General features: G+C 58.1%; 11 protein-coding genes, 1 long non-coding RNA gene and 3 other non-coding genes across 32 annotated transcripts; 7 read left to right on the plus strand and 8 right to left on the minus strand.

Annotated features, from left to right (window-relative positions):
• Positions 1-24,953: 24,953 nt before the first annotated feature.
• HS3ST6 (heparan sulfate-glucosamine 3-sulfotransferase 6) lies at positions 24,954-31,992 on the minus strand. The gene is made up of 2 exons (XM_007981923.3): positions 31,513-31,992; positions 24,954-25,929 (listed from the first exon to the last, which is right to left on the minus strand). Exons 1-2 carry the CDS (start codon positions 31,899-31,901, stop codon positions 25,314-25,316), a joined length of 1,005 nt encoding a protein of 334 aa, XP_007980114.2. The 5' UTR covers positions 31,902-31,992; the 3' UTR covers positions 24,954-25,313.
• Positions 31,993-50,399: 18,407 nt separating this feature from the next.
• Positions 50,400-55,829, minus strand: MSRB1 (methionine sulfoxide reductase B1). Of its 3 annotated transcripts, XM_007981960.3 has the most exons (4): positions 55,394-55,829; positions 53,549-53,697; positions 53,083-53,197; positions 50,400-51,288 (listed from the first exon to the last, which is right to left on the minus strand). In XM_007981960.3, the coding sequence occupies exons 1-4, from the start codon at positions 55,446-55,448 to the stop codon at positions 51,257-51,259; spliced, it is 351 nt and encodes a 116-aa protein (XP_007980151.2). In that variant the 5' UTR covers positions 55,449-55,829; the 3' UTR covers positions 50,400-51,256. The 3 variants fall into 3 exon arrangements, with proteins under 3 accessions (XP_007980151.2, XP_072871122.1, XP_037845950.1); XM_073015021.1 differs by lacking the exon at positions 53,083-53,197; XM_037990022.2 differs by lacking the exon at positions 50,400-51,288 and having other exon boundaries at positions 53,082-53,197; positions 53,581-53,697; positions 55,394-55,495.
• A 1,565-nt stretch (positions 55,830-57,394) lies between these two features.
• On the minus strand, positions 57,395-66,888 carry RPL3L (ribosomal protein L3 like). Its single transcript, XM_007981936.3, has 10 exons — positions 66,859-66,888; positions 66,210-66,402; positions 65,127-65,295; positions 62,808-62,943; positions 59,881-60,067; positions 59,625-59,785; positions 59,310-59,411; positions 58,520-58,615; positions 58,186-58,305; positions 57,395-57,573 (listed from the first exon to the last, which is right to left on the minus strand). The coding sequence occupies exons 1-10, from the start codon at positions 66,886-66,888 to the stop codon at positions 57,517-57,519; spliced, it is 1,251 nt and encodes a 416-aa protein (XP_007980127.3). The 3' UTR covers positions 57,395-57,516.
• Positions 66,889-70,381: 3,493 nt separating this feature from the next.
• NDUFB10 (NADH:ubiquinone oxidoreductase subunit B10) lies at positions 70,382-73,539 on the plus strand. The gene is made up of 4 exons (XM_007981965.3): positions 70,382-70,950; positions 72,737-72,875; positions 73,075-73,214; positions 73,363-73,539. The coding sequence occupies exons 1-4, from the start codon at positions 70,803-70,805 to the stop codon at positions 73,470-73,472; spliced, it is 537 nt and encodes a 178-aa protein (XP_007980156.1). The 5' UTR covers positions 70,382-70,802; the 3' UTR covers positions 73,473-73,539.
• A 75-nt stretch (positions 73,540-73,614) lies between these two features.
• Positions 73,615-76,669, minus strand: RPS2 (ribosomal protein S2). 2 transcript variants are annotated; one of them, XM_007981973.3, is made up of 6 exons: positions 76,326-76,669; positions 76,153-76,242; positions 74,709-74,816; positions 74,296-74,469; positions 74,057-74,216; positions 73,615-73,830 (listed from the first exon to the last, which is right to left on the minus strand). In XM_007981973.3, exons 1-6 carry the CDS (start codon positions 76,500-76,502, stop codon positions 73,658-73,660), a joined length of 882 nt encoding a protein of 293 aa, XP_007980164.1. In that variant the 5' UTR covers positions 76,503-76,669; the 3' UTR covers positions 73,615-73,657. The 2 variants fall into 2 exon arrangements, with proteins under 2 accessions (XP_007980164.1, XP_007980173.1); XM_007981982.3 differs by lacking the exon at positions 74,709-74,816.
• LOC119621239 (small nucleolar RNA SNORA64/SNORA10 family) lies at positions 73,894-74,026 on the minus strand. The gene has a single exon (XR_005237806.1). It is a non-coding gene; the product is annotated as a small nucleolar RNA SNORA64/SNORA10 family (small nucleolar RNA).
• Positions 74,533-74,666, minus strand: LOC119621237 (small nucleolar RNA SNORA64/SNORA10 family). Its single transcript, XR_005237804.1, has one exon. It is a non-coding gene; the product is annotated as a small nucleolar RNA SNORA64/SNORA10 family (small nucleolar RNA).
• Positions 76,670-76,839: 170 nt separating the features above from the next.
• Positions 76,840-77,325, plus strand: LOC119621196 (uncharacterized). The gene is made up of 2 exons (XR_005237765.2): positions 76,840-76,948; positions 77,224-77,325. It is a non-coding gene; the product is annotated as an uncharacterized lncRNA (long non-coding RNA).
• On the plus strand, positions 77,003-77,128 carry LOC119621254 (small nucleolar RNA ACA64). Its single transcript, XR_005237817.1, has one exon. It is a non-coding gene; the product is annotated as a small nucleolar RNA ACA64 (small nucleolar RNA).
• A 1,559-nt stretch (positions 77,326-78,884) lies between the features above and the next one.
• Positions 78,885-80,570, plus strand: RNF151 (ring finger protein 151). The gene is made up of 3 exons (XM_073015022.1): positions 78,885-79,030; positions 79,332-79,428; positions 80,033-80,570. The coding sequence occupies exon 3, from the start codon at positions 80,117-80,119 to the stop codon at positions 80,519-80,521; it is 405 nt and encodes a 134-aa protein (XP_072871123.1). The 5' UTR covers positions 78,885-79,030; positions 79,332-79,428; positions 80,033-80,116; the 3' UTR covers positions 80,522-80,570.
• Positions 80,571-82,351: 1,781 nt separating this feature from the next.
• On the plus strand, positions 82,352-93,159 carry TBL3 (transducin beta like 3). The gene is made up of 22 exons (XM_007982004.3): positions 82,352-82,510; positions 84,384-84,435; positions 84,525-84,620; positions 84,701-84,748; positions 84,862-85,003; positions 85,087-85,171; positions 85,252-85,422; positions 85,511-85,586; positions 85,669-85,762; positions 85,851-86,032; positions 86,112-86,253; positions 86,360-86,418; positions 86,515-86,618; positions 87,117-87,264; positions 87,357-87,587; positions 87,660-87,730; positions 87,817-87,973; positions 88,045-88,103; positions 88,248-88,351; positions 88,437-88,508; positions 88,601-88,759; positions 88,840-93,159. The coding sequence occupies exons 1-22, from the start codon at positions 82,470-82,472 to the stop codon at positions 88,971-88,973; spliced, it is 2,427 nt and encodes an 808-aa protein (XP_007980195.3). The 5' UTR covers positions 82,352-82,469; the 3' UTR covers positions 88,974-93,159.
• On the minus strand, positions 89,338-94,539 carry NOXO1 (NADPH oxidase organizer 1). 12 transcript variants are annotated; one of them, XM_073015027.1, is made up of 10 exons: positions 94,448-94,539; positions 92,904-93,003; positions 91,365-91,456; positions 91,190-91,270; positions 90,922-90,994; positions 90,634-90,811; positions 90,266-90,450; positions 90,059-90,172; positions 89,715-89,832; positions 89,338-89,641 (listed from the first exon to the last, which is right to left on the minus strand). In XM_073015027.1, exons 1-10 carry the CDS (start codon positions 94,499-94,501, stop codon positions 89,338-89,340), a joined length of 1,299 nt encoding a protein of 432 aa, XP_072871128.1. In that variant the 5' UTR covers positions 94,502-94,539. The 12 variants fall into 12 exon arrangements, with proteins under 12 accessions (XP_072871128.1, XP_037845945.2, XP_072871126.1 ...); XM_037990017.2 differs by having other exon boundaries at positions 90,589-90,811; XM_073015025.1 differs by having other exon boundaries at positions 90,907-90,994.
• GFER (growth factor, augmenter of liver regeneration) lies at positions 94,251-98,040 on the plus strand. Its single transcript, XM_007982062.3, has 3 exons — positions 94,251-94,757; positions 95,026-95,222; positions 96,142-98,040. Exons 1-3 carry the CDS (start codon positions 94,500-94,502, stop codon positions 96,302-96,304), a joined length of 618 nt encoding a protein of 205 aa, XP_007980253.2. The 5' UTR covers positions 94,251-94,499; the 3' UTR covers positions 96,305-98,040.
• Positions 98,041-100,971: 2,931 nt separating this feature from the next.
• SYNGR3 (synaptogyrin 3) lies at positions 100,972-105,683 on the plus strand. The gene is made up of 4 exons (XM_007982047.3): positions 100,972-101,552; positions 103,331-103,568; positions 104,020-104,162; positions 104,248-105,683. Exons 1-4 carry the CDS (start codon positions 101,454-101,456, stop codon positions 104,455-104,457), a joined length of 690 nt encoding a protein of 229 aa, XP_007980238.1. The 5' UTR covers positions 100,972-101,453; the 3' UTR covers positions 104,458-105,683.
• A 3,364-nt stretch (positions 105,684-109,047) lies between these two features.
• Positions 109,048-120,995, minus strand: ZNF598 (zinc finger protein 598, E3 ubiquitin ligase). 4 transcript variants are annotated; one of them, XM_007982088.3, is made up of 13 exons: positions 120,699-120,995; positions 114,959-115,071; positions 114,328-114,457; positions 113,861-114,072; positions 113,546-113,763; positions 112,952-113,069; positions 112,376-112,563; positions 111,806-111,878; positions 111,409-111,661; positions 110,904-111,207; positions 110,370-110,529; positions 110,107-110,257; positions 109,048-109,989 (listed from the first exon to the last, which is right to left on the minus strand). In XM_007982088.3, exons 1-13 carry the CDS (start codon positions 120,918-120,920, stop codon positions 109,636-109,638), a joined length of 2,496 nt encoding a protein of 831 aa, XP_007980279.3. In that variant the 5' UTR covers positions 120,921-120,995; the 3' UTR covers positions 109,048-109,635. The 4 variants fall into 4 exon arrangements, with proteins under 4 accessions (XP_007980279.3, XP_007980273.3, XP_007980266.3 ...); XM_007982082.3 differs by having other exon boundaries at positions 110,904-111,661; positions 112,961-113,069; XM_007982075.3 differs by having other exon boundaries at positions 110,904-111,661.
• Positions 120,996-121,896: the final 901 nt, after the last annotated feature.

Here is a 121,896-nt window from a genome sequence, read left to right on the forward strand (position 1 = left end):
TGACAGCCCTAGAGATGAGAACGGTGGTGTCTATTGAAATGCAGCGTGAGATCGTCTAAGATTCATTTATATAAGGCTTAAAAATAAGCAGAACAAATACATGGCTTTACAAGTTCAGTCATGGTTACTCTTGCTGAGGAGGGGGTAGGCAGAGGAAGGAGAGGAAGGGGAGTGAGGGGGGTTTTGGGATGCTGGTTACCTTCTGTTCCTTGGTCTGAGCAATGGTAAATGGTCCCCTTTGTGAAAATTCATTGAGTTGTACACTGATGGCTTGGGCACTTCTTTCTATGTATGTGATATTCAATACATTTTTTGAAAATGTCAAAATGGGCCAGACATAGTGGTTCATGCCTGTAATCCCAGCACTTTGGGAGGTGGAAGCAGGTGGATTGCTTGAGCTCAGGAGTTTGAGACCAGCCTGGGCAACATGGTGAAATCCCATCTCTACAAAAAATAGCCAGGCATGGTGGCTCACCTATAGTCCCAGCTACTTGGGAGCCTAAGGTGGGACAATCACCTGAGCCCAGGGAAGTTGAGGCTGCAGTGAGCTGTGTTTGTGCCGCTGCACTCCAGCCTGGGTGACAGAGCAAGACCTTATCTCGAAAAAAAAAAAAAAAAAAAGGGCTGGGCATGGTGGCTCAAGCCTGTAATCCCAGCACTTTGGGAGGCTGAGCCGGGCGCATCACCTAAGGGCGGGAACTTGAGACCAGACTGGCCAACATGGAGAAACCCCGTCTCTACTAAAAATACAAAATTAGCCTGGAGTGGTGGTGCGTGGTGCTCACGCCTGTAATCCCAGCTACTCGGGAGGCTGAGGCAAGAGGATCGCTTGAACCCAGGAGGTGGAGGTTGCAGTGAGCCGAGATCGTGCCATTGCACTCCAGTCTGGGTAACAAGAGCAAAATTCTGTCTCAAAAAAAAAAAAAAAAAAAAAGTAAAAATTGAGTATAGAAGAATCTTTGTCAGTCTTTTACAGAAAGTCGATGAGAGAATTGTCTATCTAATAGAATTTTTAAAATAGGTGTTATTTTTTAGAAGAGTTTTAGATTTACAGAAAAATTGAGAAACTAGTTCATGGAGTTTCTATATGCCCTAGGCCCAGTTTCCCCTATTATTAACATACTAGTGTGGGCCAGGCACAGTGGCTCACGTCTGTCATCCCAGCACTTTGGGAGGCCGAGGCGGGGGGACTCACCTGAAGTCAGGAGTTCAACCAGCCTGACCAACAAGGTTAAAACCTATCTCTAGTAAAAATACAAAAATTAGCTGGGTACGGTGGTGCGTGCCTGTAATCCCAGCTACTCGGGAGGCTGAGGCAGGAGAATCACTTGAACCTGGGAGGCGGAGGTTACAGTGAGCCGAGATGCAGCCACTGCACTCCAGCCTGGGCGACAGAGCGAGACTCCATTTCAAAAATAAATAAATAAATAAATAAAATAAAAAATATATTAGTATGGTGCATTTTTTACAAAGAATAAACTCATATTGCTACATAAGTAGTAACTAAAGTCGGTAGTTTATTCAGGTGTCCTTACTCTTCCCCAATTCTTCTGCTCCAGGCCCCCACATTGCCGTTGGTCACCACGTCTCCCTGGGCTTCTCTGGGCTATGACAGTGTTTCTGGTGACCTGGACGGTTTTGAGGAATGCTGGTGTGGGATCGTATAGCAGGAGTTTGAGACCCGCCTGGCCAACATGGTGAGATCCTGTTTCCACTAAAAATACAAAAATTAACCGGGTGTGGTGGCGCATGCCTGTAATTCCAGTTCAGGCGATTCTCCTGCCTCAGTCTCCCAAGTAGCTGGGATGACAGGCACCCGCCACCAAGCCCAGCTAATTTTTGTATTTTTAGTAGAGACAGGGTTTCACCATGTCGTTCAGGGTGGCCTCAAACTCCTGACCTCAGGTGATCCACCCGCCTTGGACTTTCAAAGTGCTGGGATTACAGCCGTGAGCCACCCCGCCTGGCTTGTAATTTAACGTTTTTCAGACCACATAGAAGACGGTGGTGCTGTAAGATGAAACTGTCCTATGCAGAGTGCTATTTTTCGTTTTTCATGTTTTGTTTTGAGATGGAGTCTTGCTCTTGTTGCCCAGGCTGGCTGGAGTGCAGTGAGCCAAGATGGCGCCACTGCATTCCAGCCTGGGCGACACAGTGAGACCCTGTCTCAAAAAAAAAAAACTTCTAAAAGAACATCATGGGGGGAAAATTACGTTTTATTCGACTTCTCTACATGTAAAGTACCATTTAATGTTTTTAAAATTTTAAGTTGGCCGGGTGCGGTGGCTCACGCCTGTAATCCCAGCACTTCGGAAGGCTGAGGCAGGAAGATCATCTGAGGTCAGGAGTTCAAGACAGCCTGATCAACATGACAAAACCCCGTCTCTACTAAAAATACAAAAAATTAGCCAGGCGTGGTGGTGGGCGCCTGTAATCCCAGCTGCTTGGGAGGCTGAGACAGGAGAATCGCTTGAACCTGGGATGCAGAGGTTGAGCCGAGATCTCGCCACTCTACTCCAGCCTGGGTGACAGAGTGAGACTCTGTCTCAAAAAAAAAAAAAAAAAAAATTAACCGGAGCTCAGGACATCCCCCAGCAAGGCCTGGGACGCCCTGCCTCTGTCACTTCCTCACCAAAGCTCAGCAAACCCCGCATTCTGGATTTCTTCCAGTGCTAGGAACAATTCGAGCTCTTTCCCAGCCCAGCGCCTTTGCGCAGCGTGTTCTATGTTGCCGGAGGCCTCTTCACACGCCTGGCTCCTTCCCACTCACAAGGTTTCAGCTTAAACGTCTCCTCCTCAGAACACCCTTTCCGGAGCCAGCTACGGTGGGGCCCCGTAGTCCCAGCCACTCAGGAGGCTGAGGGGGGAAGATCGCTTGAGCACAGGAGTTCCAGGCTGCAATGGCCCACGACTGCATCACTACTCCAGCCTGAGTGACGACCGAGACCCTGTCTCTAAAACAAAAATAATTATTTAACTAAAAATTAAAAGGGCCGGGCCAGGTGGCTCACACCTATAATCCTAGCACTTTGGGAGGCTGAGGTGGGTGGATCACCTGAGGTCGGGAATTTGAGACCAGCTTGACCAACATGGAGAAACCCCGTCTCTACTAAAAACACAAAATTAGCCGGGCGCAGTGGCGCATGCCTGTAATCCCAGCCATTTGAGAGACTGAGGCAGGAGAATCGCTTGAACCCAGGAGGCGGAGGTTGCGGTGAGCCGAGATCGTGCCATTGCACTCCAGCCTGGGCAACAAGAATGAAACTCTGTCTCAAAAAAAAAAAAAAAAAAAGGCCAGGCACGGTGGCTTACACCTGTAATCCCAGCACTTTGGGAGGCCGAGGTCGGCAGATCACGAGGTCAGGAGATCACGAGGTCAGGAGATTAAGACCATCCTGTCGAGACCATCCCAGCTAACATGGTGAAACCCCGTCTCTCCTAAAAATACAAAAAATTAGCTGGGCGTGGTGGCCTGTAGTCCCAGCTATTCGGGAGGCTGAAGCAGGAGAATGGCGTGAACCCGGGAGACGGAGCTTGCAGTGAGCTGAGATCGTGCCACTGTACTCCAGCCTGGGCTACAGAACGAGACTCTGTCTCAAAAAAAACAAGACATATGGACTGGGCGTGGTGGCTCACACCTGTAATCCCAGCATTTAGGGAGACCAAGGTAGGCAGATCACATGAGCCAGGAGTTCCAGACCAGCCTGGGCAACTTAGTGTGAGAGCCTGTCTCTAAAAACACAAACATAAATGAAATTAGCCAGGCATGCTGGTGAGCACCTGTAGTCCAACTACACGAGGGACTGAGGCAGGAGGATCACCTGAGCCTAGGAATTTGAGGCTTCAGTGCGCCTTAATTGCACCACTGCACTTCAACCTGGGTGACACAGCAAGACCCTGTCTCAAAAACAAAATAAAATTTAATGTAATTTCTTTTTTTTTTTTTTTTTTTGAGAAGGAGTCTTGCTCTGTTGCCCAGGCTAGAGTGCAGTGGTATGATCTCAGCTCACTACAAACTCCGCCTCCCGGGTTCAAGCAATTCTTCTGCTTCAGCCTCCCGAGTAGCTGGGATTACAGGCACACCACCACACCCAGCTAATTTTTTTATTTTTAGTAGAGATGGGGTTTCGTCATATTAGCCAGGCTGGTCTTGAACTCCTGACCTCAAGTGATCCGCCAGCCTCAGCCTCCCAGAGTGCTGGGATTACAGGCCCAAGCCACCATACCTGGCCTGTATTACGTTCTTAAATTTAAGTTATGTCAGCCAGGAGTAATCCCAGCACTTTGAGAGGCCAAGGCGGGTAGATCACGAGGTGAGGAGTTCGAGACCAGCCTGACCAACATGGTGAAACCCCGTTTCTATTAAAAATACAAAAATTAGGCCGGGCGCGGTGGCTCAAGCCTGTAATCTCAGCACTTTGGGAGGCCGAGACGGGTGGATCACGAGGTCAGGAGATCGAGACCATCCTGGCGAACACGGTGAAACCCTGTCTCTACTAAAAAAATACAAAAAACTAGCCGGGCGAGGTGGCGGGTGCCTGTAGTCCCAGCTACTCGGGAGGCTGAGGCAGGAGAATGGCGTAAACCCGAGAGGCGGAGCTTGCAGTGAGCTGAGATCCGGCCACTGCACTCTAGCCCGGGCGACAGAGCGAGACTCCGTCTCAAAAAAAAAAAAAAAAAAAATACAAAAATTAACTGGGTGTGGTGGCACGCCTATAGTCCCAGCTACTCAGGAGGCTGAGGTAGAGAATTGCTTGAACCTGGGAGGCGGAGGTTGCAGTGAGCCGAGAATGCACCATAGAACTCCAGCCTGCGCAACAGAGCAAGACTCCATCTCAAAAAAAAAAAAAATTAAGTTATGATTAAGTTATGTCGAATTATATTTTCCTAGGCATCCAGAACCTTCCAACATGAATTCATGGTAGGGGAAACACGTAAATGTTGTTTCTGGCAATCTCTTGTAAAGTCTGTGTTAAACTTTTCTTCCCTGACTAGCATTGAAATCGCTGTAGAACACATAGATTTGGTGTGAGGTGGCTTCGTTGTGAAAAAGTTCCTGTTTATTGAGTCAAAGTCAAGCCATGGTACAGCCAGGTACGGATGGGCCAACTGCCAAGCGACGGTTGAGAAGGCGGAGAAGAGTGATGGAGTTATCAGCGAAATCAGAGCTGCCTCGATGGGTTTCCAATCGGAAATTCCCAAGGGTAACCCTACAGTGAGTGCATAAAGCTGCTCAGTGTAATCAGCAGCATACAACTTCTGTACAATTTGCATAAGATGCACAGGTTGCAATTTGGTTTCAGACTTTGTGTTTCTTTTTTTTTTTTTTTTTTTTTGAGAGAAGGTCTCGCTCCGTTACCCAGGCTGGAGTGGAGTGCACGGGTGTGATCTTGGCTCACTGCAACCTCTGCCTCCTGGGCTCTAGTGATCTTCCCATCTCAGAATCTCAAGTAGTGGGGACTACAGGCACACACCACCACACCTGGCTAATTTTTGTATTTTTTGCAGAGAAAGGATTTTGCGATGTTGCCTAGGTTGATCTTGAACCCTTGAGCTCAAGAGATCCTCCAAACTCGACCGCCCAAAGTGCTGGGATTACAGGCATGAGCCACCGCGCCCAGCCTGGTTTCAGATTTTTATAAATAACATATTATTTCCTCTAAATAGCTTGTTTTTCTTTCCTTTTTTTTTTTTTTTTTTTTTTTTTTTTTTTAATACAGTCTCACTTTGTCACCCAGGCTGGAGTGCAGTGGCGCGATCTTGGCTCACTGCAGCCTCTCAACCTCCTAAACTCAAGCAATCCTCCTGCCTCAGCCACCTGAGTAGCTGAGGCTACAGGCATGCGCCATCACACCCGGCTAAGTTTTGTATTTTTAGTAGAGACGGGGGCTTCACTATGTTGGCCAGGCTGGTCTCGATCTCCTGACCTCAAGTGATCCGCCCACCTCGGCCTCCCAAAGTGCTAGGATTACAGGTGTGAGCCACCGCGCCCGGCCCTAATTTGGGTTTTTTGTTACAAGTGGATGGAGGTGAATTCCTGAGGAAAAGCTCAATTCAGTTATGGATGGATCTTGTTCCTCCTTATCAGGGGATCCCCGAGAGAACGCTGGGCGTGTCCTCCTTTGGTCCAGCCTGGGTTGCAGCTTCAACGCTCCCTCTGTGCAGGGCGGAAGGTAACTGCAGGCTGCCCATCTGCACCCTGGGATCTGGGGGACGCCTGATGAAGTATTTGCGTTTAATCATCATCTTGATGCGGACGCTTTTAGGAGCAATGACGGAGACTGGGAGGGATTATAAATACTCAAATGACAGGAAATCTTCAGCTGTCTTCCACCATCACTCTTCAAAAACATTAGTGTCTCATCTCGATAACGAAGCAATGTCAGTGCATCCTGAGAGCATCTGGGTCACGTCTCCATTCAAGGCTGTGCCCACTGAACCCGGCTGTTTTGAATATTAGACTCTGTTATCAGATTTTCTGACCGTCCGCCTTCCGCTGCTCACAGACCTTGGGTTTGAGAGAAAAGGCTCCTGGATTTCAATGCAATCCATTCTCTTCTGTGGGCACATGAGGTAAGCAACCTAGGGGAGGCTTTTTTCTCTTTTTTCTTTTTTCCTTGCCTTTAAAAAAAAAAATCTTTTGTTGGAGTTTGCTTCACTGGTAGGAAAGCCGACACCTGTGTGGACAGGTTGTCTGCACCCACTCACAAATTCATTCATGCGTCGCGTGGTTTTCGGAGTCAGCATGGCCCTAATCTTTGAGGAGCTCACAGTTGGAAGGGAGGGGAGTATCCAGGCAGTGGAGGTCCCCACTGGCTTACTTACGTTTGGTTTGGGGTTAGGACGTAGAGCAAAAACAGGGCTTGGTTTAGCACTGCTCCCAATTTGCTGACATTTATTTTTACTAATCATCCCTGAAAAAAAGAATCCGGAGGCCAGGTGCGGTGGCTCACACCTGTAATCCAAGCAATTTAGTAGGCCGAGGCGGGTGGATCACCTGAGGTCAGGAGTTTAAGACCAGCCTGGCCAACATGGTGAAACCCTGTCTCTACTAAAATACAAAAATTAGCCAGGCATGGTGGCGCACACCTGTAACCCCAGTTACTCAAGAGGCTGAGGCAGGAGAATCGCTTGAACTCAGGAGGCAGAGATTGCAGTGAACCAAGATCACGCCATTGCACTCAAGCCTAGGCGACAGAGCAAGACTCGGTCTGAAAAACAAGAAAATAAGAATCAGGCTGGGTATGGTGGCTCACACCTGTAATACTAGCACCTTGGGAAGCCAAGACAAGAGGATCTCTTGAGCCCAGGAGTTTGAGACCAACCTGGGCAATATGGCAAGCCCTCATCTCTTAAAAACAGTTAAACTTTAGCCAGGCGTGGTGGTGTGCACTTGTAGTCCCAGCTACTCGGGAGGCTGAAGTGAGAGAATCGCTTGAGCCCGTGATTTCAAATTCCAAATGATCAATTGCAAACTGATTTTCTTTTATTCTCTTTTTTTTTTTTTTTTTTTTTTGAGACGGAGTCTTACTCTGTCTCCCAGGCTGGAGTGCAGTGGCATGATCTTGGCTCACTGAAACCTCCGCCTCCCAGGTTCATGCCATTCTGCCTCAGCCTCCAGAGTAGCTGGGACTACAGGCACCCGCCACCACGCCCAGCTAATTTTTTGTATTTTTAGTAGAGACGGGGTCTCAATCTCCTGACCTTGTGATCCACCCTCCTCAGCCTCCCAATCCATCTAAAAAAAAAAAAAAAAAAAAAAAATTAGCTGGGTGTGGTGGCACGTGCCTGTAGTCCCAGCTACTTGGGAGACTGAGGCAGGAAAATCGCTTGAACCCAGGAGATGTAGGTTGCGGTGAGCCGAGATTGCGCCACTGCACTCCAGCCTGGGTGACAGAGGAAGATTCCATCCCCTCCACTCAAAAACAAAAAAGAAAGATGTGGTCTTACTGATCAGAGGGTAAAGCAGAGAAAATCTAGGTTGCACCATCATCAAGCAACAAGTAGCATTCCTGGGACTTGTTTGCAAAGACGAAAAAACCTCACAGACGTGATGTGCAGATATAGTGCGGGCTGTGCTGGCTTGTAGAAAAAGACAGAATAGCTGGGCGCGGTGGCTCGCATCTGTAATCCCAGCGCTTTGGGAGGCCGAGGTGGGCAGATAGATCACCTGAGGCCAGGAGTTTGAGACCAGCCTGGCCAACACGGCGAAACCCCGTCTCTACTAAAAACACAAAACTTAGCCGGGCGTGGTGGCAGGTGCCTGTAATGCCAGCTACTCGGGAGGCTGAGGCAAGAGAATAATTTGAACCTGGGAGGCAGAGGTTGCAGTGAGCCAAGACCGTAAGAGTCAATCTTCTGACCTCGTAATCCACCCAGTGTGCTGGGATTATAGGCATGAGCCACCGTCCCCAGCCCATTTCTTTTTTTTTAATCTTTATTTTTTATTATTATTTTTTGAGACAGGGTCTTAAGTGATCCTCCTGCCTCAGCCTCCCGAGTAGCTGGGAGTGTAGGCACACACCATGCCTGGCTAATTTATTTTTTGTAGAGATGGGGGTCTCACTATGTTGCCTAGGCTGGTCTTGAAGTCCTGGCCTCAAGCAACCCTCCTGCCTTGGCCTTCCAATGTGCTGGGATTACAGGTGTGAGCCACTATGTCCAGCCTACAATGCTTTTTTTTTTTTTTTCTTTGAGATGGAGTCTTACTCTGTCACCCAGGCTGGAGTGCAGTGGCACAATCTCAGCTCACTGCAACCTCTGCCTCCTGAGTTCAAACAATTCTTCCACCTCAGCCCCTCGAGTAGTAGCTGGGACTACAGGTATACATCACCATGCCTGGCTATTTTTTGTATTTTTAGTAGAGATGGGGTTTTGCCATGTTGGCCAGGCTGGTCTGGAACTCCTGACCTCAGGTGATCTGCCCACCTCGGCCTCTCAAAATGTTGGGATTACAGGTGTGACCCACCATAACTGGCCTACACTGCTTTTTTTTTTTTTTTTTTTTTTTTTTTTTTTTTGAGATGGAGTCTCGCTCTGTCACCCAGGCTGGAGCGCAGTGGCGTGGTCTAGGCTCACGGCAACCTCCGCCTCCCAGGTTCACGCCATTCTCCTGCCTGAGCCTCCCAAGTAGCTGAGACTACAGACATGCACTACCGCACCCGGCTAATTTTTGTATTTTTAGTAGAAACAGGATTTTGTTGTGTTGGCTGGGCTGGTCTCGAACTCCTGACCTCAAGTGATCTGTCTGCCTCAGCCTCCCAAAGTGCTGGGATTACAGGCGTGAGCCACTGCACCCGGCCTCCACTGCTTTTAAGTCTTACATTGTGCACCAGAGAAGAGTCAAACAAAGCAAAATTAGCGGCAGAAAGCACCCCCTTGTTTCTCGGCACCCACGACCCAGGTGTGTCGCAGAGCAGACCCGGTGAAAGTGTGCACGCTCAGGAAAGGCACAGGAACTGACATTTTACCACGGTCCCTGAAGGGGCAGAAAGCAGGCCCTGAGAGGCACAGATGCCAAAATGACGGTCAGGAATCAATGGGAAGCGTGTTTGTGCGGTGCTATTGGCATCTGACGTGTTTGTTATAATTGGCTCCCGCCAGCCCTGTCTCCTTTATTAATTGCACGTATTCCTCTTGACGAAAGTGACATGCCGATGGCAGCGACGTGGGCTTGAAGACGAGGGTGCCTTTCGATCTAAGCCTGAAGTCACATGTGTGACCCGAACCGAAGACAGAGAGGAGCCCAAAGGTCACTTCTCCTCCAGGAATGTCTGGATGGGTGGCTTATCGGAGCCGCTCACCTAATTGTCCCGCCTTGAGGTAGCCACATAGTGACAGTTTTCCTGCGTCCCTTAAATCGTGATGCTCGATAGGACGACTCCGCCTGAAGCCCTCCAGCAGCTGGAGTTTCGTTCTGCAGACAAGGAAAACAAGGCCATTCCAAAAACTTCCAGAATTCAGCCACTCAGTTCACCAGTGAATGCTAAGATCGTGGGCTCAAGTTCAAGGAGAAACGGGATGTGCAGATGATATTAAAGTACCAAAACAAAAACAGTGATCTGGCTGGGCGCGGTGGCTCATACCTGTAATCCCAACACTTTGGGAGGCTGAGAGGGGTGGATCACCTGAGGTCAGGAGTTCGAGACCAGCTTGGCCAAAATTGCAAAACCCCATCTCTACTAAAAATACAAAAATCAGCTGGGCATGGTGGCACATGCCTGTAATTTCAGCAACTCGGGAGGCTGAGACAGGAGAATCCCTTGAACCCGGGAGGCAGAGGTTGCAGTGAGCTGAGACTGTGCCACTGCATTCCAGCCTGGGTGACAGAGCAAGACTGTGTCTCAAAACAAAAAAAAAAAAAAAAAAAAAAAAACATTGGTCTTCTTTGAGGCTGGGCACAGTGACTCATGCCTATAATCCCAACACTTTGGGAGGCCGAGGCGGGAAGATTGCTTGAAGCCAGGAGTTCAGGACCAGCCTGGACAATGTAGCAAGACCCTGTCACTACAAAACACACAAAAGTTACCTGGGTGTACTGGCAGGTGCCTATAATCCCAGCTACTTCGGAGGCTAAGGTAGGAGGATCACCTGAGCCTAGGGCAGTCGAGGCTGCAGTGAGCTGAGATTGTGCCACTGCACTCCAGCCTGGGCAACAAGGAGACCTTGTCTCAAAAAAAAAAAGAAGATGAAGAAGAAAAGAAAAAATGTGACTGGGCATGGTGACTCACACCTGTAATCCCAGCACTTTGGGAGGCCAAGGCACGTAGATCACCTGAGGTCAGGAGTTCAAGACCAGCCTGGCCAACATGGCGAAACCCATCTCTACTAAAAATACAAAAATTAGCCGGGCATGGTGGCGGGCGCCTGTAATCTCAGCTACTCAGGAGGCTGAGCCAGAAGAAGCACTTGAACCCAGGAGTCGGAGTTTGCAGTGAGCCGAGATTGAGTCACTACACTCCAGCCTGGGCGACAGAGTGAGATTCTGTCTCAAAAAAAGAAAAAAGAAAAAGAAAAAAAAGATGCCGTGTCTAAGTGGACCCAGGCAGTTCAAACCTGTGTTGGTCACGGTCAACTGCACTTCATAAGAAAATGGTTTTTTGTTTCTGTTTTGAGACGGAGTCTCGCTCTGTCGTCCAGGCTGGAGTGCAGTGGTGCGATTTCGACTCACTGCAAGCTCCACCTCCCGGGTTCACGCCATTCTCCTGCCTCAGCCTCCCAAGTAGCTGGGACTACAGGCGCCCGCCACGTCGCCTGGCTAGTTTTTTGTATTTTTAGTAGAGACGGGGTTTCACCATGTTAGCCAGGATGGTCTCTATCTCCTGACCTCGTGATCCGCCCGTCTCAGCCTCCCAAAGTGCTGGGATTACAGGCGTGAGCCACCGCGCCCGGCCCAGTTAATTTTTTTTTTTTTTTTTTTTTTGAGACGGAGTCTCGCTCTGTCGCCCAGGCTGGAGTGCAGTGGCGCAATCTCGGCTCACTGCAAGCTCCACCTCCCGGGTTCACGCCATTCTCCTGCCTCAGCCTTCCGAGTAGCTGGGACTACAGGCGCCCGCCACTGCGCCCGGCTAATTTTTTCTATTTTTTAGTAGAGACGGGGTTTCACCATGGTCTCGATCTCCTGACCTTGTGATCCGCCCGCCTCGGCCTCCCAAAGTGCTGGGATTACAGGCGTGAGCCACCGCGCCCGGCCCCGGCCCAGTTAATTTTTATGTTTTTGGTAGAGATGGGTTTCACCATGTTGGTCAGACTGGTCTTGAACTTCTGACCTCAGGTGATCCGCCTGCCTTGGCCTCCCAAAGTGCTGGGATTATAGGCATGAGCCACTGCACCCGGCCAGAAAAAGGTTTTAAAATGTTTACAAACGAGAAAGAAAAACAGCCAGGCTTTTCCAGCACCTTCTGGAGCCACCTGAGGTCACTGCCTTGATGCATCCTCAGAACTGCTCAATCAATAGCTACATCTTTATAGTAAATAATTGTGTCCGTGGGGCTTTATTGGTCTCCGGCACAGGAGTTGTCAGGAGCACTTTCGTCAGCAGAGCAAAACCATTGATTTTCTGCCCATTCGTCCAGGGCACAAACTGGCCAGTTGCCAGCGGCCGGGATCAGAACTGCAGGGACCAGCTCCAGAACCCAGAACCCCTCCCAGCACGGGTCCCAGCAAGGGTGGATGAAACGGTCTCTCCCCAGTCAATCACATTCCGGCGCAGTGTAACTTCCAAGAAAGAGGCCAGACAAGGCCAGGCGCGGTGTCTCACGCCTGTAATCCCAGCACTTTACGAGGCCGAGGCGGGTGGATCACTTGAGGTCAGGAGTTCAAGGCCAGCCTGGCCAACATAATGAAACCCTGTCTCCACTAAACATACAAAAATCAGCCGGGCGTGGTGGCACGCTCCTATAATCCCAGCTACTCAGAAGTCTGAGGCAGGAGAATCGCTTGAACCTGGAGGTGGAGGTCGCAGTGAACCAAGATTGCACCACTGCACTGCAGCCTGGGCAACAGAGTTAGACTCCGTCTCAAAAAAAAAAAAAAAAAAAAAAGAGGCCGGGTGTGGTGGCTCACGCCTGTAATCCCAGCAGTTTGGGAGGCTGAGGCAGGTGGATCATGAGGCCAGGAGTTCAAGACCAGCCTGGCCAACATGATGAAACCCCGTCTCTACTAAAAATTAAAAAAAAAAAAATTAGCCAGCATGGTGGCAGGCCCCTGTAATCCCAGCTACTCGGGAGGCTGAGGTAGAGAATTGCTTGAACCCGGGAGGCAGAGGTCGCAGTGAACCAAGATCGCGCCACTGCACTCCAGCCTAGCAACAGACCGAGACTCCATCTCAAAAAAAGAAAAAAAAGAAAGAGGCCAGGCACAGTAGCTCACGTCTGTAATCCCACCACTTTGGCAGCCTGAGGCAGATGAATTGCTTGAGCCCAGCGGTTTGAGGCTGCCCTGAGTAACATAGTGAGGCCCTATCTCTACCAAAAATGTAAAAATCAGTCAGGCGTGGTGACGCAAGCCTGTGGTCCCAGCTACCCAGGAGGCTGAGGAGGGAGGATTGCTTGAACCTGGGAGGCGGAGGCTGAAGTAAACCGAGATTGCACCACTGCACTCCAGCCTAGGCAATAGAGTGAGACCCTGGCTCAAAAAAAAAAAAAGAAAAATACGGAAAGAAAAGGTAAAGCACCTTTGGTCCAAAGAGGATCTCAGGGAATCACAGGAGGATTTTTTTGCCATTTTTCTGGGGGGCCTGATCCCTGGGGGCCAGCAAGAACCATGACAGAACACTCAGTGGGGCAGCAGCTGGGCCGTGCTGCTGGTTGGAAGCATCGGGTGAGGCTGCAACCCGTGTGTGCACCGAGAGCTCCCGGCTGGCAAACGCACACACTCTCACGACTGATCGAACTGTTCCTGACAGTTGTGATGTGTTCACAATTGCACTGTATTGTTCTTTTTTTTTTTTTTTTTTTTTTTTGAGACGGAGTCTTGCTCTGTCGCCCAAGCTGGAGTGCAGTGGCGCGATCCTGGCTCACTGCAAGCTCCGCCTCCTGGGTTCACGCCATTCTCCTGCCCCAGCCTCCCGAGTAGCTGGGACTACAGGCGCCTACTGTATTGTTCTTAATCGCTTTGTAAATAGGACCTGTGTGTGCGTGCTGTGTAAGTGAACATAGATGGTGCCTGTGTCTGGGGAGAGCAAAATAATTAACCCTCGGAGTTTGAGAGACACACTCTTCTCCAGAACGCAGCCCTGGCGGCAACCCCAGGCGGCCAAAGGGACATGGCAGCAGCGTGCTGGGCCGATCACAAATATTTGCACAGGTGAACATGTTAGAAAAGGGAGTCAAACGCAGCATGCGGGTGGCTGAGGAGGAGAGGATGAGCCTCATGGAGCCCCATACCCTGGGCTTTTGCAGGGAGCAGTCGCAGCCTGTGTTCACACACAGACCCAGCAGCCAGGCCGCGTCCACCCCACAAACCAGCCACAGACAGGCCAAGGTCACCCGTGGCCTTGTGACATACAGCCCAGCGTTAATTCAGACCCGACAGCCAGGCACAGCGGTTCATGTCTGTAAATCCAGCCCTTTGGGAGGGCAAGGCAGGAGGATCACTTAAGCCAAGAGGTTCCAAACCAGCCTGGGCAACACAGTGAGATCCCATCTATAAAAATAAAAATTAAAATTAAAAAGCAGCCAGGCCAGGGTGCAGTGGCTCATGCCTATAATCCTGGCACTTTGGGAGGCCGAGGTGGGCAGATCACCTGAGATCAGGAGTTCAAGACCAGCCTGGCCAACAACATGGTGAAACCCGTCTCTACAAAAATACAAAAATTAGCCAGGCATGATGGCAGCTGTAATCCCAGCTACATGGGAGGCTGAGGTGGGAGAATCGCTTGAACTGGGGAGGTGGAGGCTGCAGTGAGCCGAGATCACACCACTGCACTCCAGCCTGGGCGACAGAGTGAGAGTCCATCTCAAAAAAACAAAAGGAGCTGGGCATGGCTACATGCACCTGTAGTCCCAGCTACTCAGGAAGCTGAGGTGGGAGGATCACTTGAGCCCAGGAGGCAGATACTGTAGTGAGCTGAGTTTGCGCCACTGCACCGCAGCCTGGGCGACAGAATGAGACCCTGTCTCAAAAAAAAACAAAACAAATAAATGATGTGCCTGGCGCGATGGCTCACGCATGTAATCCCAGCACTTTGGGAGGCTGAGGCAGGCGGATCACGAGGTCAGGAGCTCAAGACCATCCTGGCTAACGTGGTGAAACCCTGTCTCTATTGAAAATACAAAGAATCAGCTGGGCGAGGTGACAGGCGCCTGTAGTTCCAGCTACTCAGGAGGCTGAGGCAGAAGAATGGCGGGAACCCGGGAGGCGGAGCTTGCAGTGAGCCAAGATCGCGCCACTGCACTCCAGCCTGGGTGACAGAGCGAGACTCGCCTCAAAAAAAAAAAAAAAAAAAAAAAAAAAAAAAAGATTAATTGTAAAATTTGTAAAATGTATGTTAATATTTTAAATGTTTCTTGTTCTTTACTTAGAATGACATGAAGTAGCAAACAGAACCACCATGACAGGCTGGGAGTGGAAGGAGAGAAGGAAAAAGGGATGGTGGAGAAAGGGCAAAGCTTTCTACTTTAGTACCTTTTGCAACACTTTATTTCTGATTTTTCCTTTTGCACTAGGCCCTGAAAATTATTTATGTAGCCAGCCTTGGATATAATTCACACACACAAAAGCTCTCTGGGGCTTTCATTAATTATTTTTTCTTTTTTTTTTTTTTGGGCACAGAGTCTCACTCTGTTGCCCAGGCTGGAGTGCAGTGGCGCAATCTCAGCTCGCTGCAACCTCAGTCTCCCAGATTCAGGTGATTCTTGTACCTCAGCCTCCTAAGTAGCTGGGATTACTGGTGTGTGCCACCATGCCCAACTGATTTCTGTATTTTTAGTTTCACCATGTTGGCCAGGCTGGTCTCAAGCTCCTGACCTCAAGTGATCCGCCCGCCTCAGCCTCCCGAAGCGCTGGGATTACAGGTGTGAACCGCCACACCTGGCCATTCTTGGCTCTTTTTGAGCTCACCAAGAGTTGGACAGTGACCTCCCCGGGACCAGGGGAGTCCTGAATATGCCTCCTTTGACTCGTCCAAGGCTTGCCAGCGATTCTGGACCCTTTGCCGTGCTCTCCCCAGGCCTGCATGCCTCCCTCAGCTGTGCACCCCGACAGGGCCAGCCAGTGATGGATGCCCTAGAGCTTCTGATCATCCCTGCACAAGGGGCCTGCCTCCCTTCCCAACCAGAGTCCAGACAGTGAAACCAGGGCCAGGCAGTCTCCAGATGCTTCTCCCCAAAAACCCGGTATGCTTGGCAGGAGTCCCCTCCCCTGCTGTGCATCCATCCTCAGCAGGAGACCGGCTTTTCATCAGATAGGCCGTCGTCCTCCCTCATGGGAGACAGAAAAGATGATAGTATCTGACCATGGGAGGCTGTCAGGTCCGGCCAGCAATGCCCCCGCACGCGGGGCCCGCTCACGGAGTGCTGGGAGCAGAGACGAGGAGAACAAGGTCTGCGATTGCTCTCTGCGGCCCAATGGTGGAGCTTGCTTCCGCGTCATCAGAACTCTTGTGTATGGAATCCTGCTGGCAATAGTTTTGCATTAACTGTTTTGGTTGACTGACTGACTTTGGCGGCTCCTCCAGCAAAAAGCACACTCAATGTGGCTGAGATTAGGCAGCGTGAAAGGAATTCCTCTGCCTCCCAGCCAGAGCCTGGCTTTGAGGGGGAGGATCTTGTCCTGTATGTCCCCGGAAGCCTCAGCAGCACTGGTTGTTGGCGACTGCATTAGAAGAGTCTCATCATTCCTCAAGAGGTGGGGCTGGCCGGTTCCAGCCTGTCACCCCAGCACTTTGGGAGGCTGAGGCGGGCGGATCACTTGAGGTCAGGAGTTCGAGACCAGCCTGGACAACATGGTGAAACCCCATCTCTACTGCAAATACAAAAATTAGCCAGGTGTGGTGGCAGGCACCTGTAATCTCAGCTACTCGGGAGGCTGGGGCAGGAGAATCGCTTGAACCCAGGAAGCAGAGGCTTCAGTGAGCCGAGATCACGCCACTGCACTCCAGCATGGGCAACAGAGTGAGACCCTGTCTCAAAAAATAAAAATTTTAAAAAAAGAGGTGGGGCTGAGCGTCCCAGGCCCCGGGGCTCCGGAGCAGGGTGTCGCCTGCAGGTGTACATGCACCCGAGGGTCTCCGTGGCCTCGGTGGTCTGCTCTTCGTCCCGTCTCCCCGGTGGCCGCCATGCCGGAGTCCTCTGACAGCCAGGACCCACCCCCAGCCCAGCTGGAGATGCAGGGCTTGGCACCCTGGTCCAGAGGGTGGGGCCCCACCTGTGAACCCCAGCAGACAGGCAGCCTCCAGGGGCCACCGTGGGCCCTGCCTGGCATGTCCATCCTCACTCACCCACGATTTTGACCAAACCTCTTTTACCCAGGCCAGCGTGCCTCACACAAGCCATGCCCCTAAGTCATCCACGGTCTTCCCTGAACTCCCTGCCCCCACCCTGGGAGACCACCAGCGGGGTGGAGTACGGGGGGACCAGCCCTGCTCAGGGAGGAGCCGCCCCCCGCTCCACAACATGGGCCCAGCCCTGGGACCAGAATGAACCTGAGCACAGTTCACATCTGAGATGCGTCCCCGGGCGGTGGCTACAGAGGGAATGGCTCCGGCACAGAGACTTGGACACAAGGCTGGTGTTCTGTTTTCTTAGATGTGGCATTTGTCCATTTGGCATCCATTAATCACAGGGCCAAACTAACAGCTACATAGTTTCCATCTTCCCTGCCCTCCAGAGTCCGCCTCTGAACCACCTCCTTATCTAACTCTCACAGCACAGGCTCACGTCCCCTGCCCTCAGTCACCAAGGGCCAAGCGCCAAACAACCAGGGACAGCCAAGGTCCCAGAGCCCGCCAGAATTACTCAGACTGAGCAGCCCCGAGCCATTTCCCCACCCTGCCCTGCCTTTCCCCTAGAAACCCCTGGAAAGGCTCTGACCTTGGCTCCCCTGGCTCCTGTCTGCTCCTGACCAGCCCTGGAGCTCCCTACACTGGCCCCAGGCAGCCCAGCCCAGCACACACCCTCCTCCAATTAAGTGCCTCACTTAACGACAGGCTATGGTCTGAAAAATGAATCATGAGGTGACTTTGTGTCATGAAAACATCACAGAGTTCACTGGCACAAATTTAGATGGCCAGATGCAGCAGCTCACACCTGCAGTCCCAGCGCTTTGGGAGGCTTGAGGCAAGAGAATCACTTGAGCCCAGGAGTTTGAGACCAGCCTGAGCAACAGAGTGAGACCCCATTTCTACAAAAAGAAAAAATAGAAAAAATTTGCCAGGCATGGTAGCACATGCCTGTAGCCCCAAATACTCAGAAAGCTGAGGCAGGAGGATTGCTTGAACCCAGGAGTTCAAGACTGCAGTGAGTTGTAATAACACCACTGCACTCCAGCCTGGGTGGCAGAGCAAGACCCTGTCTCTACAGAAGGAAGAAAAAAAAAGGTCAGACGTGGTGGCTCACGCCTGTAATCCCAACATTTTGGGAGGCCAAGGTGGGTGGATCACCTGAGGTCACGAATTTGAGAACAGCATGATCAACATGGCAAAACCCTGTCTCTACTAAAAATACAAAAATTGGCCGGGCACAGAGGCTCACGCCTGTAATCCCAGCACTTTGGGAGGCTGAGGCGAGTGGATCACGAGGTCAAGAGATCAAGACCATTCTGGCTAACACAGTGAAACCCCATCTCTACTAAAAATACAAAAAAAAAAAATTAGCCGGGCATACTGGCAGGCACCTGTAGTCCCAGCTACTCGGGAGGCTGAGGCAGGAGAATGGCGTGAACCTGGGAGGCAGAGCTTGCAGTGAGCCGAGATTACGCCACTGCACTCCAGCCTGGGCAACACAGCAAGACTCTGTCTCAAAAAAAAAAAAAAAAATTAGCTGGGCATGGTAGGGGGCACCTGTAATCCCAGCTACTTGGGAGGCCGAGGCAGGAAAATTACTTGAACCTGGGAGGCGGAGGTTGCAGTGAGCCTCATGCCACTGCACTCACAGCCTGGGCAACAAGAGTGAAACTCCTTCTCAAACAACAACAAAAAATACCTAGATGGTATAGCCTACTACACACCTTGGTTACATAAATTAAAATCCGGAGGGCACATTTTGAGATGGGTGGTTTCTAACCTAGATCTCCGGCCCTCATTTCAGGTCCAGGATCTTCACTATCAGATGGAGAGTCCTGAGAAAGAACCATCTTGAGGCAGTATCTGGAGAGAATTCTAAGTCAGGAAACAAAACTCTTGCCTTCAGAAATACTAAGTGCCCCAGCAGCCCAGTGGGGTTCAGATGTGCCCCATCCAGTGTGCTGGGAAAGTGGGTCCCTCATGCCACCTGGGCCAGCTCTTCTGTCCCCACTTTGCTTTTTTTTTTTTTTTTTTTTTTCCTGAGATGGAGTCTGTTGCCCAGGCTGGAGTGCAGTGGTACGATCTCAGCTCACTGCAACCTCTGCCTCCCGGGTTCAAGCAATTCTGCCTCAGCCTCCCAAGTAGCTGGGATTACGAGGCACATGCCACCATGCCTAGCTCATTTTTGTATTTTTAGCAGAGAGGGAGTTTCGCCATGTTGGCCAGGTTGGTCTTGAACTCCTGACCTCAAGTGATCCGCCCGCCTCTACCTCCCAAGGTGCTGAGACTACAGGCATGAGCCACCGTGCCCGGCCCAGAATTTTTCTTAGCCAGCCTCCATCACCCCACCCCATTTGTCTGTCTCCCCCCCACCTCAAGGCACTGGCAGTCTGCCTGCCTGGCATGGCTGGTCCCACTCCAGGGTGCAGGTAAATGTCATCTCCCCGCTGGGCTCTCCTGCCGGGGCTCTCCCCAGCCTCAACTCCCCCTCAGCCCTGTGCCGTGTCCCTCTACAGTTCATGCTTTGCTTTCTTGGCAGTTGAGTGGTTTGCTCGTCTCCCCCAATGCTCAGCCTCCGCGTGGTCCTCCCACCTTGCCCTGCGAGTTCTCAGAAGCATACGCTCTAGCCCCGGGTGCCTGTTGGCAGAAGGAAATCCACTGTGGGGCTCTCTCTGCCACTGTCCCGGAGCCTCCTCCCCTTTCTCCAGACCCTCAGTCAGGCTCCACCCCGACTCCTAGAGCCTCACCCGGCACCAGGAAGCACAGACGGAGGAGGGGCTCACGTGCTGGCCGACGGAATACAGCAGGCATGCAGGACACAGGAAGAGCAAGCTCAGAACCCGAGAGCCGCTGAGGACACGAAAGGAGTCTGGGCCTCAGGAGTGGGGAGAGAGGCCTGGGGCCCCTGGTTCTGGACGGCCCCTGTGCCTGGGACTGAGCTGGCCACTCTGGTCAGGGCATGGGGCTGGAGGGTCAGGGGGAGGCGGGCTCTAGCTCCCTCCCTCCCAGGCCCCTCAGCGTGGCCGTGCAGGGCAGAGCTGGGGGAGGGAAGGGGAAGCTGGCCCCCCGGGGTGAAGCCTGGATTGTGGGGTGCCATGGTGGGCAGCACCTGTGAGTCCCCTTTGTCCAGAAGGAGGGGTGCTTTGGGGACTTTCTGCAGGGGGCCCTGGCACTGGCCCTGCCCAGGGGCATTGATGGCTCCCGGCTGCGCAGAGCTGCCCCCAGGGCTATAATGGATAAAACAGAATAAAACAGATTCATCCAGGAACCCGAAGCTGCTCCTGCACCCCTGCCTCCCACCCCACGCTCTGGCATAAGCATTGGTCCCAATGACAGAGACCTCAGAAGTCAGCCCTTGCCAGTTTGAGAGGAACCTTCTAGAAAAGAAGCGTCCCGCAGAAAGGATCCCCCACATTCCTGAGGTCAGCATATTTGCAGCCCCTCCCCGCGCAGCTGCTGCAGGGACAGAGGAGACTGGTGTAGCAGCCAGCTGCTGTGGCCGCCCTGGAGAAAACATGCCAGGCCTTCATGGGGTCCCCGGCCTGTCCTGGGCTGTGGCGAAGCCCCTGCAGAGGAACCCGCGTGGAAATCACAACCCCACAGCTCCTTAGGGGAACAAGGCGCCAAGGACAGGCTGGCAGACAGGAGAAGCGGCTCAGGTCTGGGGAGTCAGGAAAGGGGTGGGGACAGGAGCTCCCAGGGGACTCCATTCATTTTAAGTCACGCAAGCCCCTCTCACCCGTGGCCTGGCCCCTCCTGGAGCCCAGGATCCAGATCATCTCAGGCTTGCCAGGGGCCTCTAGATCTGGCCACGTGGCCCAGGGGAAACAGGCCTTATCCCCAAAGCACCCCTACTCCTGAACAAGGGGGACTCACAGGCACTGCCCTCCATGGCACCGCACAATCCAGGCTTCCCCCCAGGGGGCCAGCTTCCCCTTCCCTCCCCTGGCTCTGCCCTGCACGGCCACACTGAGGGGTCTGGGAGGGACGGAGCCAGAGCCCGCCACCCCCTGACCCTCCAGCCCCATGCCCTGACCACAGGGTGGCCGGCTCAGCCCCGGGCAGAGGGGCCGTCCAGAACCAGGGGGCCCAGACCTGTCCCCCCGACGGAGGACAGGGGTCAGCAGCCCTAACTGAGCTCTGAGGACCCCCAGGTCAGGCGATCAACCCAGTGAGGACCCCTGCCCCAGGGGAGGGAGGGAGCCAGGTTCCCCCCGCAGACCGACTCCCTGCACACGGGGATCTCAGAGCTCCCCAGGGTTGGGCCTCACAGGAAGGGCTGGTGCAGTGAGAGGCGGGCAAGCTGCTGGCCCTCTCTAGTCTCCTGTCTTCCTCTATGACAGGGCTTCATAAATATTTTCAGGCCCACGGAGAGGGTGGGCCCAGGGGCTGACCCTTCCCTGTCTCCCCTTTGTGACTGGGTTGCTGGAGCCAGGGCCTGCTGGGGGCTTCCATGCCCATGTGTGCAAGGCTCAGGGCAGAGAGACGGTCACCTGGTCCCACCCACCCGTCCCAGTGGGCCAGGAGGGCCTGGGCTTGGTAAGGACCCTCGAGGTGGAAGCAGCCTGCTCCCCAAGCCCCTTCCTGGACTCCCAGGGCTGTGAGGACAGCAACCCAAGGTCCACGCCATCCTGGTCTGGCTGGGGCAGGAGGGCTGGAGATGGGCTCCCAGGACCCTTCCCCTCCACTGGGCGGAACAGGAAGAGGGTAACTGAATCAGCGCTTCTCGCCCCATCTGGAACATTCCAACATGGAAAACCCACGGAGCAGCTGGGAAGCAATTTAGGGACTTTAATTAAAGGCTGATGACTCTCCCAGGGAGCCTCTCCCCGCATGCAGCCCATAGGTCCCCCCACATCTGCCCTCCGTGTGTTCGGAGGCCCAGCTGGGCACCTCACCGGCATTGGGTGCTGGCGGTTAGGCGGAGGTCCCGCTCAGGGGGTGCAGAACACGCCAGCCCACCCTCTCCCCTCACTGCTTCCAGAGTCTGCCGCTCCAGGCCCTGGGTTCAGGCCCCAAAGCCAGCCAAACCGGTGCCCCACCCCTCACAGCTCTGTCGGGAAGGGAACAGTGGGGTCACTTGGTGGACTCACAAAAGGAACTCCAAACAGAAGGAGGAAAGTAGCAGAGCCTCAGTGAGAGCACAGCTGCCCCCTCAAAGGCTGCCTCCATCTCCGTCAGCACCTTCTGCAGGGAAAGGCATTCCAGACAGAGGGAACAGCACATGCAAAGCCTGTGAAGTGGGACAGGCCACGGCAGGTGGAAGAAGCTGGCAGGTGCCAGTGTGGCAGGCGTGCTGGAATGAGGAGCGCATGTAGGACTGAGGGGCAAGCCATAGAGGGCTGTAACAGCTGTGATCTGGAGTTTGATTTTTCATCCTAGAAGCAATAAGGGGTAAAGATGGGGATCAGAGCTTTTTTTTTCTTTTTTCTTTTTTTTTTTTTGAGACAGAGTCTCCTCTGTCGTCCAGGCTGGAGTGCAGCGGCCAGATCTCAGCTCACTGCAAGCTCCGCCTCCTGGGTTTACGCCATTCTCCTGCCTCAGCCTCCCAAGTAGCTGGTACTACAGGCGCCCGCCACCACGCCTGGCTAGTTTTTTGTATTTTTTTTTTTTAGACCGAGTCTCGTTCTGTCACCCAGGCTGGAGTGCAGTGGCGCGATCTCGGCTCACTGCAAGCTCCGCCTCCCGGGTTCCCGCCATTCTCCTGCCTCAGCCTCCCGAGTAGCTGGGACTACAGGCGCCTGCCACCTCGCCCGGCTAATTTTTTTCTGTTTTTTAAGTAGAGACGGGGTTTCACCGTGTTAGCCAGGATGGTCTCGATCTCCTGACCTCGTGATCCGCCCGTCTTGGTCTCCCAAAGTGCTGGGATTACAGGCTTGAGCCACCGCGCCCGGCCTAGTTTTTTGTATTTTTTTTAGTAGAGACGGGGTTTCACCGTGTTAGCCAGGATGGTCTCGATCTCTTGACCTCGTGAGCTGCCCGTCTCGGCCTCCCAAAGTGCTGGGATTACAGGCTTGAGCCACCGCGCCCAGCTCAGAGCATTTTAAAATAATAGGATCTGGTTTATTCTGCGACGTCCCTCCAGCTGCCATCCGGAGAGCTTACAGTAGAACAAAAGAGGTGCTGAGACAATGGTGAGCAGTCCCTGAAACGGACCAGGCATGAGAAGGGTGTGTCCAGGAAGAAGAAATTCACATGCACCAGGCTGGGAACTGGGTCACCAGGGGCCAGGAGCTGTCCTGTCTTCCTTCCCACCCCCACGCCTGGGGCAGGCAGTCGGCCCAGTCTTCACAGAGGGCACCCATGCAAGGGGTGGGGACAGAGCAACCCAGCCCAGTGATCCCCTCCTGGCAGGGATCCAAGGTGGTCTGTTCCCTCTTCCCAAGGCTGCTGTCAGTCGGGCAGGCCCTTTCCCCTCCATCCACAGCAGAGCTTTGAGGTAGGACGGAGGCTGTGCCTGTGACTTGTCCACATCTGGGACCACATCTGCCCACCATGTTGCCACTGTGGTCGTCGGGAAGGTGCTTGGAGGGGAGCTGAGAACCAGCCTCCAGCCCTGCCTCTGTCCTGGCCTGGGATGGAGGGGCCTGGAAGAAGTGCCTGCCCCTCAGGGCAGCTGCAGAACAGAGTGTCCACTGGGCCCAGAAACTAGCAGGAGGAGGGGTGGGTGTCCAGACGCAGCCCCCTCCTGCAAATCCTTTCTCACTCTCTGCATCTCTGGGCCCCAAGACAGGGAGTGGCTCCAAGTAGCTGAGAAGTAGAAAGGCCACAACGGGGCCTGTGGGACTCATTGGGGCTGTGGAGACCATAGCCAGTCCCCGAGACAGGCCTGGGGCTAAGCCCAGGCAACCCAGAAGTCATTGTCAGGGCAGCTGGTGGGCACCTGGCAGACAGCACGTGGCCAGGAACAGGTGAGAGTCATTCCCGAGGGGACCCTCCCGCTCCCAGGACACAGGGGTGGACAGGGCACCCCAGCCTGCCTGAGTCTGGCCTCAGTTATGAGCGGCAGCTGGACTGCAGAAGGCCACTGATTCCAGCCCTGTCCCCAGGGGCGGGCACAGAACAAACACAGTGGAACTGGGGCAGCAGGGGCCTGGGGGAGTGGGTGGGGCCTGGGGGAGTGGGTGGGCCTCAATGGGTAGGCCTCTGCAGGGAAGGCTAGGAGGCTATTAATCATCGCCTTGTGCACACACCCAGCACTCACTGACCTCACCAACACTCAGGCAACTCCACAAGGCTCCAGAAGGAAGCGTCCACTTCACACCTGGATTCCGGATGAGCAGAGGTGGTGGGTGCAGACCTGACTTTAATCCTGCCCCACCGCTCCACAGAGCAGCCTGCGGCCTCAGTCTCCTCATCCTGAACACGAGGACAACCCTGCCCGGCCTCCCAGAGCTGAGAAGAGAGCCCGAGCACGGCCCCCAGCATCACTAGGGCTAAACTGCATGTCACTGGGCAGGCCCTAAGCCTCTCTGAGCTCACACGCTAGACCTGACCAGGCACACCGCCCACCTCCGAGGGTGTATAAAGAATGAGTTTTGGGCTGGGTGTGGTGGTTCATGCCTGTAATGCCAGCACTTTGGGAGGCCGAGGCGGGCAGATCAAAAAGTTAGGAGATCGAGACTATCCTGGGTAACCCAGTGAAACTCCGTCTCCACAAAAAAAAAAAAAATACAAAAAATTAGCCTGGGATTACATGCCTGTAATCCCAGCTACTTGGGAGGCTGAGGCAGGAGAATTGCTTGAATCCGGGAGGCGGAGGTTGCAATGAGCAGAGATGGCCCCACTGCACTCAAAAAAAAAAAAAAAACAAACAAAAAAAAACAAAACGGTGGCATAAGGCACACAGTCAGTGCCCCGTGGAGTTCGCTGGTATGTTTATCACATCCCTGGGGGCAGCACCTCCACCCTCCAACCTCAAGGTTTTGTGGAAAAATCTGGGTCCGAGCTTTATTTCTTTTTTTTTTTTTTTTTTTTTTTTTGAGACGGAGTCTGGCTCTGTCGCCCAGGCTGGAGTGCAGTGGCCGGATCTCAGCTCACTGCAAGCTCCGCCTCCCGGGTTCACGCCATTCTCCTGCCTCAGCCTCCCGAGTAGCTGGGACTACAGGCGCCGCCACCACGCCCGGCTAGATTTTTGTATTTTTTAGTAGAGACGGGGTTTCACCGTGTTCGCCAGGATGGTCTCGATCTCCTGACCTTGTGATCCGCCCGTCTCGGCCTCCCAAAGTGCTGGGATTACAGGCTTGAGCCACCGCGCCCGGCCCCGAGCTTTATTTCTTAAATATTCCTCTCTGCCCAGCACGTGCACGCAGCCTGCTCTGGCTGGGTGAGCAGATGTCAATCAAGGTGCTGAGCATCCCCAGGGCGCCGCTCAGCCCCAGCCGAAGTCCTGGCCGGTCATCTGGTAGAACTTGCGGTTGAAGGGCCGGTAGAACTCCTGCAGGCGCCGGACCACGGCCAGGGGCACCCGCGGGTGTGGCCGACCCTTGGACTTGCCCAGGCAGCGGGGACGGCTGCTGCCCTGGGCCTTCTTGAGGCAGGGGAAGCCCTTGGTGGCGTTGAAGTAGAAGTGCTTGTCTGTGACAACCCGTTTCAGGCCCAGGAAGTCCTGCACGCGGCCGACCTCTCCGGCTGGGTCGCTGACCAGACGCTCCCCGCTGACAAACAGGAAATGGGACAGGGGGAAGTACTGCAGCCAGTGGTCCAGGTGCTGAGCATACAGGCCGATGCGGACGGCGCTCCAGGCCGTGTCCACAGGGCCCAGGCCGTGGCGGAAGGCCAGGGCGCGGAAGCTGGGCAGGCCCGGGGTCTTGGAGAGCGTCTGGGCATAGTCGGAGATGGCCCGGGTCACGGGGTTCCTCACCACCACAATCAGCTTCATGTCCGGGGACATGGCGTGGATGCGGCGGGGGGCCTCCCGCGTCACGAAGTAGCTGGGGGTCTTCTCCATGGTGATCTGCCCATCCAGGGTTCGGGGCATCAGACTCCTGCGGGATGGGTACAAGGAGAGGGGGTCTGAGCCTACCCAGCTCTCGACCGACCCCCAGGGGCCCGGGACCAAGGCCCCCTTATGCCCGGGAAGCCCAGGCCTCCAAGGCGGGCAAGCCTTCCTCTCTGCTCACGCCCACCCCTCCTAACGTGCGCGGCTGGGCAGCCTGGAACATGGACTGTGAGGGTGCCCAGCCCAGCGCCGGCCTGCCCCACCTGCTGCCGCACTGAGGATAAGAGGAGGATGATGGTCGCTGGCGGGAAGGCACAACATGTTCCTCACCACCCACATATCTTCCTTGTGCAGTCCCTGCCATCCTCGCTTCCAGAGCCTGCTCCCTCCCACCGGACGCACACTCTCCCGGAACTAGGCTGCCCCCAACTCCTTTCTCATCGCAGACCAAGCACCCCGAGGCCCGCCCACCTAGATCACTTGAGGTCACCCTTTCATTCGGTGGTTGACAGCATCCCCTACATCAGCCCTGCACCAATTATTCATAGTGTCCTCAACAAAAAGCAGCCCTCCCTGCTCCCTCCCTCCCCGATGTAATTACATCTCTTCCATCTTTCTTTATTTTTGGAAACGGAGTCTTGCTCTGTCGCCCAGGCTGGAGTGTGGTGGCGCGATCTTGGCTCACTGCAACCTCTGCCTCCTGGGTTCAAGTGATTTTCCTGCCTCAGCCCCCAGCGTAGCTGGGATGACAGGCGTCCGTCACCGCACCTGGCTAATTTTTGTATTTTTAGTAGAGACGGGGTTTCGCCATGTTGACCAGGCTGGTCTCGAGCTCCTGATCTCAGGTGATCCGCCCACCTCGGCTTCCCAAAGTGCTGGGATTACAGGGGTGAGCCACTGCACCTGGCCTCTCTCCCCGTCTTTAATTGTAGTCCTATGAATTCTCATCAACCTGGGCCTGGACTCAGGAGGCCAAAAAGTCACCAGCAGAGCCCAGTACATGTGAGGAAAGTCAGAGACATGGTGGCGCCAGCCTGAAGATCCTTCCCAAGACTCCGGGCCACTGTGGTCCCCCAGATCTTGCAGGTTGCCAGGGTGCCAGGCCAGGGAGGGGGCCTTTCTGAGATTCTCCTCATTCTGACACAGGGGAGGAGGGCACTGACCCAGTCCCAAGGTCCCAAGGGAATTGGCTGACCGCAGTCCAGGACTGTCCCACCTGGGCAGAAAGCCCATCCTGGGTGCCCAGCCCGGGCAGGCCCAGGCACCCCCAGCAGTGCCCCGGGCAGCACCTGCCCGCCAGGTAGTGCAGGGTGAGGTTGGGCAGGGCAGGGCGCGGCAGGTCAGCTGAGCAAACAGCTCCGAGGGAGAGCTGGGGAGGGCTGGGAACTAGGTCGATAGAAACAGGAACTGTGTTAGGGTGGGGATGCCCTGCTGGTCATGCCCAGCCCTGCCTCCTGCCCTCTGAGAGGGCTTCCCCGACCCCTGCTGACAGCCCCAGGACCGCCCCTGCCAGGAGGCTGACCTGCCGGGAGTGACCACCCCAGCCCCTGGGAGGCAGGTCCTGAGTTCCCTTTTCCTGCTCAGACCCCCAGGCAAATGCAGGCTGGGCCAGAGGCAGCTGCACAGACCCCCTGCACTGGGGTGCTCGGTGGAGAGCGCTGGAGGTGGGAGGGAGGATGTGTGAGGACAGCAGCGGGAGAGAATCCAGGCTTCCCCCACAACATCCACCAGGAATGGGGCAGAGCAGGGGTGGGCGGCACGGGAGCCTTCCCGCCCCGAAGAACCAGGCCCTGGGCAGAGCTGGCCTACAGACGTCACCGGACAAGTCCTCCTCCATCTTGGTGACAGAGAGAGCTGGGCCTCCCTCCACCCACCCGCTGCCACTGCAGAAGCAGCCACAGGGAGATGGGAGGGGCAGGGGTGCTGGGGGTGAGCGTGGGGCTCAGCCCTCCCTCTTCCCACCCTTGGGGGCTGCCTCCTTCCAGCCCACCTGGAAGGGCAGTGTGGGTCCTAGAGCCCCTGCACTCCCTGCCCCACCTCTCACAGCTGGAGCCCGCATGGGAACCACACCCAGCATCCCAGGGACAAACACAGAGGCCTCAGATGGTGGCGGTACCAAGGTCTGAGGCCTGGCAGCTCAGGGGCACCCCCACCCCCTGCTGCAACCACCACGGGACCTCGCCGACGATGCCCACAGACAGAAACCAGGCCGATGCTGGGAGGGGCAGATCCCAGGCCTCATCAGAAGTCACTGCCTGCCTTTCCCCTCGGCCAGGAAGGAAGCCCCAGGCCCTTCCCTCCCGTCTGGGATGTTCTTGACCCCAGGCACCAAGCGAGACCAGGAGCCCACCCCTTTCCTTTCCCAGAAGGCACACCAGTGACTCTGAATATCCTCCTTTTCCCGCCTGCTGGAGGGACCAGCACCAAAACAGGAATGTTCGCCCTGCCAGGCCTTCTCTCCAAAGAGTCAGAGAGAGCTGCGAAGGGGGATGGAGTTCCGGACACCCTGACGTGGAAGGGCGGTGGGAACACAGAGAGGTGGCAAGGGCTTTCCAGGCCCCCTCTTGCACAAACCAGCTCAGAGATCAGAGATCTTTGGGATCAATTACTTTCCCTCCCCAGGCATCCGAAGCCTGTCCTAGCCTGGGTGTGGATGAGATGGGAGAGACGGGGGAGGAGGGAGAGGAGCAGGACTGGACCCCCGTGTGACAAACATCTGACAAGTTGCTCTGAGGACCCTCCCTCCCTGCGGAGCCCACCTCATCTGGTGTGCATTTCCCTGTGGCTTTCATCCAGCCCTGGGCAACCCTCCCTCCTCCGTCTCAGCCTCCCTCCTCCTGCCCCACACCTCGGGTCTGAGACTCGCAGATGCCAAAAGGGCCTGGCAGATGCCAAAGCCAGAAAGTGCAAGGCGACTGCATCCCCCACAGGAGCCCAGGTCCCTCCCCGCTACATACTCAGACCCCACTCCATGCACCCACTGCTCTTGCAAACCAGGAACTAAGGGGTTCCCCTACCCACCCTGCTCCTTGCCTCTTCTGGCTTTTCTTTTGTTTGTTTCTGAGACAGAGCTGCACTCCAGCTGACTCTTGTCACCCAGGCTGGAGTGCAGTGGCGCTATCTCAGCTCACGACAACCTCTGCCTCCCCGGTTCAAGCGATTCTCCTGCCTCAGCCTCCCAAGTAGCTGGGATTACAGGCACCCACCACCATGCCTGGCTAATTTTTGTATTTTTAGTAGAGATGGGGTTTCACGACATTAGCCAGGCTGGTCTCAAACTTCTGACCTCAGGTAATCCACCTACCTCAGCCTCCCAAATTGCTGGGATTACAGGCATGAGCCACTGTGCCCGACCCTTCTCTTGCTTTTCTAAAAGATTACGGTCAAAGTACAGCCCCCATTTGCCCCCAGACAGGGCACCTTTCGCAGACGGAGACCTTGGGGAGTCTGCGTGAACCCCACACCTGGCAGACACAGGTGCTTCACTAGTGGGTGAACAGCTAAGCATGTGCTGAGCTTGGGGGCACTTGTGGGCTACAGTCCCCAAGTGGGAGGCCCCTCAAGAGCCTAGATGAGCTGACTGAGGTGGAGAGGTGGGAAGGTCAACCCAGGACCCACCTGCCAAGGCCACAGGAAGGCCAGGTCACCGCCTGGAACTAGTTCAGTCACAGCCCAGTGGGAGCAGTGGCCCAGAGACTCAACTGGGGGCCCTGGCTACTCCTCTCTCTTGCCTCCCCACAGCCAGCACCCAGAACAGAGCTTGCAGGCACCGGGGGCCCAGCCCAGGGTCTGAAAAGCAGACAATGCTGCCTTGCAGTTAGGGAAACTGAGACAGGGTGAGAACTTTCAGAGGCTCACTGCAGGCTCGTAGCAGGCTGAAAGGACGGAGGCACAGGCACCTAGGGGCATACCAGCCCCACGTGGCCACGCCCCCTCGGACAGCACAAGGACACCTGCAGTCCACAAGCTCAGCGGGCCCAGCTCTACTGGCTCTGCACTGCCCAGTGAGGGGTCAGCATCATTGGTCCAAGGGAAAACCCCAGAGGCCACAGGACCTGACCCTTGGAATTCTCCATACTCACCCCTTCCCCTTCTAAAACACGAGGAAGTCAAGAGTCTACCAGAGCAGTCACTCTCCTGTACCCCCCCTCCAACTCTGGGCATGTCAGTGTCCCTGGAACCCCACTCCCAAGGCTAAGGAGCTGACCCCCAGGCTGGGCCTGGCCTTGGCTGCCTCTCATCCTCCCCAGACTGATCCCCCAGGGCTGGACACATGCCAGGGCGGGCCTGGACTGGCCTCAGGAGCCTGGGCTCTTCCAGAACCCTCTAGGGCTAAACCCAACCCTAGCTTCCCCTGGGGCTCCTCACAGCCCAGCTCAGATCCCACCCCAGTCTCTTGTCAAAGCTCATGGGGTCAGGGGTGGCTCTGAAGTGTTTACTCCACTTAACTGCACATCCTCAACCCAAAGCCTTCTCCCCTTCTCCCTCCCGCCCCTCCGCTCCTCCCCCACTTCTAGCTTGGCAGCCCCTCCTCCCCTCCTCCCTGCAGCAGGGATTAGGGATGCATTCTGACCCCTGCCTGCGGTCAGGGGAGTGAGGTCTCTCCCTGGAGCCTGAGCTGAGGATGCCTGATGCAGCCAGGTGAGCCCCGGGATGGACTCCACGTCCCCCAGCCACCATCTGACTTCCCCAGCACCCCACGCTGGCACCAGCCCTTCAGATCTCAGAAGCGAGCCCCCCTCCTCTCACAGAGCCCCTCCCTGCCTGCCCTCCAAACCCAAGAGTTTTAGTACAAAAGGCAAAGTTAACAAATAGGGGTAGGCGTGAGGGGAGGAAGAGGATCAGAGGATCAGGAACGGAGAAACTGGGGCACCTGGGGAAGTGTCTGGGTCCTGCCGCCCCAACTGACTCCCCAGGTGGCCTTGGGCAGGGTCCTCTCAGCAGGGGCTCGGTCCAAGCTTCAGGACGAGCAGCCACCAGTGCAGGCTGCTTCAGCTGGGGCTGCGTGCTCCCCACATTCCACTGCCACACCCCATGTCCATCATGGGTAGAGGCACGACAGCCACAGAGCCCCATGCATGGGGCTGGACTCACCCTGGGCACTCCCCGAAAGGCAGTCTCCTCCTTTCCAAAGCCCAGACTTTCTCTGGACCCCCAGGACCACCAAGAAGGATTCCACTGCCCAGACTCGGGGGTCTTGGGGAGGAAGGACGCTTTCTAGGTGGCTGCCTGGAACCTAGAGGCCCCTTTCTACGGTACCTGGCCAGCGGTCAGAGAGTCACACCTCCTTGCCCAGAGTGACATGGCGGGAGAGGCATTTCTAACGCTGCCAGATAATCCCATGGGCTGGAAACGACCTCCGGGATGGGATGGCACCGCCTCCCCCAGTCCTGCTGGGTCCCTCAGCAGAGCGAACGGAACCAGGGCTTTCCCCAAAGTTTTCAAAGTTTCAGGGAATCCTAGCTAGGTATCATTCCTTCTTCCGGAGCCGCGACCCCAGGTCAGGCCTGGGCCCCCCACAGGGCGGTCCCAACCCCACTGCCCGGAAACCTCGCCCCGCTGCTCCCTGGGGCGCACGATGCCCTCCCCGGGAAGGCGCCGGTCAGGGCGGACAGGCCAGGGTGCTCACCGGTACCAGGCGAGGCCGCGCTCGTAGCACCTGTCAAAGAAGTGGGGCTCAGAGCCGAGCGCGCGGACGTCGGGGTGCAGCCGCAGGAACTCCAGCAGGGCGCGCGTGCCGCCCTTCTTCACGCCCACGATGAGCGCCTGCGGGAAGCGCCGGCGGCCGGGACCGCTGGCCACGGGCAGGTCAGGTGCTCCCGGGCGGCGGACCGAGCTGGGCGGCTCGGAGGGCGCGGGGGCCGGTGCGGGGGCGCGGGCGGCCGGCGGGCAGCGGCCGGGGAGGACGCGGAGGCAGTAGGCGCCGAGCACGAGGGCCACGAGCAGCAGCGGCGCGCGGGACGCCCGCAGAGCGGCCCCTTGCCCGGCCCCGCCGCCCGGGCCGCTGCTACCTGCCATGGGGTCGCGCTGCTCCCAAGCCTGAGAGCGGGGGCGGCAGGCGGGCGCGCATCTCGGCCCGCGTGCCGCCCAGCCCGTGGGTGCCTGGCTTCTCTGCTCTGCGCCCCGCGGTCCCGCAGCCTGGGAGCCGACGCTAGGCGGGGCCGGGGACGGGGGCGGGGGCGGAGTCGGGACGCCCTCCCCCTTCCCCTTCCCCTCCCCTCCTCCCCACTCCCCCTCCGAGGCCACTGTCTGGGCTGGGACCCGCCGGCAACCGCCACCACCCGGGCGCAACTCGAACTGCCAGGACCACCAGGATGCTCCTGCTCCGAAATCCTGGGCCCCGGCCTGCTTGACTCTGGCATCTTCACCCCTGCGCGGGGAGGATGCGGTGGCGGTGGCGGTTCGGGACGCAGGGCAGGGACAGGGCGGCGCGCGGGCCTGGGGACCCTCTGTTTGAAGGCCGATTCCCTCCCCCGCCCCAACTCCGGGACGTGCGCGGCAGGTGCATAGGCCGAGCCTTGGCCTGCAGGAGCGGGAGCCTCATCGCCGGGCCAAGGGGACCGAGGAAGCGCATCGATTCCGGCACTTGACCTGCCAAGGGAGAAGGAGGCCAGGCCAGCACCCTAGTATGCACAGAGGGGTCCCAGAACGTGTCGGGGGAGTCTGCCGCCGGGAATGGCGTGCGTCCTGCACTCCCAGCTGACAGTCAGCCTTGCCACACATCGGGGTCACAGCCTGGGGGCTGAGAGGTCAAGTCACCCCTGGTTACTGTTTTAGAATGGAGAAAACAGGCTTCCCTCCCAGGGGCCCAGTGGTGAACTGAATGCAGGCCTGAGACATACCAGGTCTACTAAGTCATCCCATCTGCCCAACCTCAGTCCACCTGGCACTCCCCTGAGACATCAGTGATGCATTTCGGAAGGTGGCAAAGTGGACCCCACTGGAGGTATGAAGGACTCAGGGATCCCTGTGCTGGGGAAGAGAAAGAGCTCAGGACCTCCCCAGGGGCTGCCTCTGAGGGGCGTGAGATTCAGAGGCCTCCTGGCTTGGATCTGTGGGGCGCTGGACACTGTGGGAACTCCACACCCCCAACGCCCAGCAACAGCCTGCAGGGAAGGCAGGGGAGGCGAGCCGGGCTCAGAGAGGGCGAGCAACTTGCCCCATCCCAAGGCAAAGGTGGCATGAGACCCGGGTCCTCTCTCCGCCTCTGCCTCAGCCTTCCTGGCCACAGGGCTGGCACCAGGCTGGCACAGGCTCCCCACAGAGGCCCAGCCTCTTCCCACCCAAGGGCTTGCAGCCCCTGTCCTGGACTCTGCTCATTAATGAGATGTTCCGGCTCTGATGGCATCTGGACAAGTTCCAGCAGCCGGGCTGCCTCAAGGGGTAGAGGGTCTCCACCACCCACAGACATTCCGGAGCTCCTACCCAGCAGCAGCCCTGGCCAGAGGCGGCCACACGGGGCTAACGGGGTAAAGACAACTGACCAGTCCCCCAGCCTAGGCCCCAGACATGCGGGCTGCACCTGCTCGTCTGGGCAAGCCTCCTGGGCAAGCCTCCCCAGCAGCCCCGTGGGCGGGCAGTGGGCACGCTGTGAGGAGAGCATGCTGGCTCATGCTGGGTCACAGGAAGTTCTTCTTCTGGTCTAGCTTGAAATGGCATTGTTCCCGACGGGCTGGCTCAGGGTGGGGGTGGGGCGTCCCACCCTGCAGCACCCACCCCACGGTCTCAGCCGTCCCCACGGTCTCAACAGTCCCCACGGTCTCAGCAGCCCCCACGGTCTCAGCAGCCCCCACGGTCTCAGCCGTCCCCACGGTCTCAGCAGCCCCCACGGTCTCAGCAGCCCCCACGGTCTCAGCCGTCCCCACGGTCTCAACAGTCCGCACAGTCTCAGCAGCCCCCACGGTCTCAGCCGTCCCCACGGTCTCAGCCGTCCCCACGGTCTCAGCAGCCCCCACGGTCTCAGCCATCCCCACGGTCTCAGCAGCCTCCACGGTCTCAACAGTCCACACAGTCTCAGCAGTCCACACGGTCTCAACAGTCCCCACGGTCTCAGCCGTCCCCACGGTCTCAACAGCCCCCACGGTCTCAGCAGCCCCCACGGTCTCAGCCATCCCCACGGTCTCAGCAGCCTCCACGGTCTCAACAGTCCGCACGGTCTCAGCCATCCCCACGGTCTCGGCAGTCCCCACGGTCTCGGCAGTCCCCACGGTCTCAGCCGCCCCCACGGTCTCAGCCGCCCCCACGGTCTCAGCCATCCCCACGGTCTCAACAGTCCCCACGGTCTCAACAGTCCCCACGGTCTCAGCCGTCCCCACGGTCTCAACAGTCCCCACGGTCTCAGCCGTCCCCACGGTCTCAACAGTCCCCACGGTCTCAGCAGTCCCCACGGTCTCAGCCGTCCCCACGGTCTCAACAGTCCCCATGGTCTCAGCCGTCCCCACGGTCTCAGCCGTCCCCACGGTCTCAGCAGTCCCCACGGTCTCAGGAGCCCCCACGGTCTCAGCAGCCCCCACGGTCTCAGCTGTCCCCACGGTCTCAGCAGCCCCCACGGTCTCAGCCGCCCCCACGGTCTCAGGAGCCCCACGGTCTCAGCAGCCTCCACGGTCTCAACAGTCCGCACAGTCTCAGCCGTGCCCACGGTTTCAGCCGTCCCCACGGTCTCAGCCGCCCCCACGGTCTCAGCCGCCCCCACGGTCTCAGCCGCCCCCACGGTCTCAGCCATCCCCATGGTCTCAGGAGCCCCCACGGTCTCAGCAGTCCCCACGGTCTCAGCCGTTCCCATGGTCTCAGCCGCCCCCACGGTCTCAGGAGCCCCACGGTCTCAGCAACCTCCACGGTCTCAACAGTCCGCACAGTCTCAGCCGTGCCCACGGTTTCAGCCGTCCCCACGGTCTCAGCCGCCCCCACGGTCTCAGCAGCCCCCACGGTCTCAGCCATCCCCATGGTCTCAGGAGCCCCCACGGTCTCAGCAGTCCCCACGGTCTCAGGAGTCCCCACCGTCTCAGGGGTCCCCATGGTCTCAGCCATCCCTATGGTCTCAGCAGTCCCCACTCAGGATTTGAAATTTCAGCGCTGGGTTCTTGGTGGCTCCTCCAGCCCCCTGCCCAGCCCTGTATAGTCATTTCCATCTCCTGGCCTTTCCGCTGCCGTCCCCCTGCTGGATCCTTCATCCTTAGTCCCTGCTGAGAGCAGAAGGACTTGTCAGGAGGAACTGACCAGCAGGATGTGGAATGGACTGGGGGCAGGGAGGGAGAGATGCAAGGACCAGGAGTCGGCTGGGAGGGTTCTTCTAGAAGCTGACCCCTCCCTCCATCTGGCACTCAGCTGCACTAAATTAGCCAGGTGTGGTGGTGCACACCTGTAGTTCCAGCTACTTGGGAGGCTGAGGCACAAGAATCCCTTGAACTCGGAAGGCAGAGGTTGCAGTGAGCTGAAATTGCACCATTGCACTCTAGCTGGGGAGACAGAGTGAGACCCCATCTCTAAAAAGAAAAAAAAGAAAGAAAGAAAGAGAATCATACAATGTTCTCTATCTGTGCCACCAGACCCTTCTTTGTAAAATGAAGACCTCAGTCATGACCCTCAAGAGTCTCTTAAGAGTAACAGCTTTACTGTGATGTAATTCACACACCATACAATCCAGCCATTTGCCACGTGCAAATCAGTGGCTTTCAGTATATTCATAGTTGTGCAATCGTCACCACCATCAATTTTAGAACATTTCTATCACCCCAAAAAGAAATCCTGTGTCCATTAGCAATGATGCCCTATTCTCCCCTTTCCCCAGCCCCTGGAAACCACGAATCTACTTTCTGTCTCTATGGGTTTGCCTATTCTGGACATTTCACAGAAAGAGAATCATTGCTTGAAGCCAGGAGTTCAAGACTGGGCAACAAAGTGAGAACCCCATCTGTACAAAATATTTGAAATTTAGCCAGGCACAGTGGCGCACACCAGTAGTCCCAGCACTTTGCAAGGCTGAGTCAAGAGATTCACTAGAGGCGAGGAATTCAAAACCAGGTCAGGCAACATAGGGAGTACCAATCTCTACAGAAAATTTCCAAACTAGTCAAGTGTGATGGTACGCACCTGTAGTCCTAGCTTACTCAGGAGGCTGAGGTGGGAGGATCGCTCAAGCCCAGGAGTTTTGAGGCTGCAGTGAGCCGTGATCATACCACTGCATTCCAGTCTGGGCAACAGAGTGAGATCCCATCCCTAAAAAAAAAAAAAGAAATATGGCCAGGCACAGTGGCTCATGCCTGTAATCCCAGCACTTTGGGAGGCCAAGACGGGTGGATCACTTGAGGTCAGGAGTTCGAGAACAGCCTGGCCAACACGGTGAAATCCTGTCTCTACCAAAAATACATAAATTAGCCAGGTGTGGGCCAGGCGCCATAGCTCACGCCTGTAATCCCAGCACTTTGGGAGGCCGAAGTGGGCAGATCACCTGAGGTTGGGAGTTCAAGACCAGCCTGAACAACATGGAGAAACCCTGTCTCTACTAAAAATACAAAAAATTAGCTGGGTGTGGTGGTGCACGCCTGTAGTCTCAGCTACTTGGGAGGCTGAGGAAGGAGAATGGCTTGAACCCGGGAGGCAGAGGTTATGGTGAGCTGAGATCGCCCGATTGCACTCCAGCCTGGGCAATAAGAGCACAATTCCGTCTCAAATAATAATAATAATAATAAATTAGCTAGGTGTGGTGGTGCACACCTGTAGTCCCAGCTACTCGGGAGGCTGAGGCACAAGAATACCTTGAACCCAGGAGGCAGAGGTTGCAGTGAGCTGAAATTGCACCATTGCACTCCAGTCGGGGAGACAGAGTGAGACCCTATCTCTAAAAAGAAAAAAAAAAGAAAGAGAATCATACAATGTTTGTCTTTTTGTGTCTGGCGTCTCTCACTCCGCATGTTCTCCAGGTTCATCCACATTGTGGCGTGTGCCAGTGCCTCGCTCTTCTTCACGGCTGAGTGATGCTCCATCATATGGATGGACCACCTTTTGTTGATTCCCTCATTTGCTTATGGATATCTAGGTTGTTTCCACTGTGGGGTTCTTATGAATAATGCTGCCATGAACATTCAGGTATACAGTTTTGATGGACATATGTTTCATGTCTCTAGGGAACAGACCTAGGAGCGGACTGCTCAACCATATGGTGACTCTGTGTTGAGGGCCTTATGAAGGTTAAATCTGATAATTTCAGGAACTTCTCCGTGCTCCTCACACACACAGTAACTTCCTTCCCTCTGCCCCAGGACACCTGAGCAACCAGACTGTAGGGACAAAGGGTGGGGGCTGTCCCCGCACCCTGAGAGGGTCCCTCGCCTCCTGCTCTCTGTCTGAATGTCCTCCTCTGCCAAGAAAGAGACATCAACAAGTTCCTTCTGCCTAGCCGGACCTCCCAAAGTCGCAGGGGTTTTGAGGGTCCACACTGCCCGAGCTCATCTTGACCCCCGTATAAGCCAGACAGCCAGGCAGATGGTCTGTCCACCCTCCAGCTGTCAAACATGTGGATGGTCAGCCTGACGTAGTGACTGGGAAGAGAGGATCTGGGAAGGGAGATGGGCTGTGCTGCCCCAGCTGCTGGGCCCCATAAACATTGTCCCTTGGAGTAGGAGGGGATGGAGAGGGGAAGAGGCAGGGAGTCCTGGGGAGCAAGGCCAGGCTGGGAGAAAGGCCCTGCCCTGCCTCAGATCCAGGATGTAGCGTCCTGGCTACATTTGTGCCCCTTTCACAGTCTGTAACTATTTCTTTGTGGGTGATTTTAATCCGTCTCCACCTACTCATGACCTGTACGAAGGCAGAGACGGGGTCAGTCTTCATCCCTTTTGTGGCTCCACACTTGACCAGGGTAACAGAGTGACAGCTCATGTTTGCTGAGCGACTGTGTGTGTGTGTCCCTCTCCGACACCCCTCTCCACCTCTTTCCCTGTCTGTCCCCTCCCCAGGGTGGGCACCCCCAGCCTGGGCCCTCACAGGCAAGGGCAGGGCCTGTGAACCTCGGCCCCACTCTGGAAAGTGATTAGCGGCCCCGTTCTCCACCAGGGACAGCTGGGGTAGATTTCACACAGTGAGGAGGAGCTCCAGGAACTCCCTCCCTGAGAGCCACACCCTTCATCACTGAGACCCGCTCTGCCCCATCTGTGCCTCCTGTCAGGATTCCTGGGAGGGGAGCGAGGGGAGGGGGCTGCAGCCAGAGGGCGGGCCCAGCTGTCCTTGATTTGTGTGGGGTTTTTCCACTTCAGATGCCTGATTTGCCTGAGCTCATAAAGGATGTGGTTCCCTCCCAGGGAGGGGCCCGTCAGAGAGGGCAGCCCCCCATCCTACCCTCTCCAAGGGCCCGCTGTTCCCAGATCACCCGGGTGGGGACTGAGGAGGGGCAGGAGCCCCTTGCTAGGATGGGGCAAGGCTAACAGCAAGGGCCGTAGGGGCCTCAAGGCTGGTTCAAGGCCAGCTCTGTGGCTGGACATGGTGGCTCACGCTCGTAATTCCAACACTTTGGGAAGTTGAGGTAGGAGGATCACTTGAGCCCAGGAGTTTGATGCCCACTTGGGCAACATAGGGAGATCCCATCTCTACAAAAAAACTGTTTCAATTGGCCAAGCATGGTGGTGCACACCTGTGGTCCCAGCTACTCAGGAGGCTGAGGTGGAAGGATCTCCTGAGCCCAGGAGGTCAAGGCTGCAGTGAACTATGACCGCACCACTGCACTCCAGCCTAGGCCCAATCTCGGAAAAAAAAAAAAAAAAAAAAGCCAGCTCTGCCCCCCTCCTAGCAGGTGACCTTAGCAGGAATCCAGGCCCTGTAATCCCGTGATCCTCACTTCCCTACTGTATTAAAGTTGGCACTTGCCCCCACCTCCCTGAGTACCCAGTTTCTAAGTGCTTGGTGAATGTTCTTTATGATAAAGACCCAGAGAACGTGCAGCAGTGGCCACAGAAGAAGGGGTGCCCAGAAGCTGCTCCCACCCTGGGGGACCTGAGGACCTACCTCATAATTCCATCTTCCCTGCAGACAAGGCTGGAGCGGAAAGGCATCACTGGCCTCACGGTGGCAAGCAGGCCTGGCTTGCTGAAGCCAAAATCTTGTTCCTGGTGACCCACGGACACTGTGACAGAGAACAGTAGTGGGGCTTCCCAGGATTTGCCAAGGCAGACCAAATTCCCAGCGTCGGGAAGCATGCTTCCTCACTGTCTTCAGTCCCATGCCTGCTGGGAGCCTGCCTGGGGCTGCAGGGTTTGCCCGAGGAGCCAGACCCTCTCCTGCAGAGGGGTGGCCCCCAGCCTGCTTCCAGCCACCCTCACTCCTCTCCGTCAGGTCTTCCTTAAGGAATCAGCACAGGGAGAAGGCGACTCGCTACTATTTCCTGTTCTCTCCCATGAATAACTGGGCCCTGCAAACTGCCTCTTGATTACCAGCCTGGCCCAGCTCAGTGTGTAACAATGTAGCAATCCGGCTGGGCGCAGTGGCTCACACCTGTAATCCCAGCACTTTGGGAGGCTGAGGCAGGAGAATTGCTTGAACCTGGGAGGCAGAAGTTGCAGTGAGTCAAGATCGCGCCATTGCACTCCAGCCTGGGTGACAGAGCTAGACTCTGTCTCCAAAAAAAAAAAAAAGGTAGCAATCCTTCTTCCAGGCCGGTAGTCCCATTTCTGCCTCTCTCTCCAGGATGGATCTGAACTGGACGACAGGAGGGTCCCACAGAGCAGGGCTCTCCGTGCCCTCCCCTAGCCCCACCTCCTCCGGTTTCATAGCCCTAAGCCAGGCCTTTGGGCATGGAAGTATTCCTGCCCTGTGGGAAGGGCAGAGCAGCATTCAGTCAGCCCCAAGTGAGTCCCCTGTGGCCAGGTCTGTCCAGCCAGGCCCTGTCGATGGTCTCCACGGACTGGAAGCACCAGGAGTATGTTCATCAGGAGAAAGGGGGCTGGACACAGGCCCAGGAGTCCCATGCACTGCACAGGGCATAGGACTCTGTGCCTGTTTGTGGACCCTGCATGAGTATGCACATCTTCTACGAGTATGCACGTGGGCACAGGTGGAGCGGGGCTCAGAGGCCTGCAGCCAGGCCCCAGTCACCTTCACACAGTGTGGAAAGCCCCAAGTAACACCCAACACGACTTTCAGAATCTGAAAGCCCCATTTTTTTTTTTTGAGACGGAGTCTTGCTGTGTGGTCCAGGCTGGACTGCACTGGCGCGATCTCTGCTCACTGCAAGCTCCGCCTCCCGGGTTCACACCATTCTCCTGCCTCAGCCTCCCGAGTAGCTGGGACTACAGGCGCCCGCCACCACGCCCGGCTAATTTTTTTGTATTTTTAGTAGAGACGGGGTTTCACCATGTTAGCCAGGATGGTCTCGATCTCCTGACCTCGTGATCCGCCTGTCTCGGCCTCCCAAAGTGCTGGGATTACAGGCATGAGCCACCACGCCTGGTATTTTTTATTTTTACTTTTAGAGGGAGTCTCGCTCTGTTGCCCAGGCTTAAGTGCAATGGCACGATCTCAGCTCACCGCAACCTCTGCCTCCCGGATTCAAGCGATTCTCCTGCCTCAGCCTCCCGAGTAGCTGGGATTACAGGCGTGTGCCACCACGTCCAACTAATCTTTTGTATTTTTAGTAGAGACGGGGTTTCACCGTGTTAGCCAGGATGGTCTCCATCTCCTGACCTCGTGATCCGCCTGCCTCGGCCTCGCAAAGTGCTGGGATGACAGGCGTGAGCTGCCCCGCCTGGCTGCCTGTAAGCCCCTTCTGAAGAGCAAGTCGCCCCTGGCTAGCAGACGGGATTCCCAGCAAGTGCGCCTCCATTTGCCCTACTTCCAGGGGCAGCGCCTCACCCCCATAGTGGACCAGACAGGCCAGCAGCCAGAGTCTTACTTGGCTCAATGCCCCGGAGGACCCAGAACCTGCAGCCAGGCCAAGCAAGCGCTCTAAATTCCTCTTCCCAACCCCAACCCTGCCGTGCCCCTCCTAGGCTTCAGAGCCTTCAAACTCAACCCCTATCCCGCCCCATCCCTCCCCTCCCCCTCCCCTCTGGCTGAGAGCCAGGACTCCATCCCTCATCTCCCAGGCTGGTCACTGCTGTCCCCTGCCTGAATCCAGTTGCCCTCCCTCCCCTTAGACCTGGATACACACCAGGAGCTCCCCGGTTTGGAGTTCTGGGGCCCAGCAAAGAATCATACTCCGAGAGAGGCTTCGAGACCAAAAGGCCCTGGAGTTGAGGTGGAAGGGGAAGCCTAGGGCCAGCAGGCCTAGTCCATGGCTGGGAGCAGACCCCAGGGGCCCTGGCACCCAGCCCACCTGGCTCTGGCCACCCTCTCCTCCCCGTCTCCTGCATTGCAGCCACCAGACTCTTTGAAGCCAAGAGTAGCTTGTAAATGTCCTGGTTGGAGATGAAACTTGATAAGACAGGAAGTCACGGGCTGAACCGTGAATAACCTCCAAGGTTTTACAAGGAGACAGGGAGTCGGGGGGCCGTGAGGGGTTGGAAGTGGAGAAGGGTTATCCACAGGTAACCCTGAGCCCGTCCCCAGCCGCCTCCCGGCCTATCTGTCACTGAAGCTCCACCAACCTTCTTCCCAGGGCTTCTGACCCCAAGCTCCATTAACCACTGCCTTAGTGCCCAGGGCCTGGAAAGGGTGATAGGTGGCTTGAGGACCCTGCATTCCCCAGACCACCGACACACCCATGCAGATGTGGGGTACACAACTGGCACCCCTCCTAAGATTGTGCAACCCTGCAGGGGAGTGGGCAGGAGGTGGTGTGAGTGGATGAACATTTGTTCATCTGCTGCTACTGTACGAAGCGCCCCAAGGGCTCGGCGTTTAAGAAAGAGAATGAGAGACGGGCGGATCACGAGGCCAGGAGATCGAGACCATCCTGGCTAACACGGTGAAACCCCGTCTCCACTAAAAAATACAAAAAATTAGCCGGGCGAAGTGGTGGGCGCCTGTAGTCCCAGCTACTCGGGAGGCTGAGGCAGGAGAATGGCGTGAACCCGGGAGGCGGAGCTTGCAGTGAGCTGAGATCCGGCCACTGCACTCCAGCCTGGGCGACAGAGCGAGACTCTGTCTCGGAAGAAAAAAAAAAAAAAAAAAAAAAAGAAAGAGAATGAGGCTGGGCGCAGTGGCTCACGCCTGTAATCCCAGCACTTTGGGAGGCCGAGGCGGGCAGATCACGAGGTCAGGAGATCAAGACCATCCTGCCTAACATGGTGAAACCTCGTCTAAAAATTAACCGGCCGTGGTGGCGGGCGCCTGTAGTCCCAGCTACTCAGGAGGCTGAGGCAGGAGAATGGCGTGAACCCGGCAGACGGAGCTTGCAGTGAGCCGAGATCACGCCACTGCACTCCAGCCTGGGCGACAGAGTGAGACTCCATCTCAAAAAAAAAAAGAAAAAAGAAAGAGAATGAGGGCCAGACATGGTGGCTCACGCCTGTAATCCCAGCACTTTAGGAGGCCAACTATTGCACCTGGCCCAAATAAACTAGGTTCTAAACCAGGTTATCACAGTACTGAAAGTGAGGAATGACTAAGCCTCGGGCTGGGGAGATGGTATCGGTGATAGAGAAAAGGAGACATTTAAAATATATCTGGGGCTGGCTGTGGTGGCTCACACCTGTAATTGCAGCACTTTGGGAGGCTGAGTCAGGTGAATCACCTAAGGTCAGGACTTCAAGACCAGCCTGGTCAACATGGCAAAACTCTTCTCTACTAAAAATACAAACAAAAGAAAATTAGCTGGATGTAGTGGTGCATGCTTGTAATCCCAGCTACTTGAGGGGCTGAGGCAGAATAATCACTTGAACCTGGGAGGCAGAGGTTGCAGTGAGCCGAAATTATGCCACTGTACTCCACTATGGGCAAAAGAGCAAGACTCTGTCTCAAAAAAAACCAAAACACACAAAAAAAGGCTGGGCGTGGTGGTTCACACCTGTAATCCCAGCACTTTGGGAGGCCAAGGCAGGCAGATTACGAGGTCAAGAGATTGAGACCATCCTGGCCAACATGGTGAAACCCTGTGTCTACTACAAATACAAAAATTAGCCAGCGTGGTGGCGGGCGCCTGTAGTCCCAGCTACTCAGAAGGCTGAGGCAGGAGAATTGCTTGAAGCCAGGAGGCAGAGGTTGCAGTGAGCCGAGATCACACCACTGCACTCCAGCCTGGCAACAGAGCAAGATTCCATCTCAAAAAAGAAAAAAAAAAAGAATGAGACGAAGGTACTATGATCGATGGCTTTGAGAAGCTCCTTGACCTAGGATGGGTGAGGCCCGCAAGAGGATAACAGGGGTCCAGTCTATGCATGCACAGAGGAGGCCCACCCAGGGCCCCTGCTGTGGGGAAAGGAGAGGACCACTGGGGCAGAGCCCCCAAGAAAAGCTTCTAGAAGGATTGACACGTGTGGAGGGGACAAAAAAGAAGGAGGAAAAACAAACTCTAGGAATGCAAGGGCTGTGTTTCTAGAATGGGGTCTGGTTTGCCTGGAGGTGCAGGTGAAAGAGTTTGAGCTCAGGTGATGTGGACAATAAAAACAACATAATTGACTGGGCCGAGGAGCTCACACCTGCAATCCCAATATTCTGGGAAACCGAGGCGGGGAATCCCTTGAGCCCAGGAATTCAAGACCAGCCTGGGCAACAAAGCCCAGAGCACGTCTCTACAAAAATTTGTTTAAAAAAATTAGCTGGGCGCAGTGGCTCAGGCCTGTAATCCCAGCACTTTGGGAGACCAAGGCGGGAGGGTCACTTGAGCCCAGGAGTTCCAGACTAGCCTAGACAATACGGCAAAACCCCGTCTCTACTAAAAATACAAAAATTAGCTGGGCGTGGTAGTACACCTGTCGTCCCAGCTGGGAGGATTGCTTGAGTCCAGGAATTCAAGGCTGCAGTGATCCATGGCCGTGCCACTGCACTCCAGCCCAGGCAACAGAGAGACCCCCTTCTCCAGAAGAACCAACCAGGTCGGGCGCAGTGGCTCAGGCCTGTAATCCCAGCACTTTGGGAGGCCGAGGCAGGTGGATCACAAGGTCATGAGATCGAGACCATCCTGGCTAACACGGTGAAACCCCGTCTATACTAAAAATACAAAAAAAAAAATTAGCCGGGCGTGGTGGCGGGCGCCTGTAGTCCGTTACTGGGGAGGCAGAGGTTGCAGAGATCACGCCACTGCACTCCAACCTGGGCGGCAGTGCCAGACTCCGTCTCAAAAAACAAAACAAAACAAAAACCCAAACTGTAATTATGATACACAACACCGATCTCATTTATGGAGTAGGAAATCAAGCTGGAGGGGTGGGGTCAGCCTAGGTCAGAGCAGGCAAGGACTGTGGGAACCTTTGAGGGAGAGACCTGGTCTGGTTATTATTTTGCAGAGAGGACTCTGGTGGGGGAATGGCTGCCAGGAGCTGTCTGCGTTGTGCGGGGGAGAGGTGGGTGGAGGAAAGAGGCGTGGGAGGTGGAACCCTAGGATCTGGCCGAGGGCAGGCCAGGTCCGGGCAGCCTGGGTCCCACGCAGCTGCCCTGGAGAAGGGGCTGGGGGCGTCCTGCCCCCACCCGCGCCCCTAACCACGACTGCCGTTTCCCCCGGCCGCGCCGCCGCCGCCCCCGCCCCCGGCTCTGTCCTCCGGTGACCCTGGAAGGGGCACCCGTGGCTGCGACTGCACTCCATGTAGCGGTAACTTCGTGAAGCCCAGCAAACTCCCTACAGCTGCCCCTGGCACCCTCGGACGACCAGAGGCCCCGGCCTGGGTCCCTGTCACCGGCCCAAGGACGGGAGTGGCCGAGAGGGCTTCTCCGCGCGGTCGGCTCGCCGCCTCCGCTGCGCCCCCCGCGGCCACCCGGGGAACTGCAACGCCGGCCCGCCCCGGCGCCTGCGCACTCAGAACTCCCCGGCCCGGCAGCACGGAGCGAGCGCGCCCCCTGCTTGTCAGTCCCGGGCCCGGGCCCAGGAGGCCGCCTCCAGGGCAGGGACTTGCACGGGGCCGCGGTGCCTTCGCCGACCCTTCTGGACGCCCCCTCCCACCTGCCGGCCCGTACGCGGGTAGGCGGCTCCCGGGAGCTGCCCACGGCCCTCACCCCCACCAGGGGCCACAGCCCCACCAGGGCCAGGCTCCCCGCTCAGGGAAGCCTAAAGCGGTGGGCGAGCAAGAGTCTAAAGTATGGTTAGTTCCCTCATACGGGCCGCAGGGGTTTCCTGGTGGCTGCTCTGAGCCAGGCCTGGGCCCTGGCGAGGGATCACGGTGTCTCAGACACAGAGTTCCTTTTTCTTCCCCGACCCTCGTCGGAGGTGACCACCCAGCCGTGCCCAGGCCTGCGCGCTGCCCCTGAACCCAACCCTTGAGGGGCAAGGCCATGCCCTGGGGAGGAAGGGGCTGCCCCCTCAGAGTCTTCTGTTTCTCAAGGAAGACGCGGGGCAGCCCCAAGAATGGGGTGTCACCCGGCAGGAGCGGGAGGGTAAGGTGACTGATTCCACAGCAGACCCTCCATTGCTGGAGACACCACCCCCTCTTCCAGTGACCGGGCATACAGACCCTGCCCACAGCCGTCACTCCCTGGGCTCTCAATGTGAGGGGGCCTTGGGGTCCTGGGGTTCACCCATCTCCCCACCCAAGGAGTCTGCTTGCCAGCCCCCCAACCTCCTGAACCCAGTTGCCCCCTCCCACCCCAACCACCCTTCCACACCTGTTTTTTTTTTTTTTTTTCTGAGACGGAGTTTTGCTCTTGTTGCCCAGGCTGGAGTGCAATGGTGTGATCTCAACTCACTGCAACCTCCCTGAGCCTCCCAGGTTCAAGTGATTCTCCTGCCTCGGCTTCCCGAGTAGCTGGGATTACAGGCATGTGCCACCACGCCCAGGTAATTCTGTATTTTTAGATGGGGTTTCTCCATCTACAGACCATGTTTGTCAGGCTGGTCTCGAATTCATGACCTCAGGTGATCCACCTGCCTCGGCCTCCAAAAGTGCTGGGATTACAGGCGTGAGCCACTGCTTCCGGCCCACCACACCTCTCTTAACATGGATATTTGGATGACCCTGGGGCCCTGGGATGCAGGCAGGAGGCACTACTCCCCAGCCCCCACCAGGATCACCACCCCTGCACTGCTGTGTCTGAGATCCCCAGGCACCAGCAGGCCTCCAGTCACCCAGCTACAGGCTGAGCTTGGTAGACAGCCCTGGGGACACAGCCCTGCACACGGGGGCCCAGTTTGCAGGTGAAGGCCAGTCTGCTCTTGGGCCTGAGTCCACTCTTGGGGACACGCTGGCTCCAGATGCAGAGCAGGGAGTGCTGGGAGAAGGTAGAACAGCCCAGGCCCCTGCCTGGCCCCATGCCTGGGAAGTCCACTGCCCACTCAGCAGCTCCCTCCCTGCCGCAGCAGAGCCACCTTCCACAGCGCCTGCCCGCAGAGCCCTTCCCAGAGTCACTGCTCCTCCTGCAGGGAGAAGCAGAAAGGGGCAGGTGTGGGCATAGAGGACCTGAGCTGACTGCCTGGAACAGTATTGGGAGCCCTGTGCACCCCCTGCCAGACTCACCATCACCAACTGACCCGGCATGGCAAGACAAGGAACCTGGTAAGAGGCCACTGGCGGCTGGCCACATGTGGCCTGGTCCCCGGCGGCAGAGGACATAGGGCTTCTCCCAGCTGTGTGGCCTCAGACTAATCACCGCATTCTCTGAGTCCCCCTTGTCTTCCCAGAAGAATGAGGTTAAGGAGAGTACCTGCTGCACTGGGGTCAGTCCCTGCAGCGGGCCTGCTCTCACCTGCTGGACTAGGGGGTGGGCAGGCCACAGGCTGGGCTGGGATAGTGCCCGAGAGCCAACGGAGATGTTGGGTGGCCAGGGCAGCCCCAGAGCGGGCTCCACGTTAACCAGTGGCCAGAGTCAGACACACTGGGGTCCAGGTGTAAAAAAGCCGGGGCGTGGGTGGGAGCTGGAATCAGGGGTTGAGAGACCCTCCCCTGCTGCTCTCCGCAGCTCCAGGGAGATTCTGGCAGCTACGCCCCCAGCAGGGCAGAGATGGGGACATTTGCTGGAACAGGAGGCTGCCACAGCACATGGTGGGGAGGGGCAAGCAGCAGGAAGCCCCTCCTGGGTGGGGTCCTCCCCAGGGGCCCTTGGTGCTTTCATCAACATGGACTCCTCCCAACACCCAACCCCATGCACACCCACCTCTAGACCGAGAGCCCACTGGCCTGCAGTGCCAGGAGTCAGGCCTCTGACCCACCGGGCAATGCACACAGCACCCATGCATCTGTAGCATCCTCTGCCCGCCCCGGGTGGCTCTCCTATGCCCTCATCCAACAGGGAGACAGGCTGGGTGCCACTAAGGGAGGCACAAAAAGAGGAAGGTCGAATGTCCCGCCCAAGATCAGGGTCACACAGAGAGTCCGAGGCCAGCAAGGATGCCAGTGGCCTCTGCAACAGCCGCTGACTCCGCATCAGAGCAGGGACCATTAGACCGAGCTGGGGAGGGGCCGGCAGGTGAGAGTCAGCTCCATGAGGGGTGAGCAGGCTGAAGGGGCTAGCAGCACGGCTGGCCTCTCCCTGGTCTCCACTGTGACCCTGTGCCACTGGTGCTGCCCCTCCTGTGGGGGGATGCTGCCTTCCATTTGAGGGTGCCTTTTCCAATTGTACACCCGGAAGCGGGTATGACCACGGGACAGGCCCACTGGGATCGGACCCGAGTCAACGCTCCCTCGGTCACTGGGCCTTCATAAGCACCTGCTCTGACCCAGTGACGTTTAACTCCAGAGTTAGCATCAGTTCAGAGCCCGCATCCAGGAGTCCCCAGAAGGTCTCATGATCTCCTTTTTCCCAGTGCACAGCCACAGAGATTCCTTTGGAGAAGACTGGGAAAAGGCAAACAGGATAAATTTGGCAGGTCCTTCCTCAAGGCACCCTGGCCCCCTCCATTCAGCAGTGTGGGTCTGCATGGAGGTTTTGGGTCTGTAACCTGGCTGCAGTCTGGGAATTCATTGGGGGCCATGGTTCTGGGTTTTTCTTGGGAGACGGGTTGTTTTGTTGTTGTTGTTTGTTTGTTTGTTTAAGATGGAGTCTCGGCCGGGCGCGGTGGCTCAAGCCTGTAATCCCAGCACTTTGGGAGGCCGAGACGGGCGGATCACAAGGTCAGGAGATCGAGACCATCCTGGCTAACCCGGTGAAACCTCGTCTCTACTAAAAAAAAAAAAAATACAAAAAACTAGCCGGGCGAGGTGGCGGGTGCCTGTAGTCCCAGCTACTCGGAAGGCTGAAGCAGGAGAATGGCGTGAACCCGGGAGGCGGAGCTTGCAGTGAGCTGAGATCTGGCCACTGCACTCCAGCCTGGGCGGCAGAGCCAGACTCCGTCTCAAAAAAAAAAAAAATGGAGTCTCGCTCTGTTGCCCAGGCTGGGGTGCAGTGGCGCAATCTTGGCTCACTGCAAGCTCCGCCTCCCGGTTCATGCCATTCTCCTGCCTCAGCCTCCCGAGTAGCTGGGACTACAGGCGCCCGCCATCATGCCCAGTAGTAGAAGCGGGGTTTCACTGTGTTAGCCAGGATGGTCTTGATCTCCTGACCTTGTGATTTGCCCATCTTGGCCTCCCAAAGGGCTGGGATTACAGGCGTGAGCCGCCATGTCCAGCCTGACGCTGGGTTTTTTATTTGTGTTAGACTTTTTTTCACTTGACCTAGAACTCTTCTGCTTACACATCTTAAGTAAGATTCAGTCAGCCTGGCGCGGTGGCTCACATAATCCCTGCACTTTGGGAGGCCGAGGCAGGAGGATCCCCTGAGGTCAAGAGTTCAAGACCAGCCTGGTCAACTTGGTGAAACCCCGTCTCTACTAAAAAATACAAAAATTAGCTGGGCATGGTGGCACATTCCTGTAGTCCCAGCTACTCCAGAGGCTGAGGCAGGAAAATCGCTTGAACCCCAGAGGCGGAGGTTGCAGTAAGCTGAGATCGTGCCCCTGCACTCCAGCCTGGGTGACAGAGAATCTGTCTCCAAAAAAAAAGAAAAGAAAAGAAAGAGTTCAGTCGGCTTCTGTCTGTTTCACTTCTGGGAACACCATGATCCACAAGTCAACCTTGTGATCACTGGTTGAACTCTGCTGTTCACTGCGGTGGCCACGCCCACCTTGTTTTGAGCCTTTGAACCCTGTCACCTGGCCCCTGCCACCCTGGATCCACTTATTCCCCTGCGCTTAGCTTTCCCAACCCAGAGACTGCAGTTGCCACTGTAATTCCAGATCTGCTGGAGAAGAGTCATCACAGAACTACTGAAGGAGGAACGTTCCCCTCACAGATTTATTTCTTGTGGGGGTGGTAAGAGGTGTGTCCTCTCCTCTCCCAGGGTGGGTGAGTAGGTCTCAAATGATAAATCCACTCTGACACTCCAACCTCCCCAAGCCCGTGAGTCCCATCCTCTGCCGTGCACAGAGGCAGGCCTGGCATTTCAGCCCCGCTTTGTGCAGGTCACTTTTTGGTCTGTGTGGTAGCTCCCCAACCAACCAGTCTAACCCCAGCAGTGGTAGCATGAAGTCCAGAACCTCTGCTTAGTGGACCCATATCAATAAATGCAACCTGACCCAATTTTTCATTCCTTCCCCCATTATCCCTACTGTAGGGTCTCCTGGTTCCCCCTACTTTTTTTTTGTTTGTTTTGAGACACAGTCTCACTCTGTCACCCAGACTGGAGTACAGTGGCGTGATCTCAGCTATACTGTGAGACCTTTAGGGCGGGGCCTCATCTATCTTGTTCACAGCTGTATCCCCAGCCATATATATATATATATATATATAGCGCAAATATTTACTGAAAGGATACTCAGTAAATATTTGCAAAAAAAAAAAAAAGTGGTTTTTTTTTTTTTTTTTTTTTTTTTGAGGAACAGTCTCTGTTGCCCAGGCTGGAATGCAGTGGCAGGATCTTATCTCACTGCAACCTCTGCCTCCTGGGTTCAAGCGACTCTCCCACCTCAGCCTCCCAAGTAGCCAGGATTACAGGCGTCCGCCACTACACCCAGCTAATTTTCGTGGGTTTTTTAGGTAGAAACGGGGTTTCCTCATGTTGGCCAGGCTGGTCATAAACCCCTGACTTCAGGTGATCTGCCCGCCTCGGCCTCCCAAAGTGCTGGGATTACAGGCGTGAGCCATTGCGCTTGGCTTTTTTAACTATATAAAGGCCTGAAACTTATGTCCTGGCATCTCTGATGTTGTTAATAGCTGGGCCGGGGCAAGGTGGCTTACATGTGTAATCCCAGCATTTTGGGAGGCCAAGGTGGGAGGATCACTTGAGTCCAGGAGTTCAAGACCAGCCTCAGCAACATAGTGAGACCCCATCTCTACAAAAAATGTAAAAATTATCCAGCGTGGCGGTGCCCACCTGTGGTCACAGCTACTTGGGAGGCTGAAGTGGAATAATCGCTTAAACCCACGAGGTCAATGCTGCAGTGAGCCAGGCGGTCGGTACCACTGCACTCCAGCCTGGATGTCAGAGCAAGACCCCACCCCATCTCCAAAAATAAAAATAAAAAGACAGTACATCTGAATGTTTCATTTGTTTATTGATTTCCACCTGATTATTACAGAAAGTAATTACTTAAGATGGGGACTGACTTCAGCATCACCCACCCTCCTGTATGGCCAGGCCTCCGAGCATGTACAGTGAAGCACAGTCGCCACACCTTGGGAAGGGTGTCCCTGCGGGTGTGAACTGCAGGCCCCAGCCCTGTGCTGGTTAGAGTCATGGAGCAACAGCCGCTTTCCTCAGCACGAGTGAGGCAAGCTGCTTCCGCACAGATTGTGAAACAGGGTTTAGGTTTCTTCCCTCGTGGACGAGAGGCCAGGGGCCTGCCCCATCAGCCCGCCTTCCCAGCAGGTCACAGACCATCCCCACCCTGGCTGGCCTGGAAGGGTTTGACCAGAGCAGATCATGCAGTGACCAGGGCCAGGGCGGCTGGCAGGGGCGGCCTCCGTTTCCATTCTGTCGCCTAAGCAGCCTGGGAGATGTGGGCCTAAGCTTCAGTGAGGACGACAGTCTGTCTTGGAATTGGGCCTCACGGGGCAGAGTCCACAGACAGGGCCAGGAAAAGAAGGTGAGGGTGTAATGTCATTCAGAGACCAGCTGCACCCAGGGATCACCTCCTGGAGGCACCTAGAGTGAGCAGGGGGCTAAGTCAGCCGACAGTGTGGCTGTGCAGCCCAGGCCTATCCCAGCAGAAGGCATGAACCATCAGCAAATGAGAAGGTCTTGTTCAGAGCTGGGGCCTTGGGAGCATCCTCATGTTTCAGCCACTGTGCCCTGCCTTCCTGTCTCGATGCCCAGGGTTCCAACTCCAAGGTGGAACGGCCAGCGTGTGGCCTCGGTGAGGTGGCCACCTGGGGTGGGTGTGGGCTGCCCGCCTAGTGCCCCTGGGAGGCAGAAGTTTCTTTGCCTGAAATAAAGGAGCGGGGGTGGAAAGCCAGAAGGGGCAGAAAGCCAGCGGGGGCGGAAAGCAAGGAGGGACAGAAAGCAAGTCACTGCAAGGCGGAGCTTCAGACCCCGTTCCCTGCGCTTTCACACTCTGCCCTGGCCTGCAGGCCACAGGGGAGCTGAAAGGACCAGATGCCCAACTCAGGGGAGTCTGTGTACCCCATTTTGTTCTGAGATCCACAGGAGAACCCAGAATCTCTTCTCCTTCCACTCATATGGAGGGCAAATTACAACAAAAGGACGAAAATATTGCAGGTTTACCACGTGCCAGGCCCTGACAGGCTGCTTGCTCATCCCCACAGCACGGTGGTGGCCATGAGTGTGTGCTGTTAACAACCCCATTTCAGGCCAGGCATGGTGGCTCAAGCCTGTAATCCCAGCACTTTGGGAGGCTGAGGCAGGCGGATCACCTCAGGTCAGGAGTTCCAGACGAGCCTGGCTAACATGGTGAAACCCCGTCTCTACTAAAAATACAAAAATTAGCCAGGCGTGGTGGTGGGAGCCTGTAATCCCAGCTACTCAGGAGGCTGAGGCAGGAGAATTGCTTGAACCTGGGAGGCGGAGGCTACACTGAGCTGAGATCGGCCACTGCACTCCAGCCAGGGCAACAGAACGAGACTCTGTCACCAAAAAAAAAAAAAATTTAAAAATTAACCAGGTGTGAGACGGGCACGGTGGCTCATGCCTATAATCTAATCCCAGCACTTTGAGAGGCCAAGGTGGGCAGATCACCTGACGTCAGTTCAAGACCAGCCTGGCCAACATGGTGAAACCCCATCTCTACTAAAAATACAAAAATTAGGCCAGGCGCGGTGGCTCAAGCCTGTAATCCCAGCACTTTGGGAGGCCGAGACGGGTGGATCACAAGGTCAGGAGATCGAGACCATCCTGGCTAACCCGGTGAAACCCCGTCTCTACTAAAAAATATAAAAAACTAGCCGGGCGAGGTGGCGGGCGCCTGTAATCCCAGCTACTCGGGAGCCTGAGGCAGGAGAATGGCGTAAACCCGGGAGGTGGAGCTTGCAGCGAGCTGAGATCCGGTCACTGCACTCCAGCCTGGGCAACAGAGCGAGACTCCGTCTCAAAAAAAAAAAATACAAAAATTAGCTGGGCGTGGTGGTGCGTGGCTGCAATCCCAGCCAGTCAGGAGGCTGAGTCGGGAGAATTGCTTGAACCAGGAGGCAGAGGTTGCAGTGAGCTGAGATCGCGCCACTGCTCGCCAGCCTGTACGACAGAGCAAAACTACCTCTCAAAAATAGAAAAAAAGAATGAGGATTCATCAAGCTATTATTGTGTGCCAGGCCCAGGTACACATGGCACGCAGCTGTCCTCACCGGCCCTGCTGCCACGGCCACTCTGCGGAGGAGGAGGCAGGCTCTGAGCGGCTGAGAAGCAAGGCCTCCGGTCCCAGCCAGTGGGAGACGGCTGCACAGACTGGGGCCTCAGGCTCTGCCTGCCCCGCCCCTGACTCTAGCCTCGGAGAAAGGCCAGGCCTCTGAGGAAAACCATTTGCCACAGTCTCACTCCAAAGCCCCTTTTTGGGACAGTCATGATCAACCAAGCGAGGAAGCGGAATACCAGCCTTTGCCCCTGTGCTGCAGCCACCTTTAGGGGGGATCCTGGACAGTTCCCAGGCAGTGTGACTTGGTGGCCCCGCATACCTTGTCATGGTAAGTGGACGGGCACAAACACTGGGCCCCCCAGCCTGGGCTCAAAGGCCAACAGGCCTGGCCCCAGCTGTGTAAAGCAAGCTCACCTTTAGGGACAAACTTCAGCGAGCTGCTGAATATTCAGAATCGGGACTGCCCTGGCTTGGGGCCATCGTTCAGGAACTCGTGGCCCAACCCATTGCCACACTTGCCACAGGACACCTGGAAAGATCACAAGGCAGCTGCATGAGCTTCTGGCCATGAAACAGCCGCAGTGAAGGCCCTTACTGGGGGCCTTCCCACATGCCCATTTCCCAAGCTGACCACCGACATAAGAGGTTGACCTTTGTCCTGGAGCCCGTACAGGAAACCTGTCCTGTTTCCCACATTTGCACCAGAAGGCCAGTCTCTCCCGATAGCCTGGGGTGGCAGCTCCCTGGCGGAGGCCACAGGCCTGGAGCAGACAGCCTCTAAGCCCCTGGAGCTGTGGGGCAAGCAGAGGGAGGAAGGTGGCACTGGCTCTCTGCTCTCCCTGGCCGCCCCCATCCCTCCCCCACCCCCGTGGGCCCTCACCTTCAAGGCTTCAGGTCGATTGTGCTCTGGACGCTTGGCCACGCTGTCAGCGTGAATGGTCTCAGTGAATGCCGGCCAGGGGGACGAGTGTGCATACTTCGAGCGGCTGGAGAACAGCTCATAGCCACACTTGGCACACACATAAATGCCTGTGGTGGAAGGAGAGGCAAATGTAGAGTCCTCAGCTCCAGCTTTTCGGGGGTCAAGCTCCCAAATCCACAGACCCAGGCAAAGACAGCGCTGTCCCGTTCCAAGGGTGGGCTGTGCTCCTTCCCCATGCACCTGCCATGGGAGGCGCTGTGCTAAGCTCACGTTTAGTAGATGTGGCAGAGACCAGAGGATTCACCTTTCACAATCATCCCCTTGATTCTTCTCATAGCCCCGTGATGGGCCATCTCCTAACATTTCCATCTTTGCTTGGTGATGCAAAGACACCCAGCTACAGCGTGTGCAGCGTGAAGGAGCCTGGGCAGTCCCATGAGGACACGGAGCTCCCCCTTGCTCCCCTAGTTCCCCCAGGGTCATACACGGCAGGGGCCCTGATGTGGCCCCATCACCTGGTCCCTCTCCCTTCTCAAGTGGCCATCCCTGCTGCCCAACAAGGCCCTAAGCTGGACACCCCGGCACTGCCCTGCTCTCCAGGCAAGAAGAGAACAGTCCCAGAGAAAAGGCCTCCAGGCCACACAGGAGCCCAGGAAAAAAGAGGGCTGGGGATGACAGATTTCAGCCTACCCACAAAGGATCACTTTAGAGTGGAGGGGGTGGGAAAGTTGCAAAACTGATTTGCAGAACTGTTTGAAGGACTGAAAACAGGAACCTCCCAGGGTGCTGAGTCACCTCTCACCCATCACCTGGGGACAGCCTCCCCTGGAAACTGTAAACTACCCAGCCTTTCCCAGGAACTGGAGAAGAAAGCAAAGAGGAGCCAGCAGCTGCCGTGGAAGTGGAGTTTCTGGCTTGGCAGAGCAGCCTGAGGACAACTGGGGTCCACAGCCAGAGAGTCTTGTAGGGGGAGGCTTTGCCGGGATGGTCCTGTGTCACAGCCCAGCCCCCTACAGGGGTGACACGCAGCAAATCCGCCCAAGGAAGACCAATGCACTCAGACTTGCCTGTGGATGTGTTTTTTACCAAATTAGTTCACTGCTAGGCGAGCCCAGCCCAGAAGGGGACTCATCAGGGCGAGTGTGGAGGGCTGGTCATGCCCCAAACCACCCCATGCTGTCTGCCTGGTCAAACTTAACTGGCGGTTGGCAGAGGCCTGGTGGCACTCCTGTTTCCCCAATCTGGAGTCCCTGGGCAGGTGGGAAGGCACCTGGGCCGGCACATTAGGATCTGAAGGGGACATTCTATGCTTGCCGGACTCCTCCCAGAGATCCCGGACTCGGGGAATGGGAAGGGCCACGGTAACACCCGCGGGATAACCCGCGAAGGGGCGCCCTGGCCACAGGAGCTGGCTCTGGACAAGAACTTGGCCTCTCCGAAGCCCCGACCCTAACCCGAATTCCCCCAGCGCCATCACTTTGGAGTGAAGGGGGCAGAGAAGGGGTACCACCCCCACGTATCCCGACCCCTTAGAGTCCCCCGAAACGGCACGTTCACACTCAAGGCCTGCCTCCTCCAGGACGGTGAGCCCCCAGGCCCCCTCTCTTCGGGTACCGCACTCTCCTCGGCCCCAGGCTCCCCGCTCCTCCGCAGTCCTCTTGACCCATGTTCGCTTCTCCCCGGCAGTCACATTCGCCCCCGTTCCCGGCTTGGGAGAGACATCACCCTCGGAGGACAGCGGCGCCCCCTCTAATGTGCGCCCCCTGCCGCGCTGCCCTCCCAGCGAGAGGCCGCAGGACCAACCGGGCTCAAAGTGATTCTGGAAAACCTCGCCCCCGAAGAAGCTGCAGAACGACATGGCGCCGCTGGAACCGCAGCGCACTTGCGGCAGGCAACTGACCCAAGGCTGCCGACCCGACGACCGCCGGGACCGCGTCCGCCTCCCCGCCCCTCCCGAGGACCAATAGCTGCCCGGAGTGCGAATCCCGGCTTCCGCCTTCGGGAGGCCCCGCCCCTCCTGGGGGCCGGTCCAATCCGATCTTCCCAGCAGGCTCCGCCCGTCGGTGACTCCCAGGGACCACTCCTGAGGCCCCGCCCCCGAGGGTGCTAGTCCAGTCCCGTCTTCCCAAAACCTCGCCCCCGAAGAAGCTGCAGAACGACATGGAGCCGCTGGAACCGCAGCGCACTTGCCGCAGGCAACTGACCCAAGGCTGCCGACCCGACGACCGCCGGGACCGCGTCCGCCTCCCCGCCCCTCCCGAGGACCAATAGCTGCCCGGAGTGCGAACCCCGGCTTCCGCCTTCGGGAGGCCCCGCCCCTCCTGGGGGCCGGTCCAATCCGATCTTCCCAGCAGGCTCCGCCCGTCGGTGACTCCCAGGGACCACTCCTGAGGCCCCGCCCCCGAGGGTGCTAGTCCAGTCCCGTCTTCCCAGCAGGCCCCGCCCATCAGTAACTTCCAGGTATCCCTCTTGGCCCGCTTCCTCTAGGCCCCGCCCTCCGCAATGGCCGGTCCAATCGCATCTCTCCGGCAGGCCCCGCCCATGGAAACTCCGAGGGACCACCCCTGGGCCGCTTCCCCAAGTCCCCGCCCCTGCCGTCCCGCGCGCGCTGGTGGCTAGGGGTGCAAGTGGGGCCTGGCCAGGTAGGCGGCGGCGCGCACCCATAGGGCCGTGTCCCCCCAGTCCAGTCCCTCGTACTAAGCCCGGAGACGCTGGAGGTCAGCCTTTCCGCGCCCAGCTGAAACCGCCTTTGCAAAATTATGACTGAGACGGTAAAAGAGATCTAACTTAGCCAACTCTATCTTGCTTCTAACCTCCAAGCTGTCCTTGTTCATCCCTGGTGGTAGGCTGAAATAACTTTGGGAGAAACTCAGTATATAGTTTTTTTGTTTTTTCTTTCTTTCTTTCTTTTATAAGATGGAGTCTTACTCTGTCTCCAGGCTGGAGTGCAATGGCGCGATCTCGGCTCACTGCAACCTCCAACTCCCTGGTTCAAGCAATTCTCCTGCCTCAGCCTCCCGAGTAGATGGGATTACAGGCATGCGCTACCACGCCCAGCTAATTTTGTAATTTTGTATTTTTAGTAGAGAAGGGGTTTCTCCATGTTGGCCAGGCTGGTCTTGAACTCCTGACCTCAGGTGATCTTCCCGCCTTGGCTTCCTAAAGTGCTGGGGTTACAAGTGTGAGCCACCGCGCCCAGCCAGTTTATAATTTACAGTTTAAAACAAAGACAGTAAGGGCCCTTTCCCAAAGCAGACCTCCTTGTTGCCTGGGGACTAGATACAGGCCTAACATTAGCCACAGTATTAGAAATTATGGTTTAGGAGTCATGCATCTGGAGGCTACAAGATTCTGACCCTCCCTAAACCGCTCCTAAGATCAGTGCTTGAGATATTTTGCTGACCCTGCACTTGATGGATCAGCTGGCACCACCCAGATCCATAAACTGGCTCCTGTGATCTTGCAACCCCACCTAGCAACTGACTGAGCGCAAGAAGACAGCTTCGACTCCCTCTGATTTCATCCATGACCAATCAGTACTCCTGGCTCACTGGCTTCCCCCAACCCACCAAGTTATCCTTAAAAACTCTGCTCCCCGGCACTCTAGCAGCCTGGGCGACAAGAGCAAGACTCTGTCTCAAAAAAAGAAAAAACCCTCTGCTCCCCAAATGCTCGAGGAGATCGATTTGAGTAATAATAAAACATAAAACTTCGGTCTCCCGCACGCCAGCTCTGCGTGAATTACCCTTTCTCTGTTGCAATTCCCCTGTCTTAATGAATCGGCTTTGTCTAGGCAGCAGGCAAGGTGAACCCCCTGGGCGGTTACTCAGCACTCTGAGACACCATAGGAAGGGTCGCCTCCAGCCTTTATTAGACATTGGGGCAGACGGTGCCGTGCGCTTCAGGGCTCATCCACCCCACGCAGCCTACAAGTCTCCCGAGGTCTCCGGTTTTTCCTTCTCCAGATGCTTCTTTTGGGGGCCCTGGTTGAGGGGGTGGTGCAGGAGGAGCCTTAGTCACAAGAGTCTGGCCAGAAACACCCCCTCCTCCAGCCAGGTCCTAGATCACTCAGAGCCAGCCCTGCTGCTGCTGCCCTCCCAAGGTTGCTTCCTCCCCCATCTTCTCTTCTAAAGAATCAGTGCCCAGGGATAGACCCTTAAGAGTCTCTCCTGCAAGCCGGGCGCGGTGGCTCACGCCTGTAATCCCAGGACTTTGGGAGGTCGAGGCGGTTGGATCATGAGGTCAGGAGATAGAGACCATCCTGGCTAACGTGGTGAAACCCCATCTCTACTAAAAATACAGAAAATTAGCCTGGCGTGGTGGCACATGCCTGTAGTCCCAACGACTTGGGAGGCTGAGTCGGGAGAATCGCTTGAACCCGGGAGACAGAGGTGGCAGTGAGCCGAGATCGTGGCACTGCACTCCAGCCTGGGTGACAGAGCGAGACTCTGTCTCAAAAAAAAAAAAGAAAAAAAAAGAGTCTCTCCTACAGGTGAGCTCAGGGAAGTCCCTGCCAGCTCCAGCTCCCTACTCGGGCAGGCTGGATGTGGAGCCGGAGCCCCAGAGAAGAACAAGGATGGGGGCGGTGAGCTCACCATGAAGGCCCTCTTCTCTTGGGCTGTCTGGAAGCGGCCATGGCCAAACTTGGAGGTGGTGTCGATGAACTTGAGCTCAATATTCTCCACGGCCTGGCGGCTGTGGTGCACCAGGAGGGACTGGGGAATCCGTGGTAAAGTAGACATCAAGGGCGGGGATCCCCCACACCCTGCTGTGACCTCCAATCCCCACCAGGAAGGTCTTGCTCACCTAGTTCCTGCCAGAGCCCTCCCTTTCTGCTCCCACCACTCCATGCCCCTCGTGGCAGGCCGCAGGGCAGGACAGGCTGGCAGCCCTCAGGCACCCACTCCCCAGCCACCCAGCACTGCCGACCTTTCTCAGCGTAATGACCCGCTTCTTGGTACCAGCAATACACCCCTTCAGCATGACGAAGTCGTTGTTCACTTCCCCGTAGTGCGGGAAACCACCCTGCAGGGCACACAGGTCAGGGGCCAGGCCCGGAAAGGGCTTCCGAGTTAGTGGACATCTGGGGGCCCTGGGAGAATCCCCACAGGGGGCTGTGACAGGCAGGAGCCCCGTGCCCCGCCCCCAGGGGTAGGGGTGACTATCACATGGACCCTACTGAGGGCAGCATCTGAGTCACAAGCTAAGTCCTTTTCATGCATTGTCTCACTTAACAGTCTGGATTTTTGTTGGGGGAGACTGAGGAGCAGAGGAGTGGAGTCAGTTGCTCCAAGCTCCACAGCTGCTAAGTCCTGGAGATGTGGCTTGAGCCCAGGTGGCCTGACTGCCAGGCCACAGTAGAAGCTGCCGCACTCCACACCCGCATGACAGCAGCTAGAGTGGAAGCTGCCTCCAGAGGAGGCTCGGAGGATGTGGGACGCAGCAGGGATTTCGTGCTTGTGACTACATCCAAATGTTTTGGACAACTGAGGCAAGGGTCCCACATCACTGCCCAGCTGTCAAGGTCTTCTGTCCAGTGTGTCTAGGGGGGCAGCGTCCAGCTGTGGGGCACAAATCTTGAGCCCCTGGGGCAGGGAGCATCCAGCTGGGGCTGCAGCATGCCCCCTGCATGTATACCAGCCCCCTTGGCCAGCCTGACCCCACTCCAGCCCTCACCAGCGGTGTGATGGGCCTGGCAGTCGCCCCCTCCCGGCCTCACCAGTGGTGTGATGGACTTGGCAGTCACGTCGTAGCTGGTGGATGCATTGTTCTTCACCAGCTTCCCGTCCTCCATGTGCAGCCCCCTGCCAATGCGGTAGATCTGCCAGGAGAAGGGGGCACATGCTGGGGCAGGAAGTGGCCTCTGAGGCCAGCAGCCCATCCAGGCCCATCGGCCCACGTGCTCAGACTCAGTGCTGGTGTGGGCATCTCTTGACCCCGGCAGTGTCTGGGTCATGCACCCCACCCACTGAGGCCAGTACTGAGGGCTGGGGTCCGACCACACAGTGTCCTGCTACGCTGCCTGAGGACGCACCTTCTTATTGAGCTCTGTGCGGTGGTGATAGCCCTTCTGCCCGGCCCGAGCAATGGAGCAGCCTACGCGGGCAGGGTGCCAGGCGCCGATGCAGGCCACCTTGCGCAGGCCCTTATGGGTCTTCCTCGGGAGTTTCTTGGTATGCCAGCGGCTTGTGACCCCTGTGAGTGGGAGGGGCTGGTGGCTGACAGGCCAGGCTGGTCCCCACTGCCTCCAGGAAGCCTGCCCTGGAGCTGCCATCCCCACTGAGCCCTACCTTTGACACCTCGACCCTTGGTGACAGCAATGACATCAATGACCTCACTCTGGCTGAACACGCTGTGCACGGGCACCTGCTTCTCCAGCTGGGCCTGGGCCCAGGCCACCTTCTCGGCCACCGTGCCACCGTTCAGCTGGATCTCCATGATGTGGGCCTTCTTCTGCCGGAAGGGCAGCAGTTTCATCTGCAGGACATGGCCAGAGGTCACACCACGGCCCACGGGATCACACCCCAACCTGAAACACGGCATGGCCAGCAGTGACCCCTGCCATCTTCCACGCATGCATTCATTCACGGGTGTTCCCAGGATCAGGCTGCAAACCATGTGTTGTGCTAGGCACTGCGGATCTGGTGTAGAATGAGGCAGACGGAGTCCCACACCTCGGGAGCCACCATCTCACCGGGGACAGAAGGAAGTCAAGTAACTCTTGGAGAGGACAGAGTGCTCTGATGGGCTCTGGGGGCTGGTGTTTCAGATACAGTGGTCGGGCTTCTCTGAGGAGGTGTCGCTGCTAACAAGAAGGAGCTACGAGGCAAAGATTGGAGAGGCCCCGGGCAGCAGGACCCCGCATTTGCACAGGCCTGGTGGCACGGGAGGAAAGTTGGTGGGACAGAGAGGAGACCAGTGTGGCCAGACGGTGGGGAGCAACAAGTGTGGGGCAGCGCCTGAGAGTGGGGAGCTTGGACTTTCTTCCAAGTGTAGGCTGCGATGTGATCTGATCGGATTTTTTTTTTTTTTTTAATGGAGTCTCGCTCTGTTGCCCAAGCTGGAGGACAGTGGGGCAATCTCGGCTCACTGCAACCTCCACCTCCCTGATTCAAGCGATTCTCCTGCCTCAGCCTCTTGAGTAACTGGGATTACAGGTGTGTGCCACCATGCCCGGCTAATTTTTTTATATTTTTAGTACAGTTGGGGTTTCCCCGTGTTGGCCAGGCTGGTTTCAAACTCCTGACTTCAAGTGATCCACCCACCTTGGCCTCTCAAAGTACTAGGGTTACAGGCATGAGCCACTGAGCCTGGTCTGATTTTTATTCTTTTATATTTTTATTTTGAGACAGGGTCTCACTCTATCACTCAGGCTGGAGTACAGAGGCATGATCAAGGCTCACTGTAGCCTTAACCTCCCGGGCTGAAGCAATCCTCCCACCTCAGCCTCCTGAGTAGCTGGGAAGACAGGCACTCACCGCCATGCCCATTTTTTTTTGTTGTTTTTATTATTTATTTTGTTTGTTTGTTTTTATTTTTTATTTTTTTATTTTTTTGAGACAGAGTCTCGCTCTGTTGCCCAGGCTGGAGTGCAGTGGCGCGATCTCGGCTCACTGCAAGCTCTGCCTTCTGGGTTCACGCCATTCTCCTGCCTCAGCCTCCCGAGTAGCTGGGACTACAGGCGCCTGCCACCACACCTGGCTAATTTTTTATATTTTTAGTAGAGACGGGGTTTTACCACGTTAGCCAGGATGGTCTTGATCTCCTGACCTCGTGATCTGTCTACCTCGGCCTCCCAAAGTGCTGGAATTATAGGCTTGAGCCACCATGCCTGGACTTTTTTTTTTTTTTTTTTTTTGTAGATATGGGGATCTCCCTATGTTGCCAAGGCTGGTCTCAAAGTCCTGGGCTGAAGCAATCCTCCTGCCTCAGCACCCCTCTCCAAGTAGCTGGAACTACAAGCATGTACCACCATGCCCAGCTAATGTTTAAATTTTTTGTAGAGACGAGGTCTCGTTTGGTTGCCCAGGCTGCCACCTTGGCCTCCCACTGTGCTGGGATCACAGGTGTGAGCCACCGGGCCTGATTTTTGTTTTTTTGGTTTTTGGATTTTTGGTTTTTTTTTTGAGACTCTATCACCCGGGCTGGAATGTCGTGGTGCGATCTCAGCTCACCGCAACCTCCACCTCCCAGTTTCAAGTGATTCTCCTGCCTCAGTCTCCCAAGTGGCTGGGATTACAGGCACCCACCATGCCCAGCTACTTTGTTTGTATTTTTACTAGAGATAGGGTTTTGCCATGTTGGCCAGGCTGGTCTCGAACTTCTGACCTCAGGTGATCTGCCTGCCTTGGCCTCCCAAAGTGCTGGGGTTACAGGCATGATCCACTGTGCCTGGCTTGATTTTTTTTTTTTTTTTTTTTTTAAGGTCTCTGGCTGGTGCTGTGTGAAGCACAGGCTGTGTGATGTAGAGGTGGAGACAGAGAGGCCAGCGGGGATCACATGGTGACCCACAGGTGTGTTCGGAGTAGGTATGTCCGGGGCAGGTGTGTATGGAGTAGGTCTGTATGGAGCAGGTATTTACAGAGTACCTCCTGCATACCAGGCTCTTGGTGGCAGCTGTGGCCCCACCCAGGGCCTCTGCCCATCTGGAGTCTGTCCAGGGAGATGAACATGCGCCAATGACTGGCCCAGGCATGGCCTGCATGTGTGTGAGCAGCTGGGGGCAGTGTGGGTTCAGGGGGCTGCGGGAAGCTCAGGGTCGGGGGCACTGCTCTAGGGCCTAGGGAAGCCTTCCCTGAGGACAAAGACGCCAAAGAGTGTTCCAGAATAAGCTGGAGGGTGCCGCCTGCCTGTCAGCCTACAGCAAGCCAGACCCACGTACCAACACCTATTCCTGTGCACACTTATGCTGGAAACCAAAGGGAGGTGACCGGCCCTCCACACTGCACACTTGGCTGGGAACCCGGCCCTTCAGGGCGTGCCAGGGTCCTAGTTGACTAGCTGGCGTGGCTGATGCCCCCGGCACCCCAGATGGCACCGATGCCTTTCAGCAGCCATCCCTGAGGCCACACGTGGCCAGTGAGGCTGGCCAGCCGCTCCTCTGGGCCTGTGCCAAGGCTCAGGTATTTTTAGGCCGACATTTGCCACGGCTCCTGGAAGCTGGGGTGAGGGAGCATGGGCTTAGGGACTGGCCGACAACAGAGGGTCAGGGGCTGACCTGCGTGTGGACAATGACCCGAATGACCTTGCAGTACTTCTTCATGGCGGCGAAGTCTTTCTGTAGCTGCTTTTTGCCGTCTGTGTCCCGCCACCTCTTGCAGGCCTTGGTGAAGGCTTTCTTCTTGCTCTTGTGCCTGAGTCATGTGCAGGAGGGTGCTCAGAGGCCTCCAACCGGGGCAGCTCCTGAGGCCTATCCTGCCCCCGCTTTATCCCCAGCCCACCAAACAGGGTCCTACCGCTGGGACCGCCCCCCACCTGGAGACCTCTGAGCTAGTTCCAGCCACCATCTTTGAACATAGACTGTCTCTCCCTCTCTAGGCCCCGGTTTCCCCCCCTGTAAAGTGGGTATCCTCCCTGTCTCCCGGGGCCTGAGAGTGAGTGGGAGAGGTGCAGAAGCTCAGAGAAGGGGGCTGGCCAGCCCTGCAGTACAGGCACCTAGAAACCACCCCACCTGCCACATGGCTCGGACTGCTGGTCCCACTTCTCAAGGGTACAGTGGGTGCCATGGCCAGGAACCTTGGGCTTGGGAGCCATCCTTTCTTTTTTGTTTTTGGAGACAGGGTCTCACTTTTTCTCCCAGGCTGGAGTGCAGTGGCACAAACAAAGCCCACTGCAGCCTGGAGCTCCCAGGCTCAAGCAATCCTCCCACCTCAGCTCCCCATGCAGCTGAGACCACAGGCGTGCGCCACCATGCCTGGCTAATTTTTTGTATTTTTTGGTAGAGACAGGTTTTGCCATGTTGTCCAGGCTGGTCTGGAAGCCCTGAGTTCAAGCGTTCTGCCTGCCTCAGCCTCCCAAAGTGCTGGGATTATAGGCATGAACCATTGCACCCAGCCAGAAACCATAGTTTCTAACCCTCACCAGAGTTCTGGGAGGTGGACATTATTATTATTATTATCATCATTCCCATTCTATAGGTGAAGAAACCAAGATTTCTTTCAGGACTTACTGTCAGGGAAGATTTGAGGCCCGAGAATACCTTTCTTTCTACGTATAAGAGCTTCTCAGCTGGCTATTTCACTTTTTTTTTTTTTTTTTTTTTTTTTTTTTTTTTTTTTAGACAGAGTCTTGCTCTGTAGCCCGGCCTGGAGTGCAGTGGCTGGATCTCAGCTCACTGCAAGCTCCGCCTCCCGGGTTCACGCCATTCTCCTGCCTCAGCCTCCCGAGTAGCTGGGACTACAGGCGCCCGCCACCTCGCCCGGCTAGTTTTTTGTATTTTTAGTAGAGACGGGGTTTCACCGTGTTAGCCAGGATGGTCTCGATCTCCTGACCTCGTGATCCGCCCGCCTCGGCCTCCCTAAGTGCTGGGATTACAGGCTTGAGCCACCACGCCCGGCGGCTATTTCACTTTTCACCGTGGCTGCTAGGAAACTCAGAGCCAATGCTAACATTCCATCAAATTAGCCTTTTGTTTTTGTTTTTGTTTTTTTGAGACAGGGTCTCACTCTGTCACTCAGACTGGAGTGCAGCAGCACAATCTCAGCTCACTGCACTCTCCACCTCCCAGGCTCAAGCGATTCTCCTCCCTCAGCCTCCCAAGTAGCTGGGATTACAGGTGCCTGCCACCATGCCTGGCTAATTTTTTTTTTTTTTTTTTTTTTTTGTATTTTTAGTAGAGACAGGTTTTCACCATGTTGGCCCTGCTGGTCTCGAACTCCTGACCTCAAATGAGCCACCTGCCTCAGCCTCCCAAAATGCTGGGACTACTACAGGTGTGAGCCACCACAATCTGCTCAAATTAGCCTTTTAATTAACCCTGAGGAATAGAATATTTTCTGTTTTTCCTCCATCCTGATTTCATCCCCAGCCTTCTAGTACTCTTTTTTTTTTTTTTTTTTTTTTTTTGAGATTGAGACAGGGTTTTACTGTCACCCAGGCTGCAGTGCAGTGGCACGATCTCAGCTCACTGCAACCTTCACCTCCCAGGTTCAAGTGATTCTCCCACGTCAGCCTCCTGAGTAGCTGGACTACAGGTGTGCACCAACACACCCAGCTAATGTTTGTATTTATTGGTAGAGATGGGGTTTCATCATGTTGGCCAGGCTGGTCTCAAACTCCTGACCTTAAGTGATCCACCTGCCTCGGCCTCCCAAAGTGCTGGGATTACAGGCATGAGCCACCGCGCCCAGCCTACTCATCTTTTATTGAAATGAAGGCAATACACAGAAACACACACACACTCCTACCTCCCACACAGCACTGAGACTTTTCTTCCTGCTCACCCACACATATCATTTCAGCAAGAGCTAGAGACTCAGGCACCCAACTTCTGTGGTCCCAGCAGCCCTTGGACAGCCCAGCCAAGGGCGGTGCTCACCAGTCCTTGTAGAATCGGCGCCGGCACTCGTCACTGAGGTGTTCTGCAAAGATGGTCTTGAAGCTCCGGAGACCTCGAGGGGTGGCCACATAGCCCACCACGCCCACCACCACCAGGGGCGGCGTTTCTACAATTGTCACCGCCTCCACTTCCTCCCGTTTGGAAATTTCTGGGTAAGATGCAGGGATGGGGCATGAAGGGGGACCTCCTGAAGCCCGTGGGGGAGGGAGTGGAGAGCCGGCCATACAGGGGCAGGCCAGGAGAGTGTGGGGCCAGCCAGGACAGCATCCCCCAGAGGGTGGGGCTGAGCCCAAATGAGCATTTGTTATTTTAATAATTACAATGGATTTCTTTTTCTTTTTTTGAGACAGGGTCTCACTCTGTCGCCCAGACTGGAGTGCAGTGGTGCAATCATAGTTCACTGCAGCCTTGACTTCCCAAGCTCAAGTGATCCTCCCACCTCAGCCTCCCAAGTAGCTGGGACTACAGGCGCTCGCCACCATGCCCAGCTAGTTTTTGTATTTTTTTGTAGAGACAGGGTTTCATGATGCTGCCCAGGTTGGTCTGTAACTCCTGGCCTCAAATGATCCTCCTGCCTCAGTCTCCCACAGTGCTGGGATTACAGGCGTGAGCCACCATGCCCGGCCTACATTATTTCTTACAACTACTTGTGAATCTACAATTAAAACAACAAAAACCAAACTATATACATAGCCATACATACAAAATAATGGTACATGAAATAGACCCCAAATGACCAAAAAGTGCTGATGTCCTGGCGGGTGGTTTGAACCGAGGGCTGGGGGCGCCGGACTTTCAATCCTAGCTCCTGGGCTTACTGCCCCGGTGCCTGGACCAGTTTCCTCACTGCTGTGTGCCTCGATGTCCTCGTCTGCGAGCTGAGGCCATGACAGAACCCTCCCGGAAGCCCTGCCTGAGCTCAGCGTCCACCACAATTCCCAGGGGCAGGGCCTGGTGCTCCCTGGGACTGTGATCCGCCTGGACCAAGGATGTGAGTTCTGGCTCCGAGCATCTGCAAGGGTCAGCCCTCCCCCTCCCCCGAGGGTCCCAAGTGTGACTCACTGAGCCCCGGCCGGTGCACCTCACGCAGGGTGTGGGTCATGCCCGCCTTGTAGCCCAGGAAGGCCGTGAGGTGCACAGGCTGGCTGGGGTCATCCCGTGGCCACGTCTTCACTTTGCCCCGGTGCCGGCGGCTCCTCTTGTGGGGCAGGAAGCCCAGGTGTCCATGCCGAGGGGCGGAAAACTTCCGGTGGGACTGGGGGACAGTAAGGAAGGAGGTCAGACCTGGGGTGTCCCTGGTGGTGGAGCTGGATGGTCCCAGAACCCATACCTGGAAAAATGGACTACAGGCCTCAGACTGAGGCCAGTGCTCAGCACCTCCCTTGTCTGCCTACAGGAGAGAGGAAGGTTCACCAAGGGGCAGGGTCTTTGGGATAGCGTCTCCATAGCCACAGGCTTCCTGCCTCTGTGGGCTCAGCCTGGGGCCCAGGAGGGTTGCACCCATACTGCGGCCAAGGACTCCTGGGGCAGGTGGCCGCTGTCATCTGTTCATCTCCAGGGCCCTCCCAGGCCCGGCAGCCCAGCCCTCATCCCCTTGTTTCCCCCTCCAGCGTCCCAACCCCTCACAGGCTGGGAGACTGTCCCTCTGAGGGAGCTTCCAGAAGCCCAGCTGTCCCATCCCCCCAGAGTTCCAGCTCCAACCCCAGCCCACCCTCCATGTCACCCTGGTCCCACCAACCATGGTGGCCGATCCCTGAAGGTCAGGAAGGGGCCTCCCCGCTAGCCACCAGAGGTCGAGTGGCAGGGCCAGGACTCACAGCTGCCAGCTCCCAGATTAGCCTCTGGCACAATCAGCAGGGTCTCTGGTGCCAGGAGCAGGCACGGGTGGGGCAGTGTTGGGGGCATCAGATGGGCAGCCTGGGTGGGGCACCTAGAGCCGGGGCTGGCACTCCTTTCCTCGATGGCCCTGGGACTGGGTTTTGACCCTCCCAGGACAGGACTGGGGACAGGCAAGGTGGGGGCCAATGTAGTCTGGTGGGGACCTTCTCCCAGGCAGTGGCCAAGAGGAGGAGTCTGGTGCAGTTTGCTGACTTGGAGGCGGAGGGGATTCCCATCCTGAGGGCTGGGAGACGGCTGGATAAACGGTGGGGAGCAGGGTTGGGGATGGGGGAGACGAGGCAGAGGGCTGACTGCACCCTGAGGATCACCAGAGCTGTGCCTCCAGATTGAGATCCCTGGCCAAGGGCAGTGGCTCATGCCTGTAATCCCAGCACCTTGGGAGGCTGAGGCAGGAGGATCATTTGAGCCCAGGAGGTCAGGCTGCAGTGAACCTTGACTGTACCATTGCACTCCAGCCTGGGTGACTGAGCGAGACACTGTCTTAAAAAAAAAAAAAAAAATGCCAGTCTGGCCAACACAGTGAAACCCCGTCTCTACCAAAAATATAAAAATTAGCTGGACATGGTGGTGTGGGCCTATAATTCCAGCTACTCTGGAGGCAGAGGCAGGAGAATCACTTGAACCTGGGAGGCAGAGTTTGCAGGTTGCAGTGAGCCGAGATCACGCCACTGCACTCCAGCCTGGGCAATAGAGTAAGACTCTGACTCAAAAAAAAAAAGAAAATCAAGATATGGCTCCTATAATTCACAAGCATTTTATGAATTTATATTTATTTATTTATTTTTATTATTATTATTTTTTGAGACGGAGTCTTGCTGTATCACCCAGGCTGGAGTGCAGTGGCGTGATCTCGGCTCACTGCAAGCTCCACCTCCCCGGTTCACGCCATTCTCCCACCTCAGCCTCCTGAGTAGCTGGGACTACAGGTGCCTGCCACCATGTCCGGCTAATTTTTTATATTTTTAGTAGAGACGAGGTTTCACTGTATTAGCCAGGATAGTCTCGATCTCCTGACCTTGTGATATGCCCACCTCAGCCTCCCAAAGTGCTGGGATTACAGGCATGAGCCACCGTGCCCAGCCTTATTTATTTATTTTGAAGAGACAACGTCTCACTCCATTGCTCAGGCTGGAGTGCAGCGGTGTGATCATAGCTCACTTACAGCCTCAACCTTCGGGGCTTAACTGGTCCTCCTGCCTCAGCAGGACCTAATTTTAAAATGTATTTTGTTGTAGAGGCGGGTGTCTCACCATGTTGCCTAGGCTGGTCTGAAACTCCTGGCCTCAAATGGTTCTCCTGCCTCAGCCTCTCAAAGTGCTGAGATTATAGGCATAAGCCACAGCACCTGGCCAAATTTAAATTTTGAACTTAAGTTTTGAATGAAAAGGGGGTTGAAATCTCTTATTTTTCTTTCTTTCTTTCTTTCTTTTTTTCTTTTTTTTTTTTTTTTTGAGACAGGGTTTCCTCTGGTGCCCAGGCTGAAGTGTAGTGGCACAGTAATAGCTCACTGCAGCCTCAACCTTCTGGGCTCAAGCAATCCTCCTGCCTCATTCCCCCAAGTAGCTGGGACCACAGGTACTTACCACCATGCCTCACTAATTTTTGTATTGTTTATGGAGACAGGGATCTCATTATGTTGCCCAGGCTGGTCTCAAACTCCTGAGCTCAAGCAATCTGCCTGCCTTGGCCTCGCAGAGTTCTGGGATTACAGATGTGAGCCACTGCGCCCCTCGAAAGCTCTTTCAATTCAAAGATGCTATGGTTGTAAAGTTCTTTTTTTTTTTTTTTTTTGAGACAGAGTCTCCCTCTGTTGCCCAGGCTAGAGTTCAGTGGCACAATCTCGGCTCACTGCAACCTCTGCCTCCTGGGTTCAAGCAATCTTCCTGTCTCAGCCCCCCTGGTAGCTGGGATTACAGGCACATGCCACCATGCCACGCTGATTTTTGTATTTTTGGTAGAGATGGGGTTTCTTTTCTTTTTTTTTTTTTTTTTGAGATGGAGTCTCACTCTGTTGCCCAGGCTGGAGTATAGTGGCCGGATCTCAGCTCACTGCAAACTCCACCTCCCGGGTCTACACCATTCTCCTGCCTCAGCCTCCCGAGTAGCTGGGACTACAGGCGCCCGCCACCTCGCCTGGCTAGTTTTTTGTATTTTTTAGTAGAGACGGGGTTTCACTGTGTTAGCTGGGATGGTCTCAATCTCCTGACCTTGTGATCCACCCGTCTCGGCCTCCCAAAGTGCTGGGATTACAGGCTTGAGCCACCGCGCCCGGCCTGAGATGGGGGTTTCACCATATTGGACAGGCTGGTCTCAAACTCCTGGCCTCAGGTGATCTACCTGCCTCAGCCTCCCAAAGTGCTGGGATTACAGGCGTGAGCCACCCCGCCCAGCCGGTTGTAAAGTTCTATAGCAGTGGAATTTTAGAGTTTTTCAGGCCTACGATGTCTCTAAGATCTGTGACTCTTACATCAATAGATACTAAGATTCTAGGCTACTAAAATGTCAAGATTGTTTGGGTCTCATGGTTTGTACTTCTTTCCAAGAGTTTGGCTGGGAGTGGTGGCTCATGTCTGTAATCCTAGAACTTTGGGAGGCTGAGGTGGGCAGATCATCTAAGGTCAGGAATTTGAGACCAGAAACATGGTGAAACCCCGTCTCTACTAAAAATACAAAAAATTAGCCGGGCGTGGTGGCATGTGCCTGTAGTTTCAGCTACTCGGGAGGCTGAGGCAGGAGAATCACTTGAACCTGGGAGGTGGAGGTTGCAGTGAGCCGAGATCATGCCACTGCACTCCAGCCTGGGCGACAGAGCAAGACTCTGCCTGAAAAAAAAAAAAAAAAAAGTTCATAATGTGAAGATCGAATGTTTGTGACCGTAGATCTGTAGGGTTGATGGTTCTGTGTCGCGCTGGCTTCTGCCTCGGGACAGGACATGACTAGTGTCCCCCCTGGATACCAGCCAGGGGCCATGCTCGGTGTGGAGATTGCAGATAAGGCCAGCAGGGCCCTGCTCAGTGGAGCTGCCTAGAAGCACCAGAGTGCTCAGGGCCAGGATGGAACAATCAAAACCAGCCAGAGGGCCCCGTGCCCAGGGTAGTTGCCTTCTCCCTATGAGCCGCCTGAGGGCAAGCCCTGCCTCCTGGCCTGCCCCCTGCCCTCCCCGAGACAGGCTCCCAAGTTCACTGGCACCAGCCAGTCCATGAGGGGTCCTGGTAGACAGCGGGGCCCAGAGAATTCTGTACGGGCTAGGCAATCCAGGAAAGCTTCCTGGAAGAGTAGGGAGTTTGGAATTGCGTGTTATTTGTTGACTTTGTCGTGTATGCTCTAACGGCCTGTGTTCTCCATCACAGCCGGACTGTTTATCTTCTTCCCTGCTGCACTCAGCACAGTGCCTGGCGGGCAGTGGGAACCGAATGACTCCCTCCTATTCCTTATGTCTGTTGCCTATTGTCTGTTTCTTTCACCGTAAGCAGGGGTCTGTCCAGTTCCCGGCTGTTTCACAGGCTCCCAGACCAGTGACCAGCACCGCGCAGGCGCTCGGCACAGACCGAGAACGGAGGCCCCTGCCGCGAGGCGGGTCCCGGCGCGCAGGGCGGAGTCGGGGAACTACAAGTCCCACGGTGCCTCGCGGCCGTCAGCGCACAGACGCAGCCGCCCTCGGCGTCCTCTGTAGCTGGCGACCTAGGCCGCGGGACCCGGACCGAGGTAGAGGCAAGGGCAGCGCGTCAGGGAGCGGGGTTCGCGCCTCCCGCCGCCATGCCGGACAGCTGGGACAAGGATGTGTACCCTGAGCCCCCGCGCCGCACGCCGGTGCTGTCGTCGCAGACTTGGCTGCCCAACCCCGTCGTCTACATAACGAAGGCGTTCGACCTCATCGTGGACCGACCCGTAACCCTCGTGAGAGGTACGAGGCCCCAGCCCGGGGCTCCCTCGCTGGCCTCTGGGGACCCCTGGATCCCACACCCTGCCTGGATCCTCTATTGCCCCCGGGGTCCCGTCTCCCTGAGACCGCCCCCCGCTGCACCCCGGGGACAACCCCCCACCCCCGGAGACCCCCGAGCTCCGTCGCCTCCTTTGGCCTCCCACTGCACCCCAGACCTCACCTCCTAGGATCCCTTACTCTCCCCTGCACCCCGGGACGCCCCGCTTCTTCCCAGGACTCTTCCCTCCCTGCCGCACCCAGCACCCACTGCTCCAGGACCCCGCACTGCTCTCCGCCCCCGCGGCCCCGGGAACCCCTCCACCGCACCGCTGGCCTCAGGCCTCTCTCAAATGTTGGGGGTGGTCTGCACAGAGAAGCATCTGAATCCTGGGGGTTGTTAGACCTGTCTCTCTGCCAGATGACCAAGTGTCAGGGTGATGGCCGAGATGCCCACATTCACCATCTCTGGAACGAACCGGGAGAATGCCCAGTTCAGTGTTTTTTTTTTTTATTATTTCCCTGAGACAGTCTCGCTCTGTTGCCCAGGCTGGAATGCAGTGGTGTGATCTCGGCTCACTGCAACCTCTGCCCCATCCCGGGTTCAAGCGATTCTCCTGCCTCAGCCTCCCCAATAGCTAGGATTACAGGTGCACCACCACCACGCCCAGCTAATTTTTATATTTTTAGTAGACACGGGGTTTCACCATGTCAGCCAGGCTAGTCTCGAACTCCTGACCTCAGGTGATCCTCCCACCTTGGCCCCCCAAAGTGCTGGGATTACAGGCCTGAGCCACCGCGCCCAGCCTGGTTCAGTTCTTTTTGAACACTTGGCGTGCATAGCATGCTCTGGTGGTTCTCTTGTAAAAGGATGAAGTCTGCAAATCAAACCCCCAAAGATGTGGAAACCGTGCAACAGCTGACCCAGCTCCCTCTCTTTCGTAGCAGTCCTAGAATATGTCTGTCGTATATGTCTGGATGTTCGAGCTCTCTTTTTAGCTTGTTCATTTCCCAGTGAGGAAGCTGAGGCCGTAAGGTGGTAAGTTCTGCTTGCCGGAGGCTCCCTGTTGGAACCTCTGAGCACCCAGTCCTCGCCCAGGACTCCACAAGGGTCCCTGTGCAGCTGGGGGAGGTGCACTGGCAGAGCTTTGTCACAGTCGGTGCTGTCTGTGAGAAGCAGCTGCCTGTAGGCGTGTGTGGGGGACAGAGTAAGGTAATGCATGTGGAACTCTGAGGATGATGCCTGGTACGCTGGAGCTCTCCATCAGCTGTAGGCTAGGCCTTCACGGGCCTGCCTGGCCGGCCACACCTCATAGAGACGAATTGCTGGTTTTCTTTTTTTTTTTTTTTTGAGATGGAGTCTCGCTCTGTCACCCAGGCTGGAGCATGGTGGCGCAATCTCGGCTCACTGCTAGTTCCACCTCCAGGGTTCACGCCATTCTCCTGCCTCAGCCTTCTGAGTAGCTGGGACTACAGGCACCCGCCACACCATGCCCGGCTAATTTTTTTGCTTTTTTTAGTAGAGATGGGGTTTCACCGTGTTAGCCACGATGGTCTCAATCTCTTGACCTCATGATCTGCCTGCCTTGGCCTCCCAAAGTGCTGGGATTACAGGCGTGAGCCACCGCGCCCGGCCGAATTGCCTGTTTCCTAAACACTGGAACACTCAGGAAGTTCTCCTCCCTCCCCTCCAAGGGGCTTATGAGAACTAGAAAGCTAAAAGCTTGTCCAAACCAACTAAGTATTTGAGTCTGTGGTTTTGTCTTTGCAGAATTTATAGAGCGGCAGCACGCAAAGAACAGGTATTACTACTACCACCGGCAGTACCGCCGTGTGCCAGACATCACTGAGTGCAACGAGAATGATGTCTTGTGCATGTTTGAAGCCGAAATGCAGTGGAGGAGGGACTAGTACGTGAGCCACGCTGGGAGTGTGGAGATCTGCAGCATGTGCAGCTGGGCCACCGGTCCCTGGGATGCCCTACGGGCCCAGATCTTAGGGGTGACATGGGAGGAGCCAGACCCCAGGGCTCTTGATTTCAATTGTTCTCACTGGGTACAGGGAAAGGATTCCTTGTGATTAGCCTCTCTTGCTCCCTTTCTCCTCCAGCAAAGTCGACCAAGAAATTGTCAACATTATACAGGCTCGACTCAAGGCCTGTCAGCAGAGGGAAGGACACAACTACAAGCAGAACTGCAGCAAGGAACTGGAGCAGTTCACCCAGGTGGCCAAGGCCTACCAGGACCGCTGTGCGTGACCTCCCGCTCCCATCCTTCTGAGTCCTGGGGGCCAGAACCATTGCGATTCCTCCCTCCCCTCACTTCTGCCCACTTGACTTTGCCCCCTTTGCATGCAGCAGAGGCCTGGGTTCCCAGCTTGTTTCTATTGCTTTCTCAGATCAGGACCTGGGGGCCCACTATTCTGCCAGGAAGTGCCTGGCCAAACAGAAGGAGAGGATGCTGGAAGAAAGAAAAGCTGCAAGAGAGGCCGCCGCTGCCACCTCCTGAGGCATCTGTGGGTGCACCTGTTATGTGGCTCTGTATGACTGTTGCTGAAATAAAGTCCTGCAACCTGCCTGTGTTTCTGGTGTGATCTATTGGCCCCACATCGCAGATTCAAACCACCACTAACCATGCAGGACACAGGAAATAGTAACAGGCTTAATTCATTTTATTTTTCTTGTACAAAAACCCTATGTTGTAGCCACAGCTGGAGCCTGGGTCCGCTGCACAGAGACTCTGGTGTGGGTCTTGACAAGGTGGTCAGTGAATTCCTGATAGGGAGACTTGGTAAACACAGTCTCCTTCCAGAGGTCAGGGGTCAGGTAGCTGTAGGTCTTAGAGATGGCATCAAAGGTGGCCTTGGCTGCACAACAAAAGAACCCCAGGAGGGTCAGTGGTGTGCTTGAGGCAAGTCCCCCAACCCAAAAATTGTTGCACTCCTAGGAACAGAGAGGCCATTCTGGGCGGGTCTGTCGTGCATTAGGAGAGCCTTTCTCTGCCTCCCTGAAAACACGCCAAGCACACACTGGACCCGTGTGGTTAAGCGGAGCTGAGAGACCATGGCTATGCCCCATGCGTGGACCACCTACCGAAGTTGCCCAGGGTGGCAGTGCAGCCCCGGGCTGAGGTGTAGCAGTCATCAATACCAGCCATCATGAGCAGCTTCTTGGGCACAGGTGCTGAGACGATGCCAGTGCCCCTGGGTGCAGGGATGAGGCGCACCAGCACAGAGCCGCAGCGGCCTGTCACCTGGTGAGGGAAGAAGTCAGGAGACAAGGGCCCAAGGGAGCCCGCCCCACAGGAGGCCCATAACCTGCCATCAGCCTACCTTGCAAGGGACGGTGTGGGGCTTGCCGATCTTGTTCCCCCAGTAGCCTCTGCGCACCGGGACAATGGAGAGTTTGGCCAAGATGATGGCCCCACGGATGGCAGTGGCCACCTCCTTGGAGCACTTAACACCCAGGCCGACGTGGCCATTGTAGTCCCCGATAGCAACAAACGCCTGTGAAGAGATGTGTGTGAGGCGACTGGCGGCCCTACACCCAATCACTGCCCACCCCCCAGGGCCTGTTGCGCCCCTCAAGGAAAGAGAGACCACAGTAAGGCCTATCTGAGGTCCTGAGGAGATCTTTTCTCTCTCTCCCCATTACGAAAGTCACACGGGTGAAGCCAAGTGCAACTACGCAGAGCCGAGAGAGTCCTGACAAGCCCAGCCCAGCCCACTCCAGGACAGCCAGGTACCTTGAACCTGGTGCGCTGGCCAGCACGGGTCTGCTTCTGCACTGGCATAATCTTCAAAACCTCGTCTTTGAGAGAGGCCCCCAAGAAAAAGTCAATGATCTCAGATTCCTACAACAAACAAGAGAATTGTGGGGAGTGCATTAAAGAAAAACTTACTACCAGGCCGGGCGCGGTGGCTCAAGCCTGTAATCCCAGCACTTTGGGAGGCCGAGACGGGTGGATCACGAGGTCAGCAGATCAAGACCATCCTGGCTAACACGGTGAAACCCCGTCTCTACTAAAAAATACAAAAAATTAGCCGGGCGAGGTGGCAGGCGCCTGTAGTCCCAGCTACACAGGAGGCTGAAGCAGGAGAATGGCGTAAACCCGGGAGGCGGAGCTTGCAGTGAGCTGAGATCCAGCCAGTGCACTCCAGCCCGGGCGACAGAGCAAGACTCCTGTCTCAAAAAAAATAAAAAATAAAAAAAAGAAAGAAAAACTTACTACCATTATGCTATTCAAGAACCAAAGTCATCGGCGGGGTGGTGGCTCACACCTGTAATCCCAGCACTTTGGGAAGCTGAAGTGGGCGGACCACAAGGTCAGGACTTCAAGACCAGCCTGGCCCACATGGTGAAACCCCGTCTCTATTAAACATACAAAAAATTAGCTGGGCGTGGTGGCGGGCGCCTGTAAACCCAGCTATTCGGGAGGCTGAGGCAGGAGAATCGCTTGAACCTGGGAGGTGGAAGTTGCAGTGAGCCGAGATCACACCAGCCTGGGTGACAGGCTGAGACTCTGCCTCGCCAAAAAAAAAAAATAGTCATGAACCCCCTCACCTGGCATCCCCCATCTGTCCCCTTCGTTTCAGCAGTTTTAATAGAAGCTTGTAAGATTAGCGTGTTTCAGCATCTCAATTGTTTCTTCCTATTTGCCCTTTTCCTCTTGTTTGGTGAGATGTGGCTTTCCACTCAGGTTTCCTTTTGCTTTGTCCAGCTTTGGCCTAGCCATGAACACCCTACCTTGCTAGGGCGAACGCTCACACGACAAACGTGCCATTAGCCTTTCCCCACCGCACCCGCTGGACGCGGAAGACAGCTGGCCCGTACACGCGGAATATGAGTTTGCTAACCCTTACGGTGTCCTCCCACAACCTGAACTTCATCGTCCTCTCGGATGGCATGAACCGAGCGCTGCTTCTGTCTCAGCTCTTTGGAAACGAATTCGCTGCGAACGTGGGAAGATGCGCTGAAATGCCTTTTGCGGGTCTCGCTTCGCTCAGGTATATCCATCCAACCTCTCTTAAGTGGAATCCTCTCCTCAGCCAGCCCGCAACACAACCTCAACCACTCAAACGAGACGCTGGGCCCTTCAAGGCTGGTCAGTGGCAGATGCCAACCATCCAACCCCAGTCCAAAGGACTCCGGGGTCGCACTCGTTCAACGCCCCAGCGACCGACGCGTACCTTAATGGGCAGAGAGAAGAGGTAGATCTCCTCCAGGGACTTGATCTTCATGTCCTTGACCAAGCGGCCCAGCTTGGTGACGGGCATCCACTAGAGGGAGAAAAGGCGCGAGTGACCAGGGCCGCTCTCCGCCGCCGCCTACGGGCCCGATCCCGCGCGTAGATGAAACCTACCTCTTTATCCTCGGCCTTGCCTCCGCGAGCTCCGCGGCCTCGGCCCCGGCCCCGTCCACGGCCGCGACCCCGACCCCGGATGCCACTGCCGAAACCTCCGCGGAAGCCACCGCGGTTCCCCATCCCAGGGCCACCAGGGCCTCCGGGCCCCCCCGCTGCACCGGCGTCATCCGCCATTTGCTGGAGAAAACGACAAGAACCAAGCAGTCAGTGCGGCCTAGGCATCTGGCAGCCCCCCGCAAGACCCCGACGGGGGCTCCCGCCCAGGAGCGCGGACTCGGGAGCCTAGACCCGTTTCGATGTCCGCGGATTCCCGCCGCCCACGCCGACACCCGCAGCAGCAAAACCGACCACTCACGTGTTCTCTCGGAGAAGAAGAGAGAGGCCTGCTGGGAAGCAGCTTTTATACCACACCAAGCGCCGCGAGACCTCCGCGGCCCCGCCCCGGGCGGGAGCGCACCGAGCTCCCATAAGACAACCTGTGATTGGCTCCGCGGTGCCCCGCCCTCACTGGGCTCGGCGTGCTCCTGCGCGTCCGGCCCCAGCGGCGGCCTGGGAATCTACGTCACCCGAAAAGTGGCTATAAACGCCCGTGCATGGTTTGCACTTCTTTCTTCACTCAGGTAGGTCCTGCCGCGTTGACCACCGGTATCCTGCTGGTGGTCTTGGAGACCGGCGTTGGTTGAAAATCACCCCCGGCTTTGGCCGTGGCCGCGGGTGAGATTCGACGCCCAGAGCCTCCGGGGCCTCAGCTCACCGCGCGCTGCTCCATGTGCGGCGGTGAAACCCAGGCCCCGACAGGCGCCGCGGCCTCCCCCGAGGTGTGGCCGCTCCCGTGGTCTGGCCCCTGACTCCTGACCCCGGCTGCCGACCCCCTAACCCTGTTTTCTCTCCGCAGGACACTAGTCCTCCCACGTCTGAGACCGACGTCGCCAGGACCGCGGGGTCGGGGGGACTCGGCTGTCCCCCGTCTTTCAAATAAAGCTGTTTGGCTAACTCACTGCGTGCGGGTGTTCTTGGGGTTCCGACCCGCCTATCAGCCTGGCAAGTGCGTCTGTTCACGCTCTGGCGGGGAGAACCCTAGCGAGATACCTCCTCGTCTTTCCTGGCCATCCCAACGCCGCGTTGGACACAAGGATAGGATGTGGGAGGTTGGCAGGTGACATGTAAAGTCCGACGCTTCTTAAGTGGCAGAGCCAGATTGGGAACAGTCTTGTGGCCATGCGCGCCTCAGATAAAGTGCCTTGGCCTAAAGGGCGCCAGGTGGGGCCAGCAGAGCGCTCTCAAGGATGGGAAGTTCAGAGGCTTCCAGTGACTTCCTTGTGAGACCAGGTGAGATTCTAAGGGATTTGACCAACTAGGCCTAGATGAACTCAGCGCCGCAGTGGTGCTAGGCTGGAGTGGATCAGACACCTGGTTTGGGAGGCTGGGCCCCTGCTCTGGGCAGCAGGTTCTCCAGGAGTTTAGTTCTCACTGCCTTGGAGCTAGCTCCTGAGTATTGGATCCTAAGTGAAGACCACTAGTGGGTCAATGCCTAAAGCCCCCATACCCTAGGAGCTGCAGCCCTCTGGAGAGAAGAGGGCGGCAATCCCTGTGATCCCACTGAAGCCCTGGCCCGGGGGAAACAGCTCCATGAAGCTTGGTTCATCTCAGCTCACTACAACTTCTGCCTCTGGATTTCAAGCAGTAATGCCTCAGCCTCCCAAGCAGCTAGGACTACAAGCACCTGCCACCATGCTCAGCTAATTTGTTTGTATTTTTAGTAGCGATGGATTTTCACCATGGTGACCAGGCTGGTTCGAACTCCTGACCTCAAGTGATCTGCCTGTCTCGGCCTCCCAAAGTGTTAGGCTTACAGGCATGAGCCACTGCACCCAGCCCTGTGACTTTTTAAAGAGGTGGGGTCTCACTGAGTTGCCCAGGCTGGTCTCCTGGGCTCAAGTGATCCTCCTGCCTTGGCCTCCCAAACTGCTGGGATTACAGGTGTGAGCCACCGCGCCCGGTTACCTGTGATCCTCTACAGAAGGGAACAAGGGTTGGGCTGTACAGGGTCTCTGGGCCCTGAACCAGGGTTGTGATTGGCTTGAGCTGGACAATGCTATTGTGATGTCAGCCCACACCCACTGTGAAATGCAGGCTCCTGAGCTCTGGGGGCCTGTGGAGCTGCTGTCTAGACACAGATCATGGTGAGCCTGGGGTCCTCTTGCCTCCAGCCCTTAGATGTGTGCCCCATTCCAGAAACCTGCCGAGTTGTTCAGGGATCCACCCCACTGCACTTGGAAAGGGTGGGCAATGGGTCGCAGGCCCCCATATGGTACAATGAAACCTGGAAGGCTCTGGCTAGGTCTGATTCCAGGCTAAGGCCCCCCGTTTCCAACCAGGGATTAGTAGTCCTGGGGTGGGGGGCCCTAACCCCTACAGCTGCCCCCTCAAAGTGGGTGCTGAGCCAGCCCCTCTACTTGAAGTTCTGTGGCCCACCTCCCCGCCCAAAGTTGCTGGGTATGTGGACCAGGGACTGGATCACTGTCCCACCCAGGTCCTGACACCTGGCCTTTGCAGAGTGGCGGGTATGATCTCAACCTCTTCGCCAGCCCTCCTGACAGCAACTTTGTGTGCTCCGTCTGCCATGGGGTTCTCAAGAGGCCAGCAAGGTTGCCATGCAGCCACATCTTCTGCAAAAAGTGCATTCTCCAGTGGCTAGCCAGGTGCCACCGGGTACCCAAGGGGCGGGGAGGGTAGGAGTGAGACTGGGGGCCATTGCTGTGGCCCAGAACAGAAGGGAAAGTCAGCCAAAAGACTCAGCCACGAAATCTCCCTAAACTAAAATGTGTATATCCTCAGTGGCATCTGCAGACCCCGGCCCCAGCCTCGGAGCTGAGAGCGCCGTGTAATATGCCCTGATGCCTCCTCCAGCTGATGAAGGGACCACCTGGGTCACAGAGTGAGAGCTTGACCAGGGCTCCCTTCCCACTCCCAACACTCACCCCTGCTCATGCCTCCTTCCAGACAAAAGACCTGTCCCTGCTGTAGGAAAGAGGTGAAAAGGAAAAAGATCATCTGCGTGAATAAACTCCGGAAAACCATTGGCCGCCTGGAAGTCAAGGTAGCTCAGAGGACCCACTCCCCCGACCGTCGACCCTTCTCACCCTTGTAGGAGTGGGGCAGGGCCAGGAGAGGGGGCAGGAGAATCTTATCTTCAGAGAGACAAGTGCAGCCTTGGGAGGACCAGACGTGGCTGAGTTTGAATCGCGGCTTTACTGCTTACTTGCTGTGTGACTTTAAGCAAGTCACCTAACTTTTCCGAGCCCCGGGGTCTCAGCTGTAAAATGGAGATTATAGAGGACTTACAGAGGATTTTCAGAGTATCTAGTGCTTGGTGTGCTGGCCACTACTCTCCAGCCCCCTAGTTTCACAGATGGGTAAACTGAGGTTAAAAAGGAAAGCCTGGCATCCATACCACTCACCAGACCAACCCAACTGTGTACCTTCCAGTTCCCCAAGACTCAGGCCTCACCCCCTCCCCTGGAACTTCTAGCTTCTTCCCACTTCCAAGCATTTGCCCCAATGTTCTCTCCACCCACTTACCCAAGTCAGAAAAGTGTGGGAGGCTCCCGGTTCCCTGGTTCCCGGTGAATGGAAAGCCAGGGGTGGGGCGTTCTGGGGGTGTCCCGCCTGATTTCTTCACACGTGTTCTCCTTCACTCTCAGTGCAAGAACGCCAATGCTGGCTGCATAGTGACGTGCCCCCTGGCCCATCGCAAGGGGCACCAGGACTCATGCCCCTTTGAGCTAATGGCCTGCCCCAACGAGGGCTGCACCTCGCGCGTGCCGCGTGGGGCCCTGGCAGAGCACCGGCAGCACTGCCAGCAAGGATCCCAGCAGCGCTGCCCCCTAGGCTGCGGGGCCACCCTGGACCCGGCCAAGCGCGCTCGCCACAATTGCTACCGGGAGCTGCATAATGCCTGGAGCGCGCGCCAGGAGCGCAGTCGGACCCTGCTGCTGTGCCTTCTGCGGCGGGTGCGCTGGCTGCACCGAGCTACCAGCGTCGTTCGCCGAGAGCTGGCGGAGCTCAGCAACTTCTTGGAGGAAGACACCGCTCTGCTGGAGGGCACCTCACAGGAGTCCAAGGTCACCCCAGAAGGCAACGCTGGGGCTGAGGTGGTGGGGGAGCCCAGGGCCAACGTAACCTATAAATAGGTCAATAAAAGCGGAGCCCAGGCCTGCCTGCCTCTGTGCCTGCGGCCCTCACAACTGTCACCGGTGCATCCCTGCCGCCCTCTCCAGGCATTTGCCTGCTCTCTTTCATCTTTTCTTTTCTTTCTTTTTTTTTTTTTTTTTTTGAGACAGAGTCTCGGTCTGTAGCCTAGGCTGGAGTGCAGTGGCGCGATCTCAGCTCACTGCAAGCTCCACCTCCGGTCTACGCCATTCTCCTGCCTCAGCCTCCCGAGTAGCTGGGACTACAGGCGCCTGCCACCTCGCCCGGCTAGTTTTTTGTATTTTTTTAGTAGAGATGGGGTTTCACCTTGTTAGCCAGGATGGTCTTGATCTCCTGACCTCGTGATCCGCCCGTCTCGGCCTCCCAAAGTGCTGGGATTACAGGCTTGAGCCACCGCGCCCGACCTCTTTTTTCTTTTTTTTGAGACGGAGCCTCACACTGTAGCCCAGGCTAGAGTGCAGTGGCACAATCTCAGCTCACTGCAGCCTCTGCCCCCTGGGTTCAATCGATTCTCCTGCCTCAGCCTCCCAAGTAGTTGGGGATTACGGGCATGTGCCACCATGCCCAACTAATTTTTTTTTATTTTTAGTAGCAACGGGGTTTCTCCACGTTGGTCATGCTGGTCTCAAACTTCCGACCTCAGGTGATCCACCAACTCGGCCTCCCAAAGTGCTGGGATTACAGGCGTGAGTCACCGCGCCTGGCCCTCCCTTCTATTTTTTCCACCACACTCAGCAACTATCACTCCTCGCCCGTTCTGTTTCTTCTCTGGTGTCCACCAAATGCCGATTACAGTGCTTTGCACACAGAAGGTGCTCAATACATGAATGCCTTTGAGATTACCAGGTTTATTCATTTACCTATGTTTTTTTTTTTTTTTCCGAGACGGAGTCTTGCTCTGTAGCCCGGACTGGAGTGCAGTGGCCGGATCTCAGCTCACTGCAAGCTCCGCCTCCTGGGTTCTCGCCATTCTCCTGCCTCAGCCTCCGGAGTAGCTGGGACTACAGGCGCCTGCCACCTCGCCCGGCTAGTTTTTTGTATTTTTAGTAGAGACGGGGTTTCACCGTGTTAGCCAGGATGGTCTCGATCTCCTGACCTCGTGATCCGCCCGTCTCGGCCTCCCAAAGTGCTGGGATTACAGGCTTGAGCCACCGCGCCCGGCCTCATTTACCTATGTTTTTTATCAAGAGCCACACTGCAAGCCCAGAGGCAGGGTCAGCTTGGAGCTGGTGCCCCCAAATCCCAGAACGCCGAAAAGCAGAAGTAAACGCTGGCTACGAATGCCATTTTATTTATTTTTTTTTGCGACGGAGTCTCGCTCTGCCGCCCAGGCTGGAGTGCAGTGGCGCGATCTAGGCTCACTGCAAGCTCCGCCCCCCGGGTTCAGCCATTCTCCTGCCTCAGCCTCCCGGGTAGCTGGGACTACAGGCGCCCGCCACCACGCCCGGCTAATTTTTTGTATTTTTAGTAGAGACAGGGTTTCACCATGTTAGCCAGGACGGTCTCGATTTCCTGACCTCGTGATCCACCCGCCTCGGCCTCCCAAAGTGCTGGGATTACAGGCGTGAGCCACCACGCCCGGCCACGAATGCCTTTTTATACTGTTATCAAACAGCCAGGCCACCAGCGACGCCACCCGTGCCGGTCTACCCTCAACGGACCGCGTAGCACTCTCAGGACTCATAGTCCTCCCTCCAGGCCGGAAACGTCTCCGCCCGCTTCGCTTCCCGATGCAGCAGCCACTGCCCGAAGCAAAGATGGCGCCAAGCGCGCCGCGCCGGTGGGGACGTCACAGTGGTCGCGCGCGGTGACGCCATCGCAGCGCGCCGGGAGTGTAGAGTTTTGTGAGGAGTTCGGTCCAACCTCTGTCACGCGGCGGCGGCTGCCGGGGCCCTAGCCGGTTTCAGCTGGAGCGGCGGCGGCGGCAACATGGCAGAGACCGCGGCCGGAGTGGGCCGCTTCAAGACCAAGTGAGCCCGGAGCGCTGGGGCCGCGCGGGGAGGGAGCTGGGTTCGCAGCCGGCCTAGCGGAGGTGCGCGGGGAGCGGGCACGCATTCTGGTCCGTGGAGGCGACAGGCTATGTGTGCGCCGGCTCGCGGGGTCGCGGAGGCTGCGGTGATACCAGGCGGGAGAGCCGGCCCCGACTGCTCTCGGGGAGGACGGCGATCGAAGCCTGGCCGCCGGGAGCAGCAGCGTAGGTTCATCAAGAAGCCGGCTGTGGGTGGAGTGGAGACCAGAAGTCCCGATGAGGGGAGGAGAGGGCTGAGCTTAGGTCGGGGCTGGTCCCGGGAGGCGGCGGGAGGCGGCGGGAGGCGAAGAACCACCTCTGAGCAGTGGGCCTGGGGACGTTTTACCCGCGATCTCTCTTCTCCAGGGAACAGGTAGACAGCGGGAGAGGGGCGGGTCTGCAGAAGCCCAGGAGGCCCTGAGTTCTGTGCCCCGTCACTCCCCAAGCCTTTGTCGAACAGCAGTACTGGTGCCCCTGCCCTGGCAGCGCAGCCTCGGGATTAGCGTTTCCACGGGCAGCTATGGGGCTTTGGTTGTGCCAAGCACTGGTAAAGGAAGGTCCCTGGCTGGCAGCACCGCCATGGGAGGGTCAACTGGGTGCAGGGGCTCAGGGGCTGCTTTCATTTTGGCAGTCAGGCTTCCAGAAGCGCAGTGAGCCAGACCTTGACATCTGGGAAGAGAAGCCCAGGCTGCATACAAGGAACAGGGGGAAGATAGGAAACCCTTCCCAGAGGCTGGGACAGGAGCAATGGGGTGCACTGTGGGCCATGAGAGGGAAGGAAAGCAGAGGCAAGGGTGGCAGAAGCTCTTCTGGGCAAGGTCTGGGAGGTGTGTGGGCAGAAGGGAGGGGTTGGTGCAGGGCAGTGACATCTTCAGTTATGTTCTGAAAGGTACCTGGCAGCAGGGTTAAGAGGTAGGTAGGGGAGGCCGGGAGCAGTGGCTCACGCCTGTAATCCCAGCAATTTGGCTCACACTTGTAATCCCAGCAATTTGGGAGGCCAAAGTGGTTGGATCACGAGGTCAGGAGATGAAGACCATGGTGAAACCCCCATCTCTACTAAAAAATACAAAAAACTAGCCGGGCGCGGTGGCACGTGCCTATAGTCCCAGTTACTTGGGAGGCTGAGGCAGAATGGTGTGAACCCGGGAGGTGGAGCTTGCAGTGAGCTGAGATCGCGCCACTGTACTCCAGTCTGGGTGACAGATGGAGACTCCGTCTTGAAAAAAAAAAAAGAAAGAAAAAAAAGAAGAGGTAGGTAGGGGGCCCAGTGAAGAGGCCAGAGTGGCTGACCAGAGGCTGCGATGGCCTGGACCAGGTGGAGGCAATGGAGAGGGAAGGAGGAGGGGCAGGAGTGAGGTCACAGAAATGACAGCTGCTCGTGAGACCTGGGCTCTGGGCAAGCCTGGGGATGAAGGGAGGAGCCAGCGAGGGGAAGAGGTATGCCAGACCTCAGGGATGAAGACACTGGGAGGATGTGCTCTGGGCTGGCTACCCAGGCCTGGCCACCCACCGCTGGCAGGGGTGTCCCCAAGGACCCCCCTGGCTCTCACTGGGAAATCCCTGAGAACCCTGGGCTGTTGGGCTGACTCTGCCTGACACAGGCCCACCCCCTGCTGCCTCAGGGATCACCAGCCCAGGTCTCCACTTCTCAGTGACGGGGGTAGCAACAGCCCCCTGCAGTACTGCTGGTTCCACCCCATGCCACCTCTGCTGTTGCCCAGAAACTCAAGGGCAGGGGGCATTGGGGTCACCTCGAGAGGAGCACCCAACACAGGGCTGGGCCCTGGGGACTGAAGGGGTGGGTGGTGCTCACTCGCCCCCTGCTCTCCTTCCAGCTATGCTGTGGAGCGCAAAATTGAACCTTTCTACAAGGGCGGAAAAGCACAGGTACCAGCCTGGGGGAGGGCAGGGGGGCGGGCAGCCAGAGACCGTGGGGGGTGCCGAATGTTGCCTGGCTGAGACCCCTCTGTCCCCAGCTGGACCAGACTGGCCAGCACCTCTTCTGCATCTGTGGCACCAGAGTCAACATTCTGGAGGTGGCCTCGGGGGTCGTGCTGCGGAGTCTGGAGCAGGTGAGGGTAGCCTGGGTGGGTGAGGGGTAAGCGGAGGGTCAGCCCACTCACACCATGCTCTGCACACCACTCTCCCCTAGGAGGACCAGGAGGCCATCACTGCCTTTGACCTCAGCCCTGACGATGAGGTACGCGGGGCGGGGCCTGGAGGGGACCTGCTCCAGCGCCTCCTCCCAGACTGAGTCCAGGAAGCTGTGAGCAGGGTGTTGCTACCCCTCTGCTGACCTGTATCCTCCCCCAGGTGCTGGTGACAGCCAGCCGGGCATTGCTGCTGGCTCAGTGGGCCTGGCGAGAGGGCAGCGTTACCCGCCTGTGGAAGGCAATACACACAGCCCCCGTGGCCACCATGGCCTTCGACCCCACCTCCACGCTGCTAGCCACAGGTAGGGCCCTGCAGCACAGGTGGGTATCGGGCACAGATGCAGGGGCTTTGGGCATTCCACTCCCTCACCTTGCTTCCCTGCAGGTGGCTGTGACGGGGCCGTGCGCGTCTGGGACATCGTGCGGCACTATGGGACACACCACTTCCGAGCCTCGCCCGGTGTCGTGCAGTGAGTTGGGGGGTGGAGGGGGAGAGCAGAGGCACTGCCCAGGCTGCACAGCTCACCTATCCTGTCCCATCCGCCCACAGCCTAGTGGCCTTCCACCCGGACCCTACACGCCTGCTGCTCTTCTCCTCAGCCGCGGATGCCGCCATCCGCGTGTGGTCACTGCAGGACCGGTCGTGCCTGGCTGTGCTGACTGCCCACTACAGCGCTGTCACCTCACTGGCCTTCAGCGCCGACGGCCACACCATGCTCAGGTCAGCAGTGGGCCCTGGTACGAGGGGGAGGCTTGGAAAGTGGGGGCCGAGGCTAAGACTTGACCTGAGGTTGCTGTTGCTGCCCCAGCTCCGGCCGTGACAAGATCTGTGTCATCTGGGACCTTCAGAGCTGCCAGGCCACAAAGACCGTGCCTGTGTTTGAGGTGGGGATGCCTGGAGGCCAGGGCTGGTTGAGTTGGGTGGGGAGGGGGCATGACAGCAGCCTGTGACCCAGTTCGTCTCCAGAGCGTGGAGGCCACTGTGCTATTGCCAGAAGAGCCAGTGTCCCAGCTGGGTGTGAAGTCCTCAGGCCTGTACTTTCTGACAGCTGGTGACCAAGGTGTGTTGGGCCGGGATATGGGCAGCGGTATGGGGCTGGGGAAGGCCTGTGGACCTGAGTCTCAGCAGCCCTGTCCCCACCCGCACAGGCACTCTGCGCGTGTGGGAGGCAGCTTCCGGGCAGTGTGTGTACACGCAGGCCCAGCCACCGGGCCCCGGGCGGGAGCTGACTCACTGCACCCTGGCCCGGACCGCCGGCCTGCTTCTCAGCGCCACCGCCGACCACAACCTGTTGCTCTATGAGGCTCGCTCCCTGCAGCTGCAGAAACAGGTGCACACCTGCCCTTGCTCTGTCTGGAGGCTGCGTGCACCAGCCCTCCTCTTATCTCCTGCCCCCTGCTGCCCTGCAGTTCGCTGGCTACAGTGAGGAGGTCTTGGATGTCCGGTTTCTTGGCCCCAAGGACTCCCACGTCATCGTGGCCTCCAATAGCCCCTGCCTGAAAGTATTTGAGCTGCAGACGTCAGCCTGCCAGATCCTCCATGGCCACACAGGTGAGTGGGGCCAGCCCACCTGACACCCTGGGACCTGCCTGGGTCCCTTGCTTGCTTCCCTTCCCCCATCTTGCTGTGTGACCTATACCTCCCCACATCATCTCAGATATCGTCCTGGCCCTGGATGTGTTCCGGAAGGGATGGCTCTTTGCCAGCTGTGCCAAGGTGAGGCACCCTGAGAGGTAGGGGCAGAGGCACCAGGCGGGGAGGCCACTCAGTAGGCCCATGAACCAGCCTCTCTCCTCAACTCCCTGTCCCCAGGATCAGAGTGTCCGTATCTGGAGAATGAACAAGGCTGGCCAGGTGATCTGTGTGGCTCAGGGTTCTGGTCATACACACAGCGTGGGCACCGTCTGCTGCTCTAGGTAGTGAGTTGGGGCTGGGCCAGGGGTGTCAAGGAGGTAGAGGCCCAGGCCTGCCAGCAGGGGCTGCCACTCAGGGAGCTGGGGAGGCAGCAGCAGCTTTGGCTTGCTCTGAGGCTCCAGCCCAGAGATGTGGAACAGAACAGGACAGGAGAGTCCCTCCGTGCCTCGGGGGCAGTCCTCAGAAGTAGCCCCAGCGAAGTGGTTAAAGGGGAAGGGAACTAGGCAGAGAGAATGATTCTGCACGAGGCTCAGGTGGAGAGGTGACCCCTGCATGTAGGCCTGGGGTCCTGTGGCTGGGGCTGAGTCACCACGTGCTGCGGGTAGACACTGTAGACAGGGCGTGATCCTACAAGTGCCTGGGGGTGACCCAGGCCAACCCGCATCCTGGGACGGTCCCCGTGGTCTGGACCGTGGGCTCCCAGGCTGGCCCTGTGGGGAGCTGGCCATCAGGACTGGCCGTGGCTCAGCTCTGTCTCCTCCTCTCCTGTTGGGCCACAGGCTGAAGGAGTCCTTCCTGGTGACAGGCAGCCAGGACTGCACTGTGAAGCTGTGGCCTCTTCCCAAAGCCCTGCTGTCCAAGAACACAGCCCCAGACAACGGCCCCATCCTTCTGCAGGCCCAGACCACTCAGCGCTGCCATGATAAGGTGACTCCATAGCCACTGGGGTGGGGGGTGTGGCCAAGCCCTTGCTGGCGGGGGGCAGGGGGTGCTGAGCCACCACCTTCTCCCATTGCCAGGACATCAACAGCGTGGCTATTGCCCCCAACGACAAGCTGCTGGCCACAGGCTCACAGGACCGCACGGCCAAGCTCTGGGCCCTGCCGCAGTGCCAGCTGCTGGGTGTCTTCTCAGGTCACCGGCGTGGCCTCTGGTGCGTCCAGTTCTCTCCCATGGACCAGGTGCTGGCCACAGCCTCAGCTGATGGCACTATCAAGCTCTGGGCGCTCCAGGACTTCAGCTGTCTCAAGGTAAGCGGCGATCCAGGCCCTCCCCACCTCTTGCCCTGGTGACATCTCATGCCCTACCCGCCCCCTTTGCAGACATTCGAGGGGCACGATGCTTCTGTGCTGAAAGTGGCCTTTGTGAGCCGTGGCACGCAGCTGCTGTCCAGGTGAGTGGTCTGGGGCAGGGCAGCGATGGGGTGGGGGGTGGGGGGTGACTTGCCTGACGCTGAGCCTCTCCCCACCCCGTACCTAGTGGCTCAGATGGGCTCGTGAAGCTCTGGACCATCAAGAACAACGAGTGTGTGCGGACGCTGGATGCTCACGAGGACAAGGTCTGGGGGCTGCACTGCAGCCGGCTGGATGACCGCGCCCTCACTGGGGCCAGCGACTCCCGAGTCATCCTCTGGAAGGTTGTGGGCCCCAAGGGCAGGGAAGAGTTGGGGTGGAGTGGAGGCCCCATCTGACCCCAGTCTGACCCCAGGATGTGACCGAGGCGGAGCAGGCAGAGGAGCAGGCCAGGCAAGAGGAGCAGGTGGTCAGGTAAGGCCAGGGCAGTGGCGCCCCTCCCAGCATCAGCCCTGCTCTGTGCTGTAGGGAAACTGAGGCTGAGCACCAGGCTTGCTGCCTGCTGACTCCGATAGCTCTGCCAGCGGCCGTCAGTGGCCTCTCCTCCCCTCCCCGCAGGCAGCAAGAGCTAGACAACCTGCTGCATGAGAAGCGGTACCTGCGGGCACTGGGCCTGGCCATTTCCCTGGATCGGCCCCACACCGTGCTGACTGTCATCCAGGGTCAGTGCTCACCCGGGGGCAAGAGGCTGGGTCTACGGACCACTGGTCTCTGCTTTCCCCAGCTCAGCCTTCCCTCCTCCTACAGCCATCCGGAGAGACCCTGAGGCCTGCGAGAAGCTGGAAGCCACCATGCTCCGACTGCGGCGTGACCAGAAAGGTTGGGGGCCGGTCAGGGTGGGTGGCCCAGCGGGCAAGGGCCAGTCATGGCAGATTGGCTGGGCAAGAGGATGAGGGTCCTGTTGCCCACAGAGGCCCTGCTGCGCTTCTGCGTCACGTGGAACACCAATTCGCGGCACTGCCACGAAGCCCAGGCCGTGCTGGGTGTGCTCCTGCGGCGCGAGGCCCCCGAGGAGCTGCTGGCCTACGAAGGCGTGCGGGCAGCGCTTGAGGCTCTGCTGCCCTACACTGGTACGTGGGCACAGCCTGGGGTTGGGGGATCCTGGGGGGCCTGTGGACCACCCCCCTGACCTCCTTCTGTCCAACCCCAGAGCGGCACTTTCAGCGGCTCAGCAGGACACTCCAGGCCGCCGCTTTCTTGGACTTCCTGTGGCACAACATGAAGCTGCCTGTGCTGGCGGCCACCCCCACACCCTGGGAAACCCATAAAGAAGCGCTCCCCTAGCCGGTCCAGTCTCTCTCCAGTCCATCCTGAACCCCTGGAAAACCCATAAAGGCCGCTCTCCTAACCGGCCCTGTCTCTCTGGACTCCAGTCCAGCACCTACCCTGGCCAACACCCTACGTAGCCAGCCAGAAGGGCACTGGAGCTGATGGTCTCGGCCTTCCCAAGCCCATCCCGCACCCAGGCCTGGCAGAGATCCAGCCCGCGGCTCCGCACGCTTAGACGGTGGGGGTCATTCAGAACAAGCTTTACTCAGAGGAACAGCAAATACCCACCTCCCGTCCTGCTGGCCAGGGAGATCCGCCCTCCCCGCTCCTCCTCAGCCCTGGGATGGCGCGGTCCATCCCCGCATCGGGATCCTGGCGCTCACCGCTCCGTAGTAGGGTGCGGCACAGGCACAGGGTCCATGCACCCTCGGGACGGGCCCAGGCGCCCTGGGCGCCGCTCCAGGGCCCTGCGTGTGACGGTGCAGCAGCGGCTCTGGATGGCGCCCGGCGAAGGTCGGGTGGGCACGGTGGGGGGAGGGGCGGTGGCCTGGGAGGGTTCGGGGAAGCCCCGGGCCTCACCGGCCGGGTCGTCTCCTCCACGGAACCCCGTCCCGCTCAGGAGTGCGCCCAGCCCTTCTGGCCGTAACAGCACCGCGGGGAGGAGGCCCTCCCGGTCGCCGTACCTGCGAGGGGCGGGGTGTAGTTAGGGCCCCGCCCGCCTCGGCTAGCCTCCCCCGCCCACGCCCGCTCGCGTACCTGCACAACCACCAGCCGCGGTCTGACTTTTCCAACACGCGCACGCGCGCCCCCGCGGGCACGCACAGCTCATCTGCGCGGTTGCTCTCGTAGGCGCGGGAAGCACAGAACTGGGGACCTGGGAGTGGGTGCTTGGAGTCACCGCGGGGCAGCATAGGCCAAGGCCCACCCGCACCCTTCAAATTCTCCTTGCTTGAGTCTGCTCTAAAACCGGTTCGGGGCTTCCTCTAGGTGCGGAGACCAAGCACGGATTCCTGGGCCGCCCTGCTCGCGATGCTTCCGACCCAGTCTTGCCACACGGTCAAGCCGTAGTGGTGGCATGAGGGGTAGGGTTAGGCGCATACCGCTGCTGCCTAGGGACGGGCCTCTCTCCCGGCTCTGGTCCGGGGCCGTCGCCTCCAGGTAGGGCGCTGGAAACCAGGCCATCTGCTGGTCTTCGTTCTCCACCAGCCACCAGCCTGTGCGCAAGAAGCGGGCGGGGACTCAGATCTCGAGGCTCCCTCGGGTCCAGGGGCAGAGGGACAAATCCCTGGGTTATTGGCGGGCCCTACCTGAGGGGTGCCGCAGCAGCACGTCCAGGCTTTCCTGGGCCCGCGCCTGAAAAGGCCGATTCCGCGTATCCTGGGTATAGAAGGGATGCAGGCAGCGCAGGCTCAGAGTCTCCAGACTGTGGATGGAGAGGCGGCCCGCAGCGCACGAGACAGGCGGCTCCTCTGGGGCGGGCAGGATCACTCGGCTGGGAAGGGCAGCCCACACGAGTGAGAGGTAGGCGGATGGGGAGGGTGAAACCGGAGGCGCCACCCGGCAAGACCGCCAGCCTCCCAGTCTCTGCCCCTATTCGTTGGCTGTTCCCCCCACCCTACACCTCTCCCACCTCCAAACGCCGCTGCAGGCTGGGAGTTTGGGGCGAGTCAGGCACCTGCCGGGTGGCAGCGAGGGCTCCAGGTCCAGGGGTTGCGGTGCGAAGAAGCCAGTGATCGCCGGGCTCCGTGCCACACGCTCTGCAGTCGCCAGCAGCCTCCGAGAATAGGTTTCCAGCAGCTGCAGGCGCGCCAGGCCGCGGCTCGTGCGCCCCCCGTGTGCCAACAGTGGTGCATCTTAAGGCACCACAAAAACGTGCTGTGATACCCCGCTTTGGGCTTCACTGGTCCCTGGCGCCCCAGGCAAACCACCGCCTTCCCCGCCCCCATACCCAGGCTGGCCTGACCAAGCAGCTTTGGGAGAACGCGGTCAGATCTCCGCAGCAGGCCTGCCTCCACCGGGAAGGTCTCCTTTAGGGTCTTCTGAGGGCAGGAACGGGGGCACTGGTCTTCCAGAGCCCACTGTGCACCCTTGGGAGGGCGGGGTCCCTCACCCAGATGGCAGGGGCTGGGAGCTTCAGCGGGGACGAAGGGCCTCCAGTGGGAGTCACTGATGGGAGGCAGCCGGGTGGGGAAGCCGCCACCGTGGCATCAGGGTGGCCCAGGGTCACTCACCTTGAGCCTCCTGAATTCGTCCCAACTCCTGCGCACGAAGGTGTCGCTGCCGTCTGACCAGTGCACACAGAAGGCAAAGGTCTGGGGGACAAAAAGTTGGGAGTGCCTTGGAGGTGTTGGTCCAGGCACCCCCTTCCTATGCCTTGGGGCCACTCGGGACCCAGCCAGGTCTTACTTGGAGCCTCTTGATCTGCACCAGGGCTGCTCCTTGCACTGAAACTGGGTATCGGGGGCCTGCCATGGCTGTGGCCTCCAGGCTGCAGACTCCTGAAATGGGTGAGGACCCTTCTGCCTCCCTGTGCTTGAGAGGGCTCTGGGGGACCCAGAAGACCGTCTGGGATAGAATCTGGCAACGCCTCAAGCCTGTGGGGTCCTTGTGGAGCCGCCCCAGCCTAGTCCTTTGCAGCTTTCTTGCTGTCTCCCAAGCCCACAATCTGGGGGCAGGAGCACAGGGACTGGGGGACTTCCAGGCAGAGCTGCTAGGAGGAAGAGGAATGAGCTTCCCAGCCCTGGAGGCGTGCAAGACTGAGGAAGGGGCGGAGGGTAGGCGGAACTGCTTCCTGGGGCCCTCCTGCCTGCCTCTGGCCACTGGAGGAGGGAGAAGGCAGGGCTAATCAAAGTGCTGCCTGTCCTGCCCACCTCTCTGGATTCCCCTGCTCTGTGAGGTAATTGCCCTGCTAGGGTGCGCCCAACAGCTCTGTCTTTGAACTAGCCTGGGGATTTCTGTGCAGAACCAAGACCTCAGTGCTGAAAGCTTTAAGTGTTTTGTCTGACTTAATCCTAATGCTGGAGGAAAGGTCTCTTACTGTCCCCAACTAATAGGCGAGGAAATGTGTGTGAAATGTGTGATTATTGTGAGCTTTTGTGTACATGCTGGGGGAGGGGCAGACCTCACATGCTCACCCCAGGGGTTCCCCTGCAGTGAGGAGACTTGGGGTAGGAGAAAGAGGGCCCCTCTGTGCAGTCACTGGCACTTGTTGGGTGGGGGTGGAGATCAGGGAAGTGGTCACTAGGGCTGTTTTGAGAACCACCTCTCAATTCGTGATTTGCCATGACTTACTGCAAACATGGCCTGGGCAGAGGCTCGCTCAGGTGCCCCACCTCTCTGGCTGTTTCCTTATAGTTCAGGCTTCGGAAGCCACATTCAACCCTGGCACACAGTGGTTCTTCCTGGTGCTGGGGTCACCAATTCTGTGTTGGGATGCCCCTACTCCAGCCCCTCCAGGGAGTGGTCAGCCTCTGGGGCATCCCTCCAGGAAGCTGCCCTGGCTGCAACAAAGGGCCTTTGTGTGTCTGTCCCACCAGCACTGGCTGAGGCCCTCAAGCTGTCCCTGGTCTTGGCATGGGCAATGAACACCTGCTCACATAGGGCTGATTTGCAGGGTGCCCCCAGCCAGCTGTCACCTTCTCCCTGATCTCAGCTGAAGGCCTAGCTGACCTGGTGGGGTCCAGCGTGTGAACCCAGGGGAGACCTTGCTCCCCTGGAAGACAGGAGAGAAGTTGGGGAGGATTTATTCAAAAGCAGAAGCCTAGAGGGATTCTGAGGCTGCCTCCCTGCCCCTGACCCACACCCCATCAGCCCTGCATGGTTTCCACTTTTTCCTCCCCTACCCTTTTTTCTTACCTGAATAGTACAGCCACCCCACCCTCCATCCGTATGCTCCTCACTTGCCCCTACAAAATCCACTTCAAGGACAGACACAGTGCCTCTCACCTGTAATCCAAGCACTTTGGGAGGCCAAGGCACGGGGACTGCTTGAGCTCAGGAGTTCGAGACCAGTCTGGGCAACATGTTGAGACCTCTGTCTGTGCCCCTGCAAAATACAAATATTAGCTGGGCATGGTGGTGTGTGCCTGTAGTCCCAGCTACTTGGGAGGCTGAGGTGGGAGATAACTTGAGCCTAAGCAGTCACAGCTACAGTGAACAAGATCATGCCACTGCACTCCACCCTGGGTAATGGAATAAGACTCTGTCTCAAAAAAAGAAAAAAGAAAGAAATCCACTCCCCATATGATAGCCAGAGGAATCTGCAGCTAACTGAAATGGGATCAGATTGGGTAGCCTTGCCCAAAACTGTCTAGCATCTTCCCCCCTACCCTCATAATAAATTCCCAATCCCCGCAGCAGCTGACCAAGTCTTGGTGGGCCCCTGCCCGTCCCTGGATCTCCCCTCCCACCTTACAACCCTCCCTAGCGTCCCACTGGCCTTTTTGTTCCTGCAAAATGCCAAGACCCTGCCACCTTGGGCTTGGTCTCGAAGGCGGTCCTCAGCTGATTCCTCATCCTTCAGATAGGGTCACCTCCTCAAGGAGGCCTTCCAGATTTACCACATCCTTGCATGGACCCACCAGTTTGTACGTGAACATTTATGAGTGTGAGTCCTTGATTTTTTTTCCTGTCTTGACCACTGAATTATGACCAGAGGAGGTCAGGGAACAGAGCTGTGTTCCCTGCTCTGCCCAGCACCTGGAACAGCGCTTGGAACAGAGCAGTCACTGCACAAATAATAGCGGAATGGATAAATGAACACAAGGAGGCAGAGGAATCCCAGAGGCCGCTCCAGCCGGGAGCCCGACCCCTCATCCCAGATTCTAGGGTCCGCGGCAGCCGGCGGGGGGCGCCGGGGAGCCCAAGGCACGCGCCAGCCCTCCGCGGCCGCGCCCCGCCCTGCGTTGCCAGGCGCCCGTTGCCATGGCGCCGGGGCGGTGACACGAGCCCAGAACCCTAGCGCGCGCAGCAATCTGTTCGGTCACGCCCGCCCCGCGTTGAGAAGGCGCTGGGCAGCCAGCGGGTGGGACGCGCCCCTCAGCGGAGGGCACAGAGCCTGGCCGCAGGCACGCAGGACACTCAGAGCGGAGCGATGGGGGCGTCGCGGGCCGCAACACGGACTTTGCCTGAGTGTCAGCCCGGGTCCACAGCGCTCCCGCGGCGCACCTTCCGCTGCGCACCTTCCGCCACACACTGCTCTTCTACTGGAGGAAGCGAGAGCGCCGCCACGGACGGCGCAACCACGGCGTGCGCAGGGGATCGAGGCCCGGGGGTGCCAGCAAGCTCTGGCCCTCCAGCTCCGTCCCTGCCCCTGGCCCCAGGCCCGGCCCCGCCCCGGTCCGCCCCGCGGCCTCTGGCTCCGCCTCCACACGGGCCCGCGCGCCGGGCCCCGCCCCCAACTCCGCCCCAAGCCCCAGCTCGGGCCCGGCCCCTGGGAGCACGGCGCGCGCCTCCGGCTCCTGTGAGTGCGCGCTGGCCTGGAGGCTGACCTGGAGGCTCATCTGGAGGCCGAGCTGGCCCGGCAGGCCTTGCGCGGGCAACATGGCGGCGCCCGGCGAGCGGGGCAGCTTCCACGGCCGGAATCTCTTCTTCCTGCCGGGAGGCGCGCGCTCCGAGGTGATGGACGACCTGGCGACCGACGCGCGGGGCCGCGGCGCGGGGCGGAGAGACGCGGGCGCCTCGACCCCGACGCCAGCCCAGGCGCCGACCTCCGAGTCTCCGGTCGCCGAGGACGCCTCCCGGAGGCGGCCGTGCCGGGCCTGCGTGGACTTCAAGACGTGGATGCGGACGCAGCAGAAGGTGCAGATCCCTGCCCGACTTTTCCCAGCCCCGCGCAGCCCCTGCCCCTGCCCCCGCCCAGGTGCCCCGGCAGAGCTCCCCGGGGTTGCCTGTCCCTGAACCTTGCCCCCGGGTAAGCCCGGCCTTACAGCCTTCATCCGCGCGTGGGTTGGATCGTCTGCCGGGCTTTGGCCGGAGTCCAGTGGGCCACCGACTGGGCCGTAGAAGGGGGAGCTTTGGGCGCTTCTGTTCGGAGAATGAACTCACTCTTGGTGGCCTGCTTCCGCAGCGGGACACCAAGTTTAGGGAGGACTGCCCGCCGGATCGCGAGGAACTGGGCCGCCACAGCTGGGCTGTTCTCCACACCCTGGCCGCCTACTACCCCGACCTGCCCACCCCAGAACAGCAGCAAGACATGGCCCAGTTCATACATTTATTTTCTAAGTTTTACCCCTGTGAGGAGTGTGCTGAAGACCTAAGGAAAAGGTAAGATGTGTTTGCACGCAGCAGAGCTTTGCACTGCAGCCTGGGCCTGGGGCTCCTGGCTGACGTTATAGCGGGGAACATAGAGAAACGGATGCAGAGGTGGCAGAAGTTTGCTGAGGAGCAGGGACCTCCAACAGGTTGGGCCTGGGGTCATCTGAGCGTCCTCGTCTTGTCTCCAAAGCCAAACTGTTGGGATCTGCTGCTGAGTACTGCTCTTGCCACAGCCACAGGCCTCCAGGAAGGACTTCCCTGCCTTGTCTGGCACTGAAGGCGGCTCCCCGCAAGTTAGGGAGGACTCCACTTTGCCTGACTTGTAAAGCAGGACTGCTGGTTTTAAAATCTTGGAAATCCACTGCTTTTGCCCCCAAGAGCCACCTCTTCCTCACTGAGGCATCCAAGAGCCAGCACTGGCCCTTGCGGGTGTTCCTAGACCAGATGTCTAGGGCAGAGCTGCCATTGTTGCTGTAAGCCTGAGCAGTTAGAATTAAGTCTCTTGCTGAACTGAGGCACCAGGGCCTCCCTCAGGTGCTAAGAAACAAGTCCAGTTTTCAGTTACAAGGCTGTGCCCAGCCCCACCCAGGCCACACTCTGCCTGAGGCCAGAGATGCTGGATGCCGCTTCCTGGGTGTTAGAAGCTTATAAATTTGCCAGGTCTGTGCTGTGATGTCTTGCCTTGAGGCCTCGTTGGAGTTTGCCAAGCTCTCCAGGTGGGTGTTTGAGCAACCCTGGGAGTTCATCACACCCGGGAGCTGCAGGGTCAGCCCTGTTCTGGGAATTCCTGTCCCTTGGAGCATAAGGGCACTCCCAGGTGTAGCTCACAGCAGTGCCCCAGTTGTCCGTCCTTGGGAGCAGACAGGGAACTGGCAGGGGCAGTGGAACCGCTGCGTCCTCCCATTCTTTACACGCTCTCCTTATGCAGGCTGTGCAGGAACCAACCAGACACCCGCACTCGGCCGTGCTTCACGCAGTGGCTGTGCCACCTGCACAATGAAGTGAACCGCAAGCTGGGCAAGCCTGACTTCGACTGCTCAAAAGTGGATGAGCGCTGGCGTGACGGCTGGAAGGATGGCTCCTGTGACTAGAGGGTGGTCAGCCAGAGCCCAGGGGACAGCTAGCCAGGCGCCTGTGGAGTGGCCTGGTTGGAGAGGGGCAGGGCACTCATTAAAGTGCATCAGAGCCAGAGCCTGTTGTGTCTCAGTTGGGTGGTCCCCAGGACACTGCCCGTGGGGACCTGCCCTGCCCCTGTTAGGTTTGGAGCAGAAGTGGAGGTGCGCACAGCAGGCACCCACTGGCCGCCTCCTCAGTGGAGGCCCCAAGGAGCTGCAGCTGAACTGCAGGTGACGGAGGCAGGAGCAGCCTGGGCTGCCCCTTGGCATTCAGGATGTGGCTTCCTGCCCACTGCATACCCTGGTGCCTCACTCCTCACACAGGAAGACAGCAGGCCTGGCTGGGCGTCCCTGTGCCTGTCCCTGGAGGCCAGGCCATTGCCTTCCCACTATGCAGCCAGGGATCCCCCTGCCCCCCGTGGCTCTGTGCTGCTCACTTTAGGGGGCTCAGTTCTCCACTCTGCTCAGTCCCTACAGGGAAAGCTCAGGCAGGGTCTTTCTGAGGGTCCACCAACTATCCTGCCCTCTCCCTGCCTGGCACATGCCTGCCAGCGTTGTGCCATGCCTGTCCACAGGGGATTCATGGGGCCCGCTTCCTCAGAGTTTGGAGCCCAAATGAAACATTGAAGTGACTGAGGACCTGGCTTCAGTGTGTTTTCTGCTGGGGCTTATAGCAGTGGGCAGGGCTTGTTCCATCCCTGTGTGCCCAGCTGCATTTCCTGCTGGGGTCCTCGTTCCTCAGGAGGAGAGAGAGATCCCGAGGTGAGAATGAGCTGGGAACAGCAAGGACGCTGATTGGTTGGGGTGGGGAGGCCAGAGTAGCTGATGCAGGGGTCCCAGGAGCACAGGGTGGCCAGATGGCACGAGGTCTTCAAGGCCCCAGCAGAGCCGTGGCTTCTACCCCCAGCTCCCCTGACAGGAAGTTCTTGGTGGGTTTGGAGCCAGGGGATGGCATGGAGTGATGTGGCTTTGAAGGGTCCTCTGGCTGCTGAGCTGGGATGAGGCAGGGAAGGGTGGAACAGGAAGACTGGTGAGGAAGCCGGGGCAGTCACCAAGTGACCACTGAGAGGAATACCCACCCCACGGCAGGGGCAGATGTGGGTACATTAAGGGGAGAGCCAGAGAACTCATGGGGTGAGGATGGAGTCCGAGGAGACTGCTGGGAGCTGCCGTGTGTGTCGCAGATGGAGAAGGCTGTGAGTGCAGCAAGTTGAGGGGTGACTAGGACCCAGCTTTTGAGCCTCCCCAGCCAGAGCGGCCCAGCAACAGCGTCCTGTGGCCATAAAACTCCAGGGACCTCTATCCTCCAGGAGTCTCAGCCTTTCCCTGGGCGCAGGCCCACCTTGGCATGGCCTTCTCAGGCCTGTGTGGAGGAAGCTGACATGTCCCCACCAGATTGGCCCTTTGGAGCTGCTGGCTTCTGTAGAGGCTGCCCAGAGGGGCCAGGTGGCACAAATGAGAGAGGGGAGATGGGGGGCAGCCAGGAGAGAAGGTGTCCCTTCCTCGCCCAGACACAGCGCTTTTCTCTGGCCTTTCCCAAGGCCTTTGAGTGTCTCAGGAACTAGCTGGTTCTCTGGTAAGGCAGTGTTCAGCTCAGGAACATACCGCCTGTATCTGCTGTCCCTCCTGCCCCCCACCCCCTCCCCGCCTTGCCTTTTCCCCTGTCTTCCTTAAAGTTTCACTCCTGAATAAAACTTCACTTTGCCTTAGAATCTGTTTGTTTGTTTTTTTTTTTCTTTGTGTTGAGACAGAGTCTAGCTCTGTCGCCCAGGCTGGAGTGCGGTGGAGCAATCTCGGCTCACTGCAACCTCCATCTCCCGGGTTCAAGCAATTTCTCCTGCCTCAGCCTTCCGAGCAGCTGGGATTACAAGTGCCCGCCACCATGCCCTACTAATTTTTGTGTTTTTAGTAGAGACGGGGTTTCACTGTGTTGGCCAGGCTGGTTTTGAACTCCTGACCTCATGATCCGCCCGCCTCAGCCTCCCAAGATGCTGGGATTACAAGCGTGAGCCACCACGCCAGGCCAGAGTCTGTTGTTTTGGGGCATCCAGGCCAGTGGAACTCTAGTGCAAGAAAAACACCAGCTCTGTCTTGAGCCTGGTGTTCCAGAGCTGTTGACACGAAGACCAAAGGAGCCAGCCCAGAGGGAGGAGGGACCCCAGCAGGATGGTGCCCTGGGCTCCTAAGGCTCACAGGTCACAGAGGAGGGACCTATGAGGTAGGAGGAATACCAGGAGGGAGGAGGACCTCCAAGTGGGGCACAGTGGCTCATGCCTGTAATCCCAGCACTTTGGGAAACAGAGGTGGGCAAATCACTTGTGGTCAGGAGTTTGAGACCAGCCTGGTCAACATGGCGAAACCTCATCTCTACTAAAAATACCAAAAGAAAAATAATTAGCTGGGCATGGTGGTGCACCTGTAATCCCAGCTACTCCGGTGGCTGAGGCAGGAGAATCGCTTGAGCCCATGAGGCAAAGGTTGCAGTGAGCCAAGATTGCACCACTGCACTCCAGCCTGGGTAACAGAGTGCGACTCTTAAAAAACCAGAATTGAGCTGACAGCAGCATCAGACTTGCCCTTGGGATTGGCATGGAGGTCAGCGTAGGGTCCAGCCCCACAGGGTCGGTGGGTTTTTCTCCCCATGTGCGGAGACGAGCGATTATAGAAATACAGACACAAGACAGAGAGAAAAGACAGCTGGGCCCAGGGGACCACTACCACCAAGACGCGCAGACTGGCAGTGGCCCCGAATGCCAGGCTGCGCTGATATTTGTTGGATACAAGACAAAGGGGCGGGGTAAGGAGTGTGAGCCATCTCCAATGATAGGTAAGGTCACGTGGGTCATGTGTCCACTGGACAGGGGGCCCTTCCCTGCCTGGCAGCTGAGGCAAGCGGAGGGAGAGAGAGAGACAGCTTATGCCATTATTGCCACATATCTGAGACTTTTAGTACTTTCACTAATTTGCTACTGTTATCTAAAAGGCAGAGCCAGGTGTACAGAATGGAACATAAAAGCGGACTGGGGTGTGACCACTGAAGCACAGCATCACAGGGAGACGGTTAGGCCTCCAGATAACTGCAGGCGGGCCTGACTGATGTCAGGCCCTCCACAAGAGGTGGAGGATTAGAGGCTTCTCTAAACTCCCCCAGGGAAAGGGAGACCCCCTTTCCCAGTCTGCTAAGTAGCAGGTGCTTTTCCTTGACACTGACGCTACCGCTATACCGTGGTCTGTTAGGTCCATTTGGTAACGGGTGTCTTCCCAGACGCTGGCATTACCGCTAGACCAAGGAGCCCTCTGGTGGCCCTGCCTGGGCATAACAGAAGGCTCACACTTGTCTTCTGGTCACTTCTCACCATGTCCCTTCAGCTCCTATCTCTGTATGGCCTGGTTTTTCCTAGGGTATGATTGTAGAGCGAGGATTATTATAATACTGGAATAAAGAGTAATTGCTGCAAACTAATGATTAATGATATATATATAATCATATCTATGATCTAGATCTAGTAAACGTCTTATGTTACGTATTTGATTATACTGAAACAGCTCATGCCCTCGGTCTCTTGCCTTGGCACCTGGGTGGCTTGCCGCCCACAGGTCAGTGGCAACCTTGAGTTTAGGTGCCGGTGGGAGCCGATTCTGCCAGGTCTCGGAGGGAGAGAGAGAAGGGTGTTGCAGGCAGAGGATGGAAAACACTCGAATTTGCTGCTAAAGGAAGCAGTAACGTGAGGCAGCTGGAGGGGAGGTGGGGTCAACAGTGTTTGGCTTTTTAGGAGAAAATGCAGCATGTCTGGGTGCTGCTGTCAGCGATGAAGTGAAGGAGGAGAATGGATGACACGGAGGGGCAGTCTGGGGGATGGGTGGAAGGGGTTGGGGTGGAACGCACAGTGTGAGGGACTTGGAACACAGTGAGTAGCGCCTCTGGCAACACCTGCTCTGCCCAGCAAGACTGAAGAAAGAGCTCCAGAGCAGAACCAATGAGTTCCAGGGGGGCTGGGCCAAGCAGCACCATCTGTGCCCCGGGTTGGTGTAGCAGGGACCGGGGTTGCTTATTATCTGAGGAACGGTGGCAACAGTCTCTGCCACTATACAGGTAAAGCGCTTGGCGCTGTAAATGCTCAGTCAGTGCAGACATCTCAGTGCTCTAGACAGAAACCTAGGAGTCATCTGAACTTCCAGCCTGGTAGGAACGTGAGGAGAGGGACCTTGTTGCACCCAGGGCTGGGGTCTCTGGAGGGGACCCAGCAGGGAGCAGGGCAGCCAGGTACCACCCCCACCCGACTCCTGGTCTCTGATGCCTCTCCCTGCCCTCGAGTCCAGACTAGGTGCTTCAAGTGCGCTGGGGAGACCCAGGAGTAGGGAGGGCATTGGGAGTGCCAGCACCTGGCCTTGGGCAAGGAGCAGAGACACGGAAACCAACACTCCCAATGGCACTGGCCACGGTGCCTCTGCCCCCTCCCTCAACAGGTGCTCCTGGGGCCGACTCCTATCTTCCCACCAGACCCTCCCGGCCTGAGGCTAAAACCTGCTGAACGAGCAGCTAGAGCACAGTGGGGGGCCATGGGAAAGACCCCAGTTATCCATCTGGTCTTCCTGGGACCAGGGCCAGGGAGCCAGTCCCCTCTCCCGTGGGTTAGGGGAAGATGCTGCAGCCTGTGGGTCTCCTACCCCTTTACTCCCTCACCCAAGGGCCCTTCGCAGAGAAGCGGACTCCTCCTGTCTGTCCTCCCGGCTACAGCAAAGTCTGCGCCCAGCGCCCGCGCCCGCGCCCCACCCAGCCCCATGGGGACCTGGCTGGTGGGTTCCTGAGGATGGCCTCGATCTCGTGACCGGGTCAGGCAGGTGAGGGTGGGGGATGGGAAGCGGGCGTGGCGGAGGGAGAGGAGGGACCCGGCCCCGCGCGCGTGGACCCGGTGGGGGGTGCGGGCTCGGCCCCGCCCCATCTCGCGCGTCCCCGCCGCGGCCGGCGCGCGCTCCCGGGAGGCGGCGGCGGCTGCAGCGTCGGTAGCATCAGCATCAGCATCAGCATCAGCATCAGCATCAGCGGCAGCGGCCTCGGGCGGGGCCGGCCGGACGGACAGGCGGACAGAAGGCGCCGGGGGCGCGCGTCCCGCCCGGGCCGGTCATGGAGGGCGCCTCCTTCGGCGCGGGCCGCGCGGGGGCCGCCCTGGACCCCGTGAGCTTTGCACGGCGGCCCCAGACCCTGCTCCGGGTCGCGTCCTGGGTGAGTGGTCCCTGCCCGGGCTCCCGCTCCCGCCCCTGCCTCACGACCTTCAGGCCCCTACTCACCCCCTGCCACCTTCCCCCTTCCCCCTGCTTCTCGCCCCGCAACCCACTCACTCTCATGCTCGCCGGCCCCTCCCCCGCCGGCCTCAGGTTGGGGTGACGTCACCGGGCAGGGCGCGCCCACCTGCGGGCGGGGGAGGGGCCGGCGGCGCCGGAGAGACCTTGAGAGGTCACCGCCGGTCGCCCCTACCCCGACCTCCTCCCCGGGTCTAATTCCAGTCCCTTTCCGCAGCCCTTACTCCGTTTTTCCTGTTCTCGTGACCTGGAAGCAGGCACGGGGTGGGGACGGGATTCGCCTAGGGGCAGAGGGAGGGGGCTACGGGAATCGAGAGAGACCGGGCAGCGCTTCCCCTTCCCCTGCACACACACCCTCGGGGCTCCTTGGCAGGGAGCCTGGCCCCTGGCCCCCAGGTCCAGCTGTGAGTTGAGGGAGGAGAGGCTCTGGGCTGGTAGGGCTTCCTGGAGGTGGTGTGGGAGGCAGGTTTGGGGGCAGCCTAGCCCACTGGGGCGTCCCTGGGAGGGCCCTGCTGCTCCGTCCTCCGGCAGGGGAAGTGGCAGTTGGGTGCCGAGCTCTGGGTTTTGTCCAGGTGGCAACCTCTGGGCCAGCCACACCTCGGCGCTGTCTTGGAGGAGGGCGGTGCCCATGGTGGGGCAGGGGGCTTTGGCCTCCCCTGCGGAGTGGCTCTGACCAGACCGGGAGGCAGGACGCTGCGTTTTGGTCCGAGCGCATGTACCGACTTGTGGCCCACTCTTGGGGGACAAGTGCATGCCCCGGCTTCCCCCTGGGCTTGGTCTCTCGGAGCTGGAGCGGGAAAGGAGCGAAGGGATGAAGTTGAGACTGGAGATCTTTTTTCGGAAACACAGGGCTGCCCCATGCAGCCCTGGTTAAAATGACCGCGGTCCCCTTCATGCCTGTCTCCCGGAACTGGTGGGCAGGAGGCATTGAGGTCTGACGGAACCCCAGAGGTCAACGGTGTCATCTTTTCAGCCCAAACACTTACAGGTGATATTAATAATCAGTCACGTGGGGGCCGCCATCCCTCCGGTACTCACCGCGTGCAGGAAGCTGGGGGGACGTCTCTGTCCCAGCACTCCATGAGCTGTGCCCGTCACCCTATTTGCATGCTAGAAACAGGCCAGACAGTTCCCAATCGCGCAGGGCGCAACAGCCCCGCTGCCCCTATACGCTCCCTCCTGCCCTGCTCTGCCCGCTCCACTCTCACCTCCCCTTCGCCCTGCCGGCTGCAGCCTGGGAATCGCGGGCCCTGGTGAAGGTTCCTGTTCCCACACTCTTGAGTGGGCTCTGAGGGGACTCCACGGGCCCACGCGGTGCAGAGTACCTGGCTTGAATCAGCCCCAGCTTTTGTCAGCCACATGATCCCGACAAGTCACTTCACCTGTTGGAGCCCCAGTGTCCCCTTTTATAAAGAGGATAAGAACAATGGCGATCCCATGGGGACTTTCCCAGGATTTGGTGAGGGAACGCATGTGAAGTGGCTGTTTAACACAATGCCTGGGCATAGTAGATGCTCACTAAACGGCCCGTGTTGTCAATAATTACTAAATATGCGAGGGTTTGGGAAAGGAAGAGATGACACCACCCCCCACCCAGATACGGGCCTGGGAACGCAGGGACAGGCCCGGGGGCGTGGGCGCTCGCAGTGGGCTCGCAGAGGTCGGGTCGCTGCAGGGCCCTGAGCGCCGCGCCGCACGCAGGTGTTCTCCATCGCCGTCTTCGGGCCCATCGTCAACGAGGGCTACGTGAACACCGACAGCGGCCCCGAGCTGCGCTGCGTGTTCAACGGGAATGCGGGCGCCTGCCGCTTCGGCGTCGCGCTGGGCCTCGGAGCCTTCCTCGCCTGCGCCGCCTTCCTGTTGCTCGATGTGCGCTTCCAGCAGATCAGCAGCGTCCGCGACCGCCGGCGCGCTGTGTTGCTGGACCTGGGCTTCTCAGGTGGGCGGGGCCGGGACGAGGAGCCGGGGGTTGGGGCGGGGCCTGAGGCGGTGAGCGTCGACGGGCCGCCCGGGTGGGCGGGGAGGGGGCGGGGCCCGGGCGAGGTAACCGCTGGAGTTCCTAGGCGGGCGGGGCCGTGACGAGGGGCGGGGACTGAGGCAGGGAGTGTCCACAGGCCTCTCTGGTGGGCGGGGAGGGGCGGAGCCTGGACGGGCAGCGCCGCGGGACTTTCTAGGTGGGCGGGGCCGGGGTCTGGGCGGGGCCTGGGAAGGAACGCTGCTGGAGCTCCCGGGTGGGCGGGGTCAGCGTAGAGTGAGGCGGGGCCTCGCGCCACGCGGCGAGCCCAGGTGAGGTGCCCCAAGCCTTGGGCCCACCGACCGTTCCTCTTCCGGGCGAGGCCGCCGTGGGCCCCCGCGTGGAACGTCGCCCTGACCCGCCGCACTGCCCGCAGGACTCTGGTCCTTCCTGTGGTTCGTGGGCTTCTGCTTCCTCACCAATCAGTGGCAGCGCACGGCGCCAGGGCCGGCCACGACGCAGGCGGGGGACGCGGCGCGGGCCGCCATCGCCTTCAGCTTCTTCTCCATCCTCAGCTGGGTGAGTGCGGGGCCCGGGAGGGCGGGGCGAAAGGGCCGGCGCTCGGCTGATCCCGGTTGACCCCGCTGACCCCGCCCGCGCGCAGGTGGCGCTCACCGTGAAGGCCCTGCAGCGGTTCCGCCTGGGCACCGACATGTCACTTTTCGCCACCGAACAACTGAGCGCCGGGGCGAGTCAGGCCTACCCCGGCTATCCGGTGGGCAGCGGCGTAGAGGGCACCGAGACCTACCAGAGCCCGCCCTTCACCGAGACCCTGGACACCAGCCCCAAAGGGTACCAAGTGCCCGCCTACTAGCGGCTGGCAGGCACAGACCAGGGCTCCAAGACCATCCCACCAACGCAGGCCCCAGGATCTCCGGGACCTCCCTTGGGTTCTTCCACCTCAGCGCCAGGGACAGAGTGGGTGGCCGCTTTGGGCCATCCAGGGCCAAGAGGGGGTGGACCCTCGCGTGCCCGGGCTGCCCCCTGCCAAGTTCCCCAGTCCCCCAGCACCTGGCCCCAGGACTAAGGTCCTGAGAAAGGGATAGCACTGCCCAGGATGTGTGTCCCTAGCCCGGAATGGACTGGCTTGGGGAAGGCATTCCCTCTTGGGCCAGCCACCCTGCGGCTCACCTGCTCACTCCGGGGTCTGGGGTTCAGCTGCCCTCTCCGATCAGCTGCAGGAGCTGCCCAGGACAAAGAGGGGGCAGGGGAAAGACACCACCCCCACCCCGAGACTGGGGATCCTGGCCACTGTTCTCATCCCATATTCCTGTGGGTAGTGACTGTCCCGTTTCTGTCATGGTGGTGCGTTCCGTCTGGAGCCACTCTCCACTTTCTCTCACAGGCTCCTAGAACAGCCCGGCCCTGTCAGTGTTGTGATCGTGGTCCAGTCTTCAGGTTTCACCTCCTAGTACCCCACAAGCTGCTCCTCTGTCTGTGGCCCTGGCCCCTGCCGAGGTGTGGGTGGTTCTGGCCAGGAAGGCACAAGGTAGCTGTGGGCCAAGACACCAGCCCTGTCCCAACCCTTCAGTAATACCTTGCCAGGGGAGGAGAAGGATGCTTGGGTGCCAGGCAAGACAAGCCCCTCAGCAGGAGACAGGCCCAGAGGCTCCAGCTGGCCACCGTGTCCCACGAGATGGCCCCTGTGCGGTTCCCTTTACCTTGGCTTCCTGGACCAGTCCCTGCCTCTCCACCTGCACCCTGCTTCCTGGCCCAGTCCCAGGGTGGAGTCCCTCTGCGTAGCTGACTACTCATGCATTGCTCAAAGCTGGCTTTTCACATTAAGTCAACACCAAAGGTGGTTGCCACATTTCATCAGACAGACACACACCTCCCTCTGGAGTTGCAGTTGAGTGACAACCTTGTTACATTGTAGCCTAGACCAATTCTGTGTGGATATTTAAGTGAACATGTTTACAATTTTTGTATATATCACACTCTCTCTCCCTCTCTTGAAAGACCAGAGATTGTGTATTTTCAGTGTCCCATGTTCCGACTGCAACTTCGTTACAATAAAGACTGTAACTGAGCTGACTGTGACCTGGAAGCTCCTGGAATCATTTCTATCCCTTTCCTTCCTGGTGCCAGGGATTGGGATCTGAGAGGCACCAGGGCCCCACAGGAGGGGACGGGGAGGTAGAGGCCAGGCTGACCCCCAGACTCTGGAGGCTCCAGGTCCATAGATCCCCACTACCACGTATCACACTAGTCTGGTTCTCTGAAATGCTGGGGAGACCCCTTGTTTGTTTTTTGTTGTTTTTGTTTTTGAGATGGAGTCTCGCTCTGTCACCCAAGCTGGACAGTGCAGTGATGCGATCTTGGCTCACTGCAACCTCTGCCTCCCGGGTTCAAGCAATTCTCCTGTCTCAGCCTCCAGAGTAACTGGGATTACAGGCACCCACCACCATGCCAGGCTAATTTTTGTATTTTTAGTAGAGGCAGGGTTTTGCCATGGTGGTCAGGCTGGTCTCAAACTCCTGACCTCAAGTGATCCACCCGCCTTGGTGTCTTTCAAAGTGCTGGGATTATAGGCATGAGCCACCGCATCTGGCCTGTTGTGTTTTTGTTTGTTTTAGATGGAGTTTCGCTCTTATTGCCCAGGCTGGAGTGCAATGGCGTGATCTTGGCTCACCACAACCTCTGCCTCCCGGGTTCAAATGATTCTCCTGCCTTAGCCTCCGGAGTAGCTGGGATTATAGGCGTGCACCACCATGCCCGGTAATTTTGTATTTTTAGTAGAGATGGGTTTTCTCCATGATGGTCAGGCTGGTCTCAAACTCCTGACCTCAGGTGATCCACCCACCTCAGCCTCCCAAAGTGCTGGGATTATAGGCGTGAGCCACCACACCCGGCCCAGAGTGAACCTGTTTTATTGTTTTTTGAGAAAATTAAAATAAAAAGGTGCCTAGGCTAGAGTGCAGTGGCGAAATCTTGGCTCACTTCAACCTCTGGCTGACTGCAACATCCACTTCCCAGGCTCATGTGATCCTCCCTGCTCAGTCTCCTGAGAAGCTGGGACCACAGGCATGCGCCACCGTGCCCAGCTAATTTTAAAGTTTTTTGTAGAGATGGAGTCTCCTTATATTGCTTAGGCTGGTCCTGAACTCCTGAGCTCAAGTGATCCTCTCACCTTGGTCTCCTAAAATGCTGGGATTTCAGGCATAAGCCACCGCATCCCACGCTGATGACTTCACTCTTACGTCCTGGCATTCTAAGACACTGATGAGAATGATGCTAACGGTACCATTTGCATTGTTTATAAGTTATCTTGTTGGCAATCATTTGTAGGATTCGTTTCTGTAAATCCTTGTCTAGGTAAGAATTTGTTATCGTTGATCCTGCTTGGTCCTTGATGGTTTGTTTTCTCTCTTGGTGTTTGGGGGGAGCAGTCACAATTTCTCACATGTCCTCTTCTTGTCACCTTCTACTCCTGGGACTCCTGTAAGATTTGCTGTGGAGCCTCCAGCACTGGGTCCCATTCCATGGCCTTCAAGTGGTCACACCCTTCCCTGCTTCTCACCAGTACCTTTTGCAGTTACATCCCCCAGCTTGGTGGTGTTTACTTTTGAACCCATCTATTGGGGTTTTTATCTCAATTACTTTTCATTCCTAGGATTTCTGATACAGAATCTCACTCTGTCACCCAGACTGGAGTACCATGGTGAGATCTCAGCTCACTGCAACCTCCACCTCCCAGGCTCAAGTGATTTTTATGTCTCAGCCTCCCAAGTAGCTGGGATTATAGGCATGCATGACCACACCCAGCTAACTTTTTGTGTTTTTAGTAGAGATGGGGTTTCACCATGTTGGCCAGGCTGGTCTCGAACTCTTGACCTCAGGTTATCCACCTGCCTCAGCCTCCCAGAGTGCTAGGATTACGGGCATGAGCGACTACACCCAACCTCATTCCTAGGATTTCTAATTGGTTATTTTTCATAACCTCCTGGTTGAGTGAAGCACAGCTAAGAACCATCTCTGGAGCCAAGATGCTGGCTTTGCCACTTTCTAGCTCAGTCATCCTGGGTAAGTCTCTCAACCTGTCTATGGCTCAGGTTCTCCTATAAAAGGGTCACTGTGGTTCCTATGGTGTGAGAGGGTGACGATTACTGTGGTAAGGTGTGTGGAGCTTGCAGCAGTGCTTGTCACAGCAACTGCCACTTAAATGTTGCCTCATATTCTAGTTCTTGCTCCTTAAGAAGTCATTTTTTAGCCAGGGGCGGTGGCTCATGCCTGTAATCCCAACACTCTGGGAGGCTGAGGCAGGCAGATCACCTGAGGTCAGGAGGTCAAGACCAGTCTGACCAACATGGAGAAACCCCATCTCTACTAAAAGTACAAAAAATTCTTCTAAAAGTACAAAAAATTAGCCAGGCGTGGTGGTGCATGCCTGTAATCCCACCTACTCGGGAGGCTAAAACAGGAGAATTGCTTGAACCTAGGAGGCAGAGGTTGTGGTCAGCTGAGATCGCGCCATTCCACTCCAGCCTGGGCAACAAGGGCGAAACTCCATTTCAAAAAAAAAAGTCATTTTTTGCCGAACACAGTGGCTCATTCCTGTAACCTAGTACTTTGGGAGGCCGAGGCAGGAGGATTGCTTGAGCCCAGGAGGTCAAGGCCAGCCTCGGCCACATAGCAAGACCCCTTCTCTACAAAAAATACTAGCTGGGCATGGTGGTGCACACCTGTAGTTCCAGCTACTCAGGAGGCTGAGGTGGGAGGATCACCTGAGTCTCAGGAGGTCAAGACTGCAGTGAGCTGAGATCACACCACTGCACTCCAGCCTGAGAGCCAGACCCAGAAAGAGAAGTTCTTTCCAATAACCTTAAGGAAACAGCCCATTTCCCAGACTGCTCTATTTTCCTGTGGGACTGGTCTTGCTTACGAATCTGCGATCCCCTGCGAAGTGGGCATCAGTTGTGAGGCACCTCTGGTGCAGGGGAAATGCAGGTGGCCTCCACCCAGCCTCTCATGTCCTCGCCGGCTCCAGCATGGCCATCACTCAGAAGACACACTGGAGCCCCGTCCAAGTCCTCAGCTTCACGGGGGGCAGTGCCGATGCTGCCGCATGGCTCCCACCCAGCCCCTCTGGAGGCCACTCACTGGCCCTTCCTCACATGGTAGCCCCTCTCTGCTTAGAGAAATATCCCCACTTTCTCTGATCTAAGGATATATTCTTGGCCTTACTTGAATGTGGCTGTGTTTAGAGCTTTTTTCCTACTTATATGTGCCGGAAGCAGAAAGAAGTGGTTACCGTATGTGTATGGTCTCCCTCCAAAAACCCTAGATCCAGATAATAATGCTCATATTATTTTGCTGCAGTATTTCAGATGTTCCCTCCACCCTGTTTTTAAATTTGGCTTCAGGGTGTACTCAGAAGACAGACAAGCTCAGAACACCAGCTATGTGTGGTATTGCAAAATAAATTTATTTGAAGATAAACTGTCTTATAAAAGGTCAGAGGCAATTTGAGATCCCAGATTCAGCTTTAGCTTGTCTCATAAAAAGATTCAACTTCAAGTAGCACAATTTCTTGTCTGCTTTTAATCCTGAATATTCTTGAAGCATGAAACAGCCAACTGTTTACACAACACACATCTGTGACATCTGACTCTGGCACCTGTGGAGCCGCAGCTTTCAGCTCTGAGGCCGCAGGGGCAGCAGCCCTCAGCTTCGGGAGGGCCCAGATCAGGCCACTGTGACCTCTGGCTTTGCCAGCAACAACAGGTCCCAGCATCCCAGCCCTTCCCTCCCCTGGCGCCTCCCAAAAGCACAAGAATGCAAACCGAGACTGGCCCACCACTGAGGCAGGGGTGGACTCCCACCTGAGTGTGCCAACAGGGCAGGTAGACCATCCTGGTGACTTCCTGGTGGGCCTGGCCAACCAAGAGGCCAGGTGGCCTCACTGGGCCTTACCTGGCTGCCCGGCAGCCCGGAGAGGAAGGAAGGAGGAAGGGCGCTCATGGTGCGATGGCTCTGGCCATGCTGGCGGGAGCTACGTGATGATCCTGGCGATGGCTTGCAGGGAGGGGAAGTCGTCGTCCCGGGCAGCATGCAGCGCCTGGTGGCTGCTGGCATCGCCGTGTGCGAGCACCTGCTGGCAGGTGGGGCACACACGGCAGTCCAGGCCCGCCTGCTGGGTGGTGGCCTGCCACGCGCTCTTCTTATTTTTCTTGGACTTGGTGCCGAGAGGCTTCTCACGGTTGCAGAAGTCCGTGTGTGCAGACAGGAGCTCCTGCTGCTTGGCTGTGTCGGGCAGTAGGACCAGCAGCTCGTTAAAGACCTTCTGGAAATTCTCCCCCAGCAGGTCCCGGCAACTCTTGTAATACTGGGCTGCGGAGATCAGGCCCTGCCGCCGGAGAGTCAGACTCAGTCATTCCCTCCGGCCTGGGCCCTGGATGAAGACGGGTTGGCCACCCCACCCCGGGCCCGCCTGACCCGTCTGGACTCCTTGGGCCCGCCTGACCTGTCTGAACTCCCCTGAGTGGCTCTTGAACTCGCTGAAGCGGGCCTCGTCGCTCTGCAGGAAGTCCCTGATGGACTGGATGAGCTGCAGGTTCCTCTCCCGGAAGTTCTCGGGGACTAGGTAGGCCTGCAGGGCAGGCGGCGGCCTGGGTCTAGGAGTCAGAAGGTTAAGAGAAGGTGGAGGCTTCAGCCTTTAGAATGGCCCAAGGGAAAGGTACCTTCCTCCAGCCCGCAGTGGACGCCAGGCAGCCCACCCACACTTACGGTTTTGTGGTAGTGGCGGTGGTGGTGGGGCTGGGAACGCAGGCCGGGTGGGGGCTAGGCAGAAGGCCAGAGAAGCCGGGGGGCGGCTTGCTGACGGGGGGCACCAGGCCTGGTGGGGGTGGGGGAGGTGTGCCCTTCAGGAGCACCACAGCGCTGAAGCCTGAGGGGTGGCAGGACAAGACCCAGAGGGGACCCTCGCTGACTGCGGGCTGCCTGGCCTCCAGGGCCAGCTTCTGTCCACAGCCACCCCTTCCCCGCAGAGCAGGCGCAGGGCCAGCACCCACACCATGCTTCCGGTGTGGCAGGCCCAGCCTACATAAGCCCATGCACCCTCAGCCCCGGGAGGCACCATGAGGGCCAGTCTCAAGAGAGACAAGGGACACAGGGCAGTTAAGGAGAGGCTGGAGGTCATGTGGGTGGCCAACAGCAGCGCACAGGGGTCCCCACCGCGCAGCTGCAGACTCTGCCTGTGGCTCCAGCCTGACCCCGGCCCCTCCCAACACCCAGGGAGCAGGCCTGAGCCTGCACACGTACCTGGGGGTGGTGGCATCCGGGGCGGACAGGGGCCACCAAGCGCTGGGAAGTCCTCCTGTGGCGTGGAGCAGGGGAAGGACCCCAGGGGCCTTGGGAGCCCTGGGGGTTCCTTGGGGGCACTCCGAGCTGGGGCTGGACCCTCTGCGTGTCCATTAACGACAACAGCAACTGGCCCCTCGGCTCTGCTGGCAGGAGCTTCTGGGGCCTGCATAGGCCCAGGGGGACAGCTAGCGGGCAGGGGCTGTGGCAGTGTGGTGCCAGGCTTCTCTGAGCCCACTTTCTTCTTCTTGCCAACTTTAGAGGGCTGGATGGAGACCGGACCCAGTGGGGAGGAGATGGAGCCCGTGGGGCGTGTGCTTAGAAGCTCCTGAGCGGCCGGACTGCCACCCTCCTCCTCCTGTGTGACGGGCGGGCCGCCCTTCCTGCCACCCCTGCTCCCCTTCCCAGCCTTTCTGGTGGGCTGGCCGCTTCCGGTAGCCTGTGCTGAGGGTGGGGGCTGTGCTACCTTCTTGCTGCTGCTGCTGCTGTTCCAGGCAGAGACGAGGCTGGTGGGGGTGGTGCCAGGCTTGGGCACCGAGGACACCAGGGCAGGGAAATCCTCCTCCTGGAAGGCACTCCTGCCCCTGGCAGGGATGGCGTATGGCAGTGCCAACCCCACAGGGCCCGGGGTTGCTGCAGTGGAGCAGCAGGAGGAAGTGGAGGCAGAGAGGCTGGGGAAGTCTTCGTCCTTGAGCTTAGGGCTGGGTGGTGGGAGGGTGCTGGGCGCAGGGAAGCAGAACTGGTCAACAGCTATCAGGCCCTGTGGCTCCACACCTGCCCTCCCAGCACACACCTGTGGCCGCCCGCACCCGCCCACCCTGCACCATTCACCCCTGGGCACCCACACCCTCACCCTCACACACCATGGGGTGGCTGCGCCCGTCACTGGGAAGGCCTCTTGGCTTACAGGACCATTTGTCGAGGTTTCCTTGGGGCCTGTGAGGAACACAAAGTCCCCAGGTCAGGTCAGGGTGTGGGGACAGAGTGAAGGGTGCTCTTCCGCCTCCCAGGTGAAGGCCCGCAGCGTCCCAGGCGCCATGCCCGTCAAGAGCTGGCCACTAGGCTGGGCACGGTGGCTCACGCCTGTAATCCCAGCACTTTGGGAGGCTGAGGTAGGCGGATCACCTGAGGTCAGAAATTTGAGACCATCCTGGCCAACACGGTGAAACCCCATCTCTACTAAAGATAGAAAAATTAGCCAGGTGTGGGGGCACGGGCCTGTAGTCCCAGCTACTCAGGAGGCTGAGGCAGGAGAATCGCTTGAACCCAGGAGGCAGAGGTTGCAGTGAGCCGGGATCATGCCACTGCACTCCAGCCTGGGCGACAGAGCGAGACTCTTGTCTCAAAACAAACAAAACAAAACAAAACAAAAACAAAGCTGGCCACTGGCCTCCTGGCCTGGGCAGAGCTGCCACCAGGTAGGGCTAACTCACCTGGGCCTTCACCCTGAGTCCGGGATGGGCGCCGGGGGCCACGGGGCTCCTCAGGACCCCGCACTGCTACCTCCTCCTTCTTGGGCCGGCCGCCTTCCTCCCGGTCCTCACTCCTGCGTGCCTCCTCCTGCTGCTGTGCAGCCACGGAAGCCCGGACAGCAGCTGCTACTTCTCGGTCCTCTTCCTCCCTGGGACAAGGAGGCCAGCCTTCAGGCTGAGCACAGCCCGAGACCAATGCCTCAGGCAGGCAGAGTCCTGGGCCCAGTGTGTGGGGTCATTATCTGGGGTCTGATGTTTCTGCCCTGCAGGGCCGCCGGGCCAGTGTTTCCTCGTACAGCTGCGGTGGCCGCCCAATTGATACAGGCCCCTTTCACCCACCCCAACCCCGGGATCTGTGGCTGTGGCTAGAACTGGAAGAGGAAGAAACTTATGCTCACCAAGGACGCTGGACAGACCCTGCTGCCACTCAGAACCCCAGAAACTCTGGCCACAATGCCTGACCCCACCCCTACTCCCAGCTTGGCCACTGGCCACGGTCACCACAGGAGAATGTCAGCAGCACACAAGGCCCCCCACCTTTTGTACCTCCAGCTTCCTCGGCGGCTCTGCTGGGCTCCGCGAGTGCCGGCCCGGGCCACTCGGCCCTGGCGGCTGTACCTGTCCACCTCCTCGTAGTCTTCGCCACCGACGACCCCTGTGGCCAGCAGACAGCCTGTCACTTCCCGGGACCCCAGGACGACAACAGGAGGGACAGGCCTGCTGTCAAGGCCACACCCGGCCAATGCTCAGGCCTGGACAGCAGAGGCCTTCCTACCCACAGTGCACATGAGCCCAGGATGGCACAGGAGCTTTGCAGGGTCCACACCAGCCACAGGCCTCTACAACCTGGGTGCCAAGCCACAGGAGCAATGGGAAGGGAGACGAGGGTCCCCGAGCCCCAGGTGGGATCTGCACACAGCAGATGTTCAGTAAAAGCCTCCTGGTCCAGGGAAGGGCCCCGGGCGCCCAGGGCAGCAGATCCGAGACCCTGAGGGAGCAAGCGCTCCTGGCACACAAGGGGTGCTCAGGCACTGCAGGCCACCTCCTGCACCCACAGCTCATCTGAGGCTCCAGAGCAGGGCACGGTCATGGGGCCCCGCCCGGGGGCGTCCAGGCCAGGCGCCTGCTCACCCTCGTTCCGGCGCGAGTGCCGTGGCGCGTAGCTGAACTGTAGGTCGATCTGGCGGTTCTGGCGCGCCTCGGCACGGCTGCGGCTGTGGCAGGCCGTCCTGTGGGCCTTGAGGTCGATCTCGGTGCGGAAGGCGTGGGTGAACTGCTCTGTGCTGCAGCGGCCCTCCTCACACAGGAAGTGCTTCTCCCGGAAGTGCTCGCGCAGGTAGGCATAGTCGCTAAAAGAAGATGGGGTGTCAGTAGGAGGGCTGCAGCCCAGCTAGCCCCACGCCCTGGGGGAGGGAGGGTCATCTGTCTGTCTGCCGCCTGGCCCACCTGTAGTAGTCCTGGGCCCCGTCCGAGTCGCAGAAGTGGCAGAAGTAGTGGTCGCGGCGCAGGTGCTTAAGCAGCTCATCATTGTCCAGGTAGCGCTCATCACAGAACTTGCAGAGCGGGTGCCCGCGGTGCGACGTGTCATCGGGGTCCCCCTGCATGCGATGCCGGGCCAGGTCCTTGCGCGAGTACCACTTGCGTTCGTATGTGAAGATCTGCAAGGCACAGGGCGCTGGGCACAGGCTGGGGGACCCCAGGCCTCCTGCCTCTTCCCATAGGCCAGCGGCGGAGCAGCAAGGGGCAAGAGAGGGCCCCGCCAGCCACCAGAAGCCTCCCTGCCACGTACAGCCTGACCCTTGGGGGCCATCCAGGGCCAGCAGCAGCAGGTGGACAAGCCCCTCCCAGCCATGTGACCACATCCCCAGCACCACCCACCGCCTAGGCTCTCTCCGGGGTCTCTGGGGGCACACCTGGAGGTGCTGGAGGCACAGCCGGCAGCAGAAGAGCTCGTGCTGCCTCCGCATGTGCTGCTCCAGGTCCCCGAAGAGGCTGAAAGGCGGCAGCTCGGGGCACCGCGGGCACTCGTGCTGCAGCAGCTGCCTAGGAAGACACCGAGAGCCGCCCACGGCCCCAGAACATTCAGTGTCACCGCCGGGAGTGGGGCCACTCACCAGGCCCCAGGCCCGTGACCCAGGCCAGATACAAGGCCATGGGTTGGGTGACGCCTGCACACGGCCTGGGTCAGAAGCCTGGCTCTAGCCCTGAGCCCAGGAGCTGCCCCTCCCCTGCGAGACCAGCCCTGGGACAGCTGTGCCCTTTACTGAATTTTCAGGCCACAGGCCTGGCTCTCACAAGCTTGCGTGCCCCTCAAGGAGCCCGAGGCAGGTGCTGCGCCACCTGGGTATGCCTTTCCCCAGCGCGCCCACCAGCTCTACCCCCAGGAGGGCCTGGTAAGCGTCCCCAGTCACAGGACAGGAAGCCAGGCACCTGGCCCCAGCATTGGTGCACCATGTGGCCCCCAAAATGCCTCCGGTTGTGAGGAGAGTGGGATGTGAAGCCGCAGTCACAGGGAAACCAGGGCCCAGGGAGGGCTCTGCTCACCTGTACAATGCATACACCTTTCCATCTGCAAAGTAGATATCGTATTTCTTCTCATGCTGCAGCTGGTGGATGGGGATGCTGGCAAAGGCAGGAAGCTTCTTCCCAAACACCACCTAGAGCCAAAAACCAGAGGGATAGTGAACAGAACTGGGATGGGACCCCCACCTGGAATGCAACAGAGCCTCAGAGGCAAGGGAGCCCTCACGGCCCCACTGAGTAGGAGTGAGGCATAAATGGTTCTCCTGGGAGGCCGCGGTAGGCAGCGGCCCCTGGCACCCTGACCTAGGCCTCCCCTCCTTACCCCAACCCGCTTGCCTAGGGCCGGGGACAGAGGACAGAGACGCAACGCCCGGCCTCTCCACCAGGGGGCGGCCAGGCCAGTCCCAAAGCGGAGATGCCCCACCGGCCAGGGCCCTCACCCGGCGACTCCACCCTGCTGGGACCAGAGCAGCTGTCGCTTTCCAGGACAGGGAAGAAACGTGTTCCAAGCAGCTGCCAAGGGAATACCAATGGCGGCCAGCCGGGGATACATCAGGTGACAAGGCCCTGTCCGGCGCCCCTACCCCCACGTTTCCATGGTGCCTCCAAGGCCCAAGGCTCAAGCCAGCCACCTCAGCTCCAAGCAGAGTCAGCAGGCGTTGCAGAGCCTCTGCGTGGCCCCCTTCCCAGGGGTCTCTGGCACCTGTAAAGCTGGCTGCCAAAGGACCTGCCCTCTGCCCTGTGCCTCTGCAGATGACCCCAGCATCCCGGCTCAGCTCAGCACCCCTGCTCTCCACGAAGCTCTACTGGCTAGGACCCTCACTGCCCCCACGCCTGCGGAGATTGGTGCCACCCACCCCTTGGGTTGGTCAAGCCCCCTTCTGGCTCCATCGCCATCCCAAGCCTGCCACTGGTGACTTGCCTCGGCTCAAGCCCTCAGAGCAGCTCAAGGCCTCATGGGGACATCCACGGCAGGAGGACGTCCTCACCTTAGCAGGGGTCACGCCAAGGTCATGTTATGTTTAGCCTTAGCCAAAGAGGATGTCAGGCCGGAACAGCCGTGAAGTTGGGAAACCTGAGGCTTAGCAGGAGAGCCAGTCCCACACGTACTCGGGCGGTCCTGGGGTGGTCTGTGTCCCCCAGAGCAGGTGATTAAACCTGGCTCCCCAGGAGGGTCAGGATCACCAGGAGAGCTCAGCCTCCACTCTGCCAGGACAGGCTGCTGCACTGCAAGGAGAGTGCCCCCACCCCACTGACAGGAGCCGGCTCCACGAGGGAGGGGTGGGCAGTGCAGGCTGCAGGAGCAGCAGCCCACACCTTTCCTCCCCTTGTCACATCAGGCAAGGCTGGGCAGGATGAACTTGGCCGCCTCTGCATCCCCGTCACCTGCTGGGCTCGGATGGGCACTTCATCACAGCTGCCTCCCACGATGACTTCAGATGGGAGTCGCGGCCCTACCCAGAGCCCAATTACAAAGGCTGCCAGTCACTGCGGGCCACACCACCCTGACCTGTCCCCTGGCTCTCCTCCTCCTGAGCAGCCCCTCTGCACACCCCACACACAGGGGAAGGCCCCGGGCCTTGTGTGGCCTCTTTTCAAAGCAGTTGCCCTCAGGGCAGCTGGCACCCAGCCCTGCCTTCCAGCCCGACCCTCACGGGCACACTCTGTGGAGCCACTCAGAGTGCTGCTGGGACCACGAGCGAGAGCCTCCTCAGGCAGCTGAGGACCAGGATTCCCAGGAACCAGACAGGACCACGCCCCCACCACAGCTCCCGAAGCAGCAGCGGCAGGCGGGAGAGGAAGCCAGTGTCTGCCTGTGAGGCGGCCAGGTGAGCAGCCTGTGAGGGAAGCCCGCGAGGCTGCCAAAAAGCATTCAAGCCCATCAGACTCCGAGAAACGACTTCCTTCCTCCAAGGAAACCCATGCCAGGGGCGTCCCCAGCCCCACCTCCCCACTTTGGCACCCCTCCTTTCGGCCGCGCGCTCTCATCCACCCTGGGTGGTGACTCCTCAGGCTGCGGGCACAGGGGCATCCCAGGCACCCTAACATGCAGCCGGCCTCCACTCGGGCGTCTCGAGTGCCACCAAGTGCAGGCACAGGCCCAGGCCCCGCTGAGGAGCGCATAGACTCCTCTGTCCTTGCCGCCTGGAGGCACCCACGCCCCACGCGATGCTAGTACATCCTAAGTCCCGAGAAACCTATGTGGGATGGCACTGGTGGGGCGGGCGGACTCGGTCAAGGCAGCCTTTCTGAGGCCAGGGAGCAGCTCGGGGTGGAGAAGCTGCAGGGAGCTGAGCAGAGGCAGGGCCGGGCGGGTCCCAGGTGCACTGACAGCACCCAGATGAAGGATCCAGGGTGGGCTGGAACAGGAGGGCCACATGCCCCATGTGGGGTCTAAACAAGTGTCCATCTGCCCAGCGGCTGGGACAGGTGCTCTGAGCACCAGAGGCAGCAAGACCCAGGGTATTCGTCCCTCCTGAACAGCTAGCTGGCAGGGGTAACCCAGGCGGGGCACCTGAGCGGAGCAACGAGACAGGAGAAAGGATGCACGGGGTGGGCTCATGAAGAGGAAGAGGCTTGGGAAAGAACAATGTCTTCGAGCAGGGTGGGCCCAAGGCCGCGTTTACTAGAGCAGGAGGGCATGTAGGTTTGGGGCCACAGGGCCGGAGCAGGGAAATACCACCTGCTGGTGGGGGCCTGAGGCTGCCCATCCTCAGACAAGCAGGGAGACCAGGCCTGGCCGCCCAGACCTCAGGAGCGGGCAATGGGACAGCAGCGCAGCCTGGCACGGCCAGCAGGGTGAGGAGGGGGCTGGATGAGGCTGCGCCCCACAGCATGGTGGACAGGCTGGAGTCAGGCACGGTTAACCGAGGAGCCAACCAGCCTGGTGGTACTCCAGCATGGCCAGGCTGGGAGTAGAGGATGTAGGGGACATGGAGGCCAGGGGAAGATGGCTGTGGATAGGGGACTTGGGGGCCTGGGGGAGATGCCTGGGGTGGGACCTGGGGGCCATTGGGAGATGGCTGTGGTGGGATGTGGGGGGCTGGGGTGGGATGTGGGGGGCCAGGAGCAGATGGCTGGGGCTACAGAGGGAGACGAGATCTAGGTCACCCCGACAGGAGAGGATCACGTGTGTGAAGACAGAAGTACAGAACCCACGGGGAGAGGCTTGGGGATGGGCTATGCAGCAAATGATCGGGGAAAGGGCGCTCTACGTGAGCCCTGGAGACGGCCAGGCCAGGCCCCAAGGAGAGTGAGAGGTAGGGGGGAGCCTGCCTAGGAGCAGGAGGCCCCCAGGACCCCCTACAGGGACAGGTATGGTGTCTGCCTGGGGCCTTGCAGCTCCACACTCCCCAGCATGCCATGGGCACACAAAAGGGCAGCGGTGAGGGCCTGCCCACACGTACGGAGGGGTACCCTGTGGATGGCTCCCAGGGCCATCTAGAGAGACTAGACCTCCACGGAGCCCAGATAGGGACAGCAGCAGGGAGCATCTTACAGACAGGGCCAGGGTCACGGAGGACGGGAGAAGGGGGAACGGTAGGATTAGGAAAGCATGACCCGAGCCAGCAGGTCACCCTCCTGACCTGGGACCTTGGGTAACTGTGGGCTGGTGTCTGCGCCCCCTCCCACTGCCTGCCTGTGAGGTGCGGGTGGGCTGCCCTGGGGGGCCCACAGCCTCATCAGGACTCCCGCAGTAATACCAGGGACCAGAGCAAGCTGGCGAGCAAGACGCACACAGCAGGAATCGGCCAGAAAAGAGGCCCAGAACGTGGGGCTCCACCACCCCAGGGCCTCTGTCAGCCATGGCTGAGACCAGAGCCCCTGCCTCCCACTGAGGGGAGCCTGGCTCAGCTTCCACCCCAAGCACCTGCCAGGGGTCGGGCCCATCTGGCTCCTCGCCTGAGCAGCAGCTGCAGCCTCCACAGGGAAGATCTGGGTCCAGGTGTGTGGAACTAACAAGCACATGGAGTCAGCCGATTCCATACAGCATCCTGGACACTTTCCTCCCAATTTTCGCAAAGCCTTAGTCCCATAAGGGAGGCCAAGACAACGCCAGGGTTCAGGAGTTGAGGGCTGCAGAGGGAATTCCTGAGCACACATGGGACACAGAATATACTCGGGATGGTGCCAAACTCAGTGAGGGAAAAAGGAAGCTAGAGTGAGGCAGCAAGTTCAAGATGGAAAGAAAACAGGATGAACGCAAAGGAGAGGAGAGCAGCAAACACCAGACTTCCCAGGACCCCTCCTTCAGCCCAGTAAGGCGGGGCAGGCCCTGGAAGCAGCTGGCTGGGGGCACCCAGTGCCAAGCCGCACCCCGGCTGACAGCTCACGGCCACAGCCCCTGGCCACAGAGTTCTGGAGGGTGTGGGGCCTACAAGGAATGAGAGCAAGCAGAGGCTGCCGGAGGAAGCATGCGCAGATGTTCACTCATGTCTTACATCAGACCTGCAGCCTGGGCCGGGGCCTCACGTGCCAAGAACTCCTTAGCGCCTTCTTTCCAGAAGGAAGCTACAGGTGTGCCGGGAAGCCTGGCTGTTGGAGAGTGAGGTCATAGTACGCAGGACTTGCCGGCAAGGCAGGCTCTGGCAAAGCCAGGAAGCGCCCTGAGGAAGCCACGGGCCAAGGTCCTCCGTGACTGTTCCTGCACCCCAGATCTCCCCGGGGTCTGGGTCCGCCTCCTTCTGTCACAGGACAGACTGACAGCATCTCCAAATGTCTTTCTCCAAAAAGGGCACAGGATAGATGCTCACAAATTGCTCAGAGAATTTCAGTGTCTCTTCAGCTCCTTTGATGTAAATGTCTACTTACAAAAAACAAAGAAAAGGAAAAAAAGAACGAACCTATCCTTCAATACTATTCTGCATCACTTCTGAGAAGAGGAAAGTTAGATTCCTGACAGATGTCACCAGCTGAATGAAGCCTTCTCTGAACAAACCGGGAGAATTTCACAATGCTGAAAGCAAACAAATCTCTAAGCTCAGCAAACCAAGGGTCTCCAGCCAGGTGCCCACAGTTAGCAGCTGGCAGTGCAGTGAGGGTGGAGGAACGCTGCATGGTACCCTCTGACCCCTCCAGGACTTCCAAGTCTGTACAGTCAAAAACGTCTCCCATTCACTGTGGAGATGAGCGCCAAAGGGGGCGGCGGCGAGGAGGAAAACTTCCTAACACTTTTCTACCTTCCCGCCAAGAACCGGGAGGGGGCCTTCCCCTCTGGTGGGCAGGTCTCCTTCCGAGGCTAGTGTCACCTCCACTCCACAGAGGAAAACGTCAGTCTCGGAAGGAGTTTGCTCAGGGTCACCCAATGGGGGCCCTGAAACACAGCTGGGCTGAGAATGCCCAGACTTTGACGCCCTGCTTCCAGGACGGGTGGCCTCCAGAGGGTCCCCCTTGCCTTGTTTCCTCCATCCGAATGGAGGCCCCTGGGAAATCAACTCCCGAAGACGAGCAAGTCACCGAGTTCTCCATCTGATCAGGCCCCTTCCTGAGGCCCGACAGGAACCCCCGGGACACGGGGTAAGTCCTCAGGCTGTCCCCACAGGGCTTGCCCACTTCTCCAACCCGCTCGGCAGCCTCCGGCCTCCCAGCCCCAACGCCCCGCCGTCATCCGCACGGCCGGGACCCCGCCCTGGGTGGCCCCACCAGGCCTCTCTCGGAAGCCGGTGCCGCCGGGCCCACGGCCGGACCTCAGTGAGGCAAAGTCCCCTTCCGGCTGCCGGGAGCCCCGCCGCCCCCGGGCCGCGCCCCCGGCGCCCCGCACCTGGCGCAGCTCCTCGCGGCACACGGCGCAGTAGCGCTGCTCGCACAGCACCCGCATCTTGGTGGAGCAGCGGTAGCACACCGGGTGGTCGCAGCGGCCCAGCGCCGTGGCCTCCAGGTCTCCGCAGCATAGCACGCAGCTCCCGCCGCCCCGCTCAGGAGCCACCGCCGCAGCCGCCTCCAGGGCCGCGCGCCGCCCCTCGGCGACCCCCGCCGCCGCCATGGTCCGGGATCCGGACTTCTCTCGGCCGGCGCGGCGCCGCGCGGCCTGGCTCCCGGCGGGCCCGCCCCTTCCGGGCCAACGTCACCGCCCCGCCCAGCAACGGGCCCGCCCGGCGGAAGTGTGCGTCGCGACTTCCGCCTTAGCGAGGTGCCGGCTAGAGCGGTGGTCCTCATAGCGGCCGCTCTAGCCCGAGCCGACCGCTTGGAGGTCCGCGCCGTCAGCTTGGCCAGGCAGCCAGTCCCGTGCTCCTCTGGGCCACGCGTGTCATGTCAATCCTCGCCGGGCTGCACGGACTGGCGTTCACATCCCTACATGAAAGACAACTCAAAAGGCAGCACGTGGTGACGTCCATCTCGCAGCCCAGGGAAGTCTCGCCAGTCCTGCCGAGAAGGGGCCTCTGGAAGGCAGGAACGGAACGTGTCGTCTTTACACTGGGCCCAGCACAGGGCGTGTTTGGATGGATGCTGCAGTACAGGGCCTCCTCCCTACCCTTGGGGGCCAGGCACACTCAGGACCTCCCTCCCACTGCCATCCAGAAGGCTGGTCCAGATCTAAACCCTACTGGAAAAGAGGCAGTATGTTACGTAAACGAGCCTGAACTTTACTTATTTGTTTATTTGAGACAGGGTGTTGCTCTAGCTGTAACACAGTGAGTGGTAGCATCACAGCTCACTGAAGCTTCAACCTTCTGGGCTCAAGTGATCCATGCCCAGTGAGCTTGGACTTTAGAAACGACAGAAGGCCGGGCGCGGTGGCTCAAGCCTGTAATCCCAGCACTTTGGGAGGCCGAGACGGGCGGATCACGAGGTCAGGAGATCGAGACCATCCTGGCTAACACGGTGAAACCCCGTCTCTACTAAAAAATACAAAAAACTAGCCGGGCGAGGTGGCGGGTGCCTGTAGTCCCAGCTACTTGGGAGGCTGAGGCAGGAGAATGGCGCGAACCCGGGAGGCGGAGCTTGCAGTGAGCTGAGAT

Source organism: Chlorocebus sabaeus, chromosome 5 (assembly GCF_047675955.1).
Source record: "Chlorocebus sabaeus isolate Y175 chromosome 5, mChlSab1.0.hap1, whole genome shotgun sequence".
Lineage (NCBI taxonomy): Eukaryota > Metazoa > Chordata > Mammalia > Primates > Cercopithecidae > Chlorocebus > Chlorocebus sabaeus.

What these genes read in the sequence shown, in the direction of transcription:
- NDUFB10 (XM_007981965.3), top strand. Translation starts at nt 70,803, where the DNA reads ATGCCGGACAGCTGGGACAAGGATGTGTACCCTGAGCCCCCGCGCCGC. An exon ending in ACCCGTAACCCTCGTGAGAG is followed by an intron (nt 70,951 to 72,736) that starts GTACGAGGCCCC and finishes TTGTCTTTGCAG; the next exon opens with AATTTATAGAGCGGCAGCAC. An exon ending in ATGCAGTGGAGGAGGGACTA is followed by an intron (nt 72,876 to 73,074) that starts GTACGTGAGCCA and finishes TTTCTCCTCCAG; the next exon opens with CAAAGTCGACCAAGAAATTG.
- RNF151 (XM_073015022.1), top strand. Translation starts at nt 80,117, where the DNA reads ATGGCCTGCCCCAACGAGGGCTGCACCTCGCGCGTGCCGCGTGGGGCC.
- NOXO1 (XM_073015023.1), bottom strand. Translation starts at nt 94,501, where the DNA reads ATGTTGCCCGCGCAAGGCCTGCCGGGCCAGCTCGGCCTCCAGATGAGC. An exon ending in CCAAAGTGCTTGGATTACAG is followed by an intron (nt 91,457 to 92,903) that starts GTGAGAGGCACT and finishes CACCCATTTCAG; the next exon opens with GAGTCTGCAGCCTGGAGGCC. An exon ending in GCCTGCAGCGGCGTTTGGAG is followed by an intron (nt 90,451 to 90,588) that starts GTGGGAGAGGTG and finishes TGCCCTTCCCAG; the next exon opens with CCGAGTGATCCTGCCCGCCC.
- RPS2 (XM_007981973.3), bottom strand. Translation starts at nt 76,502, where the DNA reads ATGGCGGATGACGCCGGTGCAGCGGGGGGGCCCGGAGGCCCTGGTGGC. An exon ending in TCTTCTCTCTGCCCATTAAG is followed by an intron (nt 74,817 to 76,152) that starts GTACGCGTCGGT and finishes TGTTTGTTGTAG; the next exon opens with GAATCTGAGATCATTGACTT. An exon ending in CCCACACCGTCCCTTGCAAG is followed by an intron (nt 74,217 to 74,295) that starts GTAGGCTGATGG and finishes TTCCCTCACCAG; the next exon opens with GTGACAGGCCGCTGCGGCTC.
- GFER (XM_007982062.3), top strand. Translation starts at nt 94,500, where the DNA reads ATGGCGGCGCCCGGCGAGCGGGGCAGCTTCCACGGCCGGAATCTCTTC. An exon ending in GGATGCGGACGCAGCAGAAG is followed by an intron (nt 94,758 to 95,025) that starts GTGCAGATCCCT and finishes CTGCTTCCGCAG; the next exon opens with CGGGACACCAAGTTTAGGGA. An exon ending in GCTGAAGACCTAAGGAAAAG is followed by an intron (nt 95,223 to 96,141) that starts GTAAGATGTGTT and finishes CTCCTTATGCAG; the next exon opens with GCTGTGCAGGAACCAACCAG.
- MSRB1 (XM_073015021.1), bottom strand. Translation starts at nt 55,448, where the DNA reads ATGTCGTTCTGCAGCTTCTTCGGGGGCGAGGTTTTCCAGAATCACTTT. An exon ending in CCAGAATCACTTTGAGCCCG is followed by an intron (nt 53,698 to 55,393) that starts GTTGGTCCTGCG and finishes CTTCCACCACAG; the next exon opens with GCATTTATGTGTGTGCCAAG. An exon ending in ATCGACCTGAAGCCTTGAAG is followed by an intron (nt 51,289 to 53,548) that starts GTGAGGGCCCAC and finishes CCTTTATTTCAG; the next exon opens with GCAAAGAAACTTCTGCCTCC.
- TBL3 (XM_007982004.3), top strand. Translation starts at nt 82,470, where the DNA reads ATGGCAGAGACCGCGGCCGGAGTGGGCCGCTTCAAGACCAA. An exon ending in AGGACTTCAGCTGTCTCAAG is followed by an intron (nt 87,588 to 87,659) that starts GTAAGCGGCGAT and finishes CCCCCTTTGCAG; the next exon opens with ACATTCGAGGGGCACGATGC. An exon ending in CCCGAGTCATCCTCTGGAAG is followed by an intron (nt 87,974 to 88,044) that starts GTTGTGGGCCCC and finishes GTCTGACCCCAG; the next exon opens with GATGTGACCGAGGCGGAGCA.
- SYNGR3 (XM_007982047.3), top strand. Translation starts at nt 101,454, where the DNA reads ATGGAGGGCGCCTCCTTCGGCGCGGGCCGCGCGGGGGCCGCCCTGGAC. An exon ending in TGCTCCGGGTCGCGTCCTGG is followed by an intron (nt 101,553 to 103,330) that starts GTGAGTGGTCCC and finishes CGCCGCACGCAG; the next exon opens with GTGTTCTCCATCGCCGTCTT. An exon ending in GCTGGACCTGGGCTTCTCAG is followed by an intron (nt 103,569 to 104,019) that starts GTGGGCGGGGCC and finishes CACTGCCCGCAG; the next exon opens with GACTCTGGTCCTTCCTGTGG.
- HS3ST6 (XM_007981923.3), bottom strand. Translation starts at nt 31,901, where the DNA reads ATGGCAGGTAGCAGCGGCCCGGGCGGCGGGGCCGGGCAAGGGGCCGCT. An exon ending in CGCGGCCTCGCCTGGTACCG is followed by an intron (nt 25,930 to 31,512) that starts GTGAGCACCCTG and finishes CCCATCCCGCAG; the next exon opens with GAGTCTGATGCCCCGAACCC.
- RPL3L (XM_007981936.3), bottom strand. Translation starts at nt 66,888, where the DNA reads ATGGTTGGTGGGACCAGGGTGACATGGAGG. An exon ending in GGGTCATTACGCTGAGAAAG is followed by an intron (nt 58,306 to 58,519) that starts GTCGGCAGTGCT and finishes CGGATTCCCCAG; the next exon opens with TCCCTCCTGGTGCACCACAG. An exon ending in AAGAGAAGAGGGCCTTCATG is followed by an intron (nt 57,574 to 58,185) that starts GTGAGCTCACCG and finishes CCCCTCAACCAG; the next exon opens with GGCCCCCAAAAGAAGCATCT.
- ZNF598 (XM_007982075.3), bottom strand. Translation starts at nt 120,920, where the DNA reads ATGGCGGCGGCGGGGGTCGCCGAGGGGCGGCGCGCGGCCCTGGAGGCG. An exon ending in GCCGCGAGGAGCTGCGCCAG is followed by an intron (nt 115,072 to 120,698) that starts GTGCGGGGCGCC and finishes TTTTGGCTCTAG; the next exon opens with GTGGTGTTTGGGAAGAAGCT. An exon ending in GCACTCGCGCCGGAACGAGG is followed by an intron (nt 113,070 to 113,545) that starts GTGAGCAGGCGC and finishes TGCTGGCCACAG; the next exon opens with GGGTCGTCGGTGGCGAAGAC.